Genomic DNA, 144,179 nt, shown 5'->3' with positions numbered 1-144,179 from the left:
AATGTATTATTGGGACAGATTATGAACATTTTCAGGAGATCCTGGATCACGTTCGACAACCAATCCTGACCCCAGGATTGGTGGAAGGGTGCCCCCTTTTCGGACAGCGACATAGAGCCCCCCCCTAACCGAAGGAAACTATCACGTAGAGAGAAACGTGTTGGAAAAGCAACCCACCGAGAGAACGAGGCACATAGCACCCCCTCAGGTCTGATTGCCGAGACACATGAAGTACCTGTCGGGTTTCCCCAAAGACAAAGAGAAGATCCTTCTCTCGCTCAAGCTTGGAAGTCAGCCAAAGCAGAAGAAACCGAAGAGGTGGGTCCCTACTTCTTAATTAAAAAGAACCTCTTATACCGCATAACCACTACTCGCTCCGGGGACCGTAAGCAACAGTTGTTAGTCCCCGAGCACTATAGAGAACATGTTTTAACCCTAGCCCACTGTCAACCCGGAGGAGGTCATTTCGGGAGGGAAAAAACAGAAGAGTATCTCCTCCGGCGGTTCTATTGGCCGGGGGTTTTTGCCCACATCCGAAAATTTTGCTCTCAATGTTCCAGGTGCCAACTTACCGAACCCGGTAGACCTAGAAAAGCACCTCTTATACCATTACCCATAATAGACGTTCCATTTAGTAGAATGGGGATGGACTTGATAGCTCCCATAGTACCTTCCACGAAAGGACACACCTATATCCTAGTCATGGTGGATTATGCCACCCGATATCCAGAGGCCATTCCCTTGAAAAGTATGACAACCAAAACAGTAGCCCAAGCAATGATTAATGTATTTTCTCGAGTAGGATTTCCTCATGAAATACTCACTGATCAGGGAACCCCTTTCATGTCTACCCTCATGAAACAAGTGTGCAAAACGTTAGGCATTTCCCAAATTCGCACCTCAGTGTACCATCCACAGACCGATGGCCTGGTAGAACGGTACAACCGTACCATAAAGACTCTGCTGAGAAAAGTAGTAGAGGAGTCAGGAAGAAACTGGGATCAAAAATTGCCCTTGGTATTGTATGCCATACGTTCCCATGAACAGGCGTCTACTGGACACAGTCCTTTCGAACTCGTATTCGGGAGACAGCCCCGTTCCCTACTAGACATGGCTATAGAAACTTGGGAAGAAGAGGCAGAAGAAGGGGGGAAACCCTTGTTAGAATATGCCCACGACTTACGATCTCAGTTACAAGGGTTATGGGATACAGTTCGAGTAAATATGGAACAGGCCCAACAGAACCAAAAACAATATTACGATCGAGGGAGTAAATTAAGAGTTCTACTGCCAGGGGACCAGGTACTTATAATGCGCCCCACGTCTGAACGCAAATTGGTGGCAAAATGGCAGGGTCCACATAAAGTATTACGAGCTGTTACCCCAGTCACTTACCTAGTTGAAATCTCGACCACTCCGCAGAAAACCCAGATTTATCACATAAATCTATTTAAAAAATGGGAAGAACCCGAGGGCCCTAACTCGACCGTAGCCGTGGGCCGGTTCCTATGTCCCAATGGGAGGGTTCAAATTGAATTTTGCCCGACCGAGGCCACTATTGGGGAGAATCTACCCACAGTGAACTCCTCATTAACAAAATTAGAGAGGGAACAGGTATTCAGCCTACTAGAACACTTCAGATCATTTTTCTCCATAGTGCCAGGCAAAACCTCATTGATCACCCATGAAATACGGACTGCCCCAGGTACAATTGTCCGGTTACGACCATACCGTATACCAGAGGCCAGGATACAGATTATGGAGGATGAGGTCCAAAAGATGCTAGAGTTAGGAGTAATAGAGCCTTCTACTAGTCCCTGGTGCTCCCCAGTTGTCCTGGTACCAAAACCTGATGGTACTATCAGGTTCTGCATCGATTTCAGGAAACTCAACGAACATTCCATGTTCGATACTTATCCGATTCCCAGGGTGGATGATGTATTAGAAAAACTAGGAAAAGCAAAATTCATGTCCACCCTAGATTTAACTAAAGGATATTGGCAAATTCCACTAGCCCCAGAAGATAAAGAGAAAACAGCCTTTGCCACGCAGTCAGGCTTGTATCATTTCACAGTGTTGCCATTCGGACTACATGGAGCCCCGGCCACATTTCAACGGCTAATGGATAGCCTCCTAAAACCCTTTCGACACTTTTCGGCTGCTTACTTAGATGACGTAGTTATTTTCAGTGAAACATGGAATGATCATCTACTACATTTGCAACAGATATTCCACACTCTGAGACAGGCAGGGTTAACTGCCAATCCAAAAAAATGTGTTATCGGCCAGCCTGACATATTGTACTTAGGATACAAAATCGGTCAAGGGAACCTCCAGCCACAATCTAAAAAGGTAGAGGCTATTCTTAATGCACCTAACCCTGCAACAAAGAAAGATTTGCGTTCCTTCCTAGGATTGGTCGGCTACTATCGAAGATTCATTCCCAATTATTCCACCCTAGCCGCCCCCCTTACAGATCTTCTGGCTAAATCTCGTCCTAATCAATTAGCCCCTTTCTCGGTTCAACAGGAAACTAGTTTCGAACGGTTAAAAATCTTTCTGACTAGAAAGCCCATCCTACGATGTCCCGATTTCTCGATGCCATTCCATCTCTATACAGACGCCTCTGATGTCGGACTAGGAGGGGTACTAACCCAGCCCGATGGGGAGGGGAGGGATCATCCGATAGTATACATTAGTAGGAAACTGTTTCCTCGGGAACGCCATTACCCCACGATTGAAAAAGAATGCTTGGCCATAAAATGGGCGGTAGACACCTTACAGTATTACCTGTTGGGTCGCCCTTTTATCCTCTATACGGATCATGCTCCCCTCACTTGGCTGTCGGCTCATAAAGATACGAATTCACGGATCTTGAGGTGGTTCCTTGAACTCCAACCCTTTTCATTTCAGGTCCGTCACATCCCTGGTCCCCAACAGATCCCGGCTGATTACCTCTCCAGGTACCCGAACTCTACCTCGGTCCTCGATCAGGACCGTTCTTGGGAAGGGGTGTGTAGCAGGGCGTACACCGCCGCCACAGCTCGACATGACGCATCGGAGCAGGCCGATGCGTCATGTCCGCGTCTCCCCGTTGTCGGGGCAACGCGCTCTGACCGAGGCAGGGGGCAGGCCGTTGCCCGGGAAACCGGATGGATTTCCCGGCGCGGCGAATTTAAAAGGGAGGACGGCACCGACAGAGGGGGAGAGAGGAGGAGAGCGGAGACGAAGGAGCAGAACGCCGAGGAGGAGAGGCAGGAGGAGGACGTGGAGAACAGGAGCCCTGAGGAGACCCAGGAGGAGCAGGAGCAGGAGAGGAGAGCCCAGGAGAAGGAGAGGAGAGCCCAGGAGGAGGAGCAGGAGCAGGAGAGGAGAGCCCAGGAGAAGGAGAGGAGAGCCCAGGAGAAGGAGCAGGAGCAGGAGAGGAGAGCCCAGGAGAAGGAGAGGAGAGCCCAGGAGAAGGAGAGGAGAGCCCAGGAAAGGAGAGGAGAGACCAGGAGAAGGAGACCCCGCAAGAGACGGAAGGAGAAGAGACCCCATCAGAGGAACGCTACAACGCCAGCCACGACCCAGGAGGGTCGTGGCTTACCAAGGTACGGTCCTTGTGGACCAAAACCAAGTCCACTGTAGACTAAGGGAGGGAATATCACAACGTAAAGGGAAGGGATAAAAGGGCACGGTAACAAGCACATTCGGGCACACCACAAAATCTATCATAAGAAGAGTGAGAGCACCTACAACCCTTAGTTTTCTTCCTCACAGACACCCTCCTTACCGTTCCTAGCCACACCCTACAACCCTTAGTTTTCTTCCTCACAGACACCCTCCTTACCGTTCCTAGCCACACCCAGACAGGAATACAGAGAACGTATAAAATAATCCGTTTGGTAAAACCCCCTTATTTACCCGGGTGTTGTGTCCTTTTCTTTTCTTATGTTTTCCGGTACCGAGATTCCACCTGAGGGAACCGCCAGACGTCTCCCAGGAAAAGAACATTGCAACTATATCAACTAGATCGACACTACAGGAACTGTACCGCAACCCCTAAAGAAAACCCGGACACTTGATTACTTAGCTTTAGTATTTTCTTTATTTCACCTTAACCTTAGAATAAACTTCAAACGCAAACTAAACCGCATATCTCGTCATCATTGGTATAGTGTTCGATCTGTCACAGCGTGCTACTACTTGTTTGCCGCACGCTACTAGTTGTAGTTTGCTGAATGCTACTACTAGATGTTTGCTGTGTGCTACTACTTGTTGTTTGCTGTGTGCTACTACTTATTGTTTGTTGTGCGATACTACTTATTGTTTGCTGCGTGCTACTACTTATTGTTTGCTGCGTACTACTACTTATTGTTTACTGTGCTATTACTTGTTGTTTGCTGCACTGCTACTTATTGTTTGCTGTACGCTACTAATTATCGTTTACTGTGCTACAACTTAATGTTTGCTGTGCGCTACTACTTGTTTACTGTGCTACTACTTATTGTTTGCTGCGTGCTACTACTTATTGTTTGGTGTATGCTATTTCTGATTGTTTACTGTGCTACTACTTCTTGTTTGCTGTGCGCTACTACTTGTTGTTTGCTGCATGCTACTACTTGTTGTTTTCTGTTTGCTACTACTTGTTTGCTGCACGCTACTACATGTAGTTTGCTGCACGCTACTTCTTGGTGCTTTCTGCGTGCTACTACTTGTTGTTTACTGTACCCTACTACTTATTGTTTGCGACATGCTACTACTTGTTTTTGCTGCAGGCTACTACTTGTTGTTTGCTGCGTGCTAATACTTGTTTGCTGTGTGCTACTACCTGTTGTTTGCTGTGTACTACTACTTATTGTTTGCTGCATGTTACTACTTGTTTTTTGCTGCATGCTACTACTTATTATTTACTGTGCTACTACTTATTGTTTGCTGCGTGCTACTACCTATTGTTTGCTCTACACTAGTACTTATTTTGTACTTTGCTACTACTTATTGTTTGCTGTGCGCTACTACTTGTTGTTTGCTGCATGCTGCTACTTGTAGTTTTCTGTGTGCTACTACTTGTTTGCTGCACGCTACTGCATGTAGTTTGCTGCACACTACTTCTTGTTGTTTTCTGCATGCTACTACTTGTTGTTTGCTGCGTGCTACTACTTGTTTGCTGCACGCTACTACTAGTTCTTTGCTGTGTGCTACAACTTGTTGTTTGCTGTGTGCTACTACTTATTATTTGATGTGCGCTACTACTTATTGTTTGCTGCGTACTACTACTTGTTGTTTGTTGCGTGCTACTACTTATTGTTTACCGTGCTATTACTTGTTGTTTGCTGCACTACTACTTATTGTTTGCTGTACGCTACTACTTATTGTTTACTGTGCTACAACTTATTGTTTGCTGTACGCTACTTCTTGTTTGCCGCACGCTACTACTTGTTGTTTGCTGTGCGCTACTACTTGTTGTTTGCTGCACGCTACTAGTTATTGTTTTTTGCATGCTACTACTTGTTGTTTACTGTGCTACTGCATATTGTTTGCTGTGCGCTACTACTTGTTTGCTGCGCAGTACTACTTGTTGTTTGCTGCACGTTACTACTTGTTGTTTGCTGCACGCTACTACTAGTTGTTTTCTGTGTGCTACTACTTCTTGTTTGCTGCGCTACTACTTGTATGCTCTGTGCTACTACTTGTTGTTTGCTGCGCGCTACTACCGATTGTTTGCTGTGCGCTACAACTTGTTGTTTGCTGTGCGCTACTGCTTATCCTGTGTTGCGTGTCGTTACTTATTGTTAGCTGCATGCTACTACTTGTTATTTGCTGTGCGCTACTACTTTTTGTTTGGTGTGTGGTACTACTTGTTGTTCTCTGTGTGCTGTTACTTGTTGTTTTCTGTTTGCTACTACTTATTGTTAGCTGTGCGCTACTACTTATTGTTTGCTGTGCGCTACTACTTGTTGTTTGCTGCATGCTACTACTTATTGTTTACTGTGCTATTACTTGTGGTTTGCTGCGCTACTACTTATTGTTCGCTGCATGCTACTACTCATTGTTTACTGTGCTACTACTTATTGTTTGCTATACGCTACTGCTTGTTGTTTGCTGCACGCTACTACTTGTTGTTTGCTGTGCGCTATTACTTGTTGTTTGCTGCATGCTACTAGTTATTGTGTGTTGCATGCTATTACTTGTTGTTTACTGTGCTACAGCATATTGTTTGCTGTGCGCTACTACTTGTTGTTTGATGCGCGGTGCAACTTGTTGTTTGCTGCACACTACTACTTGTTGTCTGCTGCGCGCTACTAGTTGTTTTCTGTGTGCTAGTACTTATTGTTTGCTGCGCGCTACTACTTGTTGTATGCTCTGTGCTACTAATTGTTGTTTGCTGCGCACTACTACCGGTTGTTTGCTGTGCGCCACTACTTGTTGTTTGCTGTGAGCTACTGCTTATCCTGTGCTCCATGCCATTACTTATTGTTAGCTGCGCGCTACTACTTGTTGTTTGCTGTGCACTAATACTTGTTGCTTGGTGTGTGGTACTACTTGTTCTGTGTGAGCTGTTACTTGTTGTTTGCTGTGTGCTACTACTTGTTGTTGTCTGTGTGCTACTGCTTGTTGTTCGCTTTGTGCTACTACTTGTTGTTGACTGTGCTACTACTTGTTGTTCTCTGTGTGCTAATGCATATTTGTCTGGGCCTAATGCCTTTCCAGCAGTTTTAGTTGTTGAAGACACTTCTGACCAGTGAAGCAAGAAAAAACAAAGGTTTGTTCCTTCTTGTGACTGTGCCCCTGGATCCCTCAGAAGGCATCAGCCAGAGAATCAATTTTGGCTAAATCAACTCTGCAACACATGCCTCGGATCGGGGAGGTGTTGCTTGGCCTGACTGCTTACCTTCCTGCTTACCCATCTGCATACCTGCCTGCCTTCCTGTCTGCCTACCTGCCTGCTTATCTGCCTATGTACCTGCCTGCCTACATGCCTGCTTATCTGCCTACGTACCTGCCTGCTTACTTTCCTGTGCACCTGCCTGCATATCTTCCTGCTTACCCTCCTGGTACCTGATTGCATACCTGCCTGCTATCTGCTTGCATACCTGCCTGCTTATCTGCCTACGTACCTGCCTGCTTACCTGCCTGCTTACCAGCCTGCGTACCTGCCTGCTTAACTGCCTGCTTACCCGCCTTCATACCTGCCTGTATATCTTCCTGCTTACCCACCTGGTACCTGATTGCATACCTGCCTGCTTATCTGCTTGCATACCTGCCTGCTTATCTGTCTACGGACCTGCCTGCTTATTTGCCTACGTACCTGCCTGCTTACTCCTCTGCGTACCTGCCTGCATATTTTCCTGCTTACCCTCCTGGTACCTGATTGCAGACCTGCCTGCTTATCTGCTTGCATACCTGCCTGCTTATCTGCCTACGTACTTGCCTGCTTATCTGCCTACGTACCTGCCTGCTTACCTGCCTGTTTACCCGCCTACTTACCTGTCTGCATACCTTCCTGCTTACCTGCCTCCATACCTGTCTGCTTACCTGTCTGCTTACCCACCTGCGTGCCTGCCTACATACCTGCTTGCTTATCTGACTGCAGAACTGCCTGTTTGCAGTAGAATATGCATGGATCAACCCCAGGGACCCAAGACTCAAGGTCTCATCCCCCTTCCTCCCCTGGAGTGGATTTCCTTTAACAGTGGCCTGCAGTGTTGATGATTACAGTTGGGCCAAGGGCTAGTGTTCCTGAGATAGGAGGTTGGTCAAGACAGGTTGTACAGTGTGAAGCAATGAGCAAGGGACAAATCCCTGGGATGCTGCGAGAGCGACCCGCAGAGAATGGAGGGCACCAAACTTAGAAATGACATGCAAGCTACACTCATCGAAGGAATGAGGAATCGTTCATGGGCCCGGCCCAATCAGTGGAGAAGGGGTTCTGAGGTGGAAGATGGATGCACCTAAGGGGGACCCCTCCAGGTGATAGGAGAAACACCAGAACAAACGCTCAAGCAGCGCACAACAGTAGGAGTCCACTGAGATAACACATGGTCAGGCAGCGCAGAGAGTCCACACTAAGGTGGGAGACTGGAGAACTTGGGGTTTCTAGCAGGAGCCTGCAGAAGTGTGTTGCCTCACGAGGTTGATAGGCAATGTAACTGCTGCAGACGGTGCGCCTAGCTGCCATCGGTGACAATTCACCACAATTCCACGGGTAGTGGAATTGACACCAATCAATCAATCAATCAAAAAATGTATTAAGTGCGCTACTCACCCGTTAGGGTCTCAAGGCGCTGAGGGAGAGGAGGGGGTTACTGTTCGAACAGCCATGTCTTCAGTTTTTTTCTGAAGAGCAGGAGATCCTGGGTCTTGCGGAGGTCAGTTTTTTTACATACCACCTATAGTTTAAGTAGGGTCCTGACATGATATGTCAGGGGAATGTTTCTCATTTCTCTTTGTATTACACAAAAGATTATGGCCCTCATTACAACCCTGGCGGTCGGTGATAAAGCGGCGGTAATACCGGCAAAAGGCCGGCGGTAAAAAAAATGGGATTATGACCACGGCGGAAACCGCCAACAAGGATAGCCACTCTAACACACCGACTGCCAAGGCGGTAACAACAAGCACCGCAGCGGTAACCGCCAACAGCCAGGCAGACGACAAGGTCCTGCCCACTGTATTACGAGACACCAATCCGCCACTTTTTCCGGAGCGGTACCAACACCATCAAAAGCACGGTGGAAACAGTACACAGAAGGGAAACGACTCACCTCTGGACACTCAAGGAAGAACCACGACACCATGGAGCCCGAACTACAGGTGTTACCCATACTGGTCTACCTCCTCCTACACCACGAACACCAACGTCGGCGAAGATGACTACGGTGAGTACCGCCTCTAGCACACAGGGGAGGGGAGGGGAAAAAGAAAGTGACACACACACACGCAACACGCAACACTCCCACCCCCAACAACATACACACAAACAGATGCAATAACATAACATATCCACCCGTACCCCTCAGGAATAATGCAAGGACAAAAGGAATAAAGTGAGTGTAATAATATAAAGTTCTAGAAATATGTCCTCAAATCACAAAATAGTATTTACATATACATATATATACAAATGTAGGGACACTGCCCAGTCCATAATGTCTGTGGGCCACACGGCCATAACACATAGGCAAAGGCCACACTTGACTCCTGCCTCAATACGGAGAGAAGACTGCTGGGGCATCAGGTCGAAAATACACAGGCACCTCAGGAGGAAGGGGGAGAGGGGCACCTCTGCCAGAAGATGGTACAACGCCACTGCTCCTAGAGGGGGCTACATGCCCACTGCTTGGTCCTGAGGAGTGCAAAGCCACAGTCTCTCTAGTGGGTGGTTTTCCCGCTGCTTGGTCCTTGGGTGTGCAAAGCCACAGTCTCTCTAGTGGGTCGTTTGCCCAACGCTTGGTCCTGGGGAGTGCAAAGCCACAGTCTCTCTAGTGGGTGCTTTGCCCAGTGCTTGGTCCTGGGGAGTGCAAAGCCACAGTCTCTGAAGTGGGTGGTTTGCCCACTGCTTGGTCCTGGGGAGTGCAAACCCACAGTCTGTCAAAGTGGATGGCTTCTCCAATGGTTCTGGAGGGGGCTTTGTGAACAGTGTGCTTCATCCTGGCAAGGAGGAGGTGAGTGGATGCCTTCTTCCACTGGTTCTGGAGGGGGCTTTGTGCCCTGTGATGCAGCACTTGGGGAGTGCAAGGTCACAGTCTCTCACCTGGGTGTCACACCTACAGGATTTGCAGGGGCCAGGATGCACTACAGCCCATTGAGGCACGACTACACACTGCCTGCTGGCAGTGACGGCTGCTCAGTGGTGGCAGTGGCGGTGCTGGTGTCGGGGCTGGCAGTGGTGGGGGGAGGGTCCAGCCCATCCCCTGCAGCCTCGGACGGCTGCCCACTAGGGCTGCTGATGCTGGCAGTGGTGCTGGTGGCAGTGCAGGTGGTGGTGCAGGTGGTGGTGCTGGTGGTGGTGCTAGCGGCGGTGCTGCCAGTGGTGGAGGGAAGCTCCAGCCTATCCCCAGCAGCCTCGGACGGCTGCCCACTGGGGCTGCTGATGCTGGCAGTGGTGCTGGTGGCGGTGCAGGTGGCGATGCAGGTGGTGGTGCTGGTGGCGGTAATGCCAGTGGTGGGGGGAGGGTCCAGCCCATCCCCTGCAGCCTCGGACGGCTGCCCACTGGGGCTGCTGATGCTGGCAGTGGTGCTGGTGGCGGTGCAGGCGGTGGTGCAAGTGGCAGTGCTGGTGGCGGGTGTGGGTGGTGGTGCTGCCAGTGGTGGGGGGAGGCTCCAGCCCTTCCCCTGCAGCCTCGGACGGCTGAAGTGCCATGGCTGGTGTTATGTGGTCAGATTCTGCTCCAGCACCAGGCCTCATATCCATCCTGCCTGCAGCGTCCAGGCCTTTGTCATTGCCCTTGGCAGCTGGTGGTTCCTTCTTGCCTTTGCCAGCTGGTGGTGCCTCCTTGCCTTTGGCAGCTTGTGGTCCCTTCTTGCCTCTGCCAGCTGGTGGTGCCTCCTTGCCCTTGGTAGCTGGTGGTCCCTTCTTGCCCTTGGCAGCTTGTGCAGGCACACTGGCTGTGCTGACGGGTGTCTCCTTGGAGCCTCTCACAACCGCAGTAGCTGCAGAAACTACAGTGGCCGTGAACTGGGTGGCTGAGGTGCTAGCCTGGGTTCTGACAACCCAGACCCGAAGTGAAGGACGGGGGAGGAGGGGCAGGGAATAGGTCAAGGGTGGAGAGGAAATGCTTTTTAGGGACACTGGGGTGGGAAGAGGGTGAAGGTTTGGGAGTGGAGGAAGAGGGAGTGGTGGTAGGAGGTGTCTGTCTGCTTCGTTTGGGTGCAGGTGCATGGGCTGGATGCTGTTGTGAGGTGGATGGCTGTTGGGTGTCTGAGTGCTTGCGTTTGTGTACTTTGGGAGGAGGGGGCACAGACACAGTGGGAGAGGACACAGGGGACGTGTGCATGGATGTGGGTATGGTGACTGCCAGTGAGGGGTGTGTAGTGATAGGCGTGATGGTGATGGGGGCAGTGGGTGTGGATGTAGTGCATGCAGGTGTGAGTGCATACGCTACTGTGAGGGAGGTGAATGACGAGGAGGAGGGGGACACAGTGGAGGCAGTGGATGTTGGTGTGTCTGCATCTGGGTGGTGCTTGTGTGAGTGCCTGTGGGATGAAGTGTGGTGCTTGTGTTTGCCTGAGCCACTCCTGTGTGTTGTCTTGGGTGCATGCTGGTCTGATGGTGTGCTTGGGATAGGCTGGAGTTGAGGGGAATGGGACTGGTAGAGGAAGTTGGAGGGGGGAGGCTAGAGACAGGAACAATGGCTGTCATCAGGGAGGAGGCCAGAGCCTGGAATGATCTCTGTTGGGCTGCCACGCCAGAGTGAATGCGCTCCAGGAATGCATTTGTTTGTTGCAAATGCCCTGCCAGCCCCTGGATGGCATTCACTATGGTTGACTGCCCAACAGAGATGGATCGCAGGAGGTCAATAGACTCCTCACTGAGGGCAGCAGAGCTGACTGAGGCAGGGCCTGAGGTGCCTGGGGCGAAGGAGATGCCCACCCTTCTGGATGAGTGGGCACGGGAAACACGCTGAGAGGCTGCTGGGAGGGCGGTGCTGGTATGGGGGGTGGGGGCTGTACCTGTAGTTGGGGTGGGTACAGAGGTGTCCGCCACCACCAGGGAGCTTCCATTGGAGGAGGTGTCACTGTCCAAACTGTCCCCTCCAGTCTCTGCTGTGGTGCTCCTCTCGCCCTCTGTCCCACTAGTGCCCTCACTGTCGGTGAATTCGGCCTCATGGGCCATGTGGGATGCAGCTCCCTCCGTCGTCGGTGCCTCTGCTCCTCCGCCAGATGATGCTAATGCACATAAGGACTGGGTGACAAAACAAAAAGGGGGGGTAAGAGACAGAAGATACACTTGGTCATTGCCAGCAACAACACCACCGTTGCTGTACACAGCACACAGGGGACAGCACTATGCAGTCAGCCATGCACTACCAGTTACAATGCAAGTCACCAGGCCATGGAGAATAATGGCTAACGCCAATAGCAGCATACCTGAGACCCACAGTACCATGCCCATTAGTAACTACGTGCTAGCATGTTTGTGGATGGAGTGCATCAGACCCTGCCCAACATGGAACTTACACTGTCATGTTCGTCCTGGCCTAGGGGTACCCACAGGCCAACATCCCCCACCCAGATAACACCCCACCATGCGCAATTGGCTGAATTGGAAACTATACTCACCCCCTTGTGGCTGCTGTGATGCCTTCAAGCGCCCATCCAATTTCGGATAGGCCATCACCAGTATGCGCAACATCAGGGGGTTCAGGGTTCAACGGGGACACCTTCCTCGTTGGGAGGCCATCCCCAGCTGGGCCTCCCACCATTTGCGACAGTGAGTGCTCCGCCTGCCGTAGACCCCCAGGGTCTGCACGGCCCTGGCTATGGCATGCCAAATACCCTTTTTCTGATGGGCGCTGACCTGCAGAGAAAGATAAACAGAAAAAGGTATCAGCCATACCGTCCGGCCTGTTACACTCATGGCCCACCATATCCCTCCCATCCCCTTACGCACATACATTGACCACCATGCATGCAGCACTCTGCCCAGGACCCCTCAACCACCACCCCTTGCATGAGGCCTACACACACAGCACTCCATGCATTCAGGCCCCATGTATTGTGCTCACAGTGTACTCACCTGTTGGTCTGGAGGACCATAAAGTAAACGGTACTGGGGTAGGACCCCATCCACCAGTGTCTCCAACTCCTCCAAAGTGAAGGCTGCGGAACTTTCCCCAGAGACTCGAGCCATGGTGTCAACATCAGGACAGTGCGCGCTCTACGGGCGACGTAAATGCAAAAACCCAGTCCTTATGCAAAGTTATATTTCATGCATTGTGTTTCTATGCAGTATGTTAACCTTTTGCATTGCAGAGCTTTTACCTTGAAAAGTCATTATTGCTGTTTGAAATTCATTGTTCATTTGCAAGGCTTGTTTGCAAGACTACAGGGTGTAGTCCTTTATTCTAAGACTTTCTAGAAGCCTTTCTTGCAGCATGGTTGGGTGTGGCTCGTGGACGGGGCTTGGCTCTATATAAGGGAGGCAGCCCAGCTCCACATGCTCACTATTCAGAGGTCCCGGTGCAGAGCAGCAGCATTTTTCAGAGCTCCTGTCCAGGAGGCCTATCCAGGCATTTCCAGGCCTGCCCTTGTTTATTTGGGGATCTTCAAGCAGGGCGGTAAGGCGGACGTCGGGTTAGGCCCCCGACTCCTTTTTCCAGTGACACTCGAGTTTTGGGCCTAAACTTAAAATCGCGTGTGGGATTGTTTTCATGGCATTTGGTTCTTGATAAGCATGCGATCATTTCATGGCATTTGTATTGTGAATTCCGAATCGGCAACAGTGTGCGCGATTTAATCCTGGCATTTACTTCTTGGTATTCAGATCGGCAGTGCGTGCGATCATTTCATGGCATTTGTATTGTGAATTCCGAATCGGCAACAGTGTGCGCGATTCGTTCCAGGCATTTACTTCTTGGTATTCAGATCGGCAGTGTGCGCGATAATTTCATGGCATTTGTACAGTGAATTCCGAATCGGCAACAGTGTGCACGATTCAATCCTGGCATTTACTTCTTGGCATTCAGATCGGCAGTGTGCGTGATCACTTCATGGCATTTGTATTGTGCATTCCGAATCGGCAACAGTGTGTGCGATTCAGTCCTGGCATTTACTTCTTGGCATTCAGATAGTGCACGCAATCCTTTCATGGCATTTAGTTCTTGATAATAAAATCGGCAACAGTGTGCGCGATTCTTTCCCGGCATTAAACTCTTGAATCACAGATTGGCAGTGTGCGCGATTGTTTCATTGCAAGTGAATCTCGATGTTCGAATCTGCAACAAGGTGCGCAATTCATTCCTGGTGTTTAACTTTTGAAATACAGATCGGCAAAGTGCGCGATCATTTCTAGACATTGAAATCTAGATGTGCAGTTTGATTAAGGTGCATAATATTCCCTGAGCATTTGAGTCTTGAAACTCTTAATCAGAGAGTGACGTAGCAGTGTTATTCATGGTTCTAGTACAGTTCATTCATGCAGAGAAAAAAACATGTGCTCTTTGATTTTTGCTACAATGCAGAGATTATTCTAAGAAGTATTTGGAGAGAGTTTATTGTCCAAAATATAATATGTTAATTCTGGAATGTTCATAAGAAAACCTTGCATAATCTTTCTTGATTTCCAGGTACCTAGATTCTTGAGGCCTAGTTATAGTGAAGCCTTAGGCCATTCATGTTTTCAGCATAAGTGTTTATTTGAAACAAAACTTATTGAAAGTCATTGTGATTAATCTTGCAATTGTGTTGTTTAACTCTTGCTTCCACAGGTCTCCTTCCCGCTGTTCCCAACCCAAAACCCATTCCCCTACTTGGCCATTCTTTAACTCTGTGCTATATAACTAGTGGAGTTTGGAGCTGGCAAGAGGTGGACATGTTGGGAACATGCGCAAGCCCAGAGGATCTGGTCTCCTTGACACATGGTCACTTCCAGACACAGGTCATAGCAGCACTTGCAGTGTAGGTCCTCTCCTGTTGAAGGTCAGTTAGCAAGTGAGTGAACAGATAGAAAATGGCAGTCTTGTCCGCGGCGGTGTGTACCGTCACCGCCGGCGTACATCACCATTGGCTAGTGTAACCCATAGGGCCCAATGATAACCAAAGAGGAGTTGCACGGCAGTCCTCGACCGCCTCCCGCAACGGTGCACAACATTAGCAGAATTACCTCATTTCCACTTGTCCCTCAACACAGGTCAGGCGGCCGCCATTTCAGGGGAGGGCAGGCCATGGCACCTAACTGCGTCACAGCAGACATAGGCACATTTACAGGACTACACGTAAACATACTGTTTTTGTCACAACATGCAAGGCATTTTACTCTGAGGATATGTTTGAATATGACCAGCTGCTCACTGTTTTTCTCCTTAGAGTACAACCACTGAGGATGATTAGGAGATGGAGACATACCCCCGTGTCTAGACCCCTGGTGGACTTGGCAATACTGGAGGACAGGCACATTATCCTCACCTAAAGACTTGATAGGGCCACAATCCAAGAGCTGTGTGCCCAATTGGAGCCAGTCCTGATCTCAGCTATCCGTCACCCCACTGGGATCCCCCCTCTTGTACAAGTCCTATCAGTGCTCCATTTCTTGGCAAGTGGCTCCTTCCAAGTGGCAGTGGCCATGGCAGCAGGGATGTCACAGCCTATGTTCTCAAACGTGCTGACCAGAGTGTTGTCTGCCCTGATGAAACACATGCACAGCTACATTGTTTTTCCTCAGGTGGAGGATTTGGCCACAGTGAGGCTGACTTCTATGCAGTGGGACATATCCACAATATCATTGGTGCAATTGATGGTACACATATTGCCTTTGTCCCCCCCTCCCATAGAAATGAACAGGTGTTCAGAAATCGAAAGAGCTTTCATTCTATGAATGTGCAGATCGTGTGCCTGGCGGACCAGTACATCTCCCATGTGAATGCAAAGTATCCTGGGTCTGTGCATGATGCCTATATCCTGAGGAATAGCAGCATCCCATATGTGATAGCTCAACTCCAGAGGCACCGGCTGTGGCTAATAGGTGAGCCCATGGTCCCCGCCCAGTGTATGTTGGTATATGGCTGTGGGGTTGGCCCTAAGGGTGAGTGTGTGGCTAACAGGTATCTCTCAATATTTGCAGGTGACTCTGGTTACCGTAACCTCTTATGGCTACTGACCCCAGAGATGAATGCCAGGACAAGGGCAGAGGAACGTTACAATGAGGCACATGGGCGAACAAGGAGGATTATTGAGCGCACCTTTGGCCTCCTGAAGGCCAGGTTCAGGTGCCTCCATCTGATATGTGGATCCCAGTGCTACTCACCAAAGAAAGTCTGCCAGATCATTGTGGCATGTTGCACAACCTAGCTCTGAGACACCAGGTGCCTTTTCTGCAGGAGGATGAGGCTGGAGATGGTTGTGGGGCAGCTGTGGAGCCTGTGGACAGTGATGAAGAGGAGGCAGAGGATGAGGATGTGGACAACAGAACAACTATCATACAACAGTACTTCCAGTGACACACAGGTAAAACACTGTAACCTCACCTTCCATTGCTGTTTTGTGTAGTGAATTTTCTCTGGCTGGCTGCTGTTCCCACTACTATAGCCACTTACTGTACCCTTTATCATGTCTATTTGTAGGCATTTGTGCCCTACTCTGGCTCCTGGTGGCTGCAGCACATTACAGGTCATACCTATGTATACATAACTGTACATTCTATTTGCAATGTCTACAGATTGTTAAACGAATACATCCTTAAATCATTTGACATACTTCATACATGTATTTTTCCAAGGGTGTTTATTTCAGTGCTGAGAAGTAAATGGGGATGTGCAATGGGCTTGGTTGATGGTGGAGGAAAGTCCAGAATGGAGTCCAGTCTATTGGTATCACAGGTGCATTGTCCAAGGGGCTATAGGAAGTAGAGCAATGGCAGTTCAAGGTGGACAGGGTGACAGAGTGGGACACAAGGGTGACAATCAGAAGAGTCCTATTTCCTGGCGGGGTCTTGGCAATGTTCTCTGGCTTCTGCCTGGATCACAGGGACCGTTTGCGGGGTGGTTCTCCTTCTGCAGGGAGTGGGGTGCTGGTGGCCTGTTGTTCCTGTGGCGGGGCCTCCTGTCCACTAGCGTAAGCGGAGGTGGAGGGCTGTTCATCGGTGTGGTTAGTGCCAGGGGACCATTGGTGTGCCACTGCCTCCCTCATGGTGCTGGCCATGTCTGCCAGCACCCCTGCAATGGTGACCAGGGTGGTGTGGATGTCCCTCAGGTCCCCCCTGATCCCCAGGTACTGTCCCTTCTGAGGCCGCCGGGTCTCCTGCAACTTGGCCAGTATCTGCCTCATCGTTTCCTGGGAATGGTGGTATGTTCCCAGGATGCTGGTGAGTGCCTCGTGGAGAGTCAGTTCCCTGGGCCTTTCCCCCGTCACACAGCAGTCCTCCCACCTTCCCTGTTGTCCTGTGCCTCTGTCCCCTGAACCGTGTGCCCACTGCCACTGACCCCAGGTCCCTAATTGTTCTGTGTTTGTGGGGTTGCCTGGGGTCCCTGTAGTGGTGGACACACTGCTGATTGACGTGTCCTGGGGACAGAGGGATGGGCCCGCTGGGTGGGTGCTGTGGTGGTGTTTCCTGAGGGGGGAGGCTCTGTGGTGGTATGGGATTGTGCCTGGGTAACCGACTGTCCAGAGATCCCTGATGGGCCAGGTTGGTCATCCAGATCCAGACGAGCAGAGCTGCTGTCATCACTGTGGGCCTCTTCTTGGGGGGGACTGGATGTTGCTGGCACCTCCTCTCTGGTGATGTTGTGTGGAGGACCTGTGGGGATGTAAATGCAGTGTTATTGTTTCTGCCTGTGACATCTTGTGCATGGGTATGTTGCCCTCTATGGTTGATATTGCCATGGCAGATTGGCCTTAGTCTGATTTGTTATTTGGTTGGCTAGGTGATTGTCTCCCGTGTGCATGCAGTGGTGATGGTTGTCCATGCAGGTCTGTGATGGGTGTCCATGCATTGGTGTTGCATGCAGGGCTTGGTTGAGGGAGGGGTGGGTTGTGATGGTGGGGTATGTGGGAGGTGGTGGAGTGATGGGAGTGAGGGTAAGGGTGGGGGTATGTGATGGCATGCATGTAGGGGGGTGATAGAAATAGAGAGTTGACCTACCAGAGTCCAGTCCTCCTGCTACTCCTGCCAGGCCCTTAGGATGCAGTATTGGCAAGACTTGCTCCTCCCATGTTGTTAGTTGTGGGAGAGGAGGTGGGGGTCAACCATCAGTCCTCTGTACAGCTATCTGGTGTCTTGCTACCACGGAACACGCCTTCCCCCGTAGGTCGTTCCACCTCTTCCTGATGTCATCCCTTGTTCTGGGGTGCTGTCTCACGGTGTTGACCCTGTCCACGACTCTCCGCCATAGCTCCAGCTTCCTTGCAATGGATGTCTGCTGCTCCTGTGATCTGAATAGCTGTGGCTCTACCCGGATGATTTCCTCCACCATGACCCTTAGCTCGTCCTCAGAGAATCTGGGTGTCTTTGTGGTGCCATGGGTGTAGTGTGTGTGATGTGTGTGAGGGTGTGTGGGGTGATGTTTTAGGGTGTGTGCTGTGAGGTGCGTGGATGGCATATGGGTGATGGTGTTCTGTGGCTCTGGTTCTATGGGTGCTCTTGGTGTGGCTCTCTCGCAGTTGTAAATTGTTTGTAGTCATAAAAGGTTGTGGGTAATGTGGGTGTGTGTTTTAAAGTGGTGTGGGTGTGCTGTGTGTATGTGTGGCAGTTGTGTGTAGTTTGAATTGTCCAATGTGGTGTTGTTTTGTATGTGTGTGTGTATTTTGAGCGCGGGGGAATGTACTGCCAATGGTTTACCGCGGTTGAATGTTCGATGCAGTGATTGTGGGTCATAATGCTGTTGGCATAGTTCCGTTGGTGTGACGGTGTAGGTTTTGGTACCACCAGTTTATCACTGACCTTTGGGCTGGCGGACGTGTGTGTGTGTGGCTGTATAGTGGCAGATTTCTATGTGTGGGTCATAATACGGGTAGCGGTATACCGCCGCGGTATGTTGGTGGCAGTCAGCATGGCGGTAAGCAGCACTTACCGCCAATGTCATAATGAGGGCCAATGTGTGTGGTGAAGCGGATGATATAGTTCCTCAAAAAACAGAATAACACTTGTAACCTAAATTATTTATAACACAAATATCCTAATTTAAAGATGCCCCTACTGTGTGCATCAATAATGAATGTATTTATAACTCACAGGAAGATACATCAAAGATGTAAAATACAACATTATTTATGTTTATCTATATTAATTGAGATGGACTATTTAATATGAACTGTATTAGCTTAAATTATTCCTTAATACGTTTTGATTTATGACATTTTGCAAGGCCCTATCCCTCTATTATCTCATGTTTTCATAATAATGAAACAAGGCAAACGCTTGCTTAAAAAAGTTTGTATTTTATTTCTGTTTTCATTTAATCAGAATGGTATTCATTTAATTTCCGATCGTATTCATTTTACAAAATTTAAGGGTAATTTCCAAGTCCCAGTGGAAGTTGTTGAACGTAAATGCTGGAAAGCATCAAGATATTGTTTACCTTCTATCTTGGCAATGGATTTGCCATCTCTGAAGCCAGGGGTCACTAAGCAAAGGAAGTTGTTGGAGTTTCAAGGGCAAGCCAGGGGTTGCAGCAGCGACCCCTGCCAACCCCTAAATAGCTACTAAATAACATCAATGCCAGCCAGGCCTTGCTGCTAGCAGCAGCAGCTCTCATTGCAGCTCACTCAATGTGCAGCACCAGGAATGGAGAAAGAAACCTTGATAGCAGGGTCTTAATGTAACCCCCACTCTATGGATGACTGTTACCTAAAGGGACATTTTCCATTCCCACTGGAAGCTACATAAATTACATGGTAACGAACAAGACATTGTTTACCTTCCATTCTTGCTACTGAATTTGCCATCTCCAAGGTCAGGGGTCACAAAGCAAAGGAAGTTGCAGGGGCCACTTGAAACGCCTGCAACACACACATTCCCTTCCTTCTTTCCAGAAAACGGCAGTGTGGGACACAGAACACCAGAATCCAAGGTGTGTTGATCCTCCATCGGAATGAAAGATTTTCATGAGCTCAACCTGACGCCAGAAGCCAATTCAAAAGAATCAAGCAGTCTTTTTTCTCTGTTCGCACACAGTTGTGGGTGGTGCCCAGCTTCTCCTTTGCCCAATAGGAAGCCAAAGCCTTTCATGGCCCTGCAGCTCACTAGGTGAGCTCCCCTGGAGCTATGTGTGCTCTGGACTCTGTGGAGTAGGGGCAGAGGGGTCACTGGAACCCCTGGAACCTTTTCCAGTGCAGTAGACTCCTCAGCCCATCGCAATCCTCTCTTGGGTGAGTGAAGAGAAAACCAGAGCTGATGAAAGGGCCACTAGGCCCACTCAACCGGCATGCGTAAAGCTGGGAATGTGACACTACAGTCTTTGGGGAGACATGCAGCTCATATATGCCACGGGTAACGTAGGTAAATTATGGACCCCCAGGATGCCCTCGCACCACCAGCAGTACCGTGTGAGCCTTAATTCCCAACCAATTGTGATATTTCTGTATGTGGAAAAAATGCAGCTATGCTCTCCCTGGCAAGTGGTTTATCATAAAATGACAATCTGTGGACTTTGAAGTACTTACCGCAGACCCTTCACATTCCCATGCCAGTGCTGGGAACAGAATGTTCCATTGCCAGCCTCACTCAACCTGAGGCCGCCAAGAGCTTGTGGGAAGCAAACAGGTGTTGTATATTGTAAGTTAGAATATTAAGCTGTGCTATACACACACAGTTTGTGTGACTTACTGTTATTTGTGTCAAAAGAAGATCCCAAAGTTGACAAACTGGTATTAGTGTCATCTACACTTCTGGAGTACTGCGGATTTGGCACTTAGAGGTCTGTGTATGCCACAAGACCCAGAGACCGCCCCTGAGGGGTGCTTGAGGATGCTGTATTCTCCTGACCTGCAGAAACTCTAGGTCCATGAGCTGACACTCATTAACAGAAGAGAGAAATTATGGGCCACGTGGTGCATGTGCAATATCCCCACTGGATGCTCTACTTGGTGCTTGGCTATGGAAAAACGCGGAACCTGTATGCGAAGAGCATCGCATATTAAATGCCATAACTCAGGCAATGTACTATTATTATGAGTTTGCAGAGAGAACAGACTGAAGGGATATGAAAATATAAGACTACTTAGCGCTGCATGACGGCATCCCGGGATGTCCCCTATTGAGACATAGATATTAACAAAAGAGGAGAAATCTGCAATTAGTGTTCTTTTTTGTCATTTTTAATAAGAAGTTAAGAAGTGCCAGAGAAATTCAAGTATCTCATCTTCTTTTTCAGTGTATGACAGGTTTTTTTCTTAAACATAATTGATATTTTTATTGCTAACAAAAGGGAGAACTTGACAAGAAGTCCATCCAGGATTCTTTTCATGCACAGATTGGAAGGTTGGACTAAAAAACACATACAACTGATTGTAGCTGCTTTTCTAGATGTGCTTAATGTTTGGGTGTATTTACTGGGTTTATGTTCTGCTTATATAGTGATAGTGGCCACTGGCCATGTAATAATTCCCATTTGAATTCATTGCAAATACATTTATCTTATCTGGATATCCTGAAATTCTGTCTCTGGTCATCATTCCTTGGTGTTGGGCTTTCCCTTTTAAGTGCTTTTGCTTAAGCTTGCCTGGCACTTTCATTGCTAGTGATGCCCCGTGGACATCTGGTTGTGGGTGCAGCTGTCAGCGTAGATGGAAATGTGGTGAGTTGACTCTGTCATTGGATCTGGTGTTAGAAGACCTGGGTTCTCGTCATGGCTTCCACTCTTGTTTAAATTGTTGGATTTGCTTAGACCTTGCTCAAATAGTTGGATCCTCTGTTTAATTGAATGAGCCACAGTACTTTTACCTTCCACAATTTGCAGCTAGCACTTAGCAAGGAGGTCTAAAATATAGAGTGGAATGTTTTGACATTCTTCATTTATGTATGAATGTATGAGGCATTTATAAACCACAAACTTATCCAAAGAAAGCGTAGCACAGTAAAGAGTCAAAGGCACAGTCAACAAGTGATTGAAGAGGTAGATTGTTCTGGGAACAGAAGTGGTCTGTAAAGGCATTAAAGATGTGTGTCTTCAACTCTACTAAGCTGAAGCATAGTTGGGCAATCCTGAACTTATGGTTGTTTATTTATTCGTTGTGATAGGAGATTGGTCCAGGATTCTTGACCAAGGTGTAAGATTGATCACCTCACTATGATTAATCCCCATCCTCATATGTTTTGGCAGTGGCGGAGTATTACCAACCACTGAAAGATCCAGACATGACTCCCTAAAGTGGTGTAAGGCAAAGTGGTGTCAACTGAAAAGAGCTTGTAGTAGCTAACTGACTGTAGCACTGGCGCACAAGCATCTCCAAGAAAAACATATATCTCAAGTTGTCCAAAATCAAGATGTCTGACTCACAGAACTAGTCAAGTTCTGCATTAGCTTCAAATAACAAACAGAACCAGATCCATAATCTCAAGCTACAAACACCAATATTTGCGGAAGAGGTACCGGGCAAACCTTTATCCAGGGTTTCATCACTACATGCCTGCAGGAACACTACACTTGGGAAGCAGTTTCCACCCACCCATGCCCCATTTTCAGAGCTTTTTGCTACCAAGGCTCCCCAACGCATTTCATATTTTCATGTATTCAAGTGTATGTTTTGTCAGTTGCAACTGCATAGCGCTTAGGGCCTGATTTAGATGTCGGCGGAGGGGAACGCTCCATCACAAACATGCTGAATATCCCCTCTGCTGTATTATGGTCCCATTATATGCTATGGAGATCGTAATGTGTCGAACGGGATATCATTCATGTTTGTGACAAAGTATTCCATCCACCATGATCTAAATCAGGCCCTTAGGGGCAGATTTAAGAGCTCCTACTGCCTCCTTGTTTCTACATTAGCGTCATTTTTTTTAACGCTAATGTGGCCCAACGAGGCCAAAATCGCTGCACCAAATTACCAAAGTGGCGCAATGCATGCATTGCGCCACTTTGTAACCCTTTGTGCTATATTATGCCTGTGCCAGGCATAATGTATGCAAAGGGGCGTTCCCCTGTTAGGGGGGCTGAAAAAATGTCGCAAAGAAATCCAAGAGATTTGTTTGCGTAATTTCTTTCAGCACTTTTAACGCCGGCTATGTGCAGGCATTAAAAGGGGGCACATCATTGGTTACAATGGGCCTAAATGGGCTTTGCAGGATTAGCTTAGAAATCTTTTACGCTAATCCCTCAAAGCTTCGAACTAGCGTCAAAAATTCTGACACGAATTCCCTAACTACAGCCATGGTTCACATATGTTGGATACGGCGCACACATGGTGACATTAGTGGGGTGCTAAGGGGTGCAAGAAAAGAGGCGCTGCACTGGGTGCAGTGCCCCTTTCCTTAAATCAGGCCCTTTGTCTTTTTTATATTTGTTTCATTACAAGTTGGTAATTCAGCTTGCATTAATATTTGTTTCAGAAGAATCTGATAGCTCGGTTTGCAGGCATATATTGTTTGATGTGTTGATAGTTTGACAATTATTTTTGCAAATAGTCAACAATTTTTCACATTGTTTAATATTTATTTAAAGTGGTTCAATAAACATTGATACAAATAATTCAGATAGTCAACTATTGCTTTGCAAAAAAAGCCTAAGTATGTAAAGATGCATCAAGGCTCATACATTTATTGCTGGTTTTGATAACATAAAACTAACTGAAAGAGGTATTTAAGCTGCGCATAGACAGAGGTTAGGTGATGGGAACATTCTCTTTCTGGGACCAGAAACCTGACAGGCCACACAGGTGGACGCAGCACTATAAAAGGTTTACTGGTCATTCTAGTCGTCTCATCCAGATACCCCTGGGTGGGATGCAGCACTATAAAAATTCACAATTCAAAAAGAAGCTAGTAGTGGAACGTGAACTGGTTATGATGGTAGGCTCAGCCAGCTTTCACTGGATGGGACGCAGCACTGTACAAGTTCTCAACCTACAAATGCAATGATGGAGATATCTGTAATGATCGTTCTGGCAGTAGCACCAGGTGAAGAATTACAGCAAAATTATACTGATTACTCATAATAGTATCAGTGTGAGGAAATTACTTTTTGCAGGTTCACCGTCACTTTTTGCCCTTGTTTTTGATTATTTGCTACTGCTGAAATGACTCTGAGAGTGCGCTGAGGTCTGCTAACTAGACCTCAGTGTTGGTGCTCTGACCCTTAAAAGTGTATGTTTAATTGGCTTATACCCTAATGATATAGGTGGCTTACTTATAAGTCCCTAGTATGTGGTACCAGGGTACCCAGGGCCTGTAAGTGTCCTTCATGGACTGCAGCACTTAATGTGCTGTGGTGAGTGTGACAAATTAAAACATATCTGCCAGCCTTCCACTGTAGACTGGTAGAGACATTTTAAACTGTTAACTTGACTTTGCCATGTAAACTAATGTTTAACCTGTCTTTTTAATATACGTCACCGCTAAGGTCACTGCATATCAAGGGATAAGTTTTGGGCATAAAAGTTGCACCACTAGCCCCTCAACTGCCCTCATAGCAAACTTAGTGCCATTATAGAGCCCCTCCTCCCACCCGTGCGTCATTTTAGCAGGGGGGGATAAATATGGGGCAATGGGGTCAGCACCATTTTTTGGATGGGAACGCCTACCTTGCATGGAGGAACAGTGAGAGTACAAAATACAAAGCATAAGATAGAGAAGAAAAGAGCTGGGGAGAGAAGAAAGGAGGCGAGAGAGAAGGGAAAGAGTGAGACAAAAAGAAGAGAAAGGGCGGAGAGAGAGGGGCCACAGCGACAAAGGAAGAGAAGAGAGAGGAGAGCAGAGATAGGTGGAGAGATTCAGAGAGGAGGAGAAAAGAGGGGGCGATAAAGAGTTAGGCAAAGAAAGAAGGAAGAAAAAGGGTAAGAGAAAGTGTGATGGAGAGAGAGGGAGGTGGGAAGATGCAATGGAAAGGGAAAGCAGGTGAGAGAGAGAGAGAGAGAGAGAGAGATAGAAGATGAGATAAAGAAGCAGAGAGCGCAGGAGGGAGAGAGAGAGGAGGGAGAGAGAGAAGATTGAGAGAAGACAAAGAATAACAGGGAAATGTAGGAAGGGAGAGAGAGGTAAAGGGGCAAGATAGAGCGGTAAAGAGAGCAGCGAGGAACAAGAGAAGTGACAGAGCAAGGAAGAGAGTGGCGAGAAGAGAGACAGACAGAAGAGGGCAAGGAGGAGAGAGAGGGACAAAAAACAGCAGTAAGAAGAGAGTAAAGGAGGATGAGAGAGCGAGAATGGAAGAGAGAAAAAGAGAGGGAGAGAAAGATTGAATAGGGAGGGGGCAGACAGAGGAGGGGATTGTGACAGAGAAGGGGGAGTGAGAGAGGACAGAGGAAGAAAGAGAGAGAGATGTGGCATGAGGAACTGAGTGCCTTTGGGGGATAGAGTGAGAGAGGGGGAAAGAAGAAAGAGGGAAAAGTTAAGGAACAGAGAGAGTGACTGTGGAAGAAGACAGAAGAAGAGAGAGTGAGGGAGTCATGCCGGGAGTGAGGAGAGAGAAAGAGAGTTAGAATGGCAGAGAGAGTGGAGGAAAAAGAGGAGACCCCAGTGATGGAGCGAAGATGAGAAAGGAAAAGAAAAAGAGAAAGGAAGGAAAAAGAGAAAAGAGGGGAAAAGAGACAGTGAAAGAGAGAAGGGGGATGGAAACTAGATGGAAAAACAGAGGGGGGGACAGCAGGCGTGAGTGAGTGAGGAAGGTAGACAGCGGGATGTTAGACAGAGAGACGGGTAGAAAGGGAGAGAGTGACCAGGCCTGAGAGTGAGGTGAGAAGAAAGAATGAGCAGGAGACACAGGAAAAGAGAGAGCAAGAGAGGGCCAGATAGCAGAAAATGATGAGAAAAAGAACTGGAAGAGTGGGAAAGGCCCACGGACAAGGGAGTGGGAGAGAGGGGAGAAAGGGACAGAAATGTGCCGGAATGAAAGTTAAGAGGCGAGCAATGCCAAGTTTAGATAAATGGGAGAATCCTGAATGCATGACTCCTAACATATATGAAGGAATGACCTTTGACCCTTCTAGAGCTCATCCCTCGCGCCACGCCCCAAGGAAAGGGCAGGGCAGCACACTGTGCTCTTAACACAAAACTTCAGCTGTGAAACATCCCTCCCTTTACCCTCAACCCCACACCACCAGGAGCAGCAGCCTAGCAAAACCTGAAGCCCTGAAAAGTGCTCAAGGACACACAGTAACCCCCTAAACTGGGCTTTAAGTGGGCCGGTGCTCAGCACCGTCAGTTCTAAAAAGCAGGAGCTGAGAGGAGCCCCCATCGGGCTCTACATTAATGCCCCCACCATCAGGGTGAGAAAAAATCATAACTTTGCAGCAGTCTCATTGCAGAAGTGAAGCATTTACGCAGCGACAGGAAGCAGCAGCAACATATCAGTCGACGGCATGCTATGCTGTGCACTGATTTTTAGCCCACGTGTTTTTAAGCCACGTACATCAACCACGCCCCTTTTAGATAACCTCTATCATCTTCAAAGCAAGCTTCATTCGGTCAACATAAACATCAAAGCATCCATAAAACAATTTAAGCTCATAAAAAAATTAAAACATGTACCAAGATACAAGAGACATACAGCTAATATAATAAAATATAAAACCTTCCACTTCATAGCTGTAACATGCTTATATACATCATATTTTGTTTAGTAGAAAAAAAAAATATTTAAGAAAGCAGGTTCGTATATACCAAGCGGCCACAAGGAACTTGCTAACCGCAAGGATTAAAAGATTAGAAGTGTCACTGTTTAAAATCCTTAGAACAATGCGACAATAAGGAATATGCAGGAATTAAAAACATAAAATGTTCAACAGATTCAGAGCTGCCACAACAAGCTGGGCATAAATCAGAGGTTGAAGGTGGTCCCCAACTACTTGTTAGGGACAACAACGGTAAACACCCAAAACGAAAACGAGAAACACCCAAAACGAAAACAAGAACCTTTAGTTGTTGCATCCCACACAAAACCCTGCCGCCAACAATGGCCACAAAAAAAATACTGTTTGATGCAGAAAAGCAGAGAAAAAATCCCTACCACATTGCATTGAAACCAATAAAAGCCAAATGTGTCTCTGAACAAACGCCTTTACCTCTCTATTGCTATAATTCTAATTGTGTGCACCTGAAAGTGAATCTGCAATCCTACAGTTTGCGGGCTCCTCTAAACCCAGGTGTTTATTTTTTATCCATTGACAGTTTCTGTGATGTAGTCACCCTCACCCCTCTCTGGTGATTTAATAAGAAGGCATGTACCACACCATCTCCCTTGGGGCATGTAATGACCACCACAGCAGTAGCCTCCTGATATGATCTGTCTTTCTGAATTGTGACAACATTTGTTGTTGGAGTAGAATTGTAAACAAAAAAATCTCTTTGTTCAGGAACCTCTGCTGTGCCCAATTCTGTACCCCAGGCTAGTGTGAACCTAATAGGGTATCCCCCTTACTCTTTATGCAGTGCGATTATAGATGACATAAGACAAACTAACAGAGTACACCATCAAGGAAAAACTACAGAAATTCCGACACATGAAGGACATCCCCAACAACATAACAGGTTGTTACACGGCCCACATCACACAGCACACATTGTCAGCCGAGACAAAGCTGCACTATGACGCTAGACCACTAACTCATGCCACAGAGTCACAAGAGGCCTCACTGGTGCATTACATCCAGCACCCTGCAAGGCCCCATGACATGGCATGGATGCATTCTAAGCCATGTCACCTTCCCCTGGAGACCACTGATGATGGGAAAAGCACAAAGGCACATTTGTAACATCAGTGATTTCCCCTCCACAGTGAATCCACCAGTTGCACTTACCTTACTAGTAAAAAGTTGTATCATCACCCTTTGTTTGTTTACAACCATCTATGAAAAATCAAACACTACTAGAGCCAATGACAATTTCAGATGCTTCCAGGGTCCCCGGGAGGGCACTGGTGACCTAAAGCCCTACTGAGAATAACCATAAATGCAAGAGACAGATAAGGAACTGTGTCCTGCTGGTGAGTCAATGACACAATGCAAAACACAGCACCACCACTTAATAGTCTAACCAAAGATGGCTCCTCACTTCCTTCCAGATGTTCCACATCTGGCATTAGTTCCTCCTTGGAGATATTGTCGATGATTCCGCATCACAACTCAATCACCAGGGAACAGAAGAATTACAAGAGGGCACATGTTTACACAATCCACCATCAAGTGCTCTACTCGGGTGCCTAAACAGGGATGTATTTGTCACCACCAGAGGGATACAGCATGCTCTTCTCAAAACAAGAGCCAGGCCATGAGTGTGGAGCGGGTCTTCCGCAACATACCAACATCACTAGTCCCAAAGTCAAAAACACACTCCATGACTCTCTTCGTAAAATCATGAAATGTGTATCTGTTCCTTCTTCCTCCTTCCTTTGCTCTATCGCCTATCATCTCCAAAACAAAGTACTGGAATCCTTCTAAACCGACCTCTTGAACATAGCACAGGGCATAATGTCCTCCTCAAAATACTCTATCATTCATGGAGACTTTAATATCTGGGGCGATGATCTCCCCCAACTTTAATGTGCAAGGAATGATGAACATCCTGGATAATCTGGCCTACTTGGACGAATTGATTGGTTGTCCCATACATGATGTCATAGATTAAATCCTCACACATCCAACCATGAGTGAGCACCAGCCACTTACATGGTCCCACCATGCCTTCTTTTTTTTCCTGACAAGCAGAGCTTTCCTCATAAACGGCAACTGACAACCACCCCCAGCCCTCATCTTAAGGAAGAAAGCTGTGGTATCTCACCCAAGCTGTGAATATTCTGCGTTCCAGGTTCGATTCTGTATTTTGTATTCAAAGCTCCATTGGGGTTGCTTGAGGGGAGCTCTGTGGTATCAGTTTCAACAAAGACCTGCAACTGGTGTCAAGACCTGTAACTGGTGTGTGTCAAGTTGTGGTTTTTAACTCCCAAATTACTGTTGATTTCCAATGGTGTAATCGTGTTATCAGTAATTCTGCATCAAAGAGTAATGCAGAATTACTAATACTCTGATTACTCTGGTGTAATTAAAATTCGCCCAGGCCTAGTTACAACAGTTCATTGTTCACTGTTTAAACGTTATCCATCAAATGATTTAAGGGTTGTTTGTTCCTGCAGTTTATTAAATCATTCTGTGCGCTGCCTACATCTAGAAAATGATTGGCTGCTCAACCCATTTGTTTTTCCTAGATGTTTATGGGGACTTTACCTTGCAGGATTGCCCAAAGGCTATGATTTTACCTCCTGCAGTGCAGTGCTGGTATTCTTGTCAAACGCACCCTTTCCTGGCCATTGCAAACTTTCTGCATGCGTTGTTTGTCATTAGCAGTGACCTGCAGTCCAGCTGCTGTGGCCTAGTGGCATCTTCCAGCTCAACACTACCTGCACCGAGGCAGCCCTGGTGCCATCATGAATGTGGAGCCAGTGAAAACTAGCACTTTGACACTGGCGTAACAAAGGCCCCTGCAGCCCTGTGGTGCTGTCAGGCCCCAAGCTCCAGGGGACCCCCTCAGCATACTACACTGTGCACGGGAGGCAGGCACCTGCCCTGAGAGCTCCTGACTGAGGAGGTGGTCCCCCTCCATGTACCTTGCAGGGGCCCCCCTCAAGTTCCGTTACGCCACTGCACTCTGATGATGCCCCTCTTCTGACATTACCTGTGCTGTCCTCTTAAGAGTCCAGACACACTGACCCGAAGCACTGAGGATTCCTCTTTAGCTTTTACTATAGATCTGATGCAATAACTGTGATGATGACTCTGCCTGGTCAGCGAAACGCCATCCCAACCATCTTGCCCTTTCCTGGTACCCACTGTGCCCTTTCATCATGGAATTAACACAGGAGTATCAATATTGGCCCACAAACGTAGCTTCTCCTAAGAGCTCTGCCTGATTCTGTGAGCCCATAATCTCATCTTGCTGCCTTCAAGGAGGTCTGCCTTCCCTTGTGGGTCAATAATCTAAACTTCCCCAAGGAGCCCTGAATGAATCCCTTTATGGGTATGGAGACATTGATACTGTGTTGCTCAGGGACTGGCTTTTGCACTGGTGATGCCCGGTGCAACAATGTTTGCTGGCGCCCCCCAGTGACCACCTTCACCACAGATTCCCTCACTAACACCCTTTACCAATGTCCTCAAGTCTGCATAACCACTCTCTCAGATGCTTTTAATTATTTTTATAGCGCTATTTATACTGGTGTAGGATGTCAGAACACTTTACATCATAAGCACATTATAGAGAGGCAAATCAATCATACATGTGTAAATCAGTGCATAAGAAATTTTACATAAGACAGATGACTAGAAGGTGTAGGAGTCATGTCATACATACTAGCAGGTTGTATAGTCTAAGAGTGTTTGATCTGGAGAAGGACATACTCAGAAATGAAAAAGAACCACCATAGTTGGGGGTTGTCATTACTAATAAGAATTCATTTCTACCTAAATGAACCCTTTTTGCAGCATTAGGATAATGAAAGATGCATGCAAAATCACACCACTCAAATCTATACCTTGCAGCTTGCATACAGCTCTTTGACGACAGTTAGTAAGTCTGTATTCTGTGTTAGGATTTTAACTTTTAAACTGCAAATAACTAAAGGATAACTCCAACAAAAACAGTAACCTGCTGACAGATACATTATGTGCAGGTCGCACTGCCCTGGTGTTGCTAGCACCTTTGAGGTCATGAGTTATCCAACAAGTGCACATGAATATGGAGTACACTGGTGTAAATAAACTATCACCTTCTTGAAGTTCCTGACAGGTTGTGTTCTTTGTTTGTTGTCCTGAACATACCTCTATTGGTGATTGCATTCACCTGGTGATTGAAAACGGTATAGTAAGTATCATGAGATTTCATAGAGCTGACCGAGTGGTCACATCCCCTCCCATAGGGTAACTGTAGTCCATGGGTTCTAAGGATGGACGACGATATGTAGACCAAGTGGTCACATCCCCTCCCGTAGGGTAACTGTAGTCCATTGCTTCTACTAATGGACAACAATATGTAGACCGGGTGGTCACATCCCCTTCCATAGGGTAACTGTAGTCCATGGCTTCTAAGGATGGATGACGATAGGCAGACCGAGTGGCCACATCCCCTACCATAAGGTAACTGTAGTCCATGGCTTCTAAGGATGGATGACGATAGGCAGACCGAGTGGTCACATCCCCGGCTATAGGGTAACTGTAGTCCATGGCTTCTAAGGATGGATGACGATAGACAGACCGAGCGGTCACATACCCTTCCATAGGGTAACAGTAGTTCATGGCTTCTAAGGATGGATGACGATAGGCAGACCGAGTGGTCACATTCCCTCCCATAGGGTAACTGTATTCCATGGCTTCTCAGGATGAACGACAATATGTAGACCGAGCAGTCACATTCCCCCCCAATGGGGTAACTGTAGTCCATGGCTTCTAAGGATGGATGACAATATGTAGACCGAGCGGTCACATTCCCTCCCATAGGGTAACTGTAGTCCATGGCTTCTAAGGATGGATGACGATATGTGGACCGAGTGGTCACATTCCCCCCATAGGGTAACTGTAGTCCATGGCTTCTAAGGATGGATGACGATATGTAGACTGAGCGGTCACATTCCCTCCCACAGGCTAACTGTAGTCCATGGCTTCTAAGGATAGACGACGATAGGCAGACCGAGAGGTCACATCCCCTCCCATAGGGTAACTGTAATCTATGGCTTCTAAGGATGGATGACGATATGTAGAACGAACGGTCACCTTCCCTCCCATAGGGTAACTGTAGTCCATTGCTTCTTCTTATGGATGACGATAGGCAGACCGAGTGGTCACATCCCCTCCAATAGGACAACTGTAGTCCATGGCTTCTAAGGATGGACGACAATACGTAGACCAAGCGGTCACATCCCCTTCCATAGGGTAACTGTACTCCATGGCTTCTAAGGATGGACGACTATATGTAGGCTGAGCAGTCACATTCCCTCCCATAGGTTAACTGTAGTCCATGGCTTCTAAGGATGGGCGATGATATGTAGACCGAGCGGTCACATTCCCACCCATTCGGTAACTGTAGTCCATGGCTTTTAAGGATGGACGACTATATGGAGACCGAGCTGTCACATTCCCTCCCATAGGGTAACTTTAGTCCATGGCTTCTAAGGATGGATGACGATATGTAAACCGAGCTGTCACATACCCTCCCATAGGGTAACTGTAGTCCATGGCTTCTAAGGATAGACAACGATAGGCAGACCGAGTGGTCACATCCTCTCCCATAGGGTAACTGTAGTCCATGGCTTCTATGGAGGGACAACAATGTTCACCACAGTATGACAGAGTTTTACCATCATTGCAGTGATCACAAACAGTAAAGTGGGACTCATCATTTTTACAGGAGGATTTTCTAGAACAGAGGGTGGTAGTTTTGTTTTGGGAACAGCACATTAGGCACAGATTCTAAAATGTTTTCTCATTATTGTCTTAACGTGGTATAGATTTATTTTAGATGACTTGACTGACTTGTCAGGAGTTGTGAGAGAAGTCAGACAAACAGGTCGTGTGGGGTGGGGTGGGAGGTTGAGTGTTGCGGGTGATACAGAGTGTTGTGTTGCACGGTTGTCAGTGGCGTGATGAGACCTCCATGAGTTGCAGCATGTGTATGTCGCGGTCTGCGTTAAGAAAGAGTGAAAGGCTGGGAAGGTGTGATTAAACCTGGAATAGTTCTGAACCTCTTGCCTTGAGAAAGCCTGTGGCCATGATGGAGCATCATTCCTGTTCAATATTCAGGGGGTACCATGAAGGGTTGGTGGTGAAGGCTGTTGCCTTGGACATATGATGGATGCCTGTCCCCACCCACGTGGTAACTGCAGTGTCTGTGGGTCGACACTGAAACTGCATCTGATTGGAAGTGGCCAGATCGTGGTCTTGTCTGTGTCAGAAAGGCCGGAGTGCTCAATATGTGCACGCAGGCGTGGAAAATGCAAATATACATAATTTGTGACTGAGCGCAAAGAAGGAGGTTTCAGAAACATGCCCTAGTCTGGACTTCACAAACCCTGAAATGAGTGCTGGTCTGAGGACTATGGTATAAAGGGATGGTTTGTGTTGTGCTGTTGCGGTCTAACATGTCTTGGGAGCATGCAGCCTTATCGATAATTCAGTGTACATTGGGTTGACAAACTGGAATAACATGGACCAGAAGGAACCATAAGAGGGCATTACTCCTCTTCCCATGACCTTCAAGTCATTATGGGCTCACCCTTCCCTGATGATACAGATGCTAAGCGGGGTAACAACGATGTGCACCTTCCTATCTACGCTGGTGCATGCCCCTCTACAATCTCTAGGTTCCTCCGGCATCATTTGTTGGTTGTTCCTCGTTTTATGACACATAGAATTAGTGGGAGGGGCTTCTGGGTGCTAGCTCCTTCTCTCTGCAGTGCTTAGCCCTGCAAGGGTATGTAGGTGCCAGCGCTTGACTCCTCATGAAAGCACCTTAAGATATGGTTAGTTCATGACTTGTGTCCCTCCTCTTCCGTTTCAGGCTTCCAGTCTCTCCCGCCCAGTGTCCTACAGCTTCTCAGCAGCATTGCGCCCATAGGAGTGTATTACTGCTAGTGGCTGCCACAGTGATGGTGTGTGCCTGTTGACCCCTGAGAAGGAGAAGTGCTCTAGAGTATTCAAGGGGGTGTCATATTCAGGGTCATTTGTGGTGCTGTTTGAGACTTAAATTGCATGTGTTGTGCACTGTGATGAGGCATGTTTTATAAGGTAGCTGTTGCAGGCATACCAACCTTTAGTATGTACACACCACACCATTCAGTGGAAGAATTTGAATTTGAAGTTGAATTTGTAAAGTGCAATGCTAAGTCAGTGGAGTTGGCCCGCGTCACAAAAAAAGAAGTGAATTTGAAAACAGACACGTTTGTATCAGTTTGTGGAACTCTTAAGGAGGAGGTACAAGAACAGATTTTTAGAGGAAAAGAATTCCATAGGGTGGGACTAAGAAAAGCAAAGGACCTACCCCCCTGCGGGTGAGGTATATTCCCAGATTGAAGAGGTCACTTAGGAGGGTTGAAATGTGGCCTTGTGTATGGACCACAATGTTTTGAATTGAACTCCTTATCTAGATGTAGCCAATGAAGAGTGTGTAAATGAGAAGAAACCAAAAAGTGATTTGGCACATGGCAAAGCAAACGAACCGCCACATCTTGTATAGTCTGAAGTCTTTTCAGAACTTTCTTTGGCACTCCTAAGAAGGGCACGTTGCCATTATCTAGCCTAGAGATGATAAGGGATTGAACAATGGTTCTTTCAGCTGAGAGAGGAAGAAGCCAAAGATGTTTGTCTGAGACATATTAATAACAAAAAAACACAGGCTGTGATCTTAGATAGTTGATCTTCCATGGAGTGCCTGGAACCAAGGCCAACGCTTGTTCTAAACCACCTTAATGGGAGTGGACTCTGGCCCAAGGTCGGTCTGCCACCATTGTGGGCCCCAGAGCTGAGGTTGGTTGCCCACCACCAGCACCTCTGACTCGTCACCATTCAATTTGAGGTAATTTGATCTCATCCACCGCACCTCAGTGAGGCAAAGGATGAATTTGGACGCATTACTTTCGTCATCCCCGCTAAGCAAGAGAATTACTTGGGTTTTATTAGCCTACAGGAATTAAGAAAGTCCTCGACCCCCAACTGAGTCGGCCAAAGGCCGAACATAATCATTAAATAATGTAGGACTCAGGGAAGAGCCCTGAGGCACTCCACACACAAGGTGTAGTTCTGAGGACTTGTGAGGGTTGAAGAATACTTAGAATGACCAGGGGTGGACTGACTGTACCGGACATCGGGCATTTCCCCTGGAGGCTGGAAGGATGGGGACGGTTTTGTTACTGGGGGCCGGTTCTGCAACGATGCTGTAATATCTGCCCCCAGCATAATCCACCCACTCTCGTTTCCAGCCTCCATGTGGGGATTGGTCGGATAAAATTGCCAGGGCTGCTTTGGGTTCCCAGTCTGGCCCCTGGAATGACTGATCATGAAGAAAATAAATAAACCAGGATAGAGCGGAATCCCCAATGCCAATTTCAGCTAGTCTCTTACACAAAACTGAATTGAACACTGTATCAAAAGCTGCACTGAGATCTAAAAGAATGCGAGCAGCAGTACCCGTGCTGCCCAATTGCCTTCTAAGATGCTCCACAGCTCTGAGAAAAGCTAAAGCCAGAGCAAAAGCCTGACTGAGAAGATTGCAATAAGCCGTGGTCCTCTAAGTAAGCTGCAAGCTGGCCATTAAGGGTCTTTTCCAGGATCTTAGCATAGATTGGCAAAAGAGAAATAGACCAGAAATTACCCATACTGTGCCATCCAGAGTGTTTATTTTTGAATAAAGGGACCACCATAGCATGTTTCCAAGTCATGGAACTCAGCCTTCCTTCAGTGAGGAATTTAGGAGGTGGAGGAAATGTGGAAATAGCACAGACTTTATCTCCTTCGTGAATCTTTGAGGTAGAGGATCACATGGAGATCCAGATTTAATGGAATCCAGCAGTCTCAAGAGTACTGGAATTTAGCAGGCACAACCCTTCCAAGGCATAAGTCTGGGAGTTGCTTGAAGGCACATGCTACTCCAAGTCCCCGGAGGCGGCCAATGAAAAGTAGATATCGGCAATCTTATAATGAAAAAAGTTAGCCAGATCCTTGCAGTTTTTCTGTGAGAGAGATAGAGGCGAGGATGCTTGCAGCGGATCTAAAAGAGATTTAACAATCCCGAACAGCTGCTTAGACAAACTATGAACATTTGAAAGACCCAACGTTGACTCTATAGCAATAACACACCCAACAGTGACACATGTAACATCTGAGATCACTCATCAGCAACCCAGCCAGGAGTGTGGTCTGTAAAGTTATTGGGTTGGCACATCACAGAATTTTACTAAACTCTGAGCCAGGAGCAGGAGCCGCCATTTTAGTTTCATGTAGAAAACAGTACTTTGTTTCCCCATCACTGGCAGCACGTGGCTCGAACCGCGTGCATGGAAGACAGATGGCTATTGGGAGGACACAAGAGGCAACACTCGTAGATCAATAGCTTGTTCTTTGGAAGCCCCGAGTCACTCCTCATGCCTCGAATAAATCTCAGAGCCTTCCACGTGGATCTGTCTCTGGCTCCAATGAGAAGCTGTTTGCATTTCTCCTGATTACCAGGCACTATACATGCACCCCCTCTTCCAGTAGCAGGCTCTATAAAACACCCAACTGTCCTTTGTCAGATGTACAAAGGGACTTCTGATCAATGCAGTGCTCACTGGGACACTGTAGAGGCGTAAAAGATCTTCACCGTGCTAGCCAGGTTGATGTCAAAGATATTAACCAACAAATGCTGTATAGTAAGCAGGGGGCACAAAAAACAGCTTCTCATGATACCAAATGGGTCAGAAACCGCATGGTCCTTTTCGCTGATCCAGGTCCTGTAGCATTTAATGTGATATCCCGTAATGACGTCATTGGGCTACAGATTGTGTGATGTAACTTCCAGTGAGGTCATCATTATGTTAATTAGTGGTATTAAAACCTGGAAATTCCTCTCTCTCTTTGATAACAGAGTGGTGACAAGTATTAGAAAAAGAATTCTACAATAGCTACATTTCCCAAAGTCTCAGCAGGTCAGCTCTGTTGTGGGACATAATGGGCCCTTTTCACAAAAGTAAATGTACTGTATACCTGTAGAGTTACTTACATGTACATTTAAGCTTTCACATAGGTGTAAGTCTACTCTTTTTTGCTATTCACCATTTTCCGAAATTACGCTTTTTTATATAAACCATTTCCAAGTATAGATTTATACCTATGTGTAGACAAACATGACTCAACCTCCTGAAAGCAGGTCGTGGAGACATCTAAAACTGGTTTTGCAGGTGTCAAGCTACCACATAGTAACTATTTATTTGTAGATGGAGGTCTCCACATCCAAGGAAGAGAGCTCCCTAAGGCACAGAAAAAGAGAAAAATACACTTTATCAATGCTTAAAAAAATATGAAAATATATTTTAATGTATATTCAAAATGTAAGTGTAAATTAAAACGATTCTTGTTCATGTAGAACCAATAAAATAAAATGTTACAGCACATTAATCCATGAAATTGAATATTCATGAAATAATGTAATAATTAAAATACATTAATTTAATTTATAAATTTCATTTTTGCACACAATTACAAATATGCAACCATTACGAGCATTTTATTACCGGTATTTATTTAATATTTAATGCATTTTCATAAAAGTTATGCTTTAATTAATTTAGAATAAATGCAAATGTTTAATTAAAGTTTTAAAGTGCTGTTTTAAAAAAAATAGTTATGCTCTAAATTATAATTTTTCCTATTTAACCCAATATAAGTTTTCCACACTAAAAGCACTTATATAAATATGTATAACTATTTAGGGGCATATTTATGTAGCTTTCATGCAGAGCAGCAAGCCACCTTGCTGCACTGTGCTGATTGAAAAGGAAAGGACATGAATGCGCCATATTTAACATAATACAACATATTCCTGTCTTTTCCTTGCGCTGGTGCCATTTTGGCTGCCTACCGCCAATGCAGGACCCCTTGCGCCGTGGTGCAAGGGCACATGTATTGCAGACAGGATTGTTTTTGTGCAGGACAGAACACCTTCCTGCACAAAAACAAAATGAAGATATTTCTCCTTTTTAACCCGCCCCTGGGGAGGCGTAGCATTTTTATGCATTCCCAGATTTACCTGTTGTTGTGAACCTGATAATGCTCTGAAATCCATTGGTGGGTGAATGCGGACCCCCATGCTCCACCCATGGAATGCCTACCTGGGGCAAAGTAACGCAATGCAGCAATCTGCGCTGCGTTGCGTTACTTTGGATTTGTTTAACCATGCAGGGCCTTGCGTGGCTTGACAAATCTGACTGAGGTTTTGCGTCACCCTGGTGGCCCCTTGCATGGCTCAAAGGCAACGCAAAACCTTCATAAATATTCACCTTATTTTAAAGGTTGAAATAATTTTATATTATTCCATTGGAGAGGTATTTTAAGTTTCTGCATTCATTATTTTAATTGGGAGTGTGTTGCAGAAACCTGTGAGTGGACATGTGTGGGGCTAGGCTTACAGCAAAGCAGAGCTGGAGTACATTACAACTGTTTTGTTGTTCTTACTTTTTTGTGAGTGAGTGTTTGTATGCTGCTCCTTAAACCGTGTAGTAATACCCATTTTTCAGCCATTCTCTGGTCCATCCCGCATACGCTAATAAGTAGTAAAATTAAATGTGTGGAGATTTCCCAATAGGAGAGATGGAGATATTCACCCATATGTTCATTAATTGCATTTTGTTGTAAGTAAGTAATACAAATGTAGTGCAACTTTATAGACTACAAAATTCAGTTTGTGAATCACGCTCAATGTGTTTGATTTGCATTGCTCTTACACCTGAACAGGTCACTGGTTTGTACCTAAGTGTTTCCACAGAGGTATCTCCTTAAAGATTGCCTCTACTTTACTGCAGTATAGTGTACTCTATTGTATTTGCGTATTTATCAAAATTCATATCTCTGACAAGGCACCAAAACTCTTTTGGTAGACAAGTAGCATATCACAAGGTAGGGTGTGTTTAGTTGCATGGGTTTATCTTACAGTGTGGTCTATGATGTAAATTTATGATGTCATGCATGATGGCGGGCAACATGCTCTTGACGCATCAAAGACTAGAGCAGAGGAGGATCACTTAATCTTACATGACAATGTTTTGTGTGGCTCGAAGGGTTCCAAGAGGTGCTCATTCTGAAGGTGTTTTGGCATCTTTGAGGATGGTTTGCTGGTTGCTCATATTTTGTTGCTGTGATCTTGAAATTGTGCTTAGGCATGGAATGGAAAGAAACAACTGTGCCTTAAATAGTTGTATAGGAAATTGGAATCATCTACTGGGGAAAAGCCTGGTCTTTGTCACCTTACTGATTTCCATGGGGTCTTTAATGTTTGTTGTCTTTACTAGTGGAATTTTACTGCTTTGCTGCGCCTACTAAAGAGGATCCACTGATGTGTAACATCTTATAAGAGTTGATGGCCAATAGGGGTGTCAGTCTAGAGCAAGTATCTAAATTTTTACTTCAGAGGGTCCAGTGACATAGGTGGACCAGTGGGCATAGCAGAGAGTCTTAAAGAAGGGGTGTCTGCCTTGAGTTGCTAGAGAAGAGATTGGAGAGCTGTGGTGATGTGAGCAAGTATGTGCACTGAAGTTATTGTCAAGCATCTGCATTTTAGATTATTTGAACATTTAAGAGAATGTGAAGAGATGTTTCTGGGGGTAGGGTCTGCGTGCATGGTCCTGGCAGGATAGGACAAAGGTAATGACAGCTGAAATCTATTTTAAACCACCAGTGTTTGGGAAGATGCATGGAAGGGTTTGCATGGTGTAGAAGGTGCTTTGTGTGACTTGGTTCGTTTGAGAAATCTATGATAAACTGGAGGTCTTTAGCATTCTTTACCTAGATCTTAAAAGAGACTTCAAGCATACATGGGCAGATGGTGTGATCTACACGCAGTAAGGCAGCACGTTGCTGGATGCTGCACTCAGCACATGGTTAGGCATCCTTGTCATCAAAGACGTACAGCGATTTTCATGATGGGATTACCCAAATGGGTTGTTCCTCAAGCAGTGTGGAGCATTGTGTGATGTAGCAGGTGGTAGCTCTGTGGGGTTTAATGATGGGCACAGTGAGTCAAACTTTGGCTTCTTCTTCAAGTGCCAAACTGATGGCATCATTTTCAGGAAGGAAGAATGGATACGCTTTATAAGCAGTCTTTCCCAAGAAGCAGGTCTACCCATAATATTCTGTCCCCAATCCAAGATGAAGTACGGTTTTACAAGTAATGGCAGCTCCTATTTGAATCATATTTTAGGAGGCATTCATTCCAATATTTTTCATCACATTCTTTGCGCCTTGGCCACTAGTTCTGTCCATAATGTTTCTTCTTGTAGTTGTATTTTCTAAAGTCTATACTTCTAGATTTCTTTGCTGGGCTCTTTCCTCATCCGGAGGTCAGTGAAAGATGAGTGCCTTGCTATTAACTTCTTTATTGATATTCATTGTCAGCCAACAGCTGTAAGATTTCCAATGAGGTTTGGACACACTTTCTGTATTTTATTCCTAACTGGGATCCTTCTATGGAGTCACTTGACACCTTTCATATACATCACTCTGTACAGAGTGGCATTGTGGATGCTGGGAGATGTTGCCCTTTCCTTGGACAATCAAGAAGGGACTCAAATGCCCTTCTCAGGGCCCAGTCTCTGACAGAGTTTTCATTTCAGTACATTTGCCAAAAGAGAAAGATCAAATGACCATGGCATGGACCGGCACTTCTTCCAATCTAGGCTGATGGGACTTCTCTTTGTATGAGCTCATTTTAAAGTGTTTCCCCAGTAACCGCTGGTTTAAAGCTGTAAGGAAATGTCATTTTTTGCATGATCATACCCAAAGTTTTGGAATGATGCTTTCGGCTTTTCGACTCTGGGGGTGCTCTGAGCCCTGCTACCCAGTGCCAATGACTGTATGTTTGACTGCCTTATACCCAAATGCAATAAGGTATCTTACTTATAAGTCCCTACTATATGGAACCAGGGGTACCCAGGGCCTGTAGTTATAATTGTTTCTCTTGGTCTGCAGCACCTAAGGTGCCACCCTGAGTGTGACAAAGTAAAATTTGGCTCCCAGCCTGCCACTGCAGACTGGAAGATCAGGTTTAAACTGCTAACTTAAATTTGCCATTTAATCCAGTGTCATTATTTAATTTATATCACCTGTAAGGTAGTCATTTTTTCCATGGGTGTGTAGCCTTCAGGTAGCCACAACTCCAAACACACCTTCCATGCAACATCCCTGTCATGGACTCACACATATCATCCACATTGCAAGAGAATGGAAGGTAAATGGGATGCTCAACAATTAGAGCTCCCAATGTAAACAATTCCTGCAGAATAGGGATGGTGACATCAGGGGGACCACATGGAAAGCTGCTACCCTGGGACACATTTCACTTTGCACATGCCTCATAAACACTATGTGCACAGGAACTGGGGTTTGATGTATAGCAGGGGCAACCAATAGTAGAACCAAGTACCACGCCTATGTGGCAAATGTGTAAGTCAAGAAAGCAAATACCCCAGCAACAGCATGGGTCACATATGTAGATGAAGTAGCTGCAAGGTACCCACGTGAAGATTGACACATGCTCAGTAAAATGTAAAGGAAGGTAGCACAACTGAACACCTTCCATGTGTGGACAAGCAAAATTATAGCTTGCACACATGATACAAATGTCTACTCTACTTCAGGACGACAGATGTAACACAATAGATGTTGAAATTGGTCAAGCCAAGACGAAATACTTACCATATGGAACACCACACAATGCAATGTCACCCCAGTTGGATTACCTCCCACTCATCCATCCATTGAACACTTCCCCTTGTCCTGGGTGACTCCAGCATTGCTCCCAAAGTCAGATCTTAACAACCACAGCAAATGGATCAGCATTCAGAGTGAAACAAACACAACTGTAGGCATACATCACAAATTCCTTATGAACAGCAAAAAGGTAGAAAAGGGATAGCAGGACAAATGTGTGGCAAACAAAACAACTTTGGTTTAATATCCGAACTTTAAAGAGGAGTGAAGGCCAATGGCCAGTCTCTTGAAATGCCAAGAAATTGCACATTGTTGTGCTCCACAGCTTGTCTCTCTGATCACTGCCACAGGAACCTCCACAGGACGGAGCATCAAGTGGGCATACCAGGGACCTCACCGGTCACCCTTGGATGGGGTAGGGTTTAGGGTGGGTGGCTTTGGATTTGAAAGGGGTAGGCTTCTTCTTGGGGGTAGGCAGGGTATGGCTAGGATCCAGGGGGAGCCGAGCAGGTGTGACAGGGTAGGACTTTGATGTGGAAGGGATGGGTTGGGATGTGGGTGGGGACCTTTTGGCTTTGGGCCTGGGAGTTTCACAGGGGTAAGGGCAAGGGCAAAAATAAAACTTTCCTTGTGAAAATGGGTAGGGTCTTCAAAAGGGATCAAGGGTTGGAAGGTAGAGGAAGTGGAAGTGTGAGTTGTTGGTGCTGCTGTGTGGGCGTCTGAGGTATTCTCGGGTTTCAGTAGTGTCTGTTGCATGTGTGAGTGTGGGCGTTTCCATCTCTTGGGGGCTGTGAGGTGGATGTGCTGGGTAAGGTGGGAGTGGTGCCTGTGTCTGTGGGTGTTGGTCTGGCATCTGGGGGTATGAAGTGAGTGCTGGCTGTGTCTGTGGGTGTTGGGGTGGTGTCCGTGGTATGGTGTGTGTGGTGTTGGGGTCTGTGGGGGGTGTGGTGGTGTCTGGGGGAATGGTGGGTGTGGCGGTGGGTGTGAGTGGCTGTTGAATGCTTGCGTGCTGGTGGGTCTTGTTGATGTGTGTGTGCTTGGGACAGGTATGGGAAAAGGGAAATTGGATGGGGAAGAGCAAGGGATGGGGGGAGTTAATGGAGGGTGGAAGGCTGCCAGGTGTGAGGAGGCCAGAGCCTGAAAAGACCTCTGTAGGCCAGACATGGCACTGTGAATGCCTTCCAGATATGCAACCATCTGCTGGAACTGGCTGCCCTGCACCTGGATGGCATTCAGAATGGCAGACTGACCCACAGAGATACTCCTCAGGAGGTCAATAGTATCCTCACTCAGGGCAGCAGGGGTAATGGGGCAGTGGGTGAGATGTCTGGCATGAAGGAGATGCCCACTTTCTTGGGGGAGCAGGCCCGACCAACTGGGTGGGGAGCATCAGGGAAGGTGGAGATGGAACTGGGGGTAGCGGACCAGGATGGAACAGGTACAGGTTCTGATGGGTCCGCCACCATTAGGGAGTGGCCACTGGAGGTTGAATCTGAAGAAGATGTGGATTCAGTGTCCCCCATGGCAATCCCCTCACTCTCCTGGCCACTGGGTCCCTCTGTGAGAGATGTGTCTTGCCTGGATTTATCGTGGCCAGCTGCTTCCCCACTAGCGTCGGCCCTGTCTCCTTCGCTTGCCTGTGATGATGGTGAAATTACAAATGCAAATACGGTCACTGCATGTGCCTGATCACACAAGAACACCAGCTTTGATTACCGGTGTGCCTCTTATAGCATCCCTCAGTAACCTGTCCCACAGATTCCACACAAGGCCCTACTATCTGCAAATTTGCCTATACCCAATACCACATCATGATGAGATAATGGGCAAATAATCCAACCATTTTGCAGCAAGACGTACAGTAGCCGAAAGAAGGTGACATGGAAACACTTGTCACACTATGAAAACTTACCAGAGGTAACTTCAAAATAACTCCATTGTCTACATAGTCTCATGGAAGTTGTACTAATGTCCATTCGATAGATAAGACTTCTTGTACAGAAAAGTACACTAGAGACAGTCTGGCCAAAGATCTGGGAGTTTTGTCTACAAATATCCACAGCACACTAAATCAACTAAGCATAGGGAAATCACCTGTCTCTATTGCTACTGCTGAGTGCACACTTCTAAGATTGCAGAACTAAAAGCCAATAGTCCATTGAATGTTGGAGAGGCTCGGGGAATCTCCAGTACCTGAAGAGCGCCAGTATGCGGGCCATCAGGGGATTCAGGCTCCGGCGTGCGCCCCACCCACGTTAGGAGGACAACCCCAGCTGGACCCCTGCGATCTTCCGGGCCCAGCATCTCAGGTCCTTCCACCTCTTGCGACAGTGGGGGCTTTGCCGGGTATAGACCCCCAGGGTCCATACCTTCCAGGCGATGGCTCTCCAAATCCCTTGCTTCTGATGGGCGTTGGCCTGTATGGATGCAATAGACAAATGAAAAGGTTACAATTGCATTTTGTAGGGTACAAGAATGTGTTACACCAAGCACAAACATTTTTAATTGTCAACACACTACAAGAGTAAGGCAGACATGCTGATAAGTACAGGGACGTAAATACCCACTTTTGGAGTCTTCCACTGACTAACCACAACCCTGGTCATGGCCTAGACTGACAAAGAAAGCCCACTGACATCATGTAGCCCAGGCCCAACCAACATGTACTGATATGTGAGCCACTATGAAACTCTTGTGTATGACTGGACAGACACATTTACATCCCGCCACATTGACTCACTGCATACAGTCCCTACAGGCAACTACCATAGTACAGACTACACCGTAAGACTTAAGTGATTATGAAAGGGCAGGCATGGGTGTCGCGGAAAGCTTCTTCCATGTGGATGTTTGGACATATGGTCTACCCAATGGAATCTCATACCACTTCTGAGTGGGTTTATGTGGTAGGTACTGGTATCAGAGAAGACACCTCTTATCATTTGTGGCACTCCTACAGAGATGATATTAAACATACCAAGGTATGATTGTTCTGTTGGCTTCATGTAACAAAGCTAGTGAGTCGCATGTCATGCTCTCCCCTGAATTAACAAGCTATCTGCACTGTAGGTTTGTCACTTGTGCAATGCACCTGTACTGTACAAACATAACTAATCAAAACTTGACAACACACCTGCGGGAGTAAGGGGCCTGTCATAAGTCAATGACACACATTGACAATGAGGGTCAATGGAAATATGGAGTAGGTCAGGGGGTTACCTCAGTACCCATTCGTAATGTAGTCAATGTACAAATGCATGCAGGCCAAATCTTGGCACTGAATGCACGTTTTGGCCACGTACAAGGATCTGCAGGTCTACAGGGAGGGGCCTGGTGCCACAGTTGCATAGCCACTTTAACTCTGCCTCAGCCTGGTCTATGTCCCATACTGCCAGAGACATGTGGCAGGCCTTTCTTGCCGCAGGCTTAGCATACAGAACCCACATGAAACTCACATTTCCATCATATCCATGTCTGACAGGACATCCAGGGCCTATCCTCTATTTGAGGTCAGGGCTGTGTGGCACTCTGAAGGGCACAGTGAGTTTTACATAGTTGTCATACAACAGTTTGCCAAGGCCAGATGTGGGCTGAGTGATCTGTGGAACTTTACACATTGCTAACAGGATCCTCAACTGACTCAAACAGTATACACACACTTCTCAGGCTGTAATGCAAACACATGTAGTTCGGCATTTCCCAACACATATCATAAGATATATCATTGTGTGTCTGTTAAGTCTACTTGCCCTGATATATGAATGCAACAGAAGGAGGACCTAGGGCTCATCACACAACACAATGGTAATGTGAAATATACAGAGTACAGGGCTCCACTACCATCAAAATAAACATCCTATGTATGGACCAGAAACTGTGACACTAGGCACCCAAAAAAACTCATGCGACTCAGAGGCACATTGTAGCCTGTGAGGAAGGAAAGGATGGTGTTGAACAGAGTCTAATATGCCAATGAGGTAATTACATGCTCCTCTGGTGAGCAATACAGCTGGACGTACATGGAAAGGACTTCCTCCACAAGCCTCTGCAGCTCCTCTGGAGAGAAGGCAGGGGCCCTTTCACCTGCTTGGGCTGGCATGATTACTCCCAGAGGTGGTACAAAGCAGCTGAAGTGGTGGAGGTGCTGATGGCAGCAGTGTCAGGAGCCAAGTGAGAAATGTTCCAAAATTTAGCGTACATGTAGGCAGTCATCACCGCTGACGGACACAGCCATTGGGCTGCAGCCATCACAGTCAACAACGTTAGCATATGGCTGTGTCTGCCGTGGTTGAAACCACCCACTGCATGGTCAACTCCCGCCAGGAGTGGAGGGTTGTTCAATTTAAGAGGTCAGGCATCTGCCATTTTGGCAGTTATAAATACAGTGTTGGGGACTGTTAAATGCGTCATAACATCTATAAATGTGTCAGAACCTCTCAACATATGTAAAGCAGCTTTGTTGTGTTGATTCTCCTACACAATCATCAGTGTAGTGTGTTGGTGGTCAGAGATGGCATATAACTGAGGTGCACTGTACACCGCTGGTGGCTGTATTTTTGGCAGTCAGAACAGACTTTACAATATCAGGTGGCACATGAGGAGCAGATAGGTGTGTGATGTGTACATATATGTTGTAGACACATGTGTAAACAACCATGGGGATCATAGTTGGCCTTTTCGTAATAGACAGTTTTGATGTTTAATGTGTGTAATGTTTTTACAGTTAGTAAGGTTTTGTCACATGATTTTGGCCTCATTCATCATACATGTTGGTCTAGACATAGGGGGTCATTACGACCCTGGCGGATGGCGGAGAACCGGCGGTAAGACCGCCAACAGGCTGGCGGTCTTACCTTGGGGAATTATGACCATGGCGGTTACCGCCATGGTCATCCGCCGGTTCTCCGTTCCGCCCGCCGGGCTGGAGACCTGGGTCTCCAGCCCGGCGGCCGTCACTATACCGCCGGCAGCATTTGGACCCAGCTTACCGCCGTGGATTTCCAGCGGTCTGAACCACCATGAAATCCATGGCGGTAAGCACTATCAGTGCCAGGGAATTCCTTCCCTGGCACTCATAGGGGTCTCCCCCACCCCCCACCCCGACTCCCTCCCCTACACCCCCCACCACCCCTGCCACCCCCCAAAGGTGGCAGGGCACCTCTCCCCACCCCGACCCCCAACATCACATAACTCACACACACCCGACACGTATTCAGGCACCACCAACACACACATGCACACACCCCGACATACATGCCAACATCCACACACACAGTCAGACACGCACACCCACATTCAAACATACACGCACACATCCATACAGACATACCCACAGACATACACGCACTCATTCCCATACACACAACACCCCCGCAAGCATACACGCAGTCACACACCCCCTCTACATACACACATGCACACCCCCATGCACCCACACAACACCCAACACCCCCCCACCCCCCTCCCCTAACGGACGATCAACTTACCTGTTCCGTCGATCCTCCGGGAGGGGACGGGAGCCATGGGGCCAGCTCCGCCGACACCACACCGCCAACAGAACACCGCCACGCGAATCACAGGATGTGATTCGCTGGGCGGTGTTCTGATGGCGTGGCGGTGGAGGTGGAGCAACCTCCACTTCCCCGCCTCCCGCCAGTATGGCTGTTGGCGGCTCTCCATCCGTAAAGGGATGGAGAGCTGCCAACGGTCATAATAGGCCGAGCGGCAAACTGCCTGCACAGGAGGTCTTCCGCACAGGGGTCCCTCAGCGATCTTGAAAAAAGACCGCCGAGGTCGTAATGACCCCCATAGTGACTAACACTCCAACTCATTTGATACCACCAATAGGTGCCCTGGGAGAGGGTGAGGCGACAAGCTCCAGTGCACCATTCACTGCCAGACCTTGAAACCATGGAAGGACATCACATCACCAGAGAGTTTTGTTTGAATAGGCAAATAATTGTTGATTTACGTCAACAATAGGAGCCAAAACTGATGCCTGAAAACACAAATCCAATACACTATTCATTGTGAGACTCATGGCAGTATTATCTCTTCCTGGCCAAAGATTCCTTTCAATATAAAGTGGCTGTATTTGGGGGTATGTCCCAACCTATGTTCAGTGGTGTTTTAAGAGAAGAGCTATCAGCAATGATGAAATACATTGACAGCTATATCATGTTCATCAGACATAATATTTAGTCAATGTGTAGGCTGACCCCTATGGATTTGCTCGCATCCCACATGTGATGGGAGTCATTGATGACACACATATTGCCTTGGTGCCATTGCAGGCCAGTGAACAAGTCGATTGCAACAGGAAGCACTTCTATTCTATCAACGTGCAAATTATCTGCTTGTCAGATCTATACATCTCAAACATGGGTGCCTCTTTCCCAGGTTCAGCCCATGATTCCTTTGTAATGCAGAACAGCACCAACTGATATAACAACTGCAACCAGAGAGGGCCTGGCTGGTTGGTAAGTCACATCTGTCCTGATTTTGTATGTGCGATGTCAGATGCTACAATAATGAAGTGAGTGACTCATTTTGGCACTTATGCCTCATTCAAAAACATGAGACTTAGCATATCCCAACCATCCTTGGTTGTTGCCACCGCTGAGGAATCCAAATATGCCAGGAGAAGTCCGCTTCAATGAGGTCCCTGGAAGAACACGGCGGGCGGTGGAGCAGGCTTTTGGGCTCCTGAAAGCCAGAGTTCACTGTTTGGATAAGACTGGTGGAGCCCTCCTCTACTCACCTGGGAAGGTATGTGAGATCACCGTGGCCTGCTGCATGCTCCTGAACATTGCCCTGCAAAGGAACATCTCTTACACCCCAGAAGAGGGGTAGCCTGAGGTGCCACCAAGTGAGAATCCTGAAATGCCAAATAAAGATGATAGTGGTGAAAAGGAAGGAGCTGACTTGTGACAAGATCTCATCAACAGCTTCTTCTTATTAATGTAAGTATTTCATGAGGTGTCATGACTTCGACTGTACCATGAACTCTAGTTGTGATAATGTGTGGAGTATTTGTGGAACTCGTTAGGGAGCTGATGCTCAGGCAAAATCTGCAAAGGGTGTTTGATGAGGAAGCTTTTGACACATTCACTTTTTGATGATATTGCTTTGTTTCTGTCAGATTTTTCTGCTGGACTTTGTTCTCCAGACGTTTGCTATGTGACTTGTGTCATATGTATGGTTTCACACCTATACTCCTTGTTTTGTTCTTTGTTCAGGTACCTTCATCATGAGATCTTCATTTAGGCATTTCAGAGTTGTGACACTGGCAGGTACATGGTGCTGTTGGGAGATACAAAGTGACATGGATTGTTCCTGGAAAACAAATTCTCAGACTTTGGGTGTACAAGACCTGTGCCAACACAGCTTGCACAGAGATAGGATGGAAGTTTGGAGGACTCCGTTGGACTTGTTCATTGTTGTGCGGTGGCCCTGATGCTTCATGTGTACCATCATGTTGTCAGTACAAATGTAGTCCTAGGCCCAAATCATGTTAGTTCCCCTTCACATTGGTTAAACACTCTTTCTGTATGAACTGTTTGTAGCTGTTGATGTGTTTAATCATTGTAGGCCAAAGTTCCTGTGGCACATCACTGACATTTGTTTATGTCATGCTATCAGATGCCAAAGCAATGGATTGTAATGGCCCTGTAATCAGGAACTGTTGTACTACCATTTGTCGGAGTCTTGCATTCTATGATGTGGGCTTCCTCTTGAGAGCTGGTGATATGGCTTTTAGAATTTCGAGTATCTGTTTGGTGTGTACCTGTTTGTGTATTTTTTTGTGAATTATTGTTTTAATATTTAAAATTGTAATTGCATATAATTGCTTGGGGGTCCCCGGCTTCCAGTAATGATATAGTGGGGGTCCTCACGAGTCAAAAGTTTGGGAACCACTTGTCTATGACAACATCATAGTTCAAAAAGCTGAAGCCAAAAACACAGTTGAATGATGGCACAATGCAATCCCAGCTACCCTATGGAGAACCCAAACTACACCGAAGCAATCGGTAACCCACATTAAACCTAAAACAGGCAAATAAACCAGTGGAATGTACGACATGCTACAATGTAAAGTTAATTTATTTACTACCAACAAAGGAGTACACCACTTAGAACCAATAGCAAAATCTCTATTATAAATATAAGGTTTATAAATAAACCTTAACAAAGGTGCATCCCAGCGTAACTAAAAAGTTTTAAACTAAGTATTAACTAAATTATTTTCATACATCGGTCAAAAAAACATATAAGTAAAATAGAAAAAAATGATACATACAATTAATATTTCTTATTAATTAATTACAAATGAGCAAATCACCAACAACAAAGCACAACATTACAAATAAAATAAAGTGGGACGACATAAATGTAGCACAACAAAAATGTAAAACACCACATTGAAATACTAGAAAACACACATACACAATAAAATGTAATAGTTAACACCCCCAAATAATTACCTAATTAAAACTTAGGCCTCAATTTTGAGTTTGGTGGTTGGGTCGCCAGACCATCGCAGGGGCGATGATGAGGATGCCACCAAGCCGGCAGCCTCATGACAGCTGTATTAGGACCCCCCACAGGGCTGGTGGCACTGTAAAGCATGCCAAAACCAATGCCAAATGCACTGACTGTCCAGCCAACAGGTCGGGCACACTCTTGCCATGCACCACGTTGGCACACACCGACTATGCAGGCAGGGGGGCCCGTGCAATGCCAACAACATGGCAATTGCTGTCCTGGGGCCCTTCTGTGGCCCCTTCCCTGCCTTTCCACCGACCTTTTCATGGCAGTGTCCCCAACATGAAAAGGTCAGCAGAAAGTCATGTCGGAATATGGATGGCAATGCAACTGCTGGCACAGCCTCCATTTTCCGCAGCTCTCCCGTCTGCCACTGCCACAGTGGGGCAGGAGTTGGTGACGGTCTTGTGGTGGTCCGACAGCCGTCATCCAAATTCGGCAGTTGGACTGTCGAGAACATGGCAGTCGCATAACTTGGTACGTCGTTCTTGGGACCGCCATACTCCTAATTGCGCACTTACTCTTCTGTAGCTGTAGATCTTCATGCATATTAGCCCAAAAAATGCAAAATTAAAACAGGTTCAAATTAAATCCAATTAATTAATCCAATATTATAAGAAACCATAAAAACCTGTAATGTTTTAAATGAACAAAACACTTCAGGAAACCAGGAAATCAAAAATGAAATTTGTTTCACTAGATACTAAAATAATTTCCTTAAGAAAAAAGACATTCACATTTACACGTCCAGACAATAACTTTAGATATTTAAACCTGTAAATAAACATACAAAACCCACCCACAGAAAACAGTGTTTTTAAATATAAAATAAACAATACATTTGACAAATCTAGCACAATATATGACTAAAAAAGCCAAAGACTACAAACCAACACTATAACTTCCAGTAACTAATTCTACCTACATCCCACCCTACCCCACAAAACCCTATTAAAAAACCTTAAAAAGGTCTTACCTTATATGATGAACAGAAGCAGTTTACCACAACTCACTCCCAGGAAAAGCATTAAAAAATGAAAGGAATAGACTACAAAAGTACAGTTAGTAGTAAAAAATGGCGTCTAAATGAAAAGAAAAAAGACAATCTCCCTTTAGAAAACAATGGGACTTTAAACAAAAATAATGTGTAAAAATGTTATAAAAATATGAAACGTGTCAATTAAGGCCTGATTACAAGGCTGGCGGTCTCGAGACCGCCAGCCTCGTGTTGGGGACCATATTACGGACCTGGCAGTCAGACCGCCAGCGTACCGCCGTCTTCGCCGGGATTGGTGATCCCAGCGGGCTGAAGGTGACGGAGGTCAGAATCAGCCAGGGTGGCGCTGCATGCAGCGCAGCCCTGCTGATTATCACCTGGTTCTCCGCCAGCCTTTTCATGGCGGTATCACCACCATGTAAAGGCTGGCGGAGAACCGGTGCTGTGCAGTGCTGTGCAGACAGTGAGCATTGTCATGGTGCTGGTGCACCCTGTGGTGGCATCACTGCCACCGGCTCGATTACAAGCCAGCGACAATGCTGCCACCACTTTCCAGCTGAGTTGACAGGTAGAAACATTGGTTTCGGCCTGTCAGCCCAGAGGGAAAGTTCGTAATGGGCCCGGTGGGGAGGTAGCCAGCATGGCAGCAACCTCCCTGTCGGATGTTCGTAAATCTTTTTTGAAAATATAAAATGGTTATGTAAACTATACAATAAAGAAGAATATTAAAAAAAAATGTTTTAATATTATTTCGAACACACTTAAATATGTATATAAAAGCTGTTAGAAAAAAAGTAGTACAAATGTATATGGTTGAAAAAAATAAATGTACCATAATTAAAAAAAATTATGTAAAAATGAAATTGTTTAATTTTGGCAAAAATATATAACTTTTTTTGTATTTCAAAAGCATATAACAAATTTTGTTAAGAAAGAAATAACAATAAAAGTTTTTTCATATGCTGAAAAATATATTTGCTTTAAAACCTGTGAACATATACATTGAAGAAAAACTGAAAAAATAAAAAAAATTAAATTACAAACTGTCATTCACCTATATTATTAAATGTTAAAATTAATACTGCATGTGAAAAATGTGAGACAATGTGTCACATCTATTACTTACCCTTTAATAAAAATTTTTACAATAAACATGTTATACACTGATCTACTTACTTTAATTACTCCTACTTCTATTGAAGCCATTTTAGTGACTATTTTCAACACTAAAGAGACCAAAATTACTATTTCAACTCCATTTACCTTATTTGACCAACAATGTTTTACACTAAAGAGGGGGTATTTAGTATTCCTCCTCCAATCTAAACTATTAGGGGAGGAGGTTGGTAACGAAGGTACCCAATTACGAGGCTGGCAGTCTTAAGAGCGCCAGCTTGCGGTGTCGGCCAAGACTCCCGCTGCTGTGGCGGTCTGACCACCACATTAAGACCCTGGCGGTCAGACCACTAGGGCTCCGCCGTCTCCACTGGGATCAGTGATCCTGCCGGGTTGACGGTGGGTGGAGGTCGCAATGCGCCAGCCTTTTAATTCACAGCCATGAAAAGGCTGTCAGAGAACAGGTGCATGGGGTCCCCCTGCCCAGCACCCTCGCAATGTTCACTGTCTGCTATAGAATTGCGAGGGTGCTGGTGCACTCTGCAGGTGACAGCAATGCCGCCGGCTCTATTTCGAGCCCGAGACAATGCTGCTACCTGTATCCCTCTAGGCAGACGGGCGGAAACAGGGGTTTCCGCCTGTCAGCCTAGTGGGAACCACCTTATAAGTTCGGTGGGGTGGTCGCCACTACGGCGGCAGCCACCCTGTTGGGAGTTTGGCGGACCGGCTATCTCGTCCACCAAACTCTTAATTAGGCCCTAACAGACTGATTATGAGTTTGGCGGTCAGAAAAACCCGACCGCCAAACTTGCAATGTGGAGACCACCACGGTGCTAGCAGTCTCCCCACCAGCCCCATTACATCTTTTCCATAGGGGCTGACTGGTGGAAACCAGGGTTTCCGCCAGTCAGCACAGCGGAAAACGTGCAGCAGCAATGGACTCGGCTCTGCCCTCAGTGCGAGTCCATTGCCATCGCACAGAGGGTCTCCCTAGCACTCTCGGAATGTGCACAGTCTGCACAGCAGACACTGCGCATTCCGATGTGCTGAGGAGGGGGGCCCCTCCACTTGTTCTCCACCAGTCTTTTCATGGCGGTTGAACCGCCATGAAAAGGCTGGTGGAGAACATGGTTGTAATCAGCGCTCAGTTCAGCGCCACCGTGGCTGATTACAACCACGACCCCTGTCATCCTATCGGGATCAAAGATCCTGGTGGAGACAGCGGTCTTTTGGCGGTCTGACCTCCACTGGGAGTGTGGCAGTTTTAAGACCACCAGACCTGTAATAGGGCTCTAAAATCCTTTTTTATGAGGAATGGGCATAGAACAGTGCCACAAGTCTTCGAACTGCACTATGTTCTGGACCTGTCATAAAGAGGCACTGCTAAATGTTTTGTCTTTCCATTTGCTGAACACTCTAGACCTGTGATTGACACCCACTGAGGTGAGGAACACCTCCACCAGACATCCCATGCTGCGGTTGCCCTATCGCCACCATCTATCCCACCTCACTCTCCACCACGCTGCATTCAAAACCCCTTGACGTAGTCATTAAGAGTGCCAGCCAGGTCAGTATCAATGGTAATCTTGCCAAAGCCGCCTTAATCTGGGGACCCAAGAGTTCAACGGCTCCAGTCCAAGTGTAAAATTACCATCATTCAATCCAATTCTTGGTTCTCTCAGTGCTAGCAGGCAAAGGAAATAAGATGCACACACTTCTATGATTTTTACTATGACCTACTTGTCTGGATCATGGTCATTTCAAGTGCTGGAGACTTCCCTTAGCCTTCCTTGGAAGATGTTGAGAATCCTACATTTCTTTTGCTGAGCTTCACATATCTCAAAGCTTTTGTAACTGATGCTCAGAAGTAGGTTGACGTGCAATGTGAGAATGGTCACTTCAATGCCGACATTGTCATCTCATCCATGTTTGGCAAGGTCACCAACAGTTTGCAGATGACTGCATAGTGTATGAAAATGAAACATTTCACCGCAGGGTCTGTCTCTCATTTGGTGACCCGGAAGTACACACTTAGATGCCCCAGCTACACCCTGTGACTTGAGGCACCTTCGTGGGTGCCATCAGAATTCGGAACATGGGCAAAATGGCGCATTCACTAAGCGGGGTAAGTGGTAAGGACTATTGGATGTACACTCATCATTATTCCTTCTTTGGCATCAGCACCCATCACTGTTGCTTATTTCACATGGGCACAAAGCCCAGCTACATGTGTGCATGTGTGTGTCATATTCATTTACTGTCTTCTATGGCAGAAGTAAGCGCCAGGCAAGCGAACCCTCCAGAAATCTGAGATTTTTTAATTTCCACCTAATTCTAAATCAGACCCTGTGGCTGCTAAATTGTCTGTTAGCTTAAATAAAATCAATAATTCTCCTCAGGCCCAAAAGACTCTTTATTGGTTGCCTATAAATAAGGCAATCATAACTTGTATTTTACCTTTGAAAGGATTTCACTCATAATTCAATTCCGTGATTAAATGCGATTTTCAATTACTTTGCTCTCATGGTTTGTGTATCCTTGCAATACTCAATTAAAATCCCCATCAATATAGCCAGGCGGAAAGCCTGCATCTCCGTGCTAAACACAGGATGAGCGTGCAGTCTTTTTACTATGTTTATTGCAGCACATACACTGGATCGATACGGTGTCCTACGCTGGATTGTGCTAGTCATCCTTTACAGTGTGAAAATAACTTGACCAAATGTCAAATCGCTGCAGAGGAGGCAGAGAAGAAAGATGAACAAGTAAATGAACATATCAATGGGAAGCTGCCACAACAAGGAGTCCAGAAGGGATAGATGACTGGTCCAAAAGAGAAGCATAGCATATAAGGCCATATCCCTGTTACACAAACACATCCATGACAAAGCACCTTCCTGGCAGACTGAGGGCCGGATTACTTGTCTGACGGTCGGCCCGCCTTCCCTGCCAGGTACAATGTGCTCGATGGGGTGACAGCAGTCAGAGTTTTAACTAGCCAGGTCGGCGTTGAACTCAGGGCCACATGGCTGATTACAACCCCTGTTTCCGCCAGTCTTTTCATGTCAGAGACCCCGCCATGGAAAACCAGTCCCAGAGGCCCCGTGCCAAAAACCGTCGGAATACACACTGTCTGCTTTGCAGACAGTGTGCACAACGAGGGTGGTGGTCGGCCCACTCTGTGCTATGGTATAGGCCTCGGCTCCCTTAAGGTAGCCGAGTCTGATACCTTAGCAATGTTTCCGCCATAGTGACCAGTGGGAAGGCTCCATTATAATGATTCCGCTGGTCAGCTCGATGGGAACACTGGATAGGGCAGGGGGGCGCCACAGTGGTGTCCTCCCCGCAGCATAGGCGGTTAGCTGATCCGACTGCCAATGTCGAAATGAGGCCCTGAGTCCCACTGTCTATTGATGTCCATCCAGAACCTGGTCTCGCTGCCTTACCAGAGGTAGAAAACATTTTTCTAAATCCACAACCATGGAATGACCAGATGGCAGCTATTTTAAAATTAGGAATATATAAGCACACAAGGACCGACCCATATACCACGTACAAACCTGAGGTCAACGTAGTAAAAAGAAATACATAACGATCCTGCGGGCACAATTCTCCCAAACACCTACTGGAGCACTGGTACCTGATCCACTGGTAGTACATCTACAAATGAAGCAATGGGCACACAGTATAATGCCCTGTTTATGGAGGATGGGTTGGTGAGCTGTCCACTCCGACTGATCCATTGGAGGGAGGATTCCATGGTTGCATTAATGTTGCACAGACTGGGCAAACTGTGAGTCATGGCACACCTATATTGGTTTTCGCGCAGTGGATTTAGATCACAATGTTGGCAGATATTGTTAGTTTAGAGCATGGGCGTCCACAGAACTTTTTTCAGGGGGATATAATTTTAACGTCATGCATCCTCCGACCCTTTTTGACAATGTCAGAAAAGGCATGGGCATAATCATTCTCACATAAAGCACAGGCATGCAAAGGGTTGCAACCCCGATCTTTAGGTGATAGGGTTACCCCAGGCTGTACCTAAATCCGGCGGGGGGCAAGCGCCCCCTCTTTTCCCCCTTGTGGACGCCCATGATTTAGAGGTTACTTTATTAATTTTATTTTGGGCACTGAGTTTTTTTTTATGTTGGTAATTGCGTAGCGTAGGGCACATTTTTAGTTATCGGGTAAACGCGGTTACGCACATATCCACCAACAATTTTTCATTTGTATTTTTCAAGCATGAGTTTTTTAGTTATGTTTCTCACAGTATGTTTTGGTGACGGTTTCTTGTGTTAGTATTTATCAAACAGCAAGTTATACACACGGCATTGACACATTTGTGTGTTCAGCCCTTGACGTTCACAGTCATGCGGCTACTAATGTGACTTTTTTTACATTAAAGTTACCCCTGAGGAAGGGCTCAGCCTGAAATGCATTGGGTTCCTATCATCACGCCACATATGAGAACTGAGAATTTGGACATGTTGCAGAATTAGGGTTGCATTGGCGTTTCTCATACATTTGGGAATTGGAATTGCTACGCCTCTGTACTAGTGTAGAAAGCATTGGAGAAAGCAGAAACTGATTAAAAAAGAAGCCATGGACCAAATGGGGCTCATTATTGTTGATCATGTTGGCTCTTGTCAGTTTTTTTTTGCATCATATGCCTGGAGCATCTCTGAGCACCAGCTTGTTAGGAATGTAACATTCCATGCAATAGGTGTATTTCTGCACCATGTACTATGACCTTCGGGGAAAGTTAAATTCACCATTTAACATTAAGCCAATTTTGACATGCTTGGAAAGGGGGCACAGGTGCTTTACTCCTGGTTAGCAGGTGTGAATTGCCTGTAGTGGGCTAATGTAAGAAGGTAAAGATGAACGGGCAATAATGGAACTTGTAGCAGATTATATAATACATTTCCATTGTCGTTTCCAATGATTTTTTCTTAATTTCACAGATTATATCTGTGGAGTCATCAATCAGCTTTCACCGTTAATGGGAGATTGTTATGGCCTTGAGAGGAATGTGGTTGTCAAGGACAGATGCCATGAATGATGGAACATCTCGCAATATGTGTTTCTGCATCGCGTGAGGGCATTAGCGCCTCGCAAATTGGGTTTTCGCCGTTTGCGAGGCGCTAATGCCTTGCTACATCTGGCCCCTAGTGAATTCTAGGATGCTGAAAGGAGGGCGAGGGCAAGGAGGTAATAGCCAAGGAGTTGGAGTGTGAATTGGCTGAAGTTGATAGAAGTCAGTGTAGGAAGGAATACAATTGGGTAAGGGGAGGACTCAGAGTTAGCATCAGGAAACAGAATAGTTGAAGAAGCAAAGGGATGGTGTAGAGTAGAGAATGAAGGAAGATGAAAGTGAGAAGCAGGAGGAGTGGGGCAGGTAAGGTATAGGAGGCGGGAAAAAGGATGAACCAGAAAAGATAGGATTAGCAGGAAGGGGGTGGATAAGAGGTGAAGATAAGACAAGAAGATTGAAGTAGGAGAAAAAAAAGCATCTAATTTTCTTGGCATACTAAGCAAGAACCTTTGTATTTTTTAGCTTTCTTTTCTCTGAATTTTCACATAATACGAGGTTGCCTCTGTGAGAATGTAGGTGACCTGTCGGTGTGGAATGTTGGATCCTGTGAAGGAGAGGAACATCCAGCAGGTTCAGAGGTGTGATCAGTATTATTTGTATCCAGCATGGTTACTTAACACTGGAACATTTATAATCTCTGTTCTAGGTCTGTTCCAGCTACCTCTTCTTGGAATGTGTGTTTATCCCTGTAGCAGTGCAAGCTCAGCTACCAGGACCACTTAGGTGCTTTGTTAGGTGAAAGCCCTTTGAAGTTTCTTGTTCTGAGTTGGGAAATGATGACTGGATTGGATCTGAAACTGCCACTGCTCAGATACCAGGCTCACTTGAATATATCACTTGGTGGCAGTCCAGTGGAGCTCCCAGCTCTGGGTGGAAGGTAAAGCTTCAGCCTGGCAAATGGAGTGGACGGACAGCATCTTCGCTCTGTGGCACTGAGATTCTTTGTTATGGGCATGGGCTCTGGAATTATGCTGGAGGTGAGCACCAAATTATGCAGCAGGGTTGACTAAGTTATGCATCAAGAAAAGGTAAATTATGCATCATAGTTTGGATTTTTACACATTACCTCTATCTGGGCAAATGTTTCACCACATTAGTACCACTTTGGTGCCCAAATACAGAAATAAGCAAGAGACAGGAGATCAGTCATCCTTTTCAAAGGACCTTCTACTGCACCGCAACATGTGTAACCTCTTTTAATCCATTTGCGTTAGAAACAGATTCTTTTTGTTGAAATCTGGAGATGGGATGTTATGTTATATTATGAGGATTTGTAAAGCCCCATTATCACCCGAGGGGTATCTAGGTGCATTGAAGAGAGGTATCCTGGCACAGATGATGCATTATGTGGCAAATTGATAAATACCACAACTGCAAAATTGCATAATTCCAATTCACTTGTTATGCAGCAGTTGAAAATATGTGCTTTAGCTTGTGTTGTTTAAATCTGTGCCACGTAATCTCAGCCAACTGCACCGTTTGGATGCTTTGTTGGTGGACGTCCGACGGAGGTTCTGCTTTTTGAGGTTCTTATGAACAGTTTGCTAGGAGGATGTCCAACGTGGGTTCATGTTTTTGAAATGCGATGTAGATATTAGCTCTTGAGCAATAGGAGTTTAGGTACCAGGAAACACTGATGACTTGGAGGTCAAAGACTCATAATTTAAATGGAGAAGGCCAATGCTTTAATTTTGTAGTTGCAGAAGCTACAACTTTCTGTCCCAGGTGGTTGCTCAGAGTTGAGTCTGGTGTTGTCCTTTGACAGAAAAATAGATTAATGTAGCATATTAAAATAGTTCTATGAGTACTTAGAAGCAGATCACAGGTAACCCAAGGATGGTGATGCAGAAACCACAGTATAAGCTTTATGGTGCAGCAAAGGAAGGTAAAACATTGCAATTGTCAGTCTATGGTGTAATATAATTAGCAATGAAGGCACAGGCCCATGAGTATAAAACAGAATTCACAGTGGTGGGTCTATGGGGCAAAACAGAGACAGAAAATGCACAGCCTAGAATAGTTGAATTGACACTTTGGAGATGGAGCATGGGTGTAATGCAGAAAATGCACTAAACCTGGAACTTATAAGATAGGGTCTAAGGAAGAACCAGCAGCATCAAAAGTGCACCACAAGGAATATTGGACACCACATTAGAGAACCTTGGGGTTAACCCAGAAGCAGTGTGGAAGTTGAGGTAACTCACAATGGTAGGTCTAGAGGGTCAGGCTAGAAGATGCTATGTGTTAAATGCAAGGGATTATAAAAACAGATACCACAGTAGTGCCTCTGTGTGGATCAAGCCGCAAGTAGATGTGATGCAACCCTTGGAGGTTAAAAAGGCTCAATGATTCAAACCAGATGTGGCATTAGAACATCTGGAATTAAGTCATTCCTCATTGCAGTGAGTTTAGGGGTGCCACGCAGCAGCAGCAGCAGCTAAGGCATAACACAAGTGCAACGGAAGGCACAAGGAAAGATGTCCTATGAATCCACCAGAAGGCCTGGAAGTGAAATACACCTATGTAAGTGGGCTTCAGGCACCTGCAAAAGGCGTTTTTTTCAGGTTTCGAGAGAAAGGAAGGTGGTGAACCAGCAGGTGTTCTGGTCCTAACCCCTTTCCAGGGCCTAAGCGGGGAAGAAATCACAGGAATATTCGCTTCACAGCTCCAGCCTTTACCTGATCACCAGGGCTGAAAGAAGTGGGAGGCAGGCTAAAGTCAGCTGGTGGAGAAGATGAGTGGTCAGATATCCAGACAAAAATGGCCAGGTGCTGTGACCCAGACAGGTGGGCTGGGCAGAGGAAGGGCACTCAGCCTAGAGAGAGACACAACCAGCAATGGAGGAAGGAGTCCATATGTCTAAAAGAGAAGGGAGAGAAAGTGGTAAAGAAAATCACATTATGGTAGTCAACAACAAATTGAAATATATGTGCAAATCAGTCTCCAGTCAGCAAGTAAAGTAGACCGAGATACAAAATCCACAATGGGTATTTTACGAATCCTGAGAAAATCTGGGTCATTTCAATCACAAACCCTCACAAGTCCTCATTCATGAAACCTTTTACCTATAAAAAGGAGACAAATTGATAGAAACCCATTACATTAATCCTAGGGGTTGAATCCCTCACAAAGGAAAAAAGAAGAAAAGGGGAAAAGGCAAAGAGTGATTATCGCATATATTTCAATGTTTGTCCTGATGAAGACCCCGGACAATTCATCCAACTAGAAATCAAAACGTAGACTATAATTCGGTCAACCCAGATTATTCAATGTTGGAAACTAAGAACACAAATTACTTCTTCATTGTGTTTGTAACTTTTCATCCATGGATTTGACCCTTTCTTTGTACATATTGTATACATTGTTTTATCTATATTTGTTTCATTTAATTTGCTTTGGCTCACTGTCTTTCACTGTTCACTGCGCAGTCACTTGGAGCACCTGCGTGCTTTGATTGGTCAATCTCTGGATATCCTCTGTTGAAAAATATATCTCTGAAATATTTAAAGGTGTGTTCATTGCTGTGTTTGAAGTAATAATGTTGTTATTCACATGTGGTTTTTTAGAACCCTTGACCATACTTTTTTTTTTTCATTGATTTTTTTCCTGGCAGAACACTTATGTATTTGTGATTTGGCCTCAGTCCAGAAATTGAGAAAAATGAGAATGAGATTCCAACAAGCCAGCTTAATCCTACCCTTAAATCCCGATTAGAGCCTTTGTTTCTCGAGTCTGAGATATCCCAGCTCATGCGCATGCTCGGGCACTGCGCAGCGTCATCCCGCGTACAGCTCACGTAGCTGGGGCACCAGCGCGCTTGTGGACCATCTGTGCAGTGACGCAGTGAGCTAGGAACGCATGATTGTGAAATGAGAAACTGAGCAGTTGCCCCGTCTCACTGCCTCTTTATCCCAGAGGGACCTATGGTGCCTTAATGGGCCACGTCTCAAGCAGCCGCCTCTGATCCTCACTCATGTGTTTCAGACAATAAAGCAATTGCAACCAATTAAGACCCTAATCCACACGACTCGTGCCTGGGAGAGTTAAGGGGAAGAGTGATTGGGCAACCAGAAGGAAAACCTAGTCAGGCGTACAACATTTTATGCATTTGCATACTGATGCATGTTGAATATCTAATTATCTACCAATTTACATTCCTGTCTCCAGAGATGGAAACAGAGAGGCCTAAAATATGATTCCAATAGATACAGGCCCTCATTTTAACCCTAACGGTCTTTTGCCCACAAGGGTTAATGTGGCAGTATCACCGCCAACCGCCAGCAGTATACCGCCACATTATGAGTATGGCGGGTTAGCCGCTGCCAACCCGCCACATCTCCACTCATACCGCCATGGCGGTATGAACCGCCGGGCCGTAGATGTGCATCTCCGACTCGGCGTTCCACACAAGACCGTCGACAATATAATGAGCTGACCTACCGCCATGGTTTCCGCGGCAGTAGCACCGCCAAGAAAACCATGGCGGTAGGGCTACCGGTGACAGGGAATTCCTTCCCTGTCACAGATAGATGGCTCCCCCACCTCCCTAGCAATCACCTGACCCCCCTTAGAGTCACATCACCCCCTACCCCGCCCCCCACCTCCCTAGAGTCACAGCGCCCCCTACGCTGCACCACCACCCCACCCTCCCTAGAGGCTCAGTGCACCCTACCCCCACCTGCCAGAGTCACAGTGCCTTCACCTCCCCCCATAGATGCACACACACACCCATACACACCACACATATACCAATTCACCTCCACTTCCATACACGCATTCACTCACATTCATCCATACACACCTTCACTCACACATACTCACATGCATACAGGAATGCATTCACACTAACATGCTCACACGCATACACACTGACATGCAGACATGCACTCACTGTAACATTCATACACGCATTCACTCACATGCTTACACCACAACACTCACAGACGCATACACACACTCCCACACACACGCAGACTCCAGACACTCACACACAACACCCCCCACCCTCACACCCCCCTTCTCTGTGGGAAACTCAACTTACCTTGTCTGGTGAGGAGGTTGTCCGGCAGGGAACGGGAAGGGGCGCTGCTACCGACAGCAGCACCCCACCAGCAGAACACCGCCAGCCCGTATTATTGGTCATAATACGGTGGGTGGAGTCCTTCTGGCGGGGCGGTGCAGTTGGTAGCACCGCCCAGGCACCTCCAACCGCCAGCATGGCTACTGCCAGATTTCCACCCAAAGTGTGGCGGAAATCTGGCAGTATCCATAATATGACGGTCGGGAGAGCACCAGCATTGGCGGTCTCCTGGCACCTGTGGCTTTAGCGGTCTCGCGTTGAAACCGCCAAAGTCATCGTGAGGGCCACAGTCTCCTAGATCAAACTTAAATCAACCTGTCTCTGTCACATTTGTTGTTCATTTCTGGTACCTCTGTTGTTTCATTCCTGTCACTTTGCATTATGCTTTCGTTTATTTAAGTGTTATAGTGCTAAAACTTGGGGGTAAGCAAGCACTTTAGTCCTCTGGTTGTTGTTCAATGTCTTACAACATACACTAGTCCCGGGGTTCTCGCTGGTGATTTTGGGTATGTCTGCCTAGTGATGTTTGGTGATGCATATGTCTAGTGATGATCAATCTCTAAAAGCACGTGGCCTCGGAGTTCTTATGTTTGACAGTTCTTCAGGATGATGTTTGATGGTCTCTCTACTTTGGTTTATAGCTGTGATAGTTGGTGGTTCTTCCTAAAAATGTTTGGTGATGCTGGACCTGAATAAATGGCGTTGTGGCATTCCTGGTGGGGTTTGGTAGCTTTTCCTGTGGTTGATCGTTGGTGGTCCTGCCTCGCAGAGATGTGCTGAGTCTCTTACCATGGCTGTAATAGGGGCTACAGCTGGTGGTGCTTGGTGGGCTTTCCTGGTGATTCTTGTTGATGCTTCATCTGTGAGTGCTACTGAAGAAGACTGCCTTAAAGACTGATAATAAATGGAACCGCAAACCGGTAATACAACAACAGAAAGGAATTCACAGACAAAGTTCAGAGAATCAAAATAAAAAGACATTTTCCCCATTTGGCAATAGTTTAAAAAAATGAAAAAACATAAAACCTAAGAACTTCTATCACACCCTCTGAACATTCCACAGTTTATCACATACATGTACAAAGTAGCCCTTTACCTCTTCAACGACGCCAGGAACCTGTAAATCATGCATGCCAGTTTGATATGTCGGGACAATTAGGCACAATCGTGCTAGTCAGGAAGGCCCAGATTTATGGGCTTTTGACACAGAGCATCTTGCTGCACAGCCCTGTGTCTATGCAATACGGCGCATTCCGGACCTTTCTCGTTGCGCTGGTGTCATTTTAGTTGCCTAGTATCAATGCAGACACCCTTGCACCATAGTGCAAAGGTGTCTGCGTTGCATGCAGGAAAAACAATCCTGGGAGGCTTATTCCTCTTTCTCTGGCTTCTGTAGAATGCAGCACACATAGAGGAAAAAAACTGGGTGAAATAAAGATGTTGGGCCAGATGTAGCAAAACGGCAATTTGCGACTTGCAAATTGCGAGTCCCTGCGACTCGCAATTTGCAAGTCGCAAATTGCTATGCAGTACGGTGTCTCAGACACCGACTGCGACTCGCTATGGGGTCGCAATGACCCACCTCATGAATATTCATGAGGTGGGTCGCAAATTGCGGCCCCATAGCGAGTATAGGCACTCGCTAACATGGAGGCCTGCTGTCGTCAGCAGACCTCCATGTTCGTGACTGCTTGAACAATAAAGCAGTTCTTTTTTTTTTTAAACTTCCCCCGTCAAAAGACCGCTCCGCGGTCAGAAGACCCCGGGGGCCATTTCGACTTTCCCGCTGGGCCGGCGGGCGCCCGCCAAGGGAGCGCCCGCCGGCCCAGCGGGAAAGGCCCTGCAACACAGGAGCCGGCTCCGAATGGAGCCGGCGGTGTTGCAGGGGTGCGACGGGTGCAGTTGCACCTGTCGCGATTTTCACTGTCTGCTAAGCAGACAGTGAAAATCATGCTGGGGCCCTGTCAGGGGGCCCCTGCACTGCCCATGCCAGTGGCATGGGCAGTGCAGGGGCCTCCAGGGGCCCCACGACACCCGTTCCCGCCATCCTGTTCCTGGCAGTAAAAACCGCCAGAAACAGGATGGCGGGAAGGGGGTCGGAATCTCCATGGTGGCGCTGCAAGCAGCGCCGCCATGGAGATTCAGCCCAGCCAGGGGTAATCCGTCGGGAAACCGCCGGATCCCCTTTTCTGACCAGGGGCAGGAAAGCACCGCCAGCCTGTTGGCGCTGCTTTCCGTCGGTCACGGCCCTGGCAGTTTTTACCGCCAGGGTCGGAATGACCCCCAAAGTGTTTTTTGTGTGGCCTCATAGATATGGTTGAAATTTTGCACTGCCGTTGCATGATAAAAACTGATGCAACAGCGCACAAGCCTCTCATAAATATGCCCCAAAGTCCCTATCCTTCAGAGACACCTGCTTCAGTTAAGATGAAACCTAAACAAGTGTCACTAGCTGATACATCCTGGAAAGTGTAACAAAATTAGAAACAATGTTGCATTAACCAAAAGAACATGATATTTTAGCACCCTCAGGCCTCCGGTTTGGTAGAGCGAGTGAATAGGATTTTTATTGTGTGTGCACAGTAGATGTTGGCTAGCAGATAACAACTTGATTGAATTGATTTATGCCATATGTTGTTCGAAATAGGCCATGTTCAACAACCAGTTACAAACATTTCTCATCTGCTGCCAATGACAAAACGGCTTCAGATATTGTGAACAGAAGAGCACCAGCTGCACTACATTCCTAATAACCATAATGTCAAGACGACCAATGTACAGCTGCAGGGATAAAGCCCAGATGAACAGCATCAAACTACCTAAGCCGCAAACAGCCCGGCATCCACCGGAGGTGTTTGCAAACAGCATTGCACCTCAACATTTCACAGTCAGGTCAGCAGTTTCCAGACGACCACTGGTGGATACATCTTCCCTGGAGTGCAGATCGCCCCCTCCTTGGGGGTCAACCTTCTCAACAAAGTGAAATATTAAATGGAACCACAAACTGTTACAAGAGGTATGTTTATTGTATGCAGACGCCAACTCAATACAGCTGGCACCACAATGGCTCTGGGCGGAGTGAGGCCAAATAACACAGGATGGAATAACAGGAACGCAGACATCCCAGATGTGATTCCAGGGGGTAACGCTACTAGGAATTCATGAAAAAAAAGATCTTGAATAATGTGATGTTTGGTGGTCGTTGATCTCTAAGCAGGGCGGGGGAGCTTAGACCACGTTGTTGGTTCCTCCTGGCGATGAGTGGCACATTGTCTGAGGATGATAATGAGGCTTTCACAATGCCTGGATTTTACAGCTTTTTCTGGATTTCTGATGATGGGCTGCACTCATGTTCTTGAAACCCCCATGTTTGGAAGTGCCCCCTGCATGCTAATAATTTGTTCTTGCAGCCAGCGCACAACCTATTGAGTTATCTTCTCTGCTGCAGGTCGTAAGTGAAGAAAACTCCCATAGAAGTCCGTTGTCTACATCAGGTTAACTTTCCCTGCAGGCTGTGGAATCACCATCGAAGACACATTTTCATGCAAGGTGGGGACGTGATTAATTTCACCTTTTAAGATGGCAGGATTGCGGGTTCACATGACACTCCAGCCAAAATTGAACATTTTTGTGCTGGCATTCGCATTATCCAAAGTAGCATGGCGGTCTACGTATACATTATAAGGGCTCATGAGAGCAACTCAAAATTCGTCGAAGCGAGAGTATGTTCAAACTTTTTAATGTTGCCCCATGGATGGATGTTGATGCTAGAATTGTAGCAAAGGTGCCATGAACCCTCGCGCAAGCATGAGAAATGCCCCCTCCCGTTCATCTGTTGGATAGTGTAATTATACTTTAGGTGCAGTGGGCCCCCAACACTTCCAGGACACGGTGCTACTGCACCTTCTGCACAATTTATTGCTACGCCCGTAGCCCTTCAGTCGCAGATGCCACAGTGTAAATTCATTATCAGTGCCAGAGGCCAGGGTGCAGACGCGCACATTTTTAATGCTCATTGTAAGATGGTCAGAGATGCCCTGAAGAAGCTCAGGTTCACGTGCCACACCTATTACAATGAGCCAAGGCCGCTTGTATATCCAGCACGCGCCACCCTCTTGTCTCAGGGTGATGCACATGGACACGTGCTCACACCGTTCAAAGATGTGATCATTTTTGACTGCCTGACAAAATGTCTAAAATGTAACATTCTTCACTTGATATAATCGAAACGTGTAATTTTTAACCCAATCATGCTCTTGTAAAAATGTTGTTCAAAAACGTTTTTTGCAGTAACCTTCCCTTGCTGGAGACAGATTTGCTGTTTTCTGGTCCGTAACTCGCCATCTTCTTGCCCCGAGGGGAGTCCCCAGCTCTGCACAGAACGCATCCTGCACTTTCAATCCCTCGTGCAGTTGTGCTGCAGACTTGTGCGGCCAGCCACCATGTTTGTGACTCCTGCACAGCACAGCCGGGGAGTTGTGTGATCCTGCGTCCCCGCGGACCCTTAAGCACGAAGAACGCAAAGAAACAATCCTCCCACGGACATTCCCAAAGAGCGACTTGGCCACTAAAGCAGTGGATCTTAACTTAATAATATGTCAACGCATGTGTTTGAACTACACATTTTATACGAAAAAAAAAACAAAAAAAAACATGATACAAGAAAAACGTAGAACTAAATAATTCACAATAAAAGGAATTGTGACGAGTACGTGTGTTACTCTGAGTCGGGGGCACCTGGTGATCTCCGTTCCATCTTAGAAGCACATTTTCCTTAGTAGGAACCCTCAGCAATCACTTCAACAAGGGGGCAGTAAATGGACCGAGCCTGCGTTTGATCCAGAGGATTGTGCACGCACCCAAACCCAGCAGGAAGGCCTCCCTGTGCCACTCCCTGCGGGAGAGCTCAAGAGGGTTCCCTTGAATGGCAGTCTCTTGCTTCTGCAGTATACGGCCCCATCCCTACCTGCTCCAGACACCACTGCACACCTCCAAGGATGCCAGAGATGGGAAGAGGAGGACACCCCGAGCTACACTTTACTATTCCTGGCACTGCCCTGGCTACCCCTCTTCTCGGGGGTCAGGAAGGCAGCCGCAGGAACTGGAGGTAACCAGGATTAAAATGACCCAGCATATGTCCTTGTTTTTATTGTGGTTGCATTTCAATAGTATGTCAGAGTCAGAAAAGGTCCCTAAGTGCATGTGGGGACAGGTGGCGCGCCACTCCAGGGGTGCTTTGGGATAGAAGAGGGTGTTTGCAATATCACCTGTGAGGGTATGGTTTTAATTTCATGCTTGAGGGCCAGAGTTGTGTCCCCATCACATTTTATGTTGCTGCCCCATGATATGTGATGAACCAAAAGGAGGAGGAGGGCAAATCAAGTGTATAAGTCACTAGTGTTTGGAATGAGAGGTGCACCTTGGCCTGTGTGGGAAGTGTTTTGGTGTTGCGCATGTGCAATAGAGACGGTTCATGTGTCGTGGAGCTGCACTTGTGTGTGGTGTGGATCAAAGGACAGTGTGAAGCACCTATGCATGTGGTTGTGGCTTCCATCCGAATGGTGAGTACCTCCAGATCCGGGTGAGTATTACCATCCATTTCGTGTTCTTCATCCGCTCCTAGAGATGGTGATTTGTTCTGTCTGTTCGAAGTGGGGTCTTCTTAGGAAGTGCCACGTCCCTGCTGCCTGAACTCGAGGTGGTCTTGGATGTTTCTTGTCGTTGCCAGAAGAGAATGCCAGAGCTTTGCTTTCTGAAGTCTTCACTGTTTGTGGTGCCCCTCACCATTCAGCAGCTCATAGGAGTCTTTGAGTCCTTGCCTTGCCACAACTCACAGCAGCACACAGGGCCTATGAGTCATTGCCATGTCCTACAGCTTTCAGCAGCCCATAGGAGTCTTTGAGTCCTTGCCTTGCCACAACTCACAGCAGCACACAGGGCCTATGAGTCCTTGCCATGTCCTACAGCTTTCAGCAGCTCATAGGAGTCTTTGAGTCCTTGCCTTGCCACAACTCACAGCAGCACACAGGGCCTATCAGTCCTTGCCATGTCCTACAGCTTTCAGCAGCCCAGAGGAGTCTTTGCGTCCTTGCCATGACCTTCAGCAGCACATAGGAATCTTTTAGACCTTACCCAGCCCTAACGCTCTGCAGCATATAGGAGTCTGAGTCCTTGCCCTGCTGCAACTCTTAGCAGCTTTGAGTCCCTGCTGTACCCCAACCCTCAGTAGCACAGCAGAGGCTTTGAGTCCTTGCCCAACCCCAACCCTCAGTAGCACAGCAGAGGCTTTGAGTCCGTTCCATACCCCAACCCTCAGCAGCCCACAAGAGGCTTTGATTACTTGCCCTGCCCCAACCCCCTCAGCAGTATATAGGAAGTTTTACTTGTTTGCCCTACCAATAGCCTCTCAGCAGCCGATAGGTGGCTTTGGTCCTTGCCCTACCCCTGGCACCTCAGCAGTACACAGGAGAATTTTAGTCTACTCCTGAGTCCATTCTATGCCCCAAACCCCTCAGCAGCACAGAGGAGTCTTTGAATCCGGGCTATGTCCCAACCCTCAGCAGTATACAGGCAGCTTTGAGTCCGTGCTCTGCCCCAAACGTCCGCAGCATATAGGAGTCTTTGCAACCTTGGCCTGCCTCTGACCCATCAGCAGCAAAGAGGAGACTCACGAGTCCATACTATGCCCCTAACCCCTCAGCAGCACACAGGAGGCTTTGAGTCTATTCAAGAGTCCATACTATGCCCCTCACCCCTAAGCAGTACAGAGGAGGCTTTGAGTGTACGCACGTGTCCATACTATGCCCTAACCCTTCAGCAGCACACAGGAGTCTTTGAGTCCTTGCTCCGCCTCTGACCCCTCAGCAGTACACAGGAGGCTATGAGTCTACTCATGAGCCCATACTATGCCCCTAACACTTCAGCAGCACACAGAAGGCTTTGAGTCCTTGCTCTGCCTTTGACCCCTCAGCCTTACACAGGAGGCTTTGACTCTACTCATGAGTCCATACGATGCCCCTTACCTATCTGAAGCACACAGGGGACTTTGGGCCTACTCATGAGTCCATTCTATGCCCCTAACCCCCCAGCAGCACAACAGAGGCTTTGAGTCTACACATGAGCCCATACTATCCCCCTAACCCCTGTCCATACGATGCCCCTAACCCCTCAGGAGCACAGCAGAGGCTTTGAGTCTAGCCATGAGTCCATACTATGCCCCTAACCCCTCAGCAGCACAGAGGAGGATTTGAGTCTACTCACAAGTCCATACTATGCCCCTACCCCCTCAGCAGCACAGAGGAGCCTTCGAGTGTACGCATGAGTCCATACTATGCCCCTAACTCCTTAGCAGGTCAGAGGAGGCTTTGAGTCTACTCATGAGTCCATACTATGCCCCTAACCCCTCAGCAGCACAGGGGACGCTTTGAGTATACTCCTGAATCCATACTATGCCCCTAACCCCTCAGCGGTACACAGGAGGCTTTGAGTCCCTCATGAGTCCATACTATGCCCCTAACCCCTCAGAAGCACAGAGGAGGCTTTGAGTCTACTCACGAGTCCATACAATGCCCCTACCCCCTCAGCAGCACAGAGGAGGCTTTGAATCGTGCCCTGCCTCATACCCCTCAGCAGTACACAGGAGGCTTTGAGTCCACTCATGAGTCCATGCTATGCCCCTACCCCATCAGCAGCACAGAGGAGGATTTGAGTCTACTCATGAGCCCATACTATGCCCCTAACCCCTGTCCATACGATGTATCTAATCCCTCAGCAGCACAGCGGAGGCTTTGAGTCTAGTCATGAGTCCATACTATGCCCCTAACCTCTCAGCAGCACACAGGAGGCTTTGAGTCTACTCATGAGTCCATACTATGCCCCCACCCCCTCAGCAGCACAGAGGAGGCTTTGAATCGTGCCCTGCCTCTGACCCCTCAGCAGTACACAGGAGGCTTTGAGTCCACTCATGAGCCCATACTATGCCCCTAACCCCTGTCCATACGATGTGTCCAATCCCTCAGCAGCACAGCGGAGGCTTTGAGTCTAGTCATGAGTCCATACTATGCCCCTAACCTCTCAGCAGCACACACGAGGCTTTGAGTCTACTCATGAGTCCATGCTATGCCCCTAACCCCTCAGCAGCTCATAGGAACCTTTTAGGGGTTGAGGTTGGGATCCTAGGTAAGGGACCTCGCCCTTTAATGGCTTGCAGAATTAAAAGGTCCATACTTTCATCTCCCCTGTGAATTTACCTGCATGTCACCCGAGCGGCCCCCCTTTGACAGGGCTCTACCTGACGTGCCTGCCAGCACAGATTAAGGACGGAGTTTACTCTGCCCCCCCAAGCACTCAGTCTCTCTGTTCCTGGTGTCTGTACACCCCGTCCCTCCAGCTGGCCCTGCCTACCGCAGACCACCAGACTCAGAGAGACTCAGAGGAGGGCAACCGCTTGAAGAGGGCGGCTCCCTCCCCGCCCGCTGCCTGCAGATTCAATAATCAACAGGACGCTTTAATGGATGACACTTCATTAGCATAACGAGTGGAACCTGGGAAAAGAGAGTCCCTGGCTCATTAATCAGGCCAACCACGTACCGCTCAGCCCCCCCACTCTTGCCATCTCCCATTAATCACCAAGCTGAGCATTAAACTCCATCTAAATCGCTGCCTGCAACGTCAGCGGCTCAAGGCGCACGCGGGCAGCCAGGCCTGCTGCCCCTCCCCCCGCCATGTCCTCACATCCCCTCAATGGGGATGAGCTGGTTCTCTTTGACTCCCTGGCTACAGACTGAGATCAGCTTTGTACAAAAATATTTACAGATTTATTTAGTGTTTGCAGCAAAGCGTGCCTTCTGACTGCTTCAATGCGCTTGGTTCAGTTGCTGGACCCAAGCGCATTGAAGCAATAGATCGTCCAGTCCGTTGCATCTTTGTGAAAGATTACTTGTCGGAACATTCTGCTGTTATTGGGCAATAGGCTTGGCTTGCCCAGTGCTGTCCTTACCTAGATAGGGCTCAGCCCCTCAGTGGTGGTGATGGATTCCAGTTGAGCCATGGTAGATTGGCCAATGATTGTTTGAAAAGGCATGTTTTTAGATCTTTCCTGACCCGAGGATGGGACTTTTGTGATGTTGGCGAGTCATGTAGATTGTTTCCAAGTGTGGGACACGACACGCTCAGTGCTATTTCTCCATGTTATGGACCTCCTCCACCTGCTAAAGTTGGCATGGCTGGACCAGATTCTAACATGCTGCTTGTGTGTCTTCAGGTGGTTGAGGTCTCACTCCCACAAGGCCGCGTGCAGAGGGCCTTAAACTGCATTGTTTCTTCTACAGGGACCAGGGGAGACCATTCAAGGCTAACATCCCATCAAGGTGGATCTACTTACATTTGGATCTGTATGTATGCATGTAGGTATGTATTTATGTATGTATGTATGTATAAAAAACACGAGGGCCCATATTTATACTTCTTTAGAGGCGCATTTGCGTCCTTTTTTGATGCAAAAGCGGCGCAAACTTACAAAATACAATTGTATTTTGTAAGTTTGAGCCGCTTTTGCGTCAAAAAGCGGCGTAAATGCGTCGCTAAAAAGTATAAATATGGGCCTAGGAGTAGGAAAAGCATAACAAGAGGGCTTGGCAGAGGCTAGGAAAAAAGGTGTGTTTCCTAAAAAAATAGGGTCTGGACTATGAAGAACCGGCCATTGCATCACGCCGGGTTGCCGTATGGGCCCCTAAATAGTAAAGGAGCTTCTGATCTCATAGATCTCCTTGGATGAATGGTACCAACCGATTGGCCGTAAACATAGGACACGGTCTACATTGTCACCCACGGAGCTTGCACCTGGCCGCAGTGAGATGCTTGTGGCATGGAAGGCCACATTCCAGCTGAACTACCAAATTCCATAGACGCTGAAGCGTCTTCACCAAACATGTTGACCTTTCTTCTGGTCCTTTGTTTCCTGAATGTCACTACCCGCAGTATAGCAATGTTCTTGCTGCTTGTGGTTGGCTGGATTCAATGAGTTTAGTAAGCAGGCATTGTGAGGGAGAAGAATCATCAGGACAGAAGAGTAATTACTGTGCCATAATGAGGGGGTTGGATGGTCCTGACTTAATATTGTTATTAGTTAAGTTATTTGGCTTTTGTACCCCTTGGGGTTCTGGAGTCGCTTTCTAGCAGATAACTTATTTTTGCTGGGCTTGGGGGTCCAAACCCAGGTGTACTTTCTTTCATTAACTGAGATGGTTAACGCCTCTTAACTCCCCTGCCTGGCCATGACACGATAGTTCATCAAAACTGGGATTTAGGACTCCTTACCTGCACTAACTCAGGGAAATGACTTACCGTCGCCCTGTTATTAAATCCAGTCTTTCATGACTGAGACCCATCACTTCCCTCAGAGTGTGGGATTTTTTTATTCAGGGATGGGCTGGAAACTGAACTAAAAAATGGCAAAAGTGTTCACAACAGTTCCACATGGTAGGAGACCATCCATAGGATGGGTAGTGGTTGCATGGTTGAGAAATGCAGCTCTTTCTGCTCTGAAAAAAAAAGCCTGGCCTGTATCCCAACAGGGAAATGCCAGATAGACCGACTGGCCAACCCTGCCCTACTTTGAGTGAGCTGGGTTTTAGGTACCCATTGCTGGGGACCCTCTTTGTTTTTTTCTAGTCCTAGAATGGGGGGTGGACATGCAAATTGGGGATCTTTCTGGTAGTCGCTTTGATTTTAGTCTCCTGCTTGCTACTGCCTCTGGTCCTCTCGTCCCACTCCCTGAGAAGCCTAGGTAAGTGCAGCTCATTATGCTATGGGTCAGAGTTCGCTCTACAAACCCTGAAACTGAGCTGAGAAATTGCTGGTGGTTCAAAACCACCAGTGTAAGCAAAATGTGATACTTGTACAAAGAAGAGACAAGGGTCTGTCCACTTGCTTTCACCTAAAACGAGAGATGCTCTGTGTGCATCCCTGTATCATGTGCTCAGTTCAGAAATATGATTAGCAGTCTTAGCAACAGCCTGCAGTTGGCTGTTGTTAGAATTTGGGTTCCTGGTTGACAGAGGTATGCACCCTGTCCAAGCAGGAACCCGAGTCCTAGCCAGGGTAAGTCAGATACACACTGAAAGTTAATCTGTGCTCAACCTCTGGTATCTTGGCACAGGGCAGCCAGGCTTAACTGAAGAGGCAAAGTGTGAAGTACAATAAAACAGTGAAAACACCACACAGAGGACTTGGTTAGAGAAATAGAGCATCATTATATGAGTTAAATGAGACCAAAATGACATAAATCCAATCAGTAGAAGTCGAGATATGATTTTTTAAAAGATTACAATGCAATATAGTGCTTAGATGCATAAAGCACCAACTAGGGCTATCTGGTCACGCTAGACTGGGTAAAATCCATAAGTTCAGGCCAACCGCAAAGGAGCATGGGTCAGATACAGTCCCAGATAAGTCCAGCTGAAGCTGTGGTCTTCTTGGAGTGAATTCACATCTGACGTCAGCTGTACCGTACACCTCCCATCATCATCTGAGATAATGCAAACATTATGGGGTGTCTTGTTCCCATTTGCATTTAGATGGCTCCCTCCGTATGTTTAAGTGTTTCTGAAGACCTGTGTGGTTGGTGGGCCTACATATGCTGGCTTTTTTAGTTAGAATATAAGCTGACATTTTACAGTTTAATGATTAAACCAGCGGCAGTACTCACGGCGCCGTGCAGTGCTGTCGGTGCCAGCACCAGGATGCGCAAAGAGTGCGTCAGGGCTGCCAGGGAGCATTGCTGCAATACGCAGAGGTGGCAGCAGGCACTGGGAATAGTGGAAAGACATTGCAGATGCCTCAGTGTCACCGACAAAAAGATGCCCATTGGCCCAGTCTGCAAAAGGCCACATTTTTGGGCTGGGGAGGAGGAAAAAAGTGGGTAAGCAGCAAGGATGAACACCATCCTGAAACAAAGTTTTGTAGAAGAAAGAGAGCGGGTGGTGGGCCAGGGGAGGAGGAAGAAAGTGGGGAAGCAGCAACGATGAGCACCAGCCTGAAAGAAAGTTCTGTAGAAGAAGGAAAGCGGGAGGTGGGTGGGCAATAGCTCAACACAGAGCAAGAGAGCTGCTCGGTGGGCATGAAGTGGCCATTATGCAGGGGCAGGGGATGAACATAAAGCAGCTCAAGAGTGATGCTGGACAACAAGGTTTCTGGCAGCCTGAGCAGCCTGCCAGTGACCACGTTGTAGAGGAAAGAAGTTCAGCTAAGTGCTTTTGTGGGGCCACAGGAAGAGCTGATAGAAAGAGCTTGGGGCAGTACTTAGATCAAGGCATTGGCAGTCAGTTGGGGCCAAAGGACATGACGCAAGAGAGCAGGTTAAGTGGCCTTGAGAGGGTTGTGACTCAAGAGAGTCCAGTATGTCTGAACCACCTGTAGCGTGCTCCCCAGCCCAGAAGCATGCAAAGACCACACCACACATGGAGCTCTTCATTAGACAACTTTATTCATCTGCATACAATCACACACTAAAGCACTGATTTCATCACAGCTGTTACTAACCACACCTTAACACCTTGCAGCAAGTGCATAACCTCCTCTCAAAGTTCACCCAAAACCACTTCCCCTGTCACTGATAGAGGTCTTCCCCACCCATCTCCCCCTCCCCAGAGTCTTCCCCCACCCTCCCACTCCAGACCCCCCCACACGACATACACGCACATTCAGGCACCATCATACACACGCATACACACACTCATACCCACATTCACCCACGCATGCATACATCCATTCACACACATCCACACCCACTTACATACATACAAGCACCCACGCATTCCCACAACACAACATACACGCACACTCACAACCATGCATGCACACACGCATTCCACACGCCACACACCTGAATGCACGCACACACAAACATACACCCACACCCCCCCACACACACACAACACCCCCAACCCACATCCCTTGTTGGAGCACCCGACTTACCTGTTATCGGTCTGTGGCGGTCTACTGGCCAGCAGCAGCGCCACCTTACCTCTGTCCATCGCTATGGCCGCAGCCGGAATTCCACCATCCTTCTGGCAGAATTCCAGCTACGGTCATAATATGGCGGACGGCAAGTAGCCGCAGTTACGGTATTTTGGCGGCCGTCACCACGACGGTAGGTGGTCAATACCGCCGTTGTCATAATGAGGGCATAAATCTCCCCCCATGTAAAATAAAAAGTGCAGACAAAATGACATCAGAGTTCTTTGATGAGTCATTGAGGCACTAGCACTAGCCGACCAGATCTCGTGGTGTGAGGAGATGAGACTGCCCTCTCTGATCAAGCACCAGAAGCGCAGAGTCTGATGCTTGATCTGGACTGCCATGTGGAGTCACCTCATCAAAGATTGCAGGAGCTGATGAACATCTAGGTAGGTGCCTCAAATGGGATGAGTCCCGTGTGATGATTTTGCCGGGACTCTGGGCTGTCACCATGTGTTCTTTGAAAGACAGAGGTTCCACATCAAATGGAATGTCCATTTTCTGCTTTTGCTCTTGTTTCACCAGGACCCAATCACCTGCATCAAAGACTGTTTCCTGAGTGTGGCGACGTCGGTCAGGGTACGTCTTCATCTTGCGTTTTCAAGAAGTGTCCAGGATCTGAACATTATCATCATCCAGAGGTCAATCCACTGTCCACTGTGGCAGTTTTGTTCGAATAGCTCTCCTAAACAGTAGGATGGAAGGGCTCTCACCAGTTGTAGAGTGAGGAGTTGAGCAATAAGCACAGAGAGCTTGGTAGAAGACATGTCACAGTTGAGTGCCCTTCATTGCAGCTTGCTGAAATGCTTTCTTGAGGGTGTCTATGAATCGATCAACAACACCATTGGCTTGAGGCCATAGAGGTATGCTCTTCTGATGCTTGACATTCAGCTTCACAAGAAACTCCTTGAACTCGCAACTGTTGAAAGGCAGACCATTGTCTGTTTTAAGAATGGCAGGGATACCCCACACTGCAAAGATATCATCCAGTCACTCGATAACCTTACCATGATTGGTCGATGACATTTCCTCCACTAGTGGAAAGTGTGAATACTCATCGATGAATACCATGAGATGATGTCCATTCCCCATGGGCCCAACAAAGTCAACAGTCACTCTTTCCCAAGCCTGGGTAGGGAGATCAGACATGGTCAATGGGTGCTGGGTCACTTTAGGGGAAAGACAGCTACACAAATGGCTCAGTTTTCTTTCAACTCATTCATCTGGATGTGGGAACCACATGTGGTCTCTCAGGGCTCCTTTAGAGGCTACAATGCCACAATGTCCTTCGTGAGCCAGCTCAATAACGTGCTACTGGAGGCTAGCAGGTATCACAATTCTTGAAAATCTCAGTATAACACCTTCCTTGGTTAAAGATAGTTCATCCTGCACATTTTTTAACTTTTGAAATTCAACATCATCCTCCAGAGGTCGAACACTCTTCTTCCATGACTGTGTTGAAATGATGTCTTTAAGAATGAGCATGTTTTTGTCAGCATTTGTAGTAGCAATAATTTCTTCAATGGATAAGGCTGCTGGCATACTGGACCTTACAATTAAATGAATGTACTCTTCAGCTGTTTTAGACGTCGAGCTGTGTTTGGGTAGAGGTACTCATGAAAAGTACCCAGCAGGGTTGTGATCTTTACCTGGCCTGTGCACACTCACATATTCATACTCTTGCAGTCCTAACCCCCACCTCTCAATGTGAGAGGGTATTTCAGCTTTAGGGTTCCCAAAAATAATGAGCAGTGCTTGGTGATCGGTCACACTGGTTAAGCGCTTTCCATACAGAACACATGAACATTTTCACAGGTCCAGACGACAGTCAAACTCTCATTTTCCAGCTGAAAGCATGCTTATTCAGTGTCAGACAAATTTTGTCTGGCGTAGGCCACAGTATGTCTCTGACCATTTGGATGAACATTATGTTGAGCAAGGATCGCCCCAGCCCTACCGGGCTTGTGTCTAAAATTAATTCAGCCTGTAACTTGGGGTCAAATGAGGCCAACTCAGTTGCATTCGCAATTGCATGTTTTATTTGTTTGAAACTGACCACATTCTGCAGACTACTGAAAAGGAACATCTTGTTTTCTTACCTCTCTCAATGTAGAGCTCACTGTTGCCAACTCACAAATGCACCTTGAGCAATAACTTGCCATGCCCAATAAGGATCGTAGTATGGTGCTTTCACTTGCACTTTATCAGGGTCAGGAGTCATTCCCCCATCAGAGAATAAGTGCCCAAAGTATTTAAGCTCGTTGTTATGAAACTCACACTTTGATGCATTCAGAGTGAGACCGTCAATTGCAAGTGTTTGAACACTTGTGTAAGAGCTTTGTCATGCTTCTCCAATGTTGCTACAAACATCAATATGTCATCACTGTAGTTCAAAGCATGTGTAAGTGGTTGTTGAATTATGTAATGTATAACATCCTGAAATATTTCTGCAGCTGATGACACTCCAAAGCTCAGTTTTTCATATCTGAACAAATCAACATGAGTCAAAAAAGTGCTAACATACCAACAGTTCTCTTTCAGCTCGAGTTGGTGAGTTCCTTTGTTTTGGTCAAGACGAGAGAAGGCTTTGGTGCTGTTCAAATGCATGAGCATGTCCGCGATGTGTGGACCAGGATGTCTTTCACTTTTGATGACTTTGTTGGCCTGGTGCCTATCAACACAGATGCCCACCACTGTTCTTTTTGGGCACTACCACTATAGGCGACACCAATGGCATAGGACCAGTGGAAGGCTCAATGATGTCATGTTTCAGCAGCTTGTAAATGAAAGGCAATTTTGCGGTGCCACTGAGCAACAGGTTGAATGTCCTTCTTAATGTGAATTCTCACTTTTATTGTTTTAAGTTGACCAAGTCCATGCAGTAATGATGGAGACAGGCTTACAATTTCAGATTGAGTATCTACGTTGTAATTGAGAGCTATCAGTCCCATGTCAGCAGAGGTGGCAAAGCTCAGCAGGCATGTACTAGTCGAATTTCCTAGAAGTACGTGAACCAGTGCTTGAACAGACCATGCTTTGTATTTCATGGTCGCAGTGAATCACTGTTGATTCATAGTGGTTTGGAAGCAGCCCGCATTTATATCTTCATGTTTGGTGGGTTAAGTTGAGGCACAAGAGAAAAGTTGTTAGACCTCTCAACTGGCATGATGTTTATCAACGCACCACTTTGGGGTTATGGGGCAACCGTTAACCTTTATTCTGATCTTAGGGCAGTGTCCAAAAAAACTGGATTTTTCTGCTTGATGACTTATCTTTGTCATTTCTTCAGCCTGGCACGAAGCCAACCCAACATGTGCCTGCAGTCCTTTGGTTGACATCATCGTGCATCCATCCTCTTTGCTGGCGCTGGATGATGACGCCGATAAGTCTTTGAGCTTAACGATGATCGACTTCGTCCGGTTTCTACTTGTTGTAACTGATTGCTTTTTGGCCTTGCGGGTGTGTGGACTTTCTGGCATCCATTTTCTCCTCTCAATGTGATGCATTTAATATTTATTTTGCCTTGAACACTGTCACAAAGTAGTTTTATTTTCCACAACCTTTTCACACCTGCCCTATGGCTGAACATTTGCTCTTGTGGGGATATAAAAACTCACATCAAAAACACCCTTTTTTCTTTTTTGAGAACGTTGATATTTGTGCATCTGCGGAATACTTATACTTTCTTTTCATGACTTGCACTGATTCATTTTTTCCTGTTCTTCCTTCCATGTCAGTGGCTTGTTGATCTGCTCTTTCATCAGCTCTTGTGGCCATTAATATTCTGCCTAAACTGAAAGAGTCTGACAGACAACCGTTGATTACTCTAAGGCGTATGGCCTCTTCTTCACTGAATACACCGAATTTACACTGTCTGATGAGCAGATCAAGTCTTTCAACAAACTCATCCATCGTCTCAACGTCTTGCTGTCTCATTTTGCCTGAAAATGTACCTTTCATAGTCAATGTTTGGCAAGAGAGTGATCTTAGTATTCAAAGCTTCCTTGATCTGACAGTATGGTATGGTCTCAGTCGGCGAGATTTTTAAAAAACTTCGTTTACTCCATCACCAGCAACGTTCTTAAAGTATTTACTGATTCTCTTATTGTGTACTTTGTCTAGGGCATCTATGAAGTCACTGAACATTTCAATTCATGCAGTCCACCTTACTTCAGTGTTCTGTTTCGTGGTGGGGTCAAATGGCAGAGGTGGTTTCAGAAATGTAGCTGCATTGTACTTCAAGCCCTTTTCTACTATCGCTGAGAGTATATGCTGTTCAGTTGGTGACAGCCACTCTTTAGGGGTAACTGCAGCTTCTGTAAGCATGGGCTGCATGCATACACCTGGATCGCCAGGCCCGAGCAAGGGTCATAAGTCGTCGCCCTCCTTCTTTGCTGTAAGTAATGACTAACGTTCACTATTGTTCACTGTCTCATTTAACTTTCTGCATTATACCTGGCTGTCATTGCCTTAGTGTTTTGCTTGCATCAAAGGCAGCTCTGTGTTATGGCATACCACAGGTTCTGGTACGTCTTTTGAACTTTCTCCTCCACAAGGCCTTCTACTGTTCGAGGGCTGTATGAAGGCTGGAGCAGCGCTTCGATTCCAAACATGCCAACTCCGACCACATTTTCATTTAGTCGAGCACACGTAGCACACCCAAGCAATCTGCTGAGTCAATGTGTGCACTCAGGGAGAGCAGCTTTGTTTCCTTGGGGCATGTGTCTCTTTACTCGTCTCCATTTGTAGCATGCTTCCTAGCCCAGGAGCATCCAAAGACTACACCACACATGGAGCTCTTGATTAGACATCTTTATTCATCTGCATACAATCACACACTAAAGCACTGACTACGTCATAGCCATTACTAACCACACCTTAACTCCTCTGAGCAGGTTGAGGAACCTCCTCTCTAAGTCTGCCCAGAACCACAAGGGTCCTATCACACCTAGTCTCACAACTCTACACCCTCTGGCAGAAACTGAGGGCACAGTCTGGTGTGGCTGCTCTGAAGACATCGCAGGACCGTTTTATGCCTGCACATGGAGGGTACAGCACGTCCTCCCTGTAATAGATGTCAATGGTGCCAGGTGTGGATGATGGAGGACTCTGAAGTACAAGTGAGATGGGATAGGGGAGGGGGTTTGGACTGCATGGAACTGGACTATGATGAGGAGATGGGAGAGGTGGAAGAAGGAGAAATAATAGAGGGGGATGTGGAGGGGGAATTGCAGACAAAGGAATGGAGATGGTGGGGAAAGATGTGAGTGGTGTCAAGGAGCTACAAAGGGGTAATGCCGCAAAAGTGGTTGATGTTTTGCAGGCTCCTGGGAGATTGGCGCTGGACAACAACGATGGACGCACGGTAGGCAAGCGCAGTCTCATGGCTGGAAGAACTGCCTCGGAGAGAGCCTCAAGCATACAGCCAGGTAAGGCAGTTAATAAAGAGACAGTGAGAGTGGTGGCGTGTTACGCTGGAGTGGGAGATGACAGGGAGGCTTGGTCTGCAGAAGGGTAAGTATGTGGAAGTTAAGGTGGTGGGGAAAAGGCTGGAGGCAAAGGTAAGTGTGAAGGAAGGAGAGAAGAAAAGGTGTGAGTGTGGTGCGAGTGTGGTGGGAGTGGGTAAGAGTAGAGGGGAGAAGGATAAAAAAGGGAGCAAAGAGTTAAAACACAATACATGGCCATACATGAGCTAAGGACAGCACCAAAAAGAGAGAATTTGGAAAGAAGAGCACACTGAGGTGTTCACATTACTGCGCGGGGAGGGGGCCAAGGAGTAGGAGTATGAGTTGGTGTGCTGGCCAAGACAATTGAAAATTGGATGGCAGCATTTCTAATATATGCCCGCATGTACTGTGAAAAGTATTCAGATAGGTATGTTTCACTTTTTAAATATATGTATGTCATAAGGAAGGCACAAATACTACTACTGCCCCCTTGAAAAGCATGGCACAAGCTGCCCATGCATATAAAATACTATCTAACTTGTTACTCTTTAGGAGAGGGCTTAAGATGCGGAGTTTTGTTATTTAGCCAGTTTGAATTTTCTTACTTCTTACAGCTAGCGCTAAGACATCCCTGGGCATTTGCAAGCTCTATAAAGCTAAAGTTGAAGTTAAATAACAACTGGAGGGCTTGCATGGTATCTCTATGACAAGGAGTCCAGGGCAAGGCTTGCTGAAGGCGTGGAAGGAAAATGGTCAAACAATCCGTGGCTACATACAATGATGCCTAGTGGGTCAGCTCCTACCACTTAGACAGCCCCTTTCAAGCTGGCTTGGGGTCAACTGAAAAAGGGCAGGCAGGCATTTCAGGTGTATGCTGGAAATACAGCAGAGGCTTTTGCAATAAGGAGGACTGCCATTTCAGACACAAAATTTGAAAATGTATGCAGCAAACGTCCCATTGCGGCAGGCCAATGGAGGCCACACAAGGTTGCTAAGGGCATGTAGGACAGGTCTATCAGTCAACCAGCTGAGCAGCTGGGCCAGCAGGAAACCGTTCCGGGCAGTAGGGAAAAGATGTGCACTGCAATTAAGTTGGACCATTTGTTATTTTGGTTGCAATTGTATGGAGAAAAGGGAGATGCAGAGTTATTTGTAGTAGGATTTTTCGTTGGATTAAAGTTGGGTTACCAAGGCTGAGAGTAGTGAATTTAAGTTCAGCTATACCATTGCCAGTGGTGGTCTGGGACAAATTAATAAAGGAGGTAAGTAAGGGAGGGTGGAAGGACCTTTTCATGTTTGGCCTTTGGAGAGTTGGATCATATCACCAATTGTTGTAGCTCCCTAAGAAGGATAAAGGTGAGTTGTGCCGTATTCAACATTTGTTCTGGCAAGAGGGAAGTTCAACTAATTTTCCATTGGTGTTAAATAACAGATTTAAATCAATCATTCAGGCAGGTGGAAATGAGGAGAGCTTCCCAAAAGACATTCAGAGCATAAACAGCAAAACACTGCCCTTAAATTGTGAGGGGTAAATACCTTTACTAAAGAAATGAAGCTAATCTGATATATGCAGTAGACTGCTCTTTTCTTTCCAAAGGTAATGTGATGCCTGAGAAAGAACACTGACAGCTTCACATATTGAATCAGAAGGAATCATCACACTGCACAAATAAAGTACCAGACATCTTTATGCTCACAGTTAAGATCATGGATCATGAGAGAAGCTGTCAGTCTCACTGAATCCTCCAGCTAAAGTCAATGCTATGAGAACAGACCCTTGAAAGTGGGCCTCTCTAGAGAACATAACTAAAGAAAAAAGTAGACAGGCTTAGTATGTTGGAAGCAAATGCTCAAACGTTTCGGAATGTCTTTCTTTGCAGATAAAAGAAACAAAATAAAGGTCACTGACTCAATTGTTATAACAACATAAATGAGTATGAAAAAGGAACAACTTTAACTCCAACTCAGTAGTTTAGGTTTAGTGCTCATAATGTCAGACTACGTCCTCAGTGTGTTTGGCGCGGGATCTTTTGGAGCACTGGAAGTCAGAGGCAGCATGAGAGGCTGCTTGTTTCCCTAAACATTCTCTGTGCTTTGCTAGCAAGTTCTCAGGAGTTGTGCTGCACTCTTCCTTGCGTCTTCCTCCCTGCATAGGAGTATCTCAGTTCTAGAGAGTGAACAAACCTACAGGATTTGGCATGTTGTTAGCTAAATGATTACACATGGCTGTGGAGGCGGAAACCATGAGAGGGGTGGCGGTAGAAAGAACTCTGACTGCATCCCAGGTTGATTCAGGAGGAAAGAGAAATCACTTCAAAATTCATATGATTATTGCTTCTACTATGATTTGAGTAGATTTATATGTCAGAGATCTGAGGGCCGTAAAGACTGTAAGCAGATAGGGGGAAAAGGGACAGGGGGTGTCAGGAAATACTCTGGAGGACCAGGAAGGAGGCTGAGAAAAGAGACCTTAGTGAAGTATAATTGTTGAGTAGCAGCAATGTTTATGAATTAGATGATATGATCCTGGGAGAGATACCTTCAACATGAGTCTCCATGCAAGAGACTTTCTCTTTGTCTAACAGAACCAATTGGGATCATACAACATTCAACCATACAACTCTCCAACTCTTGCTTGGATCTTAGAAAGTGTTCTACCATGAAGGTGGACTCTACACAAAGGGCCTATTGTAGATATTGGTGGAGGGGTTACTCCGTCACAACGGTGATGACATCCCGTCCACCAATATCTAAACCCCATAGGACACAATGGGATTTAAATATAGGTGGAAAGAATATCCGTCACTGTTGTGACAGAGTAACTCCTCCGCCATGTCTAAGTCAGGCCAGTAGTCTGGTTAAGGACATAGTTTAGAGCGATGGCCATATAGAAAGATAATCCATGACTGATGCTCTCTCATGAAATACACATATACTAGAGGTCATTCACATAAGTAGACAATTAGGTTCGATTAGGGTAACACAACTGACTACACGAAGAGTCAGGCATTGATCAGAGAGTTACCAGTGCAGAAACTCATTGCACAAAAGATCAGGAGGCTGATTGGACAGGGAGGTATCACTGCAATTTTTTATATTTTACTCCTGTAAAAGCCTTTCAGCAGTTACTGATGAAGGTCAGGTTTGATCACACAGACACTGCTTTGTTCTACTAAAACTCCCCCCAACCAAGAATTCAGCAAACTTCAAGACTGGATTGGTATATATCTTCTTAGCTTCACAATCTCTGATCCTGGAATCTTTATTCTGGGTGACACCAGATAAAGTTGCTCTGAATTTATGGGATATTCTAGCGGAAATTAGATTGAAACAAATGAGTAAGATTTACACTACAAACATGACTTACTTTGGACTGGTCGATATTGACAGGGTCACCTTACAACAAGTGGATTGATCTGGGCAGTTCATTTCCATGAATGAAGTCCCGTCCTGGGCATTTCTTTTGCAGGTAATTGCTTTCAGATGTATTCATCTAAGTGAACTACAACTCCCAGAGTGCATTAGAACTGGAACAGTGCACCCTTAATGACACGTAGTCACTGAGGAACCTGGATTACGGGGGTCAGCATGTCTGCTTGAAGGCCCGTGCAATCTGTGGTAAATTCAACTAACTTCTTCATGTCCTCCCTTTTTAGCCAACAGCAATTTGCATTTTTTGTGTTTAACCATCACAAATATGGACCTAAAACTCCTACGATATACTTTTTTATAAAGCCAGGGCTGTTTGAAGGTGACATTCAGCCACTAGGTGTAAAGAGTGCGTGGAGAGCCATGCGGGCTCTCCCTGTTTGCATAGCGGGCTCTGCCTGTCCGGGAGGGGCACGGAGCCCGAGGTTATAAAATAAAGAAGGAACTGCGGGTGACGCTGTTCCATGCATGTTGGCAACCAAGCACTGTCTCTGTGTCTTCCCTGAACGGCTGCATGTTCGCAAACTACACTAGGCAGCTACTGGGTCGGTATTAAAAATGTCAACGGCTACTCTGAGGTCACAGTCCAACCCTGCGTCTCGGGAGCCAAAGGTGGCCCTGGTCCCCGCCGCACACTCAGCCAGGCCGGTTTTTCAGCCTTTTACATGATGGGGTTTGTGAGCAAATAGGGCCAGTGCTAAAAGCGAAACTGCAAGTCTCAGAATGAAATGTGGTTTTGCTAAAAACCAGGGCTGGCTAATGCTAGCCATTATGATACACTTTATGTACATTTAGCAAGTACAGATTGTGAACATTTGGCAGGGCTCCATCCCTCGAGGACCAATATGTGTGCAAATAACAAATACTGTATCAATGCACATGATGTCTGCCATTTCTAGGGGCTAAAGAACAAGTAATATATTGGTAGCCGGTTCGGATCAAAGGTCCATATAGGCTTCACATTTCCTTGGGCGCTGCCACACCGGGGACCCAGTTTAGCCTTTGTTATGCGTTTGTACCTAGGTTCATCGGCTGCAAACAGTGTTTTGTTGTGCAGAAATGTGTATATGGGGCAAAGAATACGGTAAGGATAAGCAAGAGTGTTTACTCTTTAAACTCCATTGGAATCTTTGCTCTCATCTACAGGAAAAAATGCAAACAGTACTAAGTGAATCTTGGCATGAATTTAGAATTTTACTTAGAAATTGTTCTTGCTGGTGTGATGTAAACTTAATTACTAAGTTTCAAGAAACCAGCCTTACAAAAAATGTATCAGTTTGTGTTGAAAGAGTTAAATTACAGACTATCTAGACCCTTCGTCCATGCACAGTCCTCGAGCCTTGGTTTGTGTGTTGTCCACGGACCTTCATTTAAAATCTGAAGCCCGCTGATTGGACAAGGGAGCTTCTCCCCTCTGCAGGTCATTCGAAAGCGAGCGAGAATATTTGGTAAATTGGACCTGCAAGACATTGAGATTTATTACAGAGTGGCACACCTGCAAGATGCATGCAATGGTGGGACCTAGGAGAGAATTAGAACAAGAAGGAGGCTTCTGAGAGGAACCTAGGATAGAAACTCTCTGGCAGAACTTCTTATGGTGGGGCGACACCGGCAACATACCCGTATGTGATGTAACACATGGGGTAAATGTGGAAAAGGATGGTGAAAACATAGAACATGAATCTGTGGCATCTGTAGCTGTCTAGGCGAATACTAAAGGTTATGGGAGTGGTTAGGTGGAGGGACGGAGGATGTGGCTAGGCTGGGAGACATCTGCCCCAATTAAAGATTCTTAACTTCTGCTGAAGTGTAGGCTCAATTTAGGGTGTAATAGGGTTGGTCCTGCAGTGGGAAAATGTGTCTAGAAAGGCAAGCGAGATCTGGAATTAGTTTTCTCATGCAGCGAACGACACAGAAACACTAGGACAAGTCTGGTCACTGGCTGAAGGGGGACAACCTATCGCTTTGCTCTACATAGCACTGTTGGTTCTGAAGTTCTGACTTCGACACTTCACTGAGGACCAGGAGTGAGACCAAGCATAGCTGTAGATTCAAAATATTTCCAACAAATAAGGTTTAAGGTTACACAATAAAACAATCTCCAACAAACTTACCAAGCCTGACTGAAGCTAAGGAAAATATATGCCCAGATTCCAGCAGGTTGTCCTAAATTCAGAGCAGGTGGAGTGGGCTTTCTTCATATGACATGGACACATCCTAAGATTAGGACATTCTGGTCTGATATTCTGTCACAGCCACATCTTGTCATGGTAGGAGTCCCAGCACTGAGCCCCAAGCAATGCTACTGGGAAATATTCCCATACTCAAAAGGAGAAGGTACAATAAAAATCTGCAATAGTGAGGACTCTGATTCCACACACGGCTTGGCTAAAAGACATATAGGAATGGGCAGTAGCAGAGACAACATGCATAAGGCTCACTACACCTCATGACAATCTGACCAAAGACATGGCAAATGAAGGGCACAATTATATGACTTATTAGTGTATGAGACAGTCCCATGGTAGGATCAAGGGAAGGGAACGTGAATGAATCTTAACATGTTTGTACCCGAGTGTCAGTTTCTGTATGCACACCTGGATTTGTGCCTTGTTGTGAACTGCAATTTGTTGTCAAATGACTTCTTTGTGGTGTCCATTGTACTCTTTCGTGCAATAAAAAATAAAAATATTTAAAAAAAATAATTTAACATAACTTTAGGAAGGACTGGTTGCAACAGAACAGACTGTAGGAAAATGGGGACACACTCCTGAAGGATACGAAAGAGAAAGGATACAACAGATGATATAAAGATATTGGAACAGAACCTCTAGTTAGAAACAGTGATTCAAAAAGCACGAGAAAAATAAAGCAGGGCTGCTGAGCAAGCAATAACCAAACAGGTAGAAGAAAGCAACGCTAACTCAGAAGGACGAGTATGGAGTGCTGACACATTATCCCTGTCTTTAACCAGCTGCCCTTCATGTCACCATCTGGGCCTCGCAGGACAAAGGTGTAGGGGTGTAAATGTAGATGCTGTCCCTCTAGTTATGGAGCTGTTACCTAGATGCCTAAAACTAAGTGAGAAGAACCCAAGCCCTTACAGAAAACAGCCATGAATGCTACAGTGCTGCTGGCAATAAATAAACAGAACACATTAGACAAAACACCATCCACCTTCACGGGAAATTACATCAGTGGTTTCTAGCCAAAGCTATCTTTGAAAGAAGTAGCCAGGCACGAGGAGTTCACTCCCTATCATCCATCTGCACAGGATGTGACATCCCTGGGTTCCCGCCAAATTGATGTTTAAAAGAAACCTCTTGGCCAGAGGACGTTATTCTTCATCATCAATCAAGTCTTCAGGGCAAAACATTATCAGAGTGGCCACAGCAAAAGATGTGCACAGGGCAAGAGCATTGCCTGTTTGGGCCTGTTATGGAATAAAGGACCTTGGGTCAGAAACCCTGTTCCACTGAAACTTACAAGATAGGATGTAATCTCCCCGAGCACCCCATACTGCTAATCCACACAATCACAGTCAGACATAGACAACCTAAACACTCATAGAGCATTCACACAGACTCAACCTCGTACACATCCCACTAATTCCCTCACACCCTCCAACTCCAGAACAAACATTAGAACTCATGCTCATTAAAACTAGCTCTACAGTGCTTCATGCACCAAACATTGCAAACCCTATCACATATCACAAGCTTGACGCCATTGTCATCTCAGAAACACGAGTCACCTCCCCATCCTCACACATCCTAGATGTCCTTTCTTCCCACAAGCTGCAAGATCAATGTGTGAAATGCACACATAGTCTTTCTTGTGTTGCATTCTAAGCAAGCAAGTAGCACTCATCTCTACAGAGCTGCTGACATGCCATTTCCACTCTTTTCAGATCAGACCACCACCTTCTATATCATCTACAGTCCCCCCCCCCCAGGCAGAACAAGGACTTCATTGATGAATTCTCACTCCTCCTCACCATCTTGTCCATCCAACATGCCAACACCACCCACTTTGGAGATTGCAACCTCCCAGACACCACAAGCTCAAAAATTCAAGAGGCACTATCCTCAGTCTCAATAACACAATGAATGTGGTACACCATGTCACACAACTATCACATTCAAAAGGCCACATCAGCAACCTTGTCTTCTCATCATCACCTACAAGCCAATGCAAGCCACCTATACTCCTGGACTGAACTTACCACTGCGTCATCCCTATCCCTCTGCTCAGGGTCCTACCAGAGATCAAGCTCATAGCAAGAGAGGAACCAACCCTTCAGATCCCTCAAAGATGTCTCCACAGACAACATAATGCTTGAACTCATTCCTCACCCTCTCACCTCCATGGCGGACACCAACACCCATCCACACAATTTCTGCACTTTTTTGGTAAACTATGTGAATATCCATCCTCTAATTAAAACATTCAGGTGCAAGCCAAAGCCTACAGCACCCTGATACTCTGAAGGATCTGTTGATGATAAACAATTCATCTGCAGGAGATGGGAAAGAAAATACGAGAAAAATAGAGCTCCTGATTACTGGGGTGGGTGGCGCTCACAGAGTTCTACTCGGTGGAGTTCTGCTGAGTTACCTAAAAACTCCAGGAAATTAAATTGAGTTCCGTGTGTGGCAGAATGCTGCCCGGTTCTACGAAACATCATCCAAAATATTTTGAAAAACAACATTTCACATTGTTTATGTGTTGATTTGTTTTCTGATTTGTAAGCCTCGTGTATAAACAGCAGTGTTCACATCATCCCTCCTCCAAGCACAGGAGTGGCAGCAAAAAAAAACATAGGTTTAGGAGCAAAGAGTATTTATACCTTTCAAAACACTAATGTAGACTTACATAAATAGAAAGCATGGCTCAAACATTTGCGTGATTTACACATGAGTGCCATACAACAGGTAGTAAAGGCCCATATTTATACTTTTTTTGTGCCGCAATTGCATAATTTTTTGACGCAAAAGCAGCGCAAACTTACAAAATACAATTATATTTTGTAAGTTTGCGCCACTTCTACGTACAAAAATGGCGCAAATGCAGAGCTAAAAAACTATAAATTTGGGCCAAAGTGCGCGAATGGGGCTGGCGTTCATTTTTTAGAGAATTATTTTCGTGTAACATCAGGTGAAACATGGAGGTAATAATATTTGCAAAGAGATGAGATAATCAGTGCTCTTCTGCTGTGCTGAAAAAGGCTTAAAAATGCTTCTGCCATTTTCAACAGTGGCTCACGGGTCGAAATGACCCCACAGTGGTTCTGAGTGAGGAGTCTACAACTTGCAATTCAAAGGAGTTCTTTCTTCAGGCTACTTTTCAACTGAAAAACCTACAAGGGAATTCAACAGCAATCATACTGGCCAATCTTTTCCCACAGTGTTCTCTTCACTACGGCTTTAGAATGCTATAACTTATGAGTTTTTATACAGCACGAGCCAGGGCTCCCGGGGTTACAGAACCTGTGTCCTAGGTGAACATGTGGTGCATAAAGAATCACACAGAATGAAACAAAGCTGAATTTACTCTACAAGACAACAGACAGGGGTGGCTCTTCGCAATATTGGAGGAGCGTCACCCCCCTACTGGCTAAGAGCCAGCAGCTGTAAAATAAAACAATATTTGATTATCGTTTTATTTTACAGCTGCTGGCTCAGCCACCGTGTGTGGGGAGGGGCGGGCTGGGGCATGGGAGGTGGGAGGAGGAGTCGAGAGCACTAAGTGCGCATGTCAGTTTTGCAGGCCCTCTTAGGCCATCCAAACTGACATGCACACTTAGGTCCATATTTATACTTTTTAGCGCTGCATTTGCGCTGCTTTTTGATACAAAAGCGGCGCAAACTTACAAAATACAATTGTATTTTGTAAGTCATCAAAAAGCGGCGCAAATGCGGTGTTAAAAAAGTATAAATATGGGCCTTAATTTTCTCCAGCCCAACTGTGTTGCACAGCCGGGTTGGAGAAACTGCACAGACCCCAGTGCATTGTCTGAGCGGCAGACCAAGCCGCTCAGACCAATCCTAGCGCTGCTCTCATGCTACATATAGCATGACAGCAGTGCCAGGATTGCATGTGGAGCCTGTGTTGCTGTCCCAGGGACTGCTGGTACACCAAGAGAGCAGAAGAGCGAGGCGGCAGAAAGGTATGTTTTTTTAAATTATTGATTTCCCCCAACATTGTCCCCCCGCCACCGCTGACGACAGACGCACAGTAACCATCCCATTCTTTGCTTCCCTTGACTTTTCGCAAAGCATTGACGCTTTCCATAGCGAGCTGGGTACTTAAAATTAAAGGGAAATGTCAGCTGAACTATGTTGCTCTTGCAGGGGTTTGGATATATTTTATTTATTTTTATTAGCATTTCAACAGGGGACACCAAAGCCGGACCCATGTCACAGCATTTTTCGGGATGCCCCTTATTGCCCAAAACATTTTCCTTATGAAATATTACAAGAAACAATAGTTTTAATGTATTCACACTTCTATTAAAGTGCACATATTTATTTATTCTATCTTATGTTTTAGTTGTTTGGGATCATTCTGAATTTGGATAAATTGTTGCACTTCACACAAAATGCTTTCTGTAAATATTTTCCTAAATAAACATTGATTTAATGACACTTAGACTCAGTTCTCCCCAGCAAATTATACTGAAAGCATTGATCAAAATATTCCTTCATTTATGGACAACAAAAGTGTCATATTTAACACATACCCGCTGAAAAAATCATGGAAATGATAAAGAGCGTCAACATAAAATACAGTGGCTGACGGTAATTTTAGGAGGGAGGGGGCAGGCGGGAAGCACACACACTCATTCATTCACACACGCATGCACGGACACGCATCAACATTCAAACATACACGCACGCACCAAACATTCATTTAAAAAACACACACACACTTACCTTCGGCCTCCAGGTCCCAGGAGGATTGGGACTGCGGCCTTCCCTCTCTGGCTGACCTTAGGTCAGCCAATGAGGGAAGGCAGCAGTCCCATTTTCGTCACAGAGTGGGATGGGGTCAGTGAGACTTCTGACCCCACCCGACACTGTGACGAGGTGTCACTGATTGACACTCGCCCTGGGTGCTTCAGGGCTTAAACCTGAAGCGCCCAGGTCGAAGTCAATGGGTGACACTTTCCTCTTCACCCAGGGGAGGGCCTCGAGGCACCTTTGCTGAGCCGAGGAGGTCACGCCCATAGGAGCTGTGACCTCCTCAGCCCAGCAAAGTTCAGCTCAGGCAGCCAGGAGTCTGTGAAAATCGTGCATTTCTCGCTCCTGGCTGCCTGAGCTGAAGATGGAGAGTGTCTGTCAGGTTGACCTTTGCTCAGCCTGACAGACACTCTTCATGAGGGGCAAACGGTGTGGGGGGTGTGGCCCCTCCTTCCGAAAGGATGGGCCGCGGCTGATAAAATTATGGGAGTGGCAGATATAGCGGAGCAAGCATTTGCAGTGCTTACCCCCTCTAGCAACAGCACTCGCCCCTCAACAATGTCTACGGTCAAGGTTTGGTTACAATCAGCAGCTCCCCGGCGGCACACACACTCTAGGTCAGGAAAGATCCAAGCAGCTCCACCGTGGTGCACTGCAGCGCGGTCTCAGTGGCCACTCCTTCGTGAGTGCAAACCAGCAATGACACTTGTGAAGAAGGCTCGGACACAAGCATGTAAAAAACCTCAAAGCCAATCCCCCTTGTGGATAATAGGTATGCAGTAGGATGTACACCGCCATCGATATGACTGCGACAAAGAATGCAGAGATTTCTGGGGCTATGAAGGCTCTGGCAGGAGCATAAGTAAACAGCGCTGCTCACTTTGTGTAGTTTCTGGTCCCGTAGTCCCTCAGCAACACACATGATATTGTAGAGAGGCTAAGAATGGGGCAGGGGTCCAACTTTGTGTTGTCATTAGGTCAAAGTATGTGTGATGTCTCTTGGATGTAGGCGAATGCATAGAACACTTCCAAGCAGAAAGGCTCGCCTTGTAGGTTAGGAGTCTTGCAGCACTCATCTCTACTATGACTCACGCTCCCTGCCACAGAAGGATACAGCAGCTCTGAGAGTGAGTCCTGGGCGAGACAAGGAGCTCGAATCCCTCCTTGACATCTGTACAGTTTGAGCTCCTGGGCACAGTAAGACTGGGGATCTCAGAGACTGAGCAAGCAACCGAGAGGTATCTGATGAGTTCTGATATGATCCCTTTCCAGTTGGGTTGGCCTTGTGTACAGGATCATCTTCCAAGCCCTGGAGCCTCACCTGTCCTGTGAAAAGAGAATGCCTCACAATTCTTGTTTTTTAACCTCATCGCCTCTTCACTAAATCGGGGGCCATGGTTCAAGCTTTCCCCTCATCATGGCTACATAGAGCTTTCTATTGGCTGACTTGCCCCTCTTCCTCAGTTTTGAGAGGAGGCTCTTACAGGTGAGAGCTCATTTCATGAGTTTGAATCTAGGCAAGTCCCAATCGGCCTTACATCCTCTCATGATTGGTGAACTGAGTACCATTAAAATGGTAATCACAACATCTGTTATTACAGCGCTTAGATGTTATTTTTAATATAGTGTTAAGGCCTGAGTTCCAATCTTAGCTGAACACCTTGTGTGATCATCAACAAATCCCTTGATGTCGCTGCCCATCAGTTCACTTGTCTGCCAAAACTGGGCCGACTATAAAATCTCAATTTTAAGCAGCACGTACGGAACACATTGAGTTTCAGAAGGGGAACTGTCAACGATGGGGAAGTTTTCATCCAGGGATTCAGAATCACATCATAGACAACAAGAAAGGAGCTTCACTTATTGAAGAGAAGAATTTCCAAAGTTGGTCCATAAGGCCTAGATTTTAGACTTTCACAATAACCCCTATAAGTAAATGTGTTATTTAAATAGCACCAACTGAGCCGAACAGCATCAGTGCACAGTATCATGTCAAAAGCAAATATACAGCCAATTGGTGATGGAAGGAGTAGGCATATTGTGAGGGCTGAAGTGGACTGTTACTGAATTGTGATGTAGTGTTCTTTAAAGGGGGTGTGCTCAGTCCTTTCCTAAACTGGAGCAGAGTTGAGGCAATCCTGAAGAAGCGACGATGTTGTTCTAGATTCTGGGTGAAGAAGGCCTGTTGCATTTTTTTTCATCCTCAGATGGTCTTCACCAGTCTGATGGTGCCCCAGGTGTAGGAGTGTCAAGAGCCACTAACTGGGCTGCTGAGACTGTCAGCCAGAAATAGGCAGAGGCCCTTGTGATGGTTTTGCAGCTGCTGCAGCTGGTTTTGAAGATGGAGTGGGCTGTTGGAGGAAGCCAGTGGAGTTCCATCTGAGTGGGAGCGATGTGGTCATATGTCTTCAGGCCCTTGATGAGGCTTACTGAAGCATGTAGGACACCTTGATGGGGAGCCCGTTCAGAGCCTGGAGGTCCCGAAGCATCCACTGTCCAGATGCAACAGTACAGGGCTTTGAACAGCAGTTCTGCAGTCACTTTCTGGAAGCAACCCTTTCACTTTCATTAGATGCTTTGGACTAAAGAACTGGTACAAGGTCAGGCGAGGTTTCTGTCCAGGGTGAATCTGGGTGGCATGGCCTTGTGTGTAAGTTGAGGATCAAATCCGTCGTCGAAGTCTGAGTCCCTACTGTTCTTGTCAACAACAATACACTTCTCTTCATTCCTTAAACCTGACAAAACGAAAACACAATGCATGTTGGCAAATGAAGCACGCTAGGTTTATTTTAATTATTAATAATCCTAGACTTTTAGTTGTTCTGATGTTAGCATTTTGTGATGACATTTTCCCAATTGTTTCTTTCGATTGTTTCTGCTTTAGAATCAAATTATTTGAAATGATTTACTGTTTAACAAATAGTATTTATTTATTTTTATTGAAATTCTTTTGTGAACAATTGTATTTTCCTGTGGTATGGTGAAGCCTTTGTTGCCTGGATACTGATCTTGGCAGTTTTGATAGGTGTGCTGTAGATAATACCTGGGATTGAGCCCCATAACTAGCATTACATTCATATCCAGACATACACAGAGACAGCCACTCCTTGGGCTATCGGAACTTTTCACTAACAGTGTGGCCTCTCTGGAAGGCCGCCGGGGCTGGGGCAGAGTCAGAGGTCAGGTTTACCTGAATTACCACTCACTTTTTCCCATCCTTAGCCAATAAGGTCAGATGTAATGGGTCGAAGGCAATTCGGACTCAACTGAAGGGGTAATGACAGCTTGCTTTAACGTAGTGCTTTATACCAAATTTCTGTTGTTTCCAGCTGCCATAAATAATAGGTGTTACTGTTCAAAAGCCATTAGTGACGGGTGTCAGAAGTGGTCTTTAAATACAGCAGAAATCACATCTAAGGCAGAAGATGTTGTTTAGCAGCGAAATGTTAAATGTCGAACTTGGAGACCAGGATATTGAATTTAGCTTCAGGACTTGATTTCTCGTTCCCTAAAAAATTTAAATATCTGAAACACAATACCATTTGTAAAATGTAATTCAAATGTGTAAATTCCAACTTGATGTAAGTTACCTTATATTATCTCTAACATGTCATCCCAGAGCCCAGTAACATGCTGTTTTTTGTTGTTCCCTACTTAGGTCCTTGCCCGGTGGGGGCCCTCAACATTTTGAACAGGTGCAGCACAAGGCTTGGATTGCACAGCACCTGGGGGCATATTTACAAGCCCTGCGGCACAGTGCTGCAAGTGGCCTTGTTGTGCTGCTCTGCGCCACAGGGAAAGGTCAGAAATGTGTGTATCTACAAGATGCAGGGACCCATATTTATACGTTTTTGTGCTGTATTTGCGGCAACTTTTGACGCAAAAGTGGCACAAACTTAGAAAATACAATTATATTTTCTAAGTTTGCGCCACTTTTGTGTCAAAATATGACCCAAATGCGGTGCAAAAAATTTATAAATATGGACCAGTGTATTTCTGTCCTCTCCCCCTGTGCTGGTGCACAATGGGCTACCTAGCTCTGATGCACGCACCCTTGTACCATAGTGCAAAGGTGTCTGTGTTACAGACAGGATTGTTTCTGTGCAGGAAGGGACACCTTCCTGCACAGAAACAATCCTGAGAGGCGTTTTCCTCTTTCTATGTGTGCTTCAGAACGCAGCACACAAAGAAAGTTGAAAAAACACTAGGAGAATTAAAGATATTTTTCCTTGTTGTGCCTCTCCTGGGGAGACATGAAATTTTGACGCATTCCCAGGTTTACAGATTCTTGTAAATGTAGGAATGTGTCAGAACCCATGGTTGTTGATAGGGAAAACCCACTGCAACGCTACGTTGCCTTACAAAGTCTACAAGGCATAAAAAAGCCAAGCAAAGTGGTTTTGCGTGGCCTTGTAGACATGGGCCTGCACAATGCGCTGCTAGAGAGTCACAAAAAGGGATGCACCAGCGACAGAGGGGGCTTGTGAATAAGCCCCTGGCCCACATGCATTTAAAAGATTTTTGAAGAGGTTGGCACTGTGTTTCTGTCTAGAGCATAGGTACATAGGCTGTGGCTGGGCTGCTCCAAATAACAATCACCTACTGGGTTACAACTAATCCTCAATAACTGGAAAAACAAAGAACCAATACAAATTCCAGTAATTTGTAAAGAGCCTCAAACTGTCATTTTACTGCAATTTTCCAACTAAATAAGCATGTTTCACTGTGAAATCCTCACTGTGGTGGTTAAGGTCTACAATCTTGCATAGGACTTTTTCTTCAGACCTCATCGGCATGGCCATTATGTTGATATTGCCAAATTGTGGAAGACAGATTTGTTTCCGCCAGTGTAATTTCCAAAATGACCATTCATCGTTAGAATTGGTCATATGGACCATAACAAACACAGTGATCCTCAAAGGTGTCTATCTGCGTAAAGCACTAGTGAAAAAGTGAAACTATGTGTACTATGTGCTTGTGTGAGGGGCATTTCATTGGAACCTCAGGGTGTGAATGAAAATGGGTTGTAAGCGGAGAGTGTGGGACTGAAAAGAGGATATTTGAGAGAAGAATCTGAAAAGAAGGTGAAACGAGAAGATACGTGAAAGGAAGATGTCAGAAAGGAGTGTTTGAGAGACAATAGTGAGAAGACAGGAAGAGGAATTTGTGGAGAGCTTGAGCTACAAGAGAATAGAGACCTCAGGATATCAGAGAATGAACAGGAATGGGTGTGCATGTGAAAAAGTGTGCGAGAGGATGGTATGTGAGATAGCCAAAGAAGGGCGGAGGGTTGAGAAGAGATAGTCTGAGGCTCATGTGCTTAATAAAAGGAGGGGGTTGAACGATAAAAGAAAGAGTTCAAGAGAGTCGCTGTGAGACGAGAGGGCATCGCGCTTCACATGAGAGAACAGGGACTCTTTAGGTGGATATCTGGACTTCCACCAGCAAGAGGTGGTACATTTCCATAACCATCAGGAAATATGGTACCATTTCTAGTAAGGGTGGCACAGAAAATGTTCCTTGAAGTAGGGATGAAAACCATCCTTGTGTTGCCCTAGGTGGGTGCTGATGGAGACAGGAGTAGAAGACACAAATAAGAAAGAGACGGAGTGTGTGAGGGACAGAGGGGGTGAGAGTGGGTAAAATGAGAAGAGAGTGCTAGTGGGTCGGATAATAGATTAAATTGCGATAGAAGAGGGCAAGAGAGAGGCAGGCGTGAATAAGGAGTGTGAGGGCATCGAGAATAAGAGAAAAGAGTGAAAATACTAATGAAGGTGAAAGAAGAGAAAGCAAAAAGAGAAAGAGGAGGGATAAATGTAAGTCAAAGAGGTACATATGAGCGCGAGGCAGGGAAAGTGAGAGAGGGAGAGGTATGAAAGGAGAGGATGGGCAGAGGTGGACACGAGACAGAGCGGGACTGAAAGAAAGACTATGTAGGAGATAGAACTGGAACTTGCCAACAGGAGGGGCAATGAAGGTGGGGGGACAAAGGAGCAGCATAGGGGCTGTTTTGTCATTTTGCCTTTCAATGGGCATTATTGGGTCCATGACTCTTTTCCTCCATCCCCTTTGCACGCCGCGGGTAGGGGAGGTCCCAATACTGGTGTAGCAACGGTTCAGCTTTTGATATCTAAAGTCCATTGCCAAGTCTGCTTGTGTTTGGCAGGAACTGCATCTACAGGAAGTGGCAGCAGCAGGACTGCAAGATATGACTCCAGGGATTACAGCAGTGCTAGCAGGTCTCCGAGCAGCAGCAGGACTGCAAGATATGACACCAGGGATTACAGCAGTGCTAGCAGGTCTACGAGTAGCAGCAGGACTGCAAGATATGACACCAGGGAGTACAGCAGTGCTAGCAGGTCTCCGAGCAGCAGCAGGACTGCAAGATATGACTCCAGGGATTACAGCAGTGCTAGCAGGTCTCCGAGCAGCAGCAGGACTGCAAGATATGACACCAGGGATTACAGCAGTGCTAGCAGGTCTCCAGGGATTACAGCAGTGCTAGCAGGTCTCCGAGCAGCAGCAGGACTGCAAGATATGACACCAGGGATTACAGCAGTGCTAGCAGGTCTACGAGTAGCAGCAGGACTGCAAGATATGACACCAGGGAGTACAGCAGTGCTAGCAGGTCTCCGAGCAGGAGCAGGACTGCAAGATATGACTCCAGGGATTACAGCAGTGCTAGCAGGTCTCCGAGCAGCAGCAGGACTGCAAGATATGACACCAGGGATTACAGCAGTGCTAGCAGGTCTCCAGGGATTACAGCAGTGCTAGCAGGTCTCCGAGCAGCAGCAGGACTGCAAGATATGACACCAGGGATTACAGCAGTGCTAGCAGGTCTACGAGCAGCAGCAGGACTGCAAGATATGACACCAGGGATTACAGCAGTGCTAGCAGGTCTCCGAGCAGCAGCAGGACTGCAAGATATGACACCAGGGATTACAACAGTGCTAGCAGGTCTCCGAGCAGCAGCAGGACTGCAAGATATGACACCAGGGATTACAGCAGTGCTAGCAGGTCTACAGGGATTACAGCAGTGCTAGCAGGTCTCCGAGCAGCAGCAGGACTGCAAGATATGACTCCAGGGATTACAGCAGTGCTAGCAGGTCTCTGAGCAGCAGCAGGACTGCAAGATATGACACCAGGGATTACAGCAGTGCTAGCAGGTCTCCGAGCAGCAGCAGGACTGCAAGATATGACTCCAGGGATTACAGCAGTGCTAGCAGGTCTCTGAGCAGCAGCAGGACTGCAAGATATGACACCAGGGATTACAGCAGTGCTAGCAGGTCTCCGAGCAGCAGCAGGACTGCAAGATATGACACCAGGGATTACAGCAGTGCTAGCAGGTCTCCGAGCAGCAGCAGGACTGCAAGATATGACTCCAGGGATTACAGCAGTGCTAGCAGGTCTCCGAGCAGCAGCAGGACTGCAAGATATGACTCCAGAGATTACAGCAGTGCTAGCAGGTCTCCGAGCAGCAGCAGTAGGGCTCTCAGGATGCTGATGCAGAACATCACCTGAGGGAGAATAATGTCAGACCTTGCATCTTCAGTCACTCATTCACCTTGACATGCTCCTCAGTGAGCTATGCACCCGCTCCAGGATCCGTCTCTAACCTACATGTCACTCATGCTTTAACTGTGCATGTTCTGTGAGCCCTGAAAGCTTGTACCAGTCTGTCCTACTGAATCTGTTCTGCGGGGAACAGAAGATTGCACTTGCTTCCGTCTGTGAGGGAGGAGAGCTTCCTTTGCTCCTGCCATGCTCTACCTTCATGCAAAGCTTCCACTGCTGCTGCTCAATTTCTTTGTTGTGGCCTCTGATGGGGAAAATCTGCACTTCACCTGCCCCAGCTGGATCTGTCATGTGAAGGACAGACGCTTACACTGTTTCTGCCCAAGGTATATCTGTTCTGTGAAGAAGGTTTTCTTCCACTGCTGTTGCCACATCTTATAAAAACAAACTATATATGGAATACATTTATTTGACATGCCTTGTGACTCAAGGACAGTTTCACAATGTTGTGAGATATGAGTGACTGTAGTCCTGAGGGAGGCCCCTGATCCCATGGGGAGAAATTTGATCGATGAAACATGTTGACAGAAAAGACAAGCAGGCTCCATTGCTCAACCATCCCTTCTATAATCTTTTAACAGGGAGTCGCCAGTAGGAAACATTTTAGATCAGTCAGGCCCAATCTCTAGCATATCTGCATTTAATAAAGGGAGAGCGTAAGTGTTGACTTAAACCAGTTAACCTCGCCCAAGCTAGGGATCCCAAACAAGGAATGTGTGCAGCCTATGAACATTAGTGACTGAGATGCTTCCCAGCGTGAGATGTCGAGCCAGTTCACGAGGCATACCACCCTAGGTAGTTGAGGGTTCATCATCCTACATACATACATGAATCATGGATGTATGGCTGCTTCCTCCAGGAGTGTTGTACTTCTTGTATGTTTATGTCTGTTCAGAATGCACAACAGCCCTTTAACTCCTCTCACTCCCTCTTTACTGTGTTAGCTACCTGTATTGTACCCGTCATGTACATATGAAAGAAACATGATGGGTCTCTTGATTTGTGACCTGTCTTTTTCTAATCCTGTGTGTTAGGGGAGGTTGTACTGCCTCTTCCTCCATTGTATCTTTACTCAGCATCAAACTTTCCTCTAAATAAAAGACAAAAACATTTTCATTGTCAATGCTTGTTTTATAGCATGATGTAAATGAAAAAAGTGAACCCTCACAAAACATGTGAGCAAAGTTTATTTTTTTAGTTTTTTGTGTAAAACAAGCAGTTTTTTTAAATGGACTAAATGACTCTGTAATAATGTAAAACATAGCTGACAAGTGGCTTCACAACATGCATAACACCTTAGACCAATTCAGGCATTGGAGCCAACAGCCCTTTGCATGCTGGAATGTTAAGCACATGGTTTCATCATTAAAAGGAAAACCACTAGCCCCACAATGCAGCGTGAATGACTGATGGTATTATATGTCATAGTGCCAGTTGGCAGACTTGTAGAATGTAAAATAAAATACAGGGAGTGATTTCGAGTTTGGAGGATATGTACTCCATCACAAAAGAAACAGATGGCCAGTTTGCCTTTTTACAAATGTATTATGCCCTAAGGCACTTGTAATAAGCAGGACATGATATCTGTCACAGCACACCTGTCCACCAAACTCTAAAGCAGACCCTTTGTTCCTGACTTTCTGCCTTCTTCTTGTACAGGCAATTAAGGGTTAATCAACCCAGAGGGAAGGCAGAGATAGAGCTTCAAATGCAGATGCAAAGCCTCACTGCTAATGAGTTGCCATAGCACACCTTGGAAGAACTAATGGGCCTGCTCTGCCAGCAGCCGGAACTGGACTACTCTGAAGAGACACTGAGAAAGGACCTGCATTGGTAAAACCAGTACGCCTCGCCTATGCTAGATCTATTGGTGTTGCCAGTTTTTTTTAGCCATGTTGTCCAACAGTTTGGCTGCTGTGTAGCATGGCTGAAAGTAAAACGTGTGTGCATGGTATGGTATCGTATGGCCTGTCATTTGACTGTACAGTATGGTATGGCTTGCCATTGTACAGTACAATATGGCCTGTGATTTTATGGTATGGTATGGTATGGTATGATATGGTATAGCTTGTCATCATATAGTATGGTATGCTATGGTAATCTCTGTTACATTGTATACATTAAGCTACAGGAGAAAGTGCAATAGGAACTGCCAAACGAGCAATTAAGCACTTTACAATATAATGTACTTTTCATGCTAGAATGTTCTATCCAACAATAAAGTCCATGTAAGTAAATGTGAGGTACATAGGTTTCTGTAAATTTACTTTACGCAAACATCATGAAAAACTGGCATTGTCGCGCCTGCGTAGAATGGCGCTGCAATAAAGAAAGGTGTACCTTTATTAAATCAACTGTCCTCTGCAGAACCCAACACCGCAAAATCTAAATCCTCATTACTCCACTGGATGACACTGTGTGATCTTAGGCAGTGCTTTAAATGGGTTGGTACTCACTGGTACCGTGTACTGGTACTTCTGAAGTTTCCCTCCTTGAGTACCTGAATGCCTCCTTAGCCAGGGAGTGTACCAGTACTCAGGAGTGATGGTGAGGGGGACAGTAGTCGGGCTCATGATACATCTTCTTCTGCATCACAGGAGGAGTGGACTGATTATCACAGCACAGAAGCATTCCGCAATGAGGTGAATGAAAGGCCTGATTCGGTCCAGTGGTGTCTTATCAGGGGACATATGAATGCCAACTACTGGGTAAGAGCTTCAGAAGCTTTGAGTACCAAAATAAACAATATCTCCAGGAAATCTGTCAGTGCCCATTTTCTTTACTTTGTGCAACGAGCAGGTATCACCACCCACTTGCTTGAAAATCCCAGGATTAGTGGAATTTGAGAGACACCTTTGTGGAACTCAGTCTTACATGTGCTGTGGTGGGAATGCAGCAGAGGAACCCATCAGCTAGGTGCCTAAATCACAAATGAATGTGACCTTGAGTAATGTAAGTGGTGCTCATGTAAACCGCTAAAGCGCTCTAATGCCCTTTGGCCCAGTTTGCGCTATGGAAGTTTGAAAAAGTACTCTTTCATTTTGAAAGTGGCGCAATGGATTTCACAAAATTCATCCAGCACTTGTGATTTTATGACAATCCACACCTCAAATTACTACTTTTTATCCTACACTGTAGAACAACCTTTTGAGTCGCTGCTGAATTACTCTTTAGTGCTCACTGAATTACATCATCAGGGCTGCTGGGGCCTGCAAGCACCACCATGATCTACATTGCATAGTCCTGTCAGGCCCTGCTTTTATCAAAAATACTATAAGTGTGCAATGCAGGCCAAGGTCTCACAATGGTATGAACTGATATGATATGATATAAGAAGGCACCTGGACACCTAGCCTGCCACGTGCCTGTGGCTTCCAGTTCCTGCTTGTTCCAGAGTGATCCAGTGACAGAGTAGCTGCTTATGTTTTCCCCCAGGATTTTCCCGACCGGGTTTTCCCACTCAGCGTTCTTCCCGCCAACAGAAGCCCCACCCTCCACAGGACCTACGTAATGCAGGCCGCAGTGCGACCTCGCAGCGGGTGTACCGCAGGTGCACCAAAGGCATGCAAAAGGCAAGCCTGCCTGCGCCCATCTGTGCCTGGACCACACCCAGGGCGACGACCTCTGGTCCTCCCTCCCCCTGACAATACATCATCGCCGAGCTCTACACCATCAATCCCGGACACCGCAACAAACATTGCCACCAAACTGACCCACGCTCCACATTAGGACTTTTCACCTGCACCCACTGCCACTTCACCAGCCACAATACACACATCAGCCCACCGGGCAGCCCCACCCTAAACACATCACAGACACCACCTGAAAAAAAAACACCAACTCGCATGCGTCCTTCTCAACACACGCTCACTATGCAAGCATTCCACTGAATTATGGGATGTCATTGCCACCTTCGCACCCAACATCGTCTTCCTCACAGAGACCTGACTCAATCCCACATCCCCCCTAGATCTTGCCACAGCGATCCCTGAAGGATATAAAACCACTCACCAGGACCACACAAACATGCTAAGAGGGGGAACAGCCACCATCCATACTGTGCACCACCACCACCAACAACACCACCACCCCCATGGAACATCTCGAATTCAAGCTCCACACGGATGACAAAACAACCATCAGAGGCACTCTTGCATACTGACTCCCAAGCCCACGCCCCAGCTTCTGCAACACCATTGCAGCCTTCATTGTGCCCCTAGCCTTAGACTCCAAGGGCTACATCTTCCTCGGCGACCTACATTGCCACATTGACAACCCCAACAACACTGCACATCTCTTCGACGGTACGAACAGCCCCAGACTGACCCAGCTCATCTATGATGCTACACACCGCAGGACACACGCTTGATCCGATTTTCACCTCCAGCAACCATGTCAAATGCAGTCATGTCACAGAACTTACATGGACCAATCAATCCATCGTCCACTTCAGCATCTCCAGTCCCCGCACCTACTCCTAAGTTGACCAGCACCTCTCCAGGGTAGGTGGAACAAAATCTCAGCAACCAGCTGGGTGGACACCCTCGCCACCTCCAACCCCGCTACCTCCACCAACCTCACACATGGAGCAAAATACTTCAACACCTGGATTACCAATTGCGCCAACAGCATAGTTCCCATCAAGACCAACATCCAGAGAAAATCTTTCAAAAAGGCCACCTGGTACACCCAAGAACTCAAAACAGTGAAACTAGGCAGCAAACTGCAGGAGAGGGGGTCGCGCATCAGCAAGGACACCTCCGACAGAGCAGCCTTCAAGACCTCCCCAACCTGTACCACCACTTTCTGAGGGCAACAAAGAAGACAGCCCTTGCCACACACATCGAAACCAGTACCAACAACATCAAGGAACTTTTCAACATCATTAAGGAATTCTCCAACCCGGCTGCCAGTGAACCCCAACTCACACCTATGGACTCCCTCAATAGATACATCACCACACTAACCAACACAAACATCACCTCCACCATGAAATCCATCCACTCTGGAGCTCCCACAAACCCATGCCCGCACCACATCTTCAACCTTGGAAACCAAAGGATCGGCCAGGAATTTACCACCCTGTTCAACACCTCTATCACCACCGCAACATTTCCCAATGCCTGGAAACACACTGAGGTCAGACCACTACTCTAAAAACCATCTGCCGAATCCAGTGAACACAAAAACTACAGGCCAATATCCCTGCTCCCATTCCCAGCAAAGGTACTGGAAAAGGTCATCAACAAGCAGCTCATGACATATCTGGAGCTGAACCAGCTACTCTGAGCCTCCCAATCTGGCTTCTGCAGCAATCACAGCTCTGAAAAAGCCCTGATCACAGCCACCAATGACATCTGAACCCTCCTCAACTGAGAAACAGCAGCTTTGATCCTCCTGAACCTCTCAGAAGCCTTCAACACCATATCCCACCACATGCTGATGTAAAGACTCCACCACATCGGCATCCACGGGGAGTTGTTTAGATGGATCACCTCCTTCCTCACCAGAAGATCCCAGAGGATCCACCTCCCAACTTTCACCTCTCAACCCAAGGAGATCACCTGCGGTGTCCCACAGGGCTCATCCCTCAGCTCCGCGCTCTTCAACAAATATATGACCCTGCTGGCCAACATCGTCAGATACCATGGTCTTACCATAATATCCGATGCAGACGACACCTAACTCATCCTCTCACTCACAGATGACCCCTCCACCACCAGAACGAACTTCCACAGATGCATGACAAGTGTCGCTGACTGGATGACGAACAACTGCCTGCAGCTGAACACAGACAAGATGGAAGTACTGATCTTTGGCAACAGCAGCAACACGTGGAATGACTTCTGGTGGCCATCAGACCTAGGACCGGCACCCACTCCCTCCAACTATGCCAGAAACCTCTGAATCATAATTGACAACAAGCTCAGCATGCAATCACAGATCAGTGCTGTCTCCTCCGCCTTCTTCCTCACTTTGTGTATGCTATGTAAGATGTTCAAGTGGCTACTCCTACACACACGATGCACCGTAACACAAGCCCTCATCACCAACCGATTGGACTATGGGAATGCCCTCTACACAGGAATCACTGCACACCTCCTACATAGACTTCAGACCATACAGAACGCTGCAACCAGACTCATCCTCAGCCTTCCCAGACAAACCCACTTCACACCCCATCTCAGGCAATTCCACTGGGTCCCCATAAAGAATAGATGCCAATTCAAGCTGCTGACCCATGCACACAAAGCTCTACACAACAATGCCACAACAGTACATTAACCACCGTCTGAACTTCCACCAATTGTCGAGAACACTACGCTTTGCCTCCCTTTCACGTGCCCATACCCTCATCTACCAAAGCAGACGTGGAGGACACTCCTTTTCTCACGTTGCAGCAAAAACCAGGAACAGCCTCCCCACGCACCTCCGGACCATCACCTCACTTCAGGAATTTGAATGGCCCTCAAGATCTGGCTGTTCAAATAAGTCTCCGGGACCTGCAAGCACCTGGATACACTATTGCGTGATTAGCCGCTCTTTATAAATCCTGATTGATTGATATGAAGAGTGCCTGTAGCCATGTCTACCACAAGGGTGATGCCACGGACCAGGAGACAGATGGAGCAGTCTAAAGCATGACTAGAATGTTGCATTTGTAAAAACAAATGAGTATCATCATATGATGTACATATGTGAGTGTCTTATGGTGTGGGTGACTGAATATGTGTGTGTATGCTTGCGTCATGAGGTTAGTGTGTTTGTGGCAGTTGTGAGCTATGAAACGCTAGGTAAAGAACAAGTTACCCTATTTCAGCCTATCATTCTAACTTTTTTCTAAATGCAATGCATTTCTGTACAGCGTAGGCTGATGACACATACACATAATGAACATAAGACATAGGTAATGGAAATGCATGTAGGGCTTCAAATATTAGATCTGATAAGTATCCACGGTGATGCACAGTGCTACAGAAAACTCCTAACTAAATAAGTTGGTGCTACTGACAATCAAAATGTAATGTTCTATTAACTATGTGGTATACAACCTATATATTCGTTCGTACAGCCCAGGATCACCATAGCCCTTTAAGAAAACAAAGTAGCTACGTGTGTGGTTAATACAGGCACCAGGTGCGAGGACAGGTGCTGGCATTAATGCAGCTGTGTAATCACAGGTAAGGTCTCTGCACACAAAGACATCATCATCTATTTCCTCTGAAGTAAATATATATTTATAAATGAGCTGTTAATTGCACCCCTTGTGTTTCTGAAAAAGTGGTTATTTAATTTGTGTATGTAGAAGAATGTCATGATAAATGTACTGACTTCAGTGCTGGTACATGTGTATTTCAGGTCAGAGAATGTTTAGAGCTTGAGAGGAGCCTGTAATTACATCACCTTGACTCAAGGGGTCGGTGTAGTGGGCAGGGCTGAAAAAAATACTTTATTGAAAATAAATGGAATATCTATCGCCATCCTTGTGATGTATTTTGAATTGTGATATATCATCTAAAATTGTTTACTCTGTCCTTGGAAGGGCAGGGACGTAAGCCCATCCCCTATTCCACAATCAAGGCCTGCGATCTCCCTCCTGTATGGTAATTCTGTGCCAGTATGGGTAAAGTGATAAACACAATATGTATTTCGGCATCATAATGCACCAATTAAAACCAGAACAGTTTGACCTCATCGGGTGTATGCAAAATAGCCCCGCCCCCAAGCCACACCCAAATACCACAGCTCAATTTGACGAGTCCCTGCATTTTTTTTCCATTTAAAGCACTGATCTTCGGCAAATCATTTCACCGCCCTCTGCGTTAATGCTCTCTGCGGAATGGTTTAACCGTAGATTTATTTAAGCGCGCGCACGCACACACTGGAGCCTGGTGCACCCTCAGCCCTCCCCAGTTCTGCTGTCCAGAGGCTGAAATGGCAGCTCCTTTCCCAGGGTCCCTGATGCGCTCGAAATAGGCCTGTCTTCCTGCAGCCGAAGAGTGGAAACTATTTCTCTGCTGACTTGGCCCTGACAGCCCATGCCTGCTCTTGACGTCGTGCGGGTCAGGTTCTAGCTGACCTCACAAACCTTGGCCTCTTTCCAGCCCTTCCAGAGCATCTTTCGACACCCTAGAAGAGGTCACCTGCGCGCGCTCTGACGCCGGCTCCCACCGCGTGCCCCAGGCAGGCACTGGTCTGCACCAGCACAGAAGATGTCCAACCCTTCCAGAACATTCCGCACGTGACCTTTGCTAAGCACTTCCGATCCGGCCTGTCTTCCGTCTCAAGGAACTGGTGCCATGCTGAGCAGCAGCTGTGGACGGGCTGTGTCCTGGTCTTCTCACTTACCCGAGTCTTTCGCTTGTTATTCCTTCAAGTAGAAAGCATGGGTACCATGCTGTCAGGGTCAGCTTTAGAGCTGGTGGCGCCCAGTGTGATTTTTTTGCCGCCCTTCCGCCCCCCATGACCTCATTCTCCACAGATCCCCTCACTATCACCCTCCAATAGTGTCCCAAATCTCTGCATTGCACCTCCCTTACATGCCTGCATGTTATTTGTTATATAGCGCTACTTAGGTTGTCAAAGCACTTTATGTCACTTATACAGAGACAATGAATCATAGGCGTGTAAATCAGTCTATAGAAAAAGTTACATAAAACAATGAGGGTTGAGCCCTAGTCCTGCCAAGGTGCAGGTATCACATCATCCATACGAGTAGGCAGTATATTTTAAGTGTTTGGTCTGGACAAGCACACACTCAGGAGTTGGCTTTACTAATAAGAATGTATTTATACCCAAATGAAGTAACGTTTGAGGTAGAAGCACATTTATTTTGTTAAAATCTGCAGATTATGCCAGAAATCTATAACTATGCGAAAAAAAGGCACAGCCGCAGAATCCGCTAATTCCAGTGGCCCTGAGTACAACCCAGGATTCATTCATGAAAGCTTACAATACACGTTTTTCATGTCAAAATGCTTCCACTCTGTATAGTGCAGTGGTGTTTCCTTGGACTTTATTGTTGTTGTGCAGTACCATTGAGATCTTGTGTTTAGTGTGGTGCTGGACTCTTTTAACGTGTTTGATTTGTCTGCCTTTTTCCTCACTGTTTAATTCTTGTGTTTGTTTTGTGTTGTAGTGAAATGGATTTGTGTTCTATTGTTGCCTTGTTTTTATTATAGTATGTTTCGCTCTTTGTAATGTTGTAGTGTCTTGTTGCTTTGCAGTCCTGTTGTTATTATATTGTGATGTGTCTATGTTCTAGGCATATTGCACAACTACTGGCTGGCGCGTGACTATGAGTGGACCAATCACATATGTTCACATCAGTCTTGCCACTGTATTGATACATATAGCAGGTGCTAGACACTATCATGTGATCGGCCTCAGTAGGAGCAAAGGCTGAGTTGGCTCACAGGGATGCAAACGGAAGCAAACATGGCTACCATATTTCTGCTGTGTCCCCATAAACCCACAAGGGATCCCCCCAACAAGAACTGAAAGCAGAGGCAATGGTGCTGGAACAATTTACCATGTGAGTGGGGGCAGGAGGGGGTGCTCCCATCCATGTTACACACTGAAGTCACGGAGATTCTGAAAAATTCCAGCCTCACACGAAGAACAAGTGTAGCAAGTGAGACACCCCTTTCAGCAGGAGATTGGGGAGGGTGTGGTGTGGAGGATGGTGTGGTATAGAGTGGCATAACAAAACTTGAGGGGGGTCCTCCTGCAAAGTACATGAAGGGGCACCAATCCCCGGCCCACCACCTACCAGTTTTGCTAAGGGGGGCCCCCTAGAGGTCATGGCCCCCAAAAATGTGGGGACTGCTGGGCCTTATGTTACGCCCCTGGTGGTAGAGCATGGTAGAGCAAATGTGACATGATAAAAACTAAATGTAAATGCATCTTTAGTGCTCATTCAGCTACTGAACGTACTGAATAGTTTTGTGGCTAAAATGTTCCGAAAGGATGAAGGTGGGCAGGATATGGCGGTATGTTTATGGAGATTCCACTCAAACACTGTTTGCCCAGGTGGGTGTTGTGCAGCTTTCTTGTCAGCAGATTTGGCGCATAGGGTTGGAGTTTTCATTGATCCAAACATGGTGAAGTTTTCAGTCGCTGAAGGTCTTGCCCAGGGCGTTTGGTCTCTTGGGACTGCCTGCTGGGGATTTCAGGCCGCATTCTTTACGGTGGGGGAACTCCTTCCATCCTGATGCTCCTCAGCAACAGTGGAAGATGGCCTTGGTGATGCCAGGGATGTCCTCTCTCACCTACTCACCCCAATGTCCTTTGATAGCATGCTGCACACCAAATGGCAACTTTGGTAATGTGCTTAATGGTCTAGTGGTAGTTTCTGCTGGCGATGCCAATGCCAGCAAAAATATAGACTTTTAAACTCTACTGCATTGGCAAAACCAGTAGAGCTGACTGGGCATTTGCCAAAGTCGGTTGCATTGCTTCCTGAATATTGCAAGCAAAACCTACTGGCTTTTCCATTGCTTGTTTTATACTTTGAATCAAACGCTTGTGCTATCCAGTGGTGGCTCCTCCGCTGTGGCAGAGGAGTGTCGCCCCCCCCCCACCAGCAGCTGCAAAACTTTTACAAGATAACGATAATAAACAGCGTTTATTATCGTTTTCTTGTAAAAAGGGGTGGGGTCCACGGGCTGTGACGAGCACGGAGAGGGAGTGCACAGCACTCCCCCTCAATGCGCATGTATGTTCGGCCGGCCGTCTCAGACCGGCCAAACACACATGTGCATTGTGCTCTCTCCAGCCCAGCACTGTGTTGCAGGGCTGGAGAGAGCAGGCACAGGCTCCTTGTTGGCCAGGGAGTGTCCAGCCAGGTCGCTCCAGCCAATCCTAACGCTGTTTTCCTGCAGCGTTAGCATTGGCCGCAGGGAAGGCTGGGAGCCTGTGCCTCCAGTGACCAGGTAGAAGGAGCGGCAGCGAGGCAGGTAAGTATTTATTTATTTTTCTTAATTTAATGTTTATTCCTCCACTGCGCGCCGCCCCTTCACTGTGCAGCAAGCCGTGACTGGGGCTATCTATGTGCTCATGTCACCTGACATGAACAGAATCAGTGGGCCCTGCATGTAGTCGGTTCGCGGGCCTCACAAAAAAGTCTGGCAAGCCTGTCCTACTCCATGGACGCATTGCTTTTAGCATTTTATATTCTTTTGTGACAGGTAGTACATGCATTTTGAGCTTGGAAATGGAGTTGGGGTTTTCTTCGTTGTACCAGGATGTCTCAAAAGGAGATATGGAGTGTCAGGAAACCAAAACAAGAGGGCTAGAGTATCGAGAGGTTTGAGACAAAAAAGCTGGTCCTGTGTACGGTACTGCCATATAAATTACAACACAAAAAAAGTACACAGTTCCAAAAAGAGATACAGGAAAAAATTCCAACAAAACACAGAGGACGGTCCCTGTGGATCTGATCAAGCTGGAACAAGAGCCCTCACTCACCAGTTGGTGACATGCTTCACCATTGGGCTTGTGCTCCTTGTCAGGACGGCGCTGCAATGCCTGACGGCCCCCTCATGGGGGCTCTTTGCCGGAGATCCTTTGATGTAGAACTGCCGGTTGATGAGTGCTAGAATGTGGGATTGGTACAGAAATAAGTGCCTTTAAAAATGACAAGAGGTATAAAAAGTAAGTATTTAATAGAAATTAAACCTCTGTCATGATTAAAAAAATAGTGGTGTAGGGGGAAGGATTAGTTATAATGCCTAATCGACCCTAATAGAAAAAATGTTGGGAAAAATACAGTCCCGATAGTCGGAGAGTGTGTAGAGTGCAAGTACAGCGATCCCGATACTGCCTCAAGAGAAAAGGTCAACATGTTTCTCACATTTAAAGTCAATAAAGATCAGTGTGATTTGTCAGGACCAAACCTACCTAATCCTCATATTTCATTGAACCTATAGTTGGGTTTCTCACAGGAACCCTCCCAATATTAAAGGATGGGCCCCATTGGGATAGCAACAAGCTTTAGTGGTCCAAGCTGGTTTAAATATTTGCCACGCGTGTCCACTCCATTGGCAGACACCTACCCCTGCTCCGTTCTCCTGGGTAAGTGATATAGAGGGTCACCAAACCAGGGATTTTGGGAAGCTTTTTTCCTTTCTTTTTCCTTCCTTTCCTTCCAGAGGGGGTGCATTTGTCATCTGCTCTTCAGGTTGAGTTGTTGATTGCCCCAAGTAGAGGTTGTGGTGCGTGTTGAAGTTAGCTTGGGTAAGAGTCTGTACCAGCAGTGTTTTTAATGCAGAAAATTCACCTTTTGTTGCACAGAAGAGGATTGAATTGCTTTCTTTCTCCCTGTGAGATGGGAGGCAGGGTCTCTGAGACAAGATCTGGTTTATTGCTGTCAGACGGGATGACTGGATGGCAGTGATGGAGGGCTATGTCCAAGCTGGGGCTTGTCTTGTGAAAGATGTTCATGGATATCACTTTTAGGATAATATCAGGAACCAGGAATTCTTTGGCGAGGACAGACTGGTGTGACTTGCAGCCACAGATTGAAGTTGGAGAAGTGGGGTGTCTGCCTTACCTTAGAGATCCTTCCCAACCCAGGAAGCCATTCCTGTCTCCCCCTCTCTCTCTGTATCTCTCTCTCTTTCTCACTTCCTCGTTGCAGTCCTAATATATTTTCATTTTCACCTAGGACAGCCTAATGCAGCTGCTAAACTGTCTGACCTGCAAAGGCGCCCCCCCCCCCTCATCACTCAGCCCATCTCACCAGCATGGGTGTAATGTATGAGAGGTGTAAACTACCCCAGGCACTCAGTCCATTACCCAATTTACTACCATCAAAGTGCTCTCATGCACAGCACTGCAATTTAAACAGCCACTTTCACAATCCTATCTATATCTCAGTATTGCTTTCACCTTCGGACAGACCAGTATGGATGTGCCCTACCTGCCTGTGTGTTCAGCTCTCTCCTACCTCCAGGATCTGCACATTACTTCACAACACTTGTTACTGGAAGGAGCTTGTGGGATACAATAACATCTAAAATACAGGCTAACATCTGTTAATGTCATCTATCCATGTCAAAGGTACTGAGTTGCTGCACTCAGATTGATGAAATGCTGAGCAGGCCCTCTCTGGATTTGACCCTGTTTATCCTGAGTCTGGATTTGGCCCTGCAGCAGATGACCAACCCACTGGACACTGTATATGGGCAAAAATACAATTTTAGGGTTGGCGGGGGCAGACTGGGGATTACAATTCCTCACAATAGATGCAGAGTTGGGAAGAAGGAAATACAAAACACAATATAGTATGAAATCATGAGGCACATAAGGAGTGAGGAGATCAGGCACATTGGAAGTTTTTGTGGGATCCAGGTCAAAATCTCATGGGGATCCCAAATAGCACAAGTGTCTGGTTCTAAGTTTAAAAGGTATGTCCTGCGAGAAAGAAAAAAATGACTGCTCCATCATCCACGTCAGTTCCAGTTATATTAGCTGGCTCATCATTGATAAAGAGGTCAGGTTTGCTTCAAAATCTAGGATTGCATTTCAAAGCATGAGTATGCAGCCCTGGAAAAGCAGGGAGAATGGGGAATAATGCCACTCCCAACCAGGGACATCGTAAGGATTTTGGGGGCCCTGGGCCAATGGTATTTTGGAGGCCCCTTTTTTGGAACAGCTTTGAATTTATGATCCAATTTCAGCTCTTTCATGCCCTTTTTCTCAGGTCACTGACAGTGCACAGAACTCACCCGCTCAGTTCCTAAATATGTTTACATCTGATATGCAGGTTTAGTGACCTGTTCTCAATATTATACCACAGCAGCAGCTCACTAACAGTACTGCAAATCATTTCTGTGACACCTTCTCATTTCTCATATATCACGCCCTGTTTTGAGCTTAAAAAAAGCTTTTTTATGGATGCTGCATGAAACATAACCACAACATTTCTCTGCAAAATGTTTGTAAAAGACTCTCACACAAGGGCATCAAGGCAAGAGTCTCTGCAGAACAGAACTGGCTTTGTCAGGGCCCCCCCTGAAAGGATGGGGTCCTGGGCAGGGCCCACTTTGCCCAGGCCTTAAAACTTCTCTGCTTCGGACAGGTCTGCAGGAGATCAGGAGCAGGACCGGAGTGGATGTTGAAACATCTAGCACCTGATGAACAACTTTCGGAACACGGTGCAAGGAGACCCATTTTTATGTCTGCTTTAACTCCACTGCTGCGGCCATACCTTATGTTATGAATGGAAAAGGAGATGTAAGAAGTACTCCTATGATGGCTCCGCCCACAGGTTGATTTTCCTTCCTAGGGATTTTGATTGGACAGAAATTGCAAGGTTCAGCTAAAAAAAGTGTGCATTGCTCTTTATGTCTAATTATAAACCTTATACTCTCTAGAGTAGGCCTAGTAGACCTGAGTTGGTTATACTGGCAAGCAGAGGGTGCCGTATGCCAGGTGCCCTAGATCTGATCTGTGCAGTATGAAATGTTCTGACAAGGGCAGTAGACCTGACTTGTTCTTTGTGAAAAGCATATGCTAAAGCCAAAGATATTCAGGGTAGATTGTTGTTACAGTATGTTAGAGACTTCAGATTGGTGTTTTGCTTCACAGAATCTCACAGATTACCATATTAGGCAAGGAGTTTCGTGCTGGTTACCCTCTTTCTGACAAACCCTGGGTCTAAAAGATTTGCGTTGTGATATTCTTTGCAATGCCATCCTACTAGAGGTTGTATATTGTTTTTTCAACTGTCATTTTGTTTGTATCTGCACTTTTATGAGTGTATGACTCATGGTTGGCTTATGTGACGACATCATTCATGAAGACAAGGTCCTAGGTAGGGGAAGAGGTCCACGTGGCCAGCTGTGCTGTGGGAAACCACCGTAACCACTGCTCACACTGTAATCCAGGCACCATCACACATGACATGGGATGCGTTGGACACCAGATACGCAGGCCTTGTCATTGTATTGTCCTCCCCAGCCCTGGCACATGCATATGAATTACGCTGCACAGGAGCTGCAATCAAACGTTACGTTATTCCTCAGCATACACCAATGTACTGTGTGTTACATGATGCTTTTTGCTAGCCACATCTTGACACCTCCCCATCCATCACGTACTTCCTGTTCAGAGTCCACCCAGAACCACGAGGATTCTAGTGCACATACCAACAACATGCTACAGTCATCTGTGAAGCAGTCCTACATCTGCTGTTTGTAAGGCATAGCGGAGCTCAAGCATTGCTTTGAGTTTGTGGTTAACCCATGATTGGAAGGTCATGACCTTGGTATGGATTGGAGCAACCTAGCGCATTCCAGCCTAACTGGCCAAGAATGTGACCTTATACTGATCTTTCAGCACCAAAGTAGCTCAGCGTGGACGTGCACCAGGCACTTTGAAAGCATGCGCACATGCCAGGATCCCTTTGGAATCTTCACAAGCATTCTATTCTGGTTATGGTACCAAAACTGGATCATCACGATACCTGGAGGTGTGGGGTTAAAGGATATAAGTGCAGCCAGGACAAGGGGTGTAATAAATTCCACCTGCTCATGGTGCAGCGGCAGATTATTTTGCTTCTTTGGCCCTCCACATTTTTTACTTCAGCTATGAGCTAAGGATGGGCAGACAGACCGCAGATGCCATATGCTTGTTTTTAAATTATGTTGCAATGTGAATTCCTAATAAACTACCAGTCTGGACAGTGGCACAGCAAGGCAGGAGACTCCTCAATGGGCTGCTGCGAGGTCTGTTGGTTTTGCACCTGAAGATAAATTATACCTCCAGGCCAGGTGGCATGGCCGGACGTAGAAGAAGTTTTTCATGAATTGTCAACCTTTGCTTACCAGGGTAACTCTAACAATCACCCCAGCACACTTCTGGAGTAGTTCAGATTTACTAGCTATGCTTGCCTGCAAGAATATGCCCTAGTATTAAATCATTCCCAGTCTTGACAAAGTAAATTAACTGTCACCTCTGTATAGTCTTAAATCTACTGTCCTATGGCTTCATGGGGAAAATGTGCAATCTTTTCCCACGTATTCAGTTTATTTTCTCTGAGTTCATATTGGTGTAATCTCCCAAAGGTGAAACCAGTCGTATGATATCTACACTAGAAATGCAGTTTTAAGACGATTTACTTTTTAAAACTTTATTAGACCATTGCCTGGATAAACCAAAGGCCTAGCCAATCATAAGATGCAATGGCCTCTTCAGTTACAGACCCCTAACTGACTGTGCTGAATGAGCCCTCAATGGAAGAGTGAGCCCTCATGGTGATCCTTGGCTCCTGCTGACACCTGACACAGAGGTTTGAAGTACTCCCACGACACAGTCTTTGTGCCTCTCTAGAAACAACTTCTGCCTGGCATGGAGTCCTGACTGTTTCCCTCCTGGGACGTTGGGAAGGTCGTTGCTGGAGACATAGGTTTTCCTTTCCAAGTGACTGCTTGCCATTATGGGAGAGATAAGTTGTCTGTGAGAGTTTCCTGTGGTGAAAGTAAATGATAATTCTCTTTAGTTAACATCATACTGTTGGAAAATGATGGTGTTATGTCAGGGACAGCTAGGGATTGATTTTGAGGTCTGACCAATAGGGTTGTAGGGTTGTAGGTTGACACTTTATCTTGCTTTTGCTGAACTCACTCACCTAAGAAGAAAAACAGCTTCCTTCTCTCATGCTCAAGATCACTTGGTTTTATTAGTTTTATTTATGATACATTTCAATTAACACTTCTTAACAACACCACAACGGATAAATCATACTTCTTTCGAGGGCTCCCAATATTCGACAGTCCTGGTGTAGATAGGCCCCATCATATCTTGAAGCTCGGGAATAGCCCTAATCTCAGTGCTCCTCTTCTTCTCATGTGCCAGTTATCAAATGCTATTGGCTAAAAATGGTGAGCTAGGGCGGTGTGGTGCTTCCTTGTGTTAGTTATGGCTGTCGTGTCCCTTATCTAACCCCCCCCCCATTCCTCTCTGTCTTCCCCTCCCCGTGCCCGACCAAGTGTAGCCCGCAGCCCCTCCTCTATCCTCCCCGCTGTCCCATCCATCCCCCGCGGTAGGGTGATCTGGTGTATCTCTTGTTTGCTCAGTGATCCTCTCAGGTCCATTGGTGGGCCACTTCCTATCAATCAATGGGTGTGTGAGATCGTCGCACCTCTCTTCTCGGCTCAGAGTCCGGCTCTTCCCGCAGCTTGTCGAGAAGCCGGTCACACGCCTCCTTCAGTTCTGGGGACCCCCTTTCCTTCTGAGATCTATGTGCATGGCCATACTCTTGCTCTCCGTCCACCTCTGAACCTCCCTCCTCCAGCTAGGAAGGTTGGGTCCAGCCCCGCTCTTCCAGTTCTTTGTCAATTCCCGTTTGGCCAAAATGAATGCTAGATCTTGGAACCTACTTGTTGCTCGATTTTTTGGGGTGTGGGGAAACCAGTGCAATAGCCAGTGCTTGGCGTCAACAGGGATCTCACGGTCTATGACCACTGCTACTTCGTTCACCACTGAGCTCCAGTATGTCCCCAATTTGGGGCAGGACCAAAGCATGTGGAGGAATTCAGCTGCCTCGCATCTAAGATCTGAAAGTGGTCACGGAGTCTTCTCTGGGTGAGGTACGCTCTGTGTATGATGTAAAATTTAATACGTTGGAATCGTGAATTCCTAGATATCTTCGGGACCCTCCCCAGGACCCGTTCCCAATCGTCCTTTAAGAGCTGGGTATCGAGGTCAGACTCCCATTTGTGCTTTAATTCCGTTAGAGGCTCCCGTGTCCCAGTGGTAATTACTTCATATAGGGTAGAAATCACCCTATGTGTGCCATCCGATGTTATTATGAAGGTGCTCAGGCGGTGAAGAGCCGGCTCAGTCGCTCCCATCCGCCAATATGCCCGAACCCCTTGGGTGATTGCCCTATGCAATAGGAACTGGCCCTGCGATAATCCGTGCTCCTGACAGAAGTCCTCAAAGGGCAACAGGGTGCCCTCTCTATAAATGTCCCCCATCTCCAGGGCCCCCGCCTCGTCCCATGCCATTAGTCCTCTCCAATCCCCTGCCTTAGGCAGCCAGCGAAGCCAGGTCATCAGAATCTCCGGCGCATAAGGCACTGTTGATCCGGAGCACCTAAGACAGCGTCTCCAGCAGCGAGCCAACACCTCAGCCTCGGGGGAGAGCCCCAGTCCCAAGGTGGTGAGACCCAGAAACATCCTCACAAGCATGGGTTCAGGAGGTGCTATATTATCCTCTCCTCAGCCCCTCTAGCTGCCATCCATCTGGCCAGCCATTGCAGCTGGGCCGCAAGGTAATAGGATTCGAGATCGGGTACCGCCAGGCCGCCCTCCTCTTGGGGTCTCTTAAGCTTAGCAAGCATCTCCCTTTCCCCCAGATAAATGGCATAAGCATGGAATCCAGCTCCCTAAACATTGCCACCGGGATCCAGACCGGCAAGGACGCAAAATAATAGGGCAGCCGGGGGAGCGCCACCATCTTAATAACTGCTACCCTACCAGCTACCGAGATCGGGAGCATGCACCAGAAAGCCAGGTTCGATCTCAGGGCACCCATGGCTTTGCCGTTGCGGCTATCCAGTAGGTCTGATCTGGAGTGGTATATTTTGACCCCCAGGTATGTCATACATCGAGGCTCCCACTGCACACTTCCCAGCCCCTCCGGTGGGTCGACCCTTGCAGTCAGGGGGAACAGGTACGATTTCTGCCAGTTGACCTTTAATCCTGTCAACCAACTGAATAATGCTAATAGGGATTGGGCTCCCGTCAATTCTCTACTAGTGTTCTGTAGGAAGAGTAGTAGGTTGTCTGCATAAAGTGCAATAGTATGTCTCCTTGTGCCCTGTTGTAGTCCGTGATACCAGGTCTCAGTCCTAGCTTGGGCGGCCAATGGCTCCATCACCAGGGCAAACAGCAGCAGGGAGAGGGGGCATCCTTGCCTGGTGCCCCTCTCCACTGGGTACTGCTCTGATATAGTAGCCCCGGTTCTAACTCTCGCCCTTGGATTTGAATATAATAGCCTCATCCAACAGACAAAGCTCTCGCCCAACCCCATACGATGAAGGACCGTGTAAAGGTACTCCCACTCAAGACTGTCAAATGCCTTCTCGATCTCCACGGTCAACACTGCAGACTCTGGCATCAGCGGGGCGATGGTGTCCATGATATGTATGACTCTCCTGATGTTTTGAGCTGTGTTCCTGGAAGGGATAAACCCCGCCTGATCGGGATGTACTATGCGGGTCATGTATGGGAGCAACCTGGCCGCTAGACCTTTACTCAATATCTTGTAATCAGTGTTTAACATAGATAGGGGTCTACATGCCCTGCTGTCTGTGGGTGTCTTGCCGGGCTTAAGCAGCGGGACGATCATGGCCTCCCCGGTAGACTGTGGGAGGCACTTTGCTGCCCGCGCAGCGTTAAATAGCCGCTCCAGTCTGGAAGTCAGTTCTCGCTCATATGTGGCATAGAACTCAGCCGGTAGGCCATCTGTCCCAGGCGTTTTCCCCCGGGCTAGACCTCTTATGGCCGCACTAATTTCCAGGGCCGTTATTTCGCCCCCCCAGTTCCTCTCTCTCTCCTACGCTTACAGTTGAGCGTGGGAGTGCATCCAGAAAGGTCCCCAGCTCTTCCCCCTCTCCTCTTAGAGTGCTAGCATACAAAGTGGTGTAGTACTCAAGAAAGTGGCGATTAATATCATCTTGTCGGTAGAGCCTATCATCTCCCTGGTCTCTAATTTGCGTAATAAGGGAGCCCCGGCGGGCCAGTTTAATTATCCATGCCAAAAGAGCTCCTGCTTTGTCTCTGTCCGCGTGGGCCCTGGCTATATATGGTTTGTAATCGAAACAGCAAACTTTCTCTGTATTCTCGGCCACTAGCTCCCTGGTTGCTCGGAGCTCATCCCATAATCTGGGGACCCGGGGACCTGTGTTTCCAGTCTGCGTAGTTCGTCCTCAGTCCTCTCTACTTCCCTTAGCAGGGCCTTCCTAACCCCCGTGGATTCAGCAATACTACGCCCACGTACCACTACCTTAAATGCCTCCTAAAGTGTATGGGGGGATGGTGCTGTTGGCTCATTCTTCTCAAAGTATTGCGTGATGTGCTCTCTAATTTGGTCGTGGTAAGCCGGGTCTTTGAGTGAATCTGGTTTAAGTCGCCATGTCGTAATGCTAGTGATAGCTCTTGTCCATGTTATGTGCATCAGCGCGGGGCAATGACCCGAGAGGGTTCTCCCTAGGTATTCTATACTGCGTATTTGGACATGTATGTCTGGTGTGCTTAGGAAAGTGTTGAGCCTTACGTGTAGGTCATGTGCTGCTGAGTAGTACGAGTATTCTCGGGCTCGTGGGTTGAGGGTTCTCCAGGAGTCCCACAACTGCCACCTTGTTTACCACTCATGGAACCTCTTAGCCAAAGTGTTGACCACAGAGTTTCTCAGCGGAGGATGCAATCTGTCCAGGTCCGGGGCAGCTATACAATTAAAGTCCCCTCCTATCAGAACAGATCCAGTTGGGTGTGGGGCCAAGACGTTTGTTAATTGACCTAGGAAGGTGCCCTTTTCTACATTAGGTGCATATACATTTATCAGGGTGGCATCGCGCCCTCCCAGCTTGCCAGTAACCAATACATAGCGCCACTCCGGGTCTACCAGTGTGTGAGTCATCTGAAATGGAATTCCTGCACGTATCCAAATAAGGGTGCCTCTAGCAAATGCCGAGTAGGTTGTACAATAAGTGTGACCTCTCCACCTTTTCTGCAGTGCCCACCCCCTCCGCGGCTGTAAGGTGAGTCTCCTGTAATAGCGCTATGTGCGTCCCTCTTCTACATAAGTATGAATTAACTTTATAACGTTTGGCCATAGTATGCATGTTCCTCACATTCCAGGAAATCATTCTATAGTCTTGGTGGTCACCCATTGAGATAATGTTGAAACAAAGTGTCACCTCCAAGGGTGGTGGAACAGCGCGGAAACGGGGGTGGACGTGCACCCCTTCTCATCGTCAGGCACAGGGCAGGGATCCAAAACTCAAAATAAAACAAAAACTTCCCCAACTCCCCAATCCCAGGACAGGTGTCCATAGAATCTCTCATCCAAACTTGATCAAAACTGAAAGTCAATGCCTGTGGGGCGGTGGATCGAAAAGTTCAAAGGCTTCGATTGACTGAGTCCGCCGATCCCGGGGGCCCCCAGTCTAATATTTTTAACCTTACCAGCTTACAGCTTATCAGGGCGTGATAGGGCCATTCCCCAGAGCCTTTGTTCGTGTTCTTGTGATTAGGTCCCAAGGTGGGTTCAGATGATGTCCTCGGAGGTGCCCGGCGTCACCACAGGCATCTCAGTGTTCGGGGCCGTCGAGTCTTCCGACCTCGCGTCGGTGTCGGACCCTCGGTCCACCCCGTGTGGTCCCATGGGTCTTGGGCTTGTCTCCCCTCCGCTCAGGGCTGCAACTGCCACTGTTGCCTGCTGCCTTTCCGCTCTGATCTCATCCGCTGTGGGCGCTGTTTTCCTTCGCTTTGGTCTCCGGGGCCACCCATCTCCAGGCCCCGCTCTCCAGTAGGCCCCATCGCGTGTCGGGCCTTCTCAAAGATCCAGCCAGTCCCTAGCTTCCTGGGGCATCCAGAACAATCTAGTTCCTCCGTTCTACGCTACTCGAAGCGTGGATGGAAATAGCATTGCGTACTGGATATTTTAGGTTCATAGATGTTCTTTGATTTCCATGTATGATGCCCTTTGACGCTGGACCTCACGCGAGAAATCCGGGAAGATTCGGACCTGTGCATTCTCTATTTTCAGTTCTCCAGCTTTCCTGGCTTGGGCTAATATATGATTGTGGTCTTTAAAGTGTAATAGCCTGGCTACTATCGGTCTAGGAGGTGTTCCCAGAGGGGGCCTCCTCGCCGGCACTCTGTGAGCTCTTTCAAACGTGTAGAATCGTGTGAGGCCTTCAGGAGCTACCTCCTCCCGAATCCACTTTTCCAAATATTCCGGTAGGTTCTGCTGTTCGATTGATTCAGGAAGTCCAACTATCCGGATGTTATTTCTCCGGGATCTGTTTTCAGCATCTTCGGCGTGGGCAGACAGAGTACCCACTTGTTTCTTGAGGGCCGCCACTCGATCATCGGTCAACTTCATCTCTGGTCTTATTTCTGCGACAGTTTTTTCTGTTGTTGATACTCTTTCAGCAAGGCGGCGTTGGTCCTCCCGGCCCAGGTCCGGCGCGAGAGTGTCTATCTTGTGCTCTAGACTTTCCCTAGAGGAGGTGATGGCCTGCATTATGTCCCCCAAGGATGGGCTCCCAGCGTCTTCCTCTGGTTCTGCGGCCTCGCGAGGGGGGGCAGGATCCTCGGAGCGGTCCCCGGCCTCCTGGGCCTTTTCTCTCCGCTTGGTAGTTTTGCCCATTACTGCAGGGTCAGCTGTGGGTTCCCCAGTGGTCGCAATCAGGTCTCCCCCGGGCCCCTACAGAGCACAGGCTGACCTCCGCCCCCTCCCCGCAATCCGCAGGGTCCTCCGTCTTCTCCTCCCCCGTTCCTCTCACCTTGAGCGTCTGATAGCCGGTGGGGCAGCGACCCCCACTCCGTGGGTCCACCGCACCAGGCTATTTGTTGCGCTCCAGTCGTGGGCTCCTGCGCGGGGCAGAGCAAAGGACCCAATCAAGCGACCCCTCTCCGAGTTGTGAACTGCGATATGGGCTGGCGCAGGGTGGTGTCTCGTTCCAGGCACTCTCCCTCTGGGCACAGCTCAATCCAGTGGCACAGGCCGCCCCCGGTCTGCTTTATTCCCGGGTCGCGCTTGTTTCGCCTGCAATGATCACGAGCGCGACCGCCATCTTAGGGTCAGGCAGGCCGTATGGTCTTCCCCTCCGAGTCGGCTCTTCGGAGGTCCCAGGGCGGGGTCAGCATGAGGAATGTCGCCCTCTGAACTCACCACACGGTCTGTGTCTTCGGGGGTCCCTCAGCAGGTGGTCCTCAAGGCTCTCGTTCTCGGGGCTCGTCTCTCGAGTTGCGGCCGCCATTTTGAGGTCAGGCGGCCTGCTCCGATTTTCTTCAGCGATCAGCTCGAGGCTTCGGGGTGGCCCGCCCGGTCCCAGTCAGATTGCCCCCAGCCTACCAGCCCCTAGTCTTAAGGGGGGGGACACCAGCGGGGTCGATCTGGCTCTTCAGGATAGCTGCAGATGGAGGCCCCTGGACGGAGCTTTTCCTCAGCACGGCTCACTCCATGAGCCCGTGGCCACGCCCCCCACTTGGAAATGTGTGCTTGTGCCTGAGGCTCTGCTTGAGTGCCTGCTAGAAAGGCTAGCATCCTCATTTGTCCTTGGTCTGCTTTAGCATCTATCGTGTGCAATGTGTGCACTCACATACCAGTCTCACCTGAACCTGAGGTCTCACTGAGAGTCCTACAGGTGGTCATTTTCTGAGATTCTTGGTTTCTCCATTGAATTTTATGTTGATGATTGGCCATATCAACTTGTCTTGGACCAACTCTAACTTTGACCAAGATCCCATTCATCTGTTCCCTATGAGTTCAACCTCATTATGGGGGTGATTCTAACCCTGGCAGTCGGTGTTAATGTGGCGGCCAACCCGCCAACAGGCTGGCGGTCCAAAAAATGGAATTCTGACCCTGGCGGGAACCGCCAACACAGCCCGCCAACTTAACACTCCGACCGCCGCGGCGGTACAGACAAACAGCGCGGCGGTCACCGCCAACAGGCAGGCGGCAGACAATGTACCGCCCACACTATCATAACTCACCAATCCGCCACCTTTTCCGGGGCGGGAGCACCGCCGATAAAAACACGGCGGAAACAGACTACGAACGGGAAAACGCTCACCTCTACGCACTCCACGAGGACGGAGGACAGCATGGAACCCGAATTGAACATCATACCTGCTCTCGTCTACCTTCTCATCTACCACGAGTACGAAGTCCGGCGCAGACGACAACGGTGAGTACTGCACCTACGACACACGGGAGGGGGAGGACGAAAGGTTACGGGCACACACATATGCGCCCCCCCCCCCCAATCATGTACTCACCAATGCAGAGCACCAAGTCACAGTGACACCACCCAAACACCCCTGAAAAATGCTAGGACATAATCATATTTGGAATAAATATTTATGTACCAAAAAGCTCCAGAAAATTAGCGTACAACCATGAAAGATATACACAACAAAACAAATGACATACACATGAGTGTATAACTGAAGTACCAAGTCCTGCACATCCTACGAATTCAGCATGTCCGTGGGCCAAAGTCTTGAGAAACAAGGGCAAAGCCCACACAGGAGACCTGAGTCCTTTGGAGAGAACACTGCAGGGGCATCAGATGTAAAAACTACAGGCACCTCAGGGGGAAGGGAAGGGGGGGCACCACAGCCACATGAGTCCACGACGCCAGATCCACGAGGAGCCACCATGCCCACTGTTCAATCCTGGGGAGTGCAAAGCCACAGTCTCTCAATGTCTCTACAGTGGGTGGGCTGCCCACTGGACCAACCTGGGGAGTGCAAAGCCACAGTCTCTCAATGTCTCTACAGTGGGTGGGCTGCCCACTGGACCATCCTGGGGAGTGCAAAGCCACAGTCCATCATGTGGATGACAGTCTCCACTGGTCAAGGAGGAGGCATGGTGGGCACAATGAACCATCAACGGTGCTTGAGACGGCGGTGCCCTGTTCAGCGGTGCTTGAGACGGCGGGGCCCAGCGGAGCGGTGCTTGAGAGGAAGGGCCCAGCGGAGCGGTGCTTGAGAGGAAGGGCCCAGCGGAGCGGTGCTTGAGAGGAAGGGCCCAGCGGAGCGGTGCTTGAGAGGAAGGGCCCAGCGGAGCGGTGCTTGAGAGGAAGGGCCCAGCGGAGAGGTGCTTGAGACGGCGGGGCCCAGCGGAGCGGTGCTTGAGACGGCGGGGCCCAGCGGAGCGGTGCTTGAGAGGAAGGGCCCAGCGGAGCGGTGCTTGAGAGGAAGGGCCCAGCGGAGTGGTGCTTGAGACGGCGGGGCCCAGCGGAGCGGTGCTTGAGAGGAAGGGCCCAGCGGAGCGGTGCTTGAGAGGAAGGGCCCAGCGGAGCGGTGCTTGAGAGGAAGGGCCCAGCGGAGCGGTGCTTGAGAGGAAGGGCCCAGCGGAGCGGTGCTTGAGAGGAAGGGCCCAGCGGAGCGGTGCTTGAGACGGCGGGGCCCAGCGGAGCGGTGCTTGAGACGGCGGGGCCCAGCGGAGCGGTGCTTGAGAGGAAGGGCCCAGCGGAGCGGTGCTTGAGAGGAAGGGCCCAGCGGAGCGGTGCTTGAGACGGCGGGGCCCAGCGGAGCGGTGCTTGAGAGGAAGGGCCCAGCGGAGCGGTGCTTGAGACGGCGGGGCCCAGCGGAGCGGTGCTTGAGAGGAAGGGCCCAGCGGAGCGGTGCTTGAGAGGAAGGGCCCAGCGGAGCGGTGCTTGAGAGAAAGGGCCCAGCGGAGCGGTGCTTGAGAGGAAGGGCCCAGCGGAGCGGTGCTTGAGATGGCGGGGCCCAGCGGAGCGGTGCTTGAGACGGCGGGGCCCAGCGGAGCGGTGCTTGAGAGGAAGGGCCCAGCGGAGCGGTGCTTGAGAGGAAGGGCCCAGCGGAGCGGTGCTTGAGACGGCGGGGCCCAGCGGAGCGGTGCTTGAGAGGAAGGGCCCAGCGGAGCGGTGCTTGAGACGGCGGGGCCCTGTTCAGCGGTGCCTATCTCCACGGCGGGGCCCTGTTCAGCGGTACTCTTCTGCACCGCGGGCCCTGTTCAGCGGTGCCTATCTCCACGGCGGGGCCCTGTTCAGCGGTGCTCTTCTGCACCGTGGGCCCTGTTCAGCGGTGCCTATCTCCACGGCGGGGCCCTGTTCAGCGGTGCTCTTCTGCACCGCGGGCCCTGTTCAGCGGTGCCTATCTCCACGGCGGGGCCCTGTTCAGCGGTACTCTTCTGCACCGCGGGCCCTGTTCAGCGGTGCCTATCTCCACGGCGGGGCCCTGTTCAGCGGTGCTCTTCTGCACCGCGGGCCCTGTTCAGCGGTGCCTATCTCCACGGCGGGGCCCTGTTCAGCGGTGCTCGTCTGCACCGCGGGCCCTGTTCAGCGGTGCCCATCCAGCAGGTCAAGGGAGCCAGACCTGGCCTGGACTCCCTGTTCAGTCGCCCTCGGACCGTGACGGATCTGGACCCTTCGGGGACGGACTCCTGGCCTCCTTAGTGTCCTCCTTCCCAGCTGGGATGTGGCATGTGGGGTCCACCTTCTCCGCGCTCCTGCTGCCCTTCCGCTCCTTTGATGGGGCTCTCGGGCCCTTGCCTCCCCCAGATGGTGTGGGTGGTGAAGTGGCCGCACATTGCTCCTTGGGGGCAGCCCTGTCGGTCCTCGCACAACGGTCCTTGGTTTTGCGGGTCCTCTTGCCGGGGGGGGGCTGGACGTGTCCTTGCTGCAGCTCGATGTGTCACTGCTGGCAAAGAGTGGGCTCCAGAACCCAGGCACAACAGTGACACCCGAAGCTGGGCTGGTGGTGGCTGCGGTGCTCTTGGGACTCTTTGAACATGGATGGGGGAGGTCATCGGGGGGAAAGAGGTTAAGGTTAGCCAGGAAAAGTTTTTTAGGGCCAAGGTAAAGGGTTGGAGTAGTGGAGATGGAAGTGGAGGTAGAGGAGGTGGTTGTAGGAGAGTCAGGTGTGCTGTCATTGGGTGAAGGTGCTGGTGCTGTAGGCTGTCGTGAGGTGGATGGCTGTTGGGTGGGTGGCTGCCTGCGTTTGTGTGTCTTGGAAGAGGGGGTGACAGACACAGTGGGAGAGGACACAGGGGACGTGTACATGGCAGTGGGGGTGGTGACTGCACGAGTGTGGACTGTACTGGAGGGTGAGGTGGTGATGGAAGCACTGGCTGATGTTGGAGTGCATGCAGGTGTGAGTGTAGACGTCACAGGGAGGGAGGAGGGAGACGAGGAGGAGGGGGACACAGGGGTGGCAGTGGCTGTTGGCATGTCTGCATCTGGGTGTTGCTCGGGTGAGTGTTTGCAGGATCTGTGGTGCTTGTGTTTGGATGAGCTGCTCTTGGGTGTTGAGGTGTGTGCAGGCTGGTCTGATGGTGTGGATGGGATAGGCTGATGAACAGGAGACAGAGACAGGCTGGAGGCAGTCAGAAGAGGGAGGCTGGAAACAGGGACAATGGCTGCCGTCAGTGCTGAGGCCAGAGCAGTGAACGCTCGTTGATGGGCAGCCTGACCCGAATGAATGCCCTCCAGGTACGCATTGCTCTGTTGCACCTCCCTTTGCACACCCTGGATGGCATTCAGAAGGGTCGTCTGCCCAACAATGAGCGTCCTTACCAGGTCAATGAGCTCCGCACTGAGGGCAGCAGGGGCAACAGGGGCAGGGGCTGAGGTGCCTGGGGCGAAGGAGACGCGCGCCTTCCTGGGCGAAGCGGCACGGAGCGAAGACTGAGGGGCTGCTGGGAGGGCGGGGCTGGTGCGCTGGGTGGCGGCTGTACCTGTAGAGGCGGGGGGCACGGATGTTGCCGCCACCCCTAGGGAGCTCCCATCCGAGGACGTGTCGCTTTCGCTGCTCTCACCAGCGGTCCCCGTCGTGGTGCTCCCCTCGCCCTCCGGATCACTGGTACCCTCGGTGTCTGTTCCTGGGCCCACCGGGGCCTTGTGTCCTGCAGCTCCCTCGTGCTCCGATGCCATATCTCCTCCGCCTGATGATGCTAATGCACACATGCACAAGAAGATGAAGAGAAAGGGTGGGGGGAGAAAAAAGAAGACCAGGTTGAGTGCATGCAATGTCAACACCGTTGGCGGAGAGGACAGACACAGGTGCCTAATGCACTAAGCCGCGCATTCGGGGTACACTACTCAGTACTACTGACTAAGACAACAGGCCAAGAGACGTCAAACGCGCACATGGGAGATGCTGGACCTTCAATGGCTGTACTTGTCACCCTACAGAGGTGGGGGCCGGGGGCACAGGGCCATGCCTAAGGGAGAGGACTACACTACAGAAAGCGCCCTGGCCTAATGTCACCCACAGCCCTCCTCCCCCACCCAGACGCCTCCACTGCGCAGAAAGATAGGAGAATGTGCTGATACTCACCCCCTTGTGTCTGCTGTGATGTCTTAAAGCGCCCATCCAATTCAGGGTAGGCCACCGCCAGGATCCGGGACATCAGGGGGGTCATGGTGCGACTGGCACCCCTCCTAGGTTGGGAGGCCATCCCCAGCAGTGTTTCTGCGGTCTTCCTTGTTCCGCGGCGGATGTCCTCCCACCTCTTGCGGCAGTGGGTGCCCCGTCTGTTGTGGACCCCGAAGGTCCGGACTTCCTTGGCGATGGCACGCCAAATATCGATCTTCTGATGGGCGCTGACCTATTAGACATGTACAGGGTGGAAAGGAGGAAATCATCAATGGCCTGCATGTTAGATGTAATTGCCCCCCCCCCCCCACTTTGCCATATGGCACATGCTCTCATCTGTCGGGCGTTGCACTCCTCATTCGCCCCCCACCCCACCCCACCAACTTACATCCACCCCAATCCACACAGGCATAGCCCATTCCATTAGCACCCGGGGTACTCACTTGTTGGTCTGGAGGACCGTAGAGTAGCGCATACTGGGGGAGGACCCCATCCACGAGCTTGTCCAATTCTTCAGACGTGAAGGCAGGGGCCCTTTCCCCAGTCACAGCAGCCATTGTATCTTCCAGACCGAGGTCACAGCAGCACTTGCAGTATAGGTCCTCTCCTGTGGATGATCAGGTCTCGAGTGATTAAGCAGATAGAAAATGGCGGTCACGTCCGCGGCGGTGCGTACCGCGGCGGTGCGTACCGCGACCGCCGGCGCACTTCGTTATTGGCTCCTGAAACCCATAGGCTTCAATGTTAACCAATGCGGCTTTGCGCCGCGGTCTTCGACCGCCTACCGCCACGGTGTGCCCCGCCAGCGCAGTGACCTCACATCCCATTGTCCCACTTCACAGGTCAGGCAGCCGCCATTTCAAGGGCCCACATGGCTTAATTTTGACTGCGACACACAGGCCTAGGCCTTGCATTGCCATACATACACGCCTTTCAACCCATTGCCATTCTTTAACTGTGCAAGCTGTCTGTACGTACCTGTGGTTTGGCTGACTCTGTGCTCCATGTTGTCCTTCCTAGGCACCGTCCGCTGGGACTTGGGATGAGAAGGAGGAATCCTCGCGTGTACCGACCGCTGGTGGACCTGTCGACAATGGAAGAACGCCATATAATCCTTCGATACCGACTTGACCGTGCCACTATCCATGAACTGTGTGCCCAGCTGGAGCCAGCCCTGATGTCCCCCATCCGCCAACCCACAGGGATTCCCCCTCTGGTGCAGGTTTTGTCAGTCCTCCATTTTTTGGCCAGTGGGTCATTCCAGACCACAGTGGCCATGTCATCTGGAATGTCTCAGCCTATGTTTTCTAAGATTTTGAGCAGAGTGTTGTCTGCCCTGATGAAACTCATGCGGAGCTACATCATTTTCCCCGAGGAGGGTGACTTGCCCACAGTGAAGGGTGATTTCTATGCCCTTGGACATATCCCCAACATCATTGGTGCCATTGATGGGACCCATGTGGCTTTGGTACCCCCAAAAGACGATGAGCAGGTGTACCGAAACAGAAAGAATTATCATTCGATGAATGTCCAGGTGGTCTGTTTGGCTGACCAGTACATCTCCCATGTAAATGCCAAGTTCCCAGGGTCAGTGCATGACGCGTATGTGATGTGAAATAGCAGCATCCCCTATGTGATGGAGCAGCTACAGAGACAACGTGTGTGGCTAATAGGTGACTCTGGTTACCCCAACCTGCCGTGGCTACTGACCCCAGTGAGGAATCCCCGGACAAGGGCAGAGGAACGCTACAATGAGGCCCATGGGCGTACAAGGAGGGTGATTGAGCGAACCTTTGGCCTCCTGAAGGCCAGGTTTAGGTGCCTGCATATGACTGGTGGATCCCTAATGTACTCACCAAAGAAGGTGTGCCATATCATCGTGGCGTGCTGTATGCTTCACAACCTGGCTTTGCGACGCCAGGTGCCTTTCCTGCAGGAGGATGGTCCAGATGGTGGTGTTGTAGAAGCCGTGGAGCCTGTGGAGAGTGAAGAGGAGGAAGACTCTGAGGACGACACAGACAATAGGGACAGAGTGATACAACAGTATTTCCAGTAACACCCAGGTAAGAATCACCCACGCCATTTCACAATTGCTTCTAGCCTCCTGCATCTATACTTTCTGTAGTTCCCCACAGATGTTTTTTATTAATTTATGCCTTTCCCTTCCCTTCTCAGTGCTGTCTGACTCAGTACCTGACTTCTGCTTGGTTCGCCCATGAAATACAGCGTATTGACATTGGTATGTTGTCATGACTAATTGACAGAACAGAAATTGAACAGTAATATGTTATCCCTTTGTTAATAATACAGCATGACTCAAAACAGGTTTGTGTGCAAAATGTGATTTATTTACAGTGCTAGATACCGGTACATGTGATTCTAAGGGTGATGGGTGGGGGTGGAGGAATATCCATGGCAGAGTCCAGTTCTCAGTCTCACAGGTGCATTGTTCTTTTGCCTGTGGAAGGATGGAGCATAGGCAGTTCATGGTTGGACAGGGTGGCAATGTGGGACAGTGGGAAGACTTGAGGGGGTATGTCCTGCTGGCGGGGGTCTTGACATCCTACTCTGTCTTTTTCTTTGGTCTCAGGCTCCTCTTACGGGGTGGTTGTTCTTCAGCAGGAGGTGGGGTTCTGGGGGGCTGTCGAGGTGTTGGGACCTCCTGTCCACTAGCGCCGGCGGAGGTGGTAGGCTGTTCCTGGTCCGGCCTAGTGACAGGGGCCCTGTGTGGTGCACCATGGTCCCGCAACGCGTCCTCTATCCTGTGGAGGGCCAGGACGATGGTCCCCATTGCGGTCCCGATGATTCTCAGCTCCTCCCTGAAGCCCATGTAGCGTTCCTCCTGCTGTGCCTGGATCTCAGTGAACCTGGCCAGTACCGTCGCCATCGTTTCTTGGGAGTGGTGGTAGGCCCCCATGAGGGTGGTGAGGGCCTCTTGGAGAGTGGGTTCCCTGGGCCTCTCCTCCCCCCCCTGTCGCACAGCAGCCCTCCGAGCTGCCCGGTTTCCCCCGGCCTCTGTCCCCTGGCCGGTGTGCCCGCTCCCACTGCCCCCAGGTCCCTGTTGTTGTTGGGGTGTCGGGTTAGCCTGGGTGCCCTGTAGTGGCAGACACACCGCTGATTGAGCTGTCCTAGAGACAGAGGCATGGGCCCGCTGGGTGGGAGCTGTGCTGGTGTCGGCAGAGGGGGTCGGGTCTGGTGTGGCCTGTGTCTGGGTGAGGGGAACCGACTGCCCAGAGGTCCCCGATGGTCCGGGCTGGTCATCAGGTTCACTGTCGACAGAGCTGCTATCCTCAGTGTGGGCCTGTTCCGGTGGTGGGATGGACACTTCTGGACCCTCCTGGCTGGTGTGTTGTCGTTCGGGTCCTGCATGGGGTAAGAGAGTTTGGTTATTGTTTCTGTGTGTGCAATAGCATGCGTGTTGTGGGTGCCCTTGTCCCCCAGTGCAGGCATTCCCTGGAGGGAGGTGTTGTGAGGGTATTTAGTGGGGGGGAGGGGTTAGTGCAGTGGTCATGCTTAGGTGATGGGTGCCCATGGTTTGTGTTGGCATGCAGGAGTTGGTGTTGGGATGGGTGGGTTGTGCTGGTGAGACATTGTCAGGAAGGATGTGTGCTGGGGGGTTGGGGGTGAGGGTGGGGGTGTGGGTTGGCATGCTGGTGGGGTGTGGGGGATATAGTAGTTGAGATGGGACTTACCAGAGTCCATTCCTCCGGCTACTCCTGCGAGGCCCTGAGGATGCAGGATGGTCAAGACCTCTTGTTCCCACGATGTAAATTCGGGAGGGGTGGGTGGGGGTCCGCCGCCAGTCTTCTGGACCGCGATGTTGTGCCTCGAGACCATCGACCGGACCTTCCCCCGTAGGTCGTTCCATCTTTTGCGGATGTCGTCCCTATTCCTGGGATGCTGTCCCACCGCGTTGACCCTGTCCACGATCCGCTGCCATAGCTCCGCCTTCCTGGCTATACTGGTGTGCTGCACCTGCGAGCCGAAGAGCTGGGGTTCCACTCTTAGGATTTCCTCCACCATGACCCGGAGTTCTTGGTCCGAAAAGCGTGGATGCCTTTGGGGTGCCATGGGGTGGTGTGGGTGAGGTGTGGGGTGGTGTATGTGATGAGGAGTGTGTTGGTGAGTGGTGCTTTGTGCTACTATGTGGTGTGTGTGATGGTGTAGTGTGCCTCAGTGTGTCTTGCTTTGGATTGTCTGCTGTGTCTCTCTCTCCTTCTCTCAGTATTTGGGGTCGCAGGGGTTTGTGGGTGATGTGGGTGTGTGTTTTATAGTTGGTTGATTGTGTGGGAGTGATGTGTGTATGTGTATCAGGTGTGTGTTTTTCAAATTGTCCAATGTGGCTGTGTTTTGGTGATGTGTGTGTATTCTGACCGCGGCGGTGTGTAGCGCCAATGGAATACCGCGTTTGAATGACCGCCGCGTGGATTCGTGGGTCGTAATGGCATGGGCGTATTTCTGTTGGCGTGACGGTGGAGGTTTGGTCATCTCCAGTTTATCGCTGCCCGCCGATGTGGCGGGCTGCAGTGGAGGACGGATTTTTGGAGGTTTGGCCGTTATGGGTCAGAATGACCGTGGCGGTTGACCGCGGCCGCGGCGGTGTTATGGCGGTCTTCTGACCGGCGGTAAGGGCATTTTACCGCCGAGGTCAGAATCACCCCCTATGTCACTTAAATAACCACAGATGGCACTCTGGCACAGAGGAAGACACTCAACCCATGCTAGATGCAGAAAACTCCATCTGCAAGTTCACAGCTGAGACAGAGACAAGTTGTGCTCCTCAGTGACAAGAGGAAATAGTGTGTGCTAACTCCCACACTATATTGTCTAGACAGGGGGAGGAGAGGATGAGAGAGAAAGAGCCTAAGACCAAAGAAAGGGTTGAAATTGGATGACCCAGAGGGGACACCACATATTGGGAGGTTTTGACTACCAATATCCGTACAAAGGCAGGAGAAATGGATACAGGCAACCAGTTGACTTCAGCTTGGACGATACAGCGGAAAGTGACTGAAGGGTCCAAGCAGGAAAGTAAGCAGATCCCAGACCAAGGCTGAAGTTGGAGGATGAAAAGGGTTGTGAATAAATGGAAACATGAAACTTGCATGCAGTACCTAGTGTGGAGCTGATTCAATTTCTGCCAGTTCTCCTTGCGTTTCTGCTGCTTGCCCATGCTCAATGCTACATTCTTGGCAGTACAATGCAAACAGCTTCAATTGAATGCTTCTCTCCCCCACCTTAGTGTCAGAAGGCAACATCACCCAGAGAGAGATAGGACTTCTCCAAAATGACACCATTCATGGGATGGTGGCTGCACTGACTGCTACCCTGATCACAAGTGCAACATGAAGTGAATGCGTTGACTTGATGTAGTTTTTCGAGACCATGGAGAGAGTGGTAGGACAGAACCTGCTTCAATATCCAGGGGCTGGCATTTGTCTGCTGTTTGTTTACAATTGAGGACTCTCCTAAAACACACGAGGATAGGATATCACCCAAAATAGATGCTTCCTGCTCTAGATGTAGTCAGACAGTATCAATTTGTATGATTACTACAAAATCACTGATGCAAGATATTTCTGTGTATACACTCAGGGAAGACACATCTGTATATACATTCTTTACATTCACTGTGAAAATTAAGGTAATTGTGATCATGGAATAACAGCCTATTTCTCATTTTCCATGTGATGAATTTGATTTCTTTAATGACTCTTCATACAAATGTTCTCAATATATATTCATAAACTACCACAGTTTTCAAAAGAAAGTGAATATGTGTGGATTTCTGCAAATACCAGAACTTTGATGCACAGAAATGTTAGGAAAATGTGTCATTTTAGCCATACGTTAAGGATTTCAGGGCATTCTGAGTAAGAAAATTTAGTGGCATCCAAGCAACTCACACTACCCAGGATTTACATAGGTCTGTAGTATTCAGAAACGCTCAGCGATCATAGAGTTCCCTGGTTTCTGGATGAACCAGAGCCTGCATAGCTCATCTACTCACCAAGGAAAGTGAGAGGAAATTGGGATTCCACCCCCTGTGGGCACCAGGAAGTCCTAACATCAGGATGCAACACCAGCCCTAAAGCCCCAACAGTTTTTCTGCCACTGCAGCCTAGAGCATCCCTATCCCTGTGGTAAGCAATTGGAAATTGAGATACTTTTGGGTGTACATTTGGACATATGTGCCAGCAACAAGAGGGTAAATCCTAATTTCCTCCCACTCGCTTTGGTAAAAAGCTGCACTTAGCAGGCTGGGTCAGCCGGCAGCCAGGAAACTCAAGGCATTTTTGAAAATCCAGAGATCCAGACGAATTGAAGCTGTTATGATTTGCATTGATCCCACTAAGCTTTCATACTCAGAATGCATACCAAATATCAAACTTTGGCTAAAGTCATGCATTTTTCTCACATTTCTGTGAGGCAAACTTCCAAGAATCCGCAGGGATCCACAACATTCCTATTAGCCAGTGTTCATACACTTCTCCTATAAAAATAGTACCCCACTTGTACAGCTGGGCTGAACACCTGAGACATGCTCGGACCAAACCAGGGACCAGGTGCAGAGCACATTGACTCCACTTTGTCAAACCTTCTGTGGCTTCCAGTTGCAAGCAATAGGCCTAGCCACACAACATGGATACCATTTTTAACAGAAGAAGTGTGAGAAGATGCAGGACAGTTTCCAATAAGAATTCTATATTCTGTTCTATTTTGGCCCTTTGCTTTGCTCCCTTCAGGGGAATCCACAAACCCTAGGTATTTTTAGAATCTGCAACATGTGGAGAAAAAAGACAATATTTTGGCCTTGATTACTCTGTGAGAATAAAGTTATGAAGGTTTAGGCACAAAGTGCCCCAAACATCAAGAAATGTGCTCAGCCCTTAGGCAGGAAATGCTCTACCAACTAAGGGGCTAAACAAAAACACACCATCACTTCCTAGCTTTGGCTCTCTCATCCCGCCATCACTCTTCTTTCTCCCCGGAGAATTAAATGTAGCTTTTTTCAAACCCAACCTGAATCCGTCAGTGGTCACACCAATAATGAAAGAATTGTCCTCAGCAACCTCTACATGAACACCCCAGAGCAACTACCTGGCCACCACTTTCTTTCCATCGTCACGAAAAAAACTAAAACCTTCCTAACTCACCTCTCAGACTCAGAAGCTCTCAACACAACAGTGGGCAATTCAAGGCCAATCCCAATGACCCTATCCATACACCAATCCCCTCTGACTCATCAAACATTTGTGGACCCATACTGTGGCGCTTCTCGTCCATACATCACAGTGCATTAACCGTCCAAATCTAAACATCCTCTCCTATTACTCACTGACTGTACGCTTGCCTTTGATCATGTAAGGTTCTCCCCTGCCTTTTTGGCTAGGTTGCGCCACAAAAACTTCACATACATACACACTTATATCTATTTGCATCCTCTGCCCTCAAACGTCCACACTTCTCTGCCCCAACCACTTGACGCCCCAAAATGCTACAAAGAATAAGACTGTACAGATCAGCCTAAGCAGCTTAATTTCCCAGGAGAAGAAGCACAGAGATCTCACCTGCTTGATGATGCTTTTCAGAATGTCCATCCTAATCAGTCACTTCTCCTCCTTTCTCATCCTTCCAAAACTCTTAAGCCAAACTTCCCCCAATTGAGCTCTTGACTCCAGAAGCATTTCCTATAGAACATAATCCCCACCAGTTTCCCTGATATTGTAACTGGCAGTAGATCCTTCTCTATCTGGTCCATCAAAACGTAGATCACATCATTTCTCCCATCCTCCAAGCCACCCCTCTATGTACTTGTTTTCCATGCTCCAGACTACAAAAAAGTTCTGTGTCTGGCTGATGTTGTTGTCAGTGCTCCTATGACTTCTGAGCCAATTGCCATGACCTCACAGTCCACATAATCACATCTTGCATGGCACAACTGCTATCAAATCCCCTTCTGGTGCCAAACCACTGCAGAGGGTTTATAATAATGAAAATTATTGCAATTAGCACGTATAAAAAAAACGTTTAGGCCTCAGACAAAAGCTGTATTTTAAATACAATTGTGAGCAGTAGCTGCAGGTATTTAGCTAAAGAGGTGTAAAAATGCATTTCCTTTCTTTCTTTTACACTGCCCTGAGTAAGGAATGTGAATGTTAAATGTTGAGTGACGCAAATGTACTGAGAATGGTGTGAATTAACACAAAATTGTTATTCTTAAACCTTTCCCATAAGCATAGTTTTATAGGATGTAGTAATGCATTAAAATGTTCAGTTTGATTTCCGTAGAATGATTCATACGAGCAATAAAACATTTGGAATAAGTGAGAAAGTGCATGATGTCATGCTGAAATGTAGAGACCTAACCATGAACTGTTTTTTTGTCTTGTAGTAAGTGAACAGTGGGAATTGTACTCCAACTAGCTAACTGTAATGTGTTTTGTTAAAAGTTTAATGCTTGAGAGTCATTGTCTTCAGACTGCTCAGACAACGGAAGCTGTCCTGTTCCCATGATGACACCACTGCCTAAATGGATGAGCTGCTGTGGACTGCAACATAAGTAGTGAACTAGTGATATGAAAAACCATATAAGTGCGTGTTTCTAGAGTGGGCTGTTCAGAAGAACTCTCGCAGATCCAGCACATTCTGACCAGACTCTTTGCTGAACCCTTTCTCTGATGCTTCTCAGATTCATTCTGAGAGACCTTTTAATTTTCTTATTTGAATCTATGTTCCTCCTTGAACCTCTCTTTATGGGAAGTTCTGCTTCACGATTTGAGATTTCACGCTAAAAGCCTCATGATTTGACTGCACGATTTAAGAGCTCTTTATGGGTTCTGAGTGATGCTTTTCACACTCTCCATAACTTTGAATAGGGATTTTCCTCTATGTTAAGCACTTTATGCATTTACTCTGATATGTGTGATTTGTATTGACTAATTGGCTGATTTTCTAAGACCATGATCAATAAAGTTATAGTTGCTAAAAAATGTTAATAAAGCTTTGAAACCCACAACATTTCTCATCATTGACTCCACAGACTGAAATTGAAACTGTGATAACTAAATTGTTTTTGGCTTACAGTTCCTGATTAATTTTTACTTACTGCAAAGGTCTATTGGCTTGGGCCCAGTATGAGCGGGGACTTTTTGCCCGGATGAGTTGGTAAAATGTACACCATAAACCAAATATTTATTTAAAGTCCCTGCACCACCACCACCACCACAGAACCTCACCCACTGTGAACAAGATAACACAACAGCCATATCATTGTCAGGTCCAGGAATGTGACTAACTGGAAGAATACTATTCCAGCTAAAACACAGTAAACCTGCTCCCACAGTATGCACAACACATTTTGATTAACTGCGGACAACTTATCCACCACAGGCACCATGTTTCATTGTCCAGTACAAACATCATGTTCTTACTCTGCAATTCTGCACCACAAGTAGAAAATCAAAAAAGACAGTCCAATTTAGAGTTTGGCAGACAAGGTACTCTTTACACACATGACAGAGTAACCTGGTTGCAAAACATATCATCTGACCGCTCCATTTGGAGCCAGGCAGACTGTAGTTCTCCAACGGTGGTGGTACCTCCTACTGGATCTGCCATCAGAAAACTTACTCCGATCCCGAATGGCATGCCAGGCCACCACAACTAATGATTGACATCCTTCTCACTTGTAAATGTTTAAAGACTTCCAGGTTACTCTTTGGCTCCTTCTATCCTATGATGCTAGCAGACATTGTGAATGCCACAGTCCATGTGCACGTACTGAGGGGCATTCTGAAGCATGAGACAAAGCCCCTCTCATCTTTTGAGCTTTCTTTGTACCTGGTCTCCTCATTTAACAACTTGCATATGTTGTTGTACTTGTTTCTTATATCTTATCTGTCATATTCAACAATAAATGTGTGGTGTAGTTCCAGTGTAAATAAATCACACCGGAAAGGATGTACCAAAAGAATATGTAGTTTATTCTATATTACAAAACTAACCTCCAGTAGGTTTCCTGTCCTCAATCTCATCTCTCCAGTCACCGTTCCTTCCTCCACTATGTCTCTCTGTCACATTCCGCCGAGTGGAGAGAATGCTGGGATCACAGGAGTCTGTGGTTCTAACACGTAAGCAAATCAAGTTCCATAAAATGCCTTACATGGGGTTCCCTACTTCCACATATAGCCACTTCACTATGCCGTCTTCCTCTTCCTCATCCCCTTTACCTAAGTTTGCATCTACTTGGTCTCTGGTCCCTTCCTCTTCTCTGCTGGTAGTTTCAACCATCTCTTTACCCAGTCACTTACCCTCTTCCTCTCCTGTCGCAGCTTAGATCACTTTTGTGACTTCGGTCCCTTTTGTGTGTTCCTCCTTTGTCCCTGAAACTAACGCTTTGGGAAATACTGCATTTTGCTGGATCCTGACCTCTCTTTTCTAAAAACCTGTTCCATGAATCCAACCAGGCCCTCTGGAACCTCTCCATGCTTACCACACAGTCTCCTCTGATGCCCTCTCTTCCTCTGTAGATGCGTCCCACGATTGCCTACATACTCACATTTTGGCCTGACCATACTCCAGCTCTCGCTGCTAGACCTCCCCAGCCTCTTGTGTATGAATGCCCACTCTCTCCATTGTTCACCTTGGGTATAGCTGTCCCTTTCCTCCTGGCACCTCTGAAACCCGCCTTCGTTGGCTGCCAATAACCGTCCTCCTGCACTTTCATATCTTCCTACGAAGTGTCAGCACTCTCTCCCTGTGGGTAACTCCACCTTCCCACTGCTGCTACTGAACCCAATCTTACTTCACCTGATTGTGTTTTGCCACTGTCTGGGCTGACCAGCTCACCCTCATCTGAAGACTTGTCTTCTAACTCCACCCCACCTTATTCCCCTCTCACCATGCTGCCTTTCGGCTGTCCTGTGGTCAAACGTCTCTTCACTGAATGTATAATTCGCTCCCCCTGCACCATCACCATAATCAGTGTCCTCTTTGTTCTTGATGGATGATCTTCTTGAACCTAGGTAGTGCACCAAACTCCTCTGCCCCACTCTCTTATGAGCAACCCACCTCTTGTTGACATCTGTATCCTGGATGTTGCAGTGCAGTCCATGTCAATCGATGCCCTAATGTTGGCATCTTGGACTTAACATTCTGTTGTCTGCTACCCACTGTGCATGGTGATGGAACATCCACAGGTTCTTCTGTATCTTGCTGCGACCCATGTTGTTTGCGTTCAAGGCACCCTCTGAGATCCTGGTCATTCGCTTGTTGAGAGACCTGTTGGATCGTGAAGCTCAGTTCTACCACTCGCCTTCCCACTTCTCGATCAGTGTAATAGCCATTCTGGAGCCTCACATGTGTCTCTCCATTCTCCCCAGCGTAGCGGTCAGCACTCTGCCCTTTTTGGCTGTATTCGTCCCACTTACTCTTTTCCACTTCCTTCTTTGGAAATCAGCTGCTTCTGGACCTGGGTGGCCTCACACCTTCTTCTGTACCTTCTCTTGTTTTGTCTGTTGAGAGGTTTTCTCTACTCCGGGGTTCTTTCTGCTCAAATGGAGTAACTCCGCGCATACAATTCTGCCTCCCTTTACCCAGGGGATGGGGGCATCATTTCTCGAACTCCCTCAATCTGCCTCAAATTCAATTCCAACAAGATGTAAGTCTGCATCTTCAGCTCCACCCGCTCCGCATGGGATCACTCCTGGTGGCCTACCACTCTTGGAGCCGCTCCGACTCCCACGACCACGCACGCAACCTAGCATTCATCTTGGACCCCTCATTATCCATGACCCAGCAAGTCAACGCCATCTCCTCCTCCTGCTTCAACACTCTCTGCATGCTCCGAAAGATCTACAAATGGATCTCCACCGAAACCAGAAGAACAGTACCCAAGCCCTCGTAATCAGCAAACTGGACTATGGCAATGCCCTCTACGCAGGGACCACGGTCAAACTCCAGAAGAGGCTGCAACGCATCCAGAACGCCTCCGCACGCCTCGTCCTGGACTTGCCCTGCCACTGCCACATCGCAGGCCATCTGAGGGACCTGCACTGGCTCCCAGTCAACAAGAGAATCATCTTCAAACTCCTCACCCACGCTCACAAAGCACTGCACAACACCAGACCAGAATACCTCAACAGACGGCTCTCCTTCTACACCTCGACACAGCATCTCTGCTCCGCCGACCTCATCCTCGCAACTGTCCCACGCATCAGACCAAAGACCTCCTTACCTTAAGGAAACTTCTCAAGACCTGGCTATTCGAGCAGTAGCAGCAGCTCTCCTCTCCCCTCCTGCCCCCCCCAGCGCCTTGACACCCTCATGGGTGAGTAGTGCTCTTTACAAATTCCTGATTGATTTCTCCTCCTTGTGATCTTCTACATAAGTGGGATGACTTTGCTCTGGCCTACTCCAAGTCTACCCCAACTCCAGAAGGCTGGTTTTCCCTATTTGTCAGAAGCAGCCCAAGTAGCCTGGGGCAGGGTGCCTTGTATTTCCCCCAATGTCTCACTTTCCAGAGGGAATTAAGTACCCTGTGTTCTTGTCACGATCCTCACCCTGCATGAGATAGAGCCACAGGACAGTATAACCGGTTCAAACCAGTGGTTAATTTACAAAACAAGCTGTGCTAATACCCAAAGTTAGGTCCCTTGCAGCTTGCACCACCCACTGCCCCTTGCCAGTGCTGCAAAATGCCAATCAAAGGCCTGGGAGTGCTGTTATTATTATTTTTAGTGTATATTAAATTGCTAAACTGATATGTGCTGCTGACAAGAGGCAGCTAACACCAGCACAAATTAAGCATTACTTGCACCCATGCCAGCACTGCCCTCATGGGCCTACCTGTGTTTTCAGAGATAAGGAGGACCCTACTAGTGGTGGCATCTTTCCTTCATCCTGAAGGAAGGATATGGTTGTACCAAGGGGAGGCTCCTCCATTAGGGCGGAGGAGCGTCACCCCCCCACCAGCAGCAAGTGCTGCAAACCTTTAAAAATAAAACTATAACAATATATAATACACAAAGGCCCTCATTCTGACCTTGGCGGGCGGCGGAGGCCGCCCGCCAAAGTCCCGCCGTCAGGTTACCGTTCCGCGGTCGAAAGACCGCGGCGGTAATTCTGACTTTCCCGCTGGGCTGGCGGGCGGTCTCCTTCAGACCGCCAGCCAGCCCAGCGGGAAAGAGGCTTCCACGATGAAGCCGGCTCGGAATCGAGCCGGCGGAGTGGAAGCTGTGCGACGGGTGCAGTTGCACCCGTCGCGTATTTCACTGTCTGCGCAGCAGACAGTGAAATACATTTAGGGGCCCTCTTACGGGGGCCCCTGCAATGCCCATGCCAGTGGCATGGGCACTGCAGGGGCCCCCAGGGGCCCCGCGACCCCCCCTACCGCCATCCGGATCTCGGCGGTCCGACCGCCGGGATCTGGATGGCGGTAGGGGGGGTCAGAATCCCCGCGGCGGTGCAGCAAGCTGCGCCGCCGCGGAGGATTCAATGGGGCCGCGGTACACTGGCGGGACCCCGCCAGTGGTGCCGGTCCGACCGCGGCTTTACCGCCGCGGTCGGAATCCCCATTGAAGCACCGCCGGCTTGTCGGCGGTGCTCCCGCGGTCCTCCGCCCTGGCGGTCAAAGACCGCCAGGGTCAGAATGAGGGCCAAAGTCTTTTTTTAAAGAGGGCGGGGTCATAGGGTGACGAGCACCAAGGGGAGTCCACAGAGCACTCCCCTCAGTGTGCATGTATGTTTGGCTGGCCGTCTCGGACCGGCCAAACACACATGTGCACAAGGACTCTCTCCAACCCCGCACTATGTAGAAGAGTTTGAGAGCCGTGCCAGGCTCCCAGTCTGCGTTTGAGCGCCCAGCCAGGGCTTTGAGCAGCGTCATGGTTGGTCACAGGGCAGGCTGGGAGGGGCGGAGAGCGGTGGCGATGTCCAGGTACGTTTTTTTGATTTTTTATTTAGATTTGATTTTTGTTTTATTCCCCCGCCCTGCCACTTTTCCAAGTCGCCAGCCGCCACTGGTTGTTCCAACTTAGTTGACAGATAGAACACGTCTCACTGACATCTTGTACAAAGACAGAGAGAGCAAATGAAGCCCAACTCCCTGAAGGAACCCTGCTGTATTCAGGGTGGTCACCCAGCCACTGTATCATCAGATAATGTGCTCCCACATCTGCTGCCTCTCCCAATGCACCCTGGGTGGAAGGGGCCATACCCTTCCTTCCATTCAGGGCCTGACTTGACCTGATCTTAGTCAGAGGGCGTATGCAGAAGTGAGTTCATGCAAAATGATGGTGTAAGGAAATGGCTCCCTGTTGCAATTAACCCCCACTTTTTGCCTGATACTGATGCTGACTTGACTGAGAAGTGTGCTGGGACCCTGCTAACCAGGCCCCAGCACCAGTGTTCTTTCACCTAAAATGTACCATTGTTTCCCCAATTGGCACAACCCTGGCACCCAGGTAAGTCCCTTGTAACTGGTACCCCTGGTACCAAGGGCCCTGATGCCAGGGAAGGTCTCTAAGGGCTGCAGCATGTCTTATGCCACCCTAGGGACCCCTCACTCAGCACAGACACTGCTTGCCAGCTTGTGTGTGCTGGTGGGGAGAAAATGACTAAGTCGACATGGCACTCCCCTCAGGGTGCCATGCCAACCTCACACTGCCTATGGCATAGGTAAGTCACCCCTCTAACAGGCCTTACAGCCCTAAGGCAGGGTGCACTATACCACAGGTGAGGGCATAGGTGCATGAGCACTATGCCCCTACAGTGTCTAAGCAAAATCTTAGATATCGTAAGTGCAGGGTAGCCATAAGAGTATATGGTCTGGGAGTCTGTCAAAAACAAAATCCACAGCTCCATAATGGCTACACTGAATACTGGGAAGTTTAGTATCGAACTTCTCAGAATAATAAACCCACACTGATGCCAGTGTTGGATTTATTAAAAAATGCACACAGAGTGCATCTTAGAGATGCCCCCTGTATTTTACCCAATTGTTCAGTGCAGGACTGACTGGTCAGTGCCAGCCTGCTGCTGAGAGATGAGTTTCTGACCCCCTGGGGTGAGGGCCTTTGTGCTCTCTGAGGACAGAAACAAAAGCCTGCTCTGGGGGGAGGTGCTTCACACCTCCCCCCTGCAGGAACTGTAACACCTAGCAGTGAGCCTCAAAGGCTCAGGCTTCGTGTTACAATGCCCCAGGGCACTCCAGCTAGTGGAGATGCCCGCCCCCTGGACACAGCCCCCACTTTTGGCGGCAAGTCCAGGAGAGATAATGAGAAAAACAAGGAGGAGTCACTGGCCAGTCAGGACAGCCCCTAAGGTGTCCTGAGCTGAGGTGACTCTGACTTTTAGAAATCCTCCATCTTGCAGATGGAGGACTCTCCCAATAGGATTAGGGATGTGCCCCCCTCCCCTCAGGGAGGAGGCACAAAAAGGGTGTAGCCACCCTCAGGGCTAGTAGCCATTGGCTACTAACCCCCCAGACCTAAACACACCCCTAAATCGAGTATTTAGGGGCTCCCAGAACCCAGCAAGATAGATTCCTGCAACCTAAGAAGAAGAGGACTGCTGAACTGAAAACCTGCAGAGAAGACGGAGACACCAACTGCTTTGGCCCCAGCTCTACCAGCCTGTCTCCCCACTTCTAAAGACACTGCTCCAGCGACGCATTCCCAGGGTCCAGCAACCTCTGAAGCCTCAGAGGACTACCCTGAATCTAGAAGGACCAAGAACTCCCGAGGACAGCGGCTCTGTTCACCAAAGACTGCAACTTTGCAACAAAGAAGCAACTTTGAAACAACACATGTTTCCCGCCGGAAGCGTGAGACTTTGCACTCTGCACCCGACGCCCCCGGCTCGACTTGTTGAGAACAAACACCACAGGGAGGACTCCCCGGCGACTACGAGACCGTGAGTAACCAGAGTTGACCCCCCTGAGCCCCCACAGCGACGCCTGCAGAGGGAATCCCGAGGCTCCCTCTGACCGCAACTGCCTGCTTCAAAGACCTGACGCCTGGTAAAGACACTGCCCCCGCAGCCTCCAGGACCTGAAGGATCCGACCTCCAGTGCAGGAGCGAACCCCAGGTGGCCCTCTCCCTTGCCCAGGTGGTGGCTACCCCGAGGAGCCCCCCCCTTGCCTGCCTGAATCGCAGAAGAGACCCCTTGGTCTCCCATTGATTTCTAATGCAAACCCGACGCTTGTTTGCACATTGCACCCGGCCACCCCCGTGCCGCTGAGGGTGTACTTTCTGTGTGGACTTGTGTCCCCCCTCCGGTGCCCTACAAAACCCCCCTGGTCTGCCCTTCGAAGACGCGGGTACTTACCTGCTGGCAGACTGGAACCGGGGCACCCCCTTCTCCATTGAAGCCTATGCGTTTTGGGCACCACTTTGACCTCTGCACCTGACCGGCCCTAAGCTGCTGTAACTTTGGGGTTGCTCTGAACCCCCAACGGTGGGCTACCTTGGACCCAAACTTGAACCCCGTAGGTGGTTTACTTACCTGCAAAAACTAACGAACACTTACCTCCCCCAGAAACTGTTGAAAATTGCACTGTCTAGTTTTAAAATAGCTATATGTCATTTGTGTGAAAACTGTATATGCTATTTGGCTAATTCAAAGTTCCTAAAGTTCCTAAGTGAAGTACCTTTCATTTAAAGCATTACTTGTAAATCTTGAACCTGTGGTTCTTAAAATAAACTAAGAAAATATATTTTTCTATACAAAAATCTATTGGCCTGGAATTGTCTCTGAGTGTGTGTTCCTCATTTATTGCCTGTGTGTGTACATCAAATGCTTAACACTACCCTCTGATAAGCCTACTGCTCGACCACACTACCACAAAATAGAGCATTAGAATTATCTCTTTTTGCCACTATCTTACCTCTAAGGGGAACCCTTGGACTCTGTGCATGCTACTTCTTACTTTGAGATAGTACATACAGAGCCAACTTCCTACAGATTGTGAATGTGATGAGGGGCCCCTTAGTCTCCCATATCTCTCAGATATTCATTGTTTTGCCCCCTGTACCACAGGGGTTGAACAGGCCTGGGTTACACTTGAGATACAACCCCAGATGCTCTTGTTCTCCAAGGTGTGGAAAGGAATCTGGAGGGTGTGGGGTCGATGAAGTGACCAGCTCAGAGCGATATGGATGTCTCTGTTGACACTATTAAAATGCAGAATTATTCCAGTTCCGTATTAATGTTCCTGATCAAGTCACAGCCTTCATGTCTTTCAGTATATAAAGTTATGCTCCTGTAGTCGTCAGAGTCAGCAGCGCCATAGACGATACAGGGCCCAAGATCTACCTAACGTTATGTTGTTTCCCCAAAATCCAAACTTCCACATTCTTTGTCGTTGCCCTTTCTCTACCTCTCCCCATGCTTCACCTGTTGTCCTTTCTAGACGCACCCTTCATGTGTAGACCCAGTCAGTGTACTGTGCTGAGGGGTCCTCCTGGAGCTCGGCCCCCCCGCACAGTAAGGGCTGCGGGGCTTCCATCGTACTGCTGAGCATCTGTGGACCACCTGCCATTGTTCCAGAACTCCAGTGGAGGGATGCACTGCCCCAGTGCGAAGCAGTGGTGTAACA

The sequence above is a fragment of the Pleurodeles waltl genome, chromosome 9 (assembly GCF_031143425.1).
Source record: "Pleurodeles waltl isolate 20211129_DDA chromosome 9, aPleWal1.hap1.20221129, whole genome shotgun sequence".
Lineage (NCBI taxonomy): Eukaryota > Metazoa > Chordata > Amphibia > Caudata > Salamandridae > Pleurodeles > Pleurodeles waltl.
This window is presented reverse-complemented; position numbering follows the sequence as displayed.